The 144,179-nt window shown below is 40.1% G+C and overlaps 2 protein-coding genes across 2 annotated transcripts; both read right to left on the bottom strand.

Annotated features, from left to right (window-relative positions):
• Nucleotides 1–57,354: 57,354 nt before the first annotated feature.
• Nucleotides 57,355–68,673, bottom strand: NXNL2 (nucleoredoxin like 2). Its single transcript, XM_060762041.2, has 2 exons — nt 66,579–68,673; nt 57,355–57,969 (listed from the first exon to the last, which is right to left on the bottom strand). Exons 1-2 carry the CDS (start codon nt 66,878–66,880, stop codon nt 57,801–57,803), a joined length of 471 nt encoding a protein of 156 aa, XP_060618024.1. The 5' UTR covers nt 66,881–68,673; the 3' UTR covers nt 57,355–57,800.
• Nucleotides 68,674–79,755: 11,082 nt separating this feature from the next.
• Nucleotides 79,756–126,924, bottom strand: SPIN1 (spindlin 1). Its single transcript, XM_060762042.2, has 6 exons — nt 126,587–126,924; nt 95,114–95,335; nt 88,090–88,138; nt 86,183–86,436; nt 84,018–84,251; nt 79,756–82,758 (listed from the first exon to the last, which is right to left on the bottom strand). The coding sequence occupies exons 2-6, from the start codon at nt 95,163–95,165 to the stop codon at nt 82,559–82,561; spliced, it is 789 nt and encodes a 262-aa protein (XP_060618025.1). The 5' UTR covers nt 95,166–95,335; nt 126,587–126,924; the 3' UTR covers nt 79,756–82,558.
• Nucleotides 126,925–144,179: the final 17,255 nt, after the last annotated feature.

Raw genomic sequence — 144,179 nt, 5'->3', positions numbered from 1 at the left:
TCCCTCTTTTCCTAGTATTAAGGCAGATTAATATCAATGCAGTTTTATTAATTGAGGGGAAAATATGAAAATTCTACTGTGTGCATTAGAGTGAAGTAATACTTCCCATTCACATTCTGTGTCCAAACTGAACATCCCTTATCTGAAATTCCAAGATCTGAAATACTCCAAAATCCAAAATTGTCCACATTGGTGAAGGGAGAAGGGACACCTTCACTTTCTTATGGTTCAATGTACACAAATTCTATTTCATACACAAACTATTACCAATATTGCATAACGTTACCTTCAGGCTAATTGTATATATGAAACATCAATGAATTTCATGTGTAGACTTGATTTCCATCTCCAATATGTATGTGTGTATACAAATGCAGGTATTCCAAAATCTGGGGGGGGGGGGGGAGCGATCCAAAACCCAAAGCACTTCTTGCCCAAAGCATTTAGGATAAGAAATACTCAAACTGTATTTGCACATGGCTTTAGAGAGAAATCCATAATTGCAAAAAGATTGAGACCCCACATTGGGATACATATATGTATCTTGTCTCTAGGTTTCTGGCACTATAGCCCACCTCCATACCAAACTAAACCTTCACCTTGTAAGGAGCAAACAACAGTCTTTTCCATATTGCTAGTGAGCAGGGGGATGAGCTGAGTGTCACATGCAGCTATTTTCGTGCTGCTGTATGAACTGTGACTAGCAGCTACAGAGATTTCCAGAGGTGTTTACAAATGCTCTGCAGATGATGTATTTGCATCATATCCAACCACAAGAAAATGCATGGATGCATCCCTCTCATTCCTCCCTCTCTGACAACATAGAAAGGCCCTTGGGAGACTGCATTACTTACAAGGTGAATTGGATGATGAATTTTGGGCATTCCATGGTCTGAAGAGGATTTCAATCTATACAGTGGTCATAAAAGTGAGTTATAATAGGGTAAATCTGACCTGCACTATCATAATTCACTAACAGGGTGTCAACTTGTTCTTATTAAAGCCAATTATATCATTATGGCCATTACATTTTTGCATCAGTTTCATATCTGACAATTCAGCATGTTTACAGATAGACATGATTGCAAGAACAAAACACTGTTTTTCCATGTGTCAAAAAAGAATGAGGTTCACAACAACTGTTGTTATAATACCTGTCATTCAAACATGTTTGGGATTTCTGGTGAGTACGAAAGAAAATATAAGTACAGTATGTGTAAACTTTCTCCTTGAGGATGGAAACCCTTCTCACAAACTGCTCTATATTTCCACTTTAGTTTTTTTTTTAAAAAAAATGAAACTACTCATAATGTTCTGTAGAAAGCCTGTGAAGTCTAGTGACTTAGAATCCAAAAGATATTGTGCTGAAGCAAAAGCTGAGTCTGTCAGATAATTTTTTTGTATATTTGTTCACAGCAGGTGTACATAGCTGCATCATAAAAAAGAAATACATAACTAGAAAAGCAAGAGAGAGGAGCAGATTTCATAAAAAACATTTATTTCTATAAATGAAAATAAGAATTCCTATGAAGTAAAAAGACGTTGGTTGGAGTCCACTAGTTACAAATGTGCAGTGTTACAGATTAATAATTGTTTGGTGTACACAATCCCAATGAATTCTCTCATTCAAGGGATGTGTAAGGACTGTCAAAGTACTCCAGTCCTTACTTGCCAGGCAGAACCCACTGCAATCAATGGGATTCTGTTCCCCTGTTGATTAGGAAGCAGAAGACTGATGTTTCCACCTTGCCCTTGCATGGCACTCTCTATTGTGAAGGAGGGTTATGAGAGGGAACCTGTTTCCGCCTGTTGCAATAGAGACTGCTCACAAAATATTCAGTCAGCTGCTTCCTAAATGATAGGGGAGTGGACCCTTGTGGCTGCTGTCTGATAAATGGAGATAGGTCAGGATTCACTGTATAGCTGCATAATTATTGTGATTATACTTTTGTAAGTGTCCAAGCAGATTATGGCTAATACCCTCTTGTTATAGTACAGAAAACTGTCATCAAGTAAATTCTTGGTGATATCCAGCCTGTTTACCAATTGTAGAGCCCTCAGATCCAAGAGCCTGGATCCCTTTTCCAATCCTAGGAGCAAGGGAGAGGAATTTCAGAGCAACAGCTCTGCCTTGTAAAGTGTTTGCAATGCATGCACTAGGCCAGTGGTTCTCAACCTGTGGGTCCCCAGGTGTTTTGGTCTTCAACTCCCAGAAATCCCAGCCAGTTTACAAGCTGTTAGGATTTCTGTGAGTTGAAGGCCAAAACATCTGGGGACCCACAGGTTGAGAACCACTGCACTAGACTTTGATGTTTTTATTCTGACAGGCATTCTCTGTATAACTGTTGTTGATCCTTAGGGCTTTATGATATGATAGTTACTGCTGTTGACTGCTGTCAATGAAGGTTGACTTATGGCAATTCTATGAATGAGAGACCTCCAAGTCACCATAATATCAACAACTCCCCATAGATTTTGCAGACTCAGAACTGCCACTTCTATTATTGAATCTATCCATCTAGAGGACAGTTTTCCTCTTTTACCACTGCCTTTCACTTTATCAAGCATTATTGTATTTTCTAGTGAGTCATGTCCGAAATAAGATAGCCTCGGTTTAGTCATCTTGACTTCACAGAAGAGTTCAGATTTGCTTTGCTCTGGGACCCATTTATTTGTCTTTTGAGCAGTCCATGGTGTTTGTAGAATTCTTCTTCAGCACATTACAAATATCTTGATTCGCTTTCTTTCAGCTTGCTTCACTCCCCAACCTTCAAAACCATATATAGACATTGGAAATATGTAGAATGACCTGGACAAGGATGACCCTAACATGCCAATTGTAAACGACTCTGTTTCTTCAGATTCTTCCTGGATGGTTATGCATGAGGACAATCAAATGTTGTGGTACCTCCACTTCTTTAAGAGTGATCAGTTGTTATTCACAATCTTCACAATAAAAAGCTTTGTTATAATCTATAAAGCACAGGTTGATTTTATTCTGAAATTCTTTGTGGCATTTCAACATCCAGCGTATGTTTGCCATATGTTCCCTTTTGCATTCCAATCAGGTATGATAAGTCCTGTTTTGGTGGTGGTCAATGTCTTCCTGGATTCTAGCATGGAGTCTTTCAATTTCTTTTTCTTTTGTCTCTGTAATTGAAGCATAAACCTGGATTATGCTTATATTGATGAGTTTTCCTGAAGTGTTATTGATATTAGACTGTGTTATATCCATTGACAGCTTTTGTTACATTTCTCTTCTTAGATTTTCATTTATTGAGTAAAACTCTTTCTTTTTCTTTAGCCTTTGTCCCACTTGATGGCTGGGTCCACTTCACTGGTTTGTTGGCTCCATTTCACCTAGTTGTGTCTGATCAAGGTGTTGGATCTTGCGAATCCTTGGGCACCATAGCTTTTATGCAGGATCCATGAACAACAATCATGTGATGTGACATTGATGGTCTTCCATTGGTTAGCCTGTCACATAGGCCTGTCACAGGAGTATCCACATTCAGCTCACCCCAGTAGCACCAATGTGGAGGAATGGACTCACCACCATTTATTGAGTAAATCACTGTTCAATTATTTGACTCAAAATGTCTCACTCCTGTCCACTTTAGCTCAGTTTAGTTTATACATTTCTTGTTTTACTATTGTAGCTTCTCCTGATTCATGCTTCTCACATTCCATGTTCCTAAAATATATATTGTGCAGATTTGCATTCATTTTCCCTTTTGGCACATCACCATCTTAACATTCTGTTGGCTTCAGTCCAGTTGCATCTTGAGCCACAGCGCTACTCATAGTTGCCCTTTGCTCTGTCTCAGTAGCTTGTTAAGTGACATATGATCTGGGAGATTCATCTTCTGTCACAATCTCATTTTGTTTTAGATTGTCTCAGAATATGGTTTGTGTAGTAAAAGATATTCAGAAATGAGTTTTACTATGCAGTTTTGCTGCCCTTCCCTTTTAGGTTATTGATGTTTAAGACAGGCTTTATTGCACATATCTTTAGAAGCTTTTGTATAAGGGAACGCTAATCTCCACAAGGTAGGATAATGCCAACCATTATGGTTATCCCTTAATACTGAAAGATGACAAGGAAACAGGTACCCCAGCACTGAGAATCAATTTCATTGCTTTGCAAAGAAAATTATACTCTGTCTTAAAACCATGAGCTCCCTGTTCTGGAAGAACTGGGTATGTACCAAGTATAATTGCTCACAATTTTACCATGCATGTAATTATTGTTGTGGTGACATGTGCAATGGGCCAAAATATTTAATGGTTTGTTTTCTTCAAATATACCCAGAAAATACCATAATCATAACTTTGCCTACTACAAAAGCATGCATTGCCTCTGACACATGGGCATGGCATGGGACAGCTAGGTGGCCCTGCCAAAGCCTGAAGGAACTTGGCTTGTTTTTGTTTTTCTGAAATGTTTAGTTAACTGAGCAACTGATCATATAGCTGCATAAGTCAGAACATGGGAAAGTCACCTCTATTGACTTTCAAATGATGAGGCAATGGGAGCCAGCCTGCATTGCTGGGAAGGAACTATACAGAACAAAAAGTGAAAGACTTTGTGGGAGAGGGTGAGGAAGGGGGCATTTGAAAAGACACTACTCAGGTTCTGACAAGATGAAGATAGGGCAAGGTTATAGAGGGGCAGACAGTTAAAAGCACATGTATTCGTTGGTGTTAGCAACCTTCTTGTATGCCTCAATGGCAGTTAGATTGCATGCCACTCTCTAGGAGTTTAGAAACATCATGCTTATATAACTTCCTATTTTTGTTTGTTTGTTTACACCCACTCTCTTCCTGCATTACAAAGCCTTTCCTTTGTTCTCTAGGGTCTCATTTGATCTCTGCCCTCCCCTCTTCCTGACTGTCCTCCATGAAGCAAATGTGATCTCTTGGTTAGATGTTGTAACGCTCCTGATACAATGTAGTACTCTTTGTTTTATTACTTTTATTGAACCCGTGTTAGTTATAAACAAGTATTTGTGAGTAAAACTACTTCTACATACCTTACAAAGAATACTGAGTTTAGTGTCTTTCTCTCCTGGACCGTGTATGCAGGGTGAAATGAACTGATAATGTCGAGAGGTGAAACAACAAGCCTCCTGACTGCTGCTTCTCCTCTTCCTCCCTCCCTGTGAGAGGAGCCATTCCATGTGGCACCTGGAAATGGGAGCTCCTTGGTGTTTTCATTTTTAGGCCTCTTTGTGGGGTTATTTGGGGTGCTGGTTCAGAAAATTGCATTGGAAAGACCACATCAGCTCTAGATTATTAAACATGGTTTTTTATGGGCAAGCAGATGGTGACTACTTGGTGGCAGGTGTTCTGTTTCAGAAACTAGAGCTGATGTGGTCTGTCCAATGCAATTTTCTGATTCAGCACCCCAAATAACCAAACTGAATCTAAAGTTGACCAGAAACTGATCTGTAACCCATTTGGTACTAATGTGGATAGTGGTATCTGGTCAAAGTGGTCCTTGGTCAAGTAGTCCCTGGTCAAAAAAAGGTTGGGAACCACTGCTCTAAGCAGATTAACATTAAACCCATAATACTACAATTAATTGACTAAACAGATACAGAACAATAATTCTTATTTTTATTTGTTTACTTTGTGCTCCGGAGCTTTGTTTTACTGATGTACAAAGTACACCAGTAAAAATTAACTCTGTATAGTTCTACTGAAATAAATGGACATCATTTAAGAGCAAAATGTGTCTCCTTTAACACTCCCACACATATAGACTTATTCTGAGGATGCTGGGAAAGTACTGACGAATTGCACACTAAAAATATCCATTATACTGTTTATATTCTATATATCAGGGGGAGAATTTTACACTTAATATACTTGGTGCTTTTATTTCAAGAAATATGCTGACTTACTTTATCCCAGCTGGGGTGAGGTAATTGCCCTTAGGCTACAAGCTTGTTAACAGAAAGCAGATGGGGGCAGAAGGAAATTTAATCATGGTAAGAAATTGCTTTTAAAAAAAAATAGAGTTAATTTTATATGTTCAGACAGGATGCCTGGCAAAGTTATGCACATTCAGAGTGAAACTTAAACTTAGGCCTGAACAATATCTAGGAATATCATTTTTGTGACTCATGTTAATGTACTCATTGAGAAGAACAATGGCATTTTGAAAAGATTCTGGGAGAAGTTGTGGTTTGTGCTGCCTTAACTAAGCATTTCTGGAAATACACGGTTCATCTTTACTACCCGGAAGCAAGTTGAGTCAAGTACTATGGTTTTCCATTGGGAAATGTAATGAAAAGCAGTGAAAGCATCAAATAGGCAGAAAATTATCAATAATCAGTGTCACACCCACAGTTCCACACTTACTGTTTAGCAGGAAAGAGAAAAAAGCTTAGTCTTTTTGCTGAGACTTTAAAAATATCTTTATCTACTCTACGTGTCTATAATCAAGGAGAAAAAATGAAGGGAAAATGGCTGTGATGCCCAAAGGGATGTAGTACAGAGGGAAAACAAGGAACCACAATTAATATCTATGGTCTACACTCCTACAAAATTTGTGAGCACAGGCATGTAAAGGGTAGTAACTCATACTAGTCTCTTCTCTCCTCCTGGCTGCCTTTAGCACCGCAGTTCTTGCTCCAGAAAAAAACACTGGGGGGGGGGGGGGGAGAGAGTTTTGGGATACAACTCCCAGAATCTTCCAGCCATCAAATCTAGTAACTATGCTGGCAAGGAAAGCTCTCAAACTGCTGTCTAGAAAAATAACTTCCCCAAACTCTTAGTAAAAGATAAGATTGAAGATGAAACTCAGTTGTGACAGCTCCCAAATGTAGTCAAATTGCGCTGTCTGGAATAATCTAAAACCAGTTGCTAATGACTTCATCATATGAAGTCCTTGTTGGAGGCATGTGCCCATTCTCTAATACTTTTACAACAGAGTCTGCTGGCTCCCATCCCATGATGTAGCGCAACTTCTGATGGCAGCGGCAGCAACACGGGAGGGGCAGCAACTTATGGTGTAGGGACTTGAGTGAGTTGGGTGGTGTGGGGCACGAGGAGATGGGTTCTCCATGCTCCCCAATGGGCATTGGCCACTGGCAGATTTGCCACAATGCATTGCGATTTTGGTGGCCCATATGATGAGGTTGTTAGTGGACACATCATAAAAGATAAGGACACTCTCCTCCTTCTAGGTGTTGAATAAGAATATATCCAGATAAACAGGTTAAGTAACCAAAGCAAAGCAGAAGGTGATTAGGCTCAGGTCATGGTGAAAATATATGATGCTGTCAGGGGAAAGGTAAATTTTGCATTGTAAATGGCAAAGGTAAGACAAACACAGCAATTCAGGCCTACAATTGAAAGATGCCAAAATGTCACAAAGGAATGTGCAAGTTTTCAAATATCCTAGAATACTTCATCAAACCAAGCAGTAAAAATAACAAGAAAGGAACAAACAAACAAAAAGGAAAACAATTAGGTCAGAGGTTGAACCCATCTGCATTTTAGACCTACTTTGAAGTATTCCAGGCAACCCAAGAATTTTGAAATATGTTCAAAAAGCTTATATTCCAGCATGGAAAAATTAATATATCACTTCTAAGAAGGAGAAAAATCTGCTTTTTGGAAAATACCAAAGTGCACTCTTTTATTGGGCAGGTTGAAATGATAATGTAGGAGTTCTATTCCTATCTAAAGCTGAACACTTGGATAATGAGAATGCAATGGAAAACAGGCAAGACTGAAGAAGCCTGGCCTATAAAAGCACTCCTGTTTCATGTCTGAGTAAGAAAAACAATTGCTTTTTTTAAAAAAACGCAAGCAAAGGTCCTCTGTTTTCTTTTCAAATTCTCATTTAAAAGTTCTTCATGCCACAAGTCAGCGAGAAAATCATGGAGCTTTGTATAATTCCCCACTTTTATAAATGTGACCATCCACTTGTAGAAGTTTTGGGGCTTTGATGGAGGGTCTGAATTTCAGAAGAAAGATCTGAGACGCTATGTCAAAAATGTCTGTGTAAAATGGGTTTTATGGCTATTGACTTATGCAGCATTTCTCATGGTCTGTGAGAGATGACAGTAGATAAACAAATCTAAACAGGGTAAAATTCATTCTTGGAAATCTACAAGTTGCTTGACTTGGATTCCTTCCACCACTGTGTCTTCAGTTAAAAATAGAGCTACAGCTGGAATACAAGAAGTGATATCAGGCTAACACTTCATCATCAAATATGTTTACTCTTGATCCTGCCTCTTTTTTGTTATTAAAACATGGAAAGTTTCAATGGTTCACTAGAAGAAAACAATTTTTGAAAAGTAGGGTGAGAAGCGCAACACAATGAATACATTACTATATTTCTAAGTCATTAACATTTTGTGTTATTGGTGCTTGGTGGACCCTAAGCCATTCTGAAGCATTTGCACTTATGATCACATTACAGTAGCCAATTTTACATTGCTCAAAATGTGGAAAGGCATGAAGAAGAAGAAGAAGAAGAAGAAGAAGAAGAAGAAGAAGAAGAAGAAGAAGAAGAAGAAGAAGAAGAAGAAGAAGAAGACAGGTTCAGGTGGATCCTTATGCTGACATAATGGCTCATCATACCTGAATATGATACTGAATATGATACTTTGCAGTACATTATGTAGGACAGTAAGCTGGTGGTGGCAGTAATCTGCACTGCCATCATTCAAGCTGATCTGATAGAGAAGGCTTTCATTTACCCTTTTGGTCATTTTACCTTGGTCATTATCATACCACCTGTGCCATCACTTGTGTGTGTAAGTACCTTAAAGTCACCTGTTGACTTATGGTGACCTCATTAATTTCACAGTGACTTATTAAAGAAATTATACCACAAGATCTGGTATTCCTTGGTTGTTCCCCATTCAGGAACTCACCAAGCCTGACACTGCTTAGCTTCCAGGATCAAATGTGATCTGGTGCCTTTAGAATATTTAGGCTGCACCACCACCAATGCTGGTGTTAACATCAGCCAAACATCATCATCCATAGCCGCCTTGGGTCACCTGCAAGTTTGAGAAAGGTGGGATATCATAAATAAATAAATAAATAAATAAATAAATAAATAAATGTCCACTACTACTGCTCACACCATTTTTACTAACTTACACTTGTTAGAGGTCTCCCCAAATATGCTCTCTTTCTTATATATGCATCAACATACAGTTCTTTGGCCTCTACCTAATTCATATGTACAACTGCAAAGTTTAAAACAATTGCAATAATTTACAATATTTTGGGCAATGATTCACAATCATTTAACTTTTTAAAAGACTGTCACTAGGAGCCTGGTCAAGGACTCTTCTCTTCTTATTGTTCTTTATGTTTTGGACTGGACTCAACCTGATCAGCTCTTCTTGTGTGTTCCTGCATGGCAGGGGGTTGGACTGGATGGTACTTGTGGTCTCTCTATGATTCTAAGTAGATGACTTTTTTTTTAGTAAATTACGACACATGAGCATACTAGGGAACCTAGTGTGTATTATTGAAGGTTTCATGGGTTGTAGGTTTTTCGGGCTGTGTTGCTTCTAGAACATGGCCATACAGCCCGAAAAAACTACAACAACCCAGAACCTGGTATGCTCATTCACAACTCATCATCTCTGTGTTGAATATAAGTATTTGCAGATGGGTTTACCATAAGAGGAGAGAAGCAATTCAGATGAGGAAGAAGCAACTTGTTTTAGCACAGGGTGAAGGGATCAAAGATTGAGGACATTCTCCTTTCCTTTCCTTTTGTAGTCCAGACCAGTAATATAGCCCTTCTCCTTGGAGCTCAGATATGACATCACTGGGAGGGATTTTTATGGGAATGAAGGTGTATATTTTAATCATTTTTCTATGTGTTTTAATATATATCTATATTGTAGAAATACATTTTAATATGTGTATGTTATTTAATGATTATGTGTTTTCAGCTATGTTATAACCCACCTTGAGCCACAAGGAGAAATAATAATAATAATAATTATAATTATAATAATAATAATTATTATTTTACTGACACAAAAACAAAGTATGTCACAGCAAACAAGATCTATATGCTGGATTTCATATCACAAAATCACAAGTCGAACACTTCCCAAGCGTCTAGGACTGTGTGATTTATTTTCGAATGATGCGTGCAGATCCAAGCAAGGTGGCCTTTTGCAGTTGACAGATCGTGATTTTGGCAATGTTTATTGTTTCCAAATAATAATAATAATAATAATAATAATAATAATAATAATAATAATAATAATAGAAAGTTCCCATGGTTCAAAAAGAGACATATGACTAATCCACACTCCAATGTACATATGCCACTAACAGGATACTCCTGGATGTGTTCATCTTTGACATATGTCTAAGTTTGTTTCAAAGTTTTGACATATTAATCTAAGGACTGTTTAAAATTGCAAAATTAGGCCACTTCCCAGTAAAATAATGCTACATATGGGAATTGTGATCCACCAGGAAACTGCCTATTGATACCAATAAGCTTTAAACTTAATTTCATATATGTAATTGTAACCTCAAACTGTTCTTGTTATGGGAAGATTCAGTAGGGCTCTGATCATTGGCTTTCTATTAAATCCTCTGATTAATCCAACTAATTTTAGCTGACCGTCTAATGACTGGACTTTGGAGACTTGACATTTGAGTCCAAGTAGCCTACTAATCAATGTCCTAGAAGTAATATTAGCTAGAAAAATTCTCAGAGGATCTAGTTTGGTTTTTTTAAAGACAGGAAACATATTGTAGCAGAATTTCTGATTTTTGATTCTCTTTTATGATGGGGGTCAGCCAAGAATACATCAGCGAAGAGAAACAAATGACTGTTGACAGTAGGACACACAGTTTTTCTTCCCTATCCAATGCACCATGAGCAATGGGGAAGGTATTTAATTATTTAAAGCACCCTTAAGCATGGTGTCCTAGGTGGTTTACAAAATCTCTGAGCAATGAGTTTGCTGCTGAGAAAAAGGCTTGAATAGATGAGGGCTGACCTTAGTCTTTTTTAAAAAAAACAAAACAAAACACAACAATTCTAATTCAATTACATTTTAATATTGTAGCCTGTGAAGTGTTTTAAAAGCTTAATTCCTGTTTTATTCCAATTGTAAACTTTCTCAGGTGCTAGCCAGATGGACAGACAGACAGACAGACAGATATTATATAGGTAGGTAGGTAGGTAGGTAGGTAGATAGATAGATAGATAGATAGATAGATAGATAGATAGATGGATAGATAGATAGATGATAGACAGAAGTAGGGGAAGAATGCTGAGAGAGGAGTCTCCTTAGTCTCTGGTATAGTGGCCCAATCTATACCCATCTACAATGCAGAAGATGGCCTGCCGGTTGACAGAGGGCTTCTCTGTGGAACAGGTCACATGGTTACTTCTGCACAGTTTCACAACTGTAGGTATTATTCCATGGGTGGCATTCCTTGGGTGATTAGTAAGAAAGCCGGGTATCTCAAGACTATGTCAGGTGCAAAAGACTGTGATTTTGGTTCTGGCAGATCAAAAGTTCCATAGAGCTTTATGAAAACTTTCCTTAAATGGGAAGGGGGACAAATATTATATAGTGTTCTTATTGTGTGGTGGGGTGGAAAGAAAGGCTAGTCATGAAGAAAAAGGAAAGTTTAAGGTAAAAGGGAAAAAAGAAAATAATAAAAAATTGAAAAAAGGACCACTGTTCTAATTAAATCTTTCATTGAGCATTGATGTTTAAATAGTTGAAGAGCAAGTTTACTGATGTAAGTATTTTAAAATATATTAAATCATGCTTTAGCAAAGTCCTTCATATAGTCAATCAAAAAAAGTTAGCCAATGCCCACAAACTTTGTAAAGATACGATACAAGGAGGAAAGAAGGACAAGGTGAGAAGTACAAACTCAAGGCACTGGTTCTTCATGTGATATGTAAGTTCACATGACAAGCAGCTGGAAATGGAACAGTTCTACAACAGGCAAAGCTACATGGAAAGGGTTTCTAAGCATCAATCCAACTTCTTTCCTTCTGATGGAATTTATTGAACTGGCAGGCCAGTACAGATGTTGTTGTTATGCTGGTCACCAAGCTGATATTGACTTGGGCAAATTCTACACCAAAGAGCTACATGTATATACTAGTTTCACCCTAGACTGATTCAAAAAAGCAGTTTTGAAGTATACACAAAGATGCATTTAAACATGGTTACTCTATTTGCAAACATATTGGTAATAAATACATTGCGAGAATAAATAAAGTTACTTATTCCTGAAAGTGGCAGGATGACTCAGGATGGCTTTATCCTTTAAGCAATTGAAAAAAATCCCCTATCATTATAAATAACATTGTTGATGCATAATATATACAAGGACTGGGGATCTTAGTTCCCTTGACGTCAACTATTTTCCCACCAGATTCAACAGAATGTCTTCTGCTAAAGTCTACATTTCCCAAATTGATTCTCTTCACATTTTGTCCATGTTCTGTCTACATTATGGGTAAATATGCTGAAATTACAGCTTCTTTTATTAGTATTTAGAATATATGAATCCTTTCCAAGTAAATACAGTGCTGGTATAGATAGCAACCAATGGGCTACTCTTTGTATTTTCCACCCTTACACATGGGAGTTTGGCTTTTTTTGTGTTTGGTTTTTTTTGTCTGTATAGGCAGTTCCCCAGTTACAAACATCCAACTTACAAATGACTCATAGTTAAAAATGAGGGTGAGACAACAGAAAAGTGAGAGAAATCTATGCCCAGGAAGGGAAATTACTCCTGAAAGAGTTATCATGGGGGGAAAAGTGTCTCGCCTGAAGCTTTCTCAGGCCCCTTCTACACTGCCATATAAAATCCAAATTATCTGCGTTAAACTGGGTTGTATGGCAGTGTAGACTAAGATTTGTTGTTATTTATTTGTTCAGTCACTTCTGAGTCTTCCTGACCTCATGGACCAGCCCACACCAGAGCTCCCTGTCAGCTGTCACCACCCCCATCTCCTTCAGAGTCTAGCCAGTCACTTCAAGGATACCATTCATCCATCTTGCTCTTGCTTGGCCCCTCTTCCTTTTTCCTTCCATTTTCCCCAGCATCATTGTCTTCTCTAAGCTTTCCTGTCTTCTCATTATGTGGCCAAAGTACTTCATCTTTGCCTCTAATATCCTTCCCTCCAACGAGCAGTCAGGCTTTATTTCCTGAAGTATGGATTTGTTGGATCTTCTGGTGGTCCAAGGCACTCTCAGAATTTTCCTCCAACACCACAGTTCAAAAACATCTATCTTCCTTCACTCAGCCTTCATTATGGTCCAGCTCTTACATCCGTAGGTTACTACGGGGAATACTAAGATAATACAGTTCAAATCAGATAATGTAGATTTTCTGCTATGATAACCTGGATTATCTGGCAGTGTAGAATGAGCCTCACTAATCCTTGTTTACCAGGAAAGAACTGGGTCAGTCTGGTTGGAGGAAGTCAAGGGTAGTGGGAATGGGGCACTCCCTCTATCTACCCTGGAGACACAGCACTGTCTGACCACTCTCCTCCATCCTATCCCTACCCACCTGAGTGAATAGGTGAGTAAGTGAGTACTTATAGGAATGTGTGCATATCTGGGCCCAATCATCCAACTACTCCAGGTACTTTTTGTGTATTAAATATATTGGGGGAGGACGGACTAGAGATATTTTGAAGATATCACACACTTATAATCCTCATGAAAGCAGAAAGCTGACTGTAAGATTGGGTGAATAGTGAATCATTGGTTCACTCTGCCCTCATCATAATATTGAGAAAGATGACCTTTTAGTCTTTCCCAGTTCTGTGCTTATATGAAAAGTCCCCGTGAATTACAAAAGGAACGTTTTTCTTGGAAAATGAATAGTTTTTGTATGACTTTAAAATGTAATACAAAGAGCTAAAGCATCCCTGCAGAAGCTAAGAAAACATATTAAATTGTTGTTGTGATTTTTTTTTGTTTCTGCCTGGATTATGTTCTTAGTGTCACTGCATCAGTGCCAATGAAAAAGACCCACAGTTATACTGACACATTCATATTTATGGCATGTGGCTATAGAAAATGTGTTTGGATAGTGACAGCTAATGCAAATGAGTCCAATTTATCCTCTGACATTCCTTTCGACTACAAGTCACTTCTAGTTTATGACTGAATGGCAATCAGATCATGTAAAGTTGTTCATTCTGAAATCTTGTTTATGTGGTCATTGAAAACCAGCTGAATCTCTCTGCCATTATATTACCAGGGTGTCAGTGTGGACAACACAGTTTGGATGGGCTCATCATCCATCCTTAGCTAATTCTACATTGGGTTAAATCCAAATTTAGATACTGGAAACACTTCCCAATTCCCTCTTCTCAGCAACCATGTTTCCAATATTCCCCCAATGTTATGTCATTGTTGTTATATTGGACTACAACTCACATAGTCCTAGCCAAAAATATTTGGAGGGACCCAGTTGTTTGCCTCTATTCTAGCGCTAAGTTTTCAACAACTAATATACACAATGCAATCCAGTTCCTACATTATCTTAGTAAAAATCAAATCTGCAACATCGAATGGCAGGCTTTGAGTTTTAAGTGGCCAGCTCTGGTCAGGAGATCTTTCTAGTAATCTAAAGAGACTTGCTGCAGAGCAAAGATTAATGTTGAAAAGACACTGATGTTGCCGTCATGGCTGGAATACATTCAATTTGCTGTGATCCTTCTGTTGCATTACCACTTTTCTCAGCTGAGTTGCACACTTTTCAATCTGCAGTCAATTTATTATTTGAAATTCTCCTGTATGAGAATGGCTATGAATCCTAGGAATGTAGGGAATAAGAAATGAATTGTCCCGTCTCCCACCCCCCGGGGTTACTTTGCAGTTCATCTTCCTGTAGTAAAACTTTATCAATTGCCATTTCTTCATTACATGTATATTATGCCTTTCTTCCATGTCATACCACAAGGCAGTGTGTCCATGGGGTTTCCAGGAAGCCTCTCTTCCACCCAGGTGCTAGCCAGGCCCAATCCTGCTTGGCTTTGGCATAGTGTTTACAATAATTTGCTCTGGGGCACTTTATATTTATCCCATCCTGAAGGAATATCTAAGTTTTGTCTTAGCTAATGGAAGTGAGAAGTCTTGTAATTCAGCAGTCTATCAACTACTTAGTTTCTCTCTGACTGCCCCTCCTTTTGAAAATATATTTTGATCAAAAGTAGACCTAGCCATAATTGCCAAAATTTTGTTTCTAAACTCCTTTTATTATACAGTAAGATCCCTGTAATTGCATATCCACAGTTTCACTTAGGCTGGATCAAAGTTTGAACTACATTATATGGTCAATGTAGTTCAAACTAAAGGTTCCCAACCTTTTTTTGACTAAGGGCCACTTTGACCAGGGACCACTCTCCAACATTAGTACCAAAAGGGTTACAGATCAGTTTTTAGTCAACTTTAGATTTGGTTTTGTCATTTGGGGTGCTGGTTCAGAAAAGTGCATTGGATAGACCACATACAGAACATATGCCATCTGCTCTCCCACAGAAAACCATATTTAATAAGCCTCAGTGCACTATAAGAAGGTTTTGCAAGACCAGTCACTCTTGTTGCAACAGTGTAGTAATGGTGAGGTCACAGACCATATTTTAGTTCTTGCAGACCACTGGTGGTCCACTGACCATAGGTTGGGAACAATTGGTATAGACCCATGTAATGCAGTTGGAACTGACCATATAATGTGGTTCAAACTGCATTACATAGCAGTATAGATCCAGCCTTATACGTGCCCAGTGAAAAATGGTCTCTTCAGGAACTAGCTGAATGCTCCAGACAATTCTATGGTATGCTGGAGGATCTAGCAAATTTCTAGGGATTATCCCTATCTATGAATATCTGGGCCCTCCAGCATAGCTCTATGATATGCAAAGACAGAAAATTAAGTAATTTAATGGTATTTGGTTACATATGAGATTTCAAGTAACTGTGATTGAGTTGGGAACATATTCATCCAGTTACAGATGTCTTACTGGATAATTTGTTGTTGGAATGCATAGATGAACCTGACCAAAAGCATTGCAGAGGTGATGCTGAAAAATGGTACATTCATTCTTTTAACACTGTTATATATGAGACATCGGATTGTCAGAAAAGCCTCAATGTCACATTGTCATAGAAAAGCCTCATTATATGTTCATTGGGGGAAGTCCCACTTAGCCCCCCCCCCCCCCACACACACACCATTGAGAATTCCTTCAGTACAATTTGTGCCATGAATGTTGCAGCCATTAAGTGATGAGCATGAATGTGTAAACCAAGTCAGACTTGTGACAAGCTTTAATTTGACTGCACACTATATGTACCAATGGTTTGAATGTCAAATGATTAGAGCTGTAAAGTTGAAACATTTGACAGCAATGATCCTTCACAGGAGCCATAAACATGAGTGAGTACCCGTGAGTAGTGAATGGGGGAGGCAATTTCTGTTGACTTAAATGCTTTGGTTGGTGGAATGAACAATAGTTTAGAGGTAGGAGAGGGTTGTCTTCAGACTGAATAAACAGAACCATTTCTCACCCAGAACACACTCCAGTGGCAGCTGTTTGCCCTGTAGAGAATTAGTCTTTTGTCTATTCATGATGAACATCTTCAACTGGGGGAAGGGTGGGAGTGGACAGTTTATTTTTCCTCCTCCCCTTTTATGTTTTCTGGCAAAAAAAAAAAGCCAAATGCAGTGATCTGAAGTGGCAAATGAAGTCAAGGCTCAGCACAGCTCTTTCATATCCACTGGGGAGGACACAATGGGCAGAACAAGTAAGTTGTCCCACTGGCTGCATTCCTCTTGTCAAAGGCCGCTGAATGAAACCGCATGCGGTCTGGGGCCTCGGGAATCCTGAAGCTGCCTTGCCCTAATTCATTTAGAACACAATTGTTCCTTCTTACAAAGGGAAAACAAATGTTTAGAGGGGCTCTATTAGGCACCATAGTATAAGGACCATGTGGTATTTATTAAAATATACATAGGGTAAGCGGGGAGAGATAGAAAGAGTTCCCTTAGCTGATGGTGCAGCTACTTGTAATTACTGAGAAAGGAGGGAGAGAGTGGGCAAAAACCTACAGATCATGCAAAACTATGCAAAATGCCTGATACTGCACTTTTTAAAAACTTACAGGAGAACAATAGCCTTTTCCAAAGTTTAGACAACCAAACAATGAAAAAACTTTTTTAAAAAGATAGGTGTTTGTTTTATATGCTATTTAACTATTACTTAAAATACATATCCACAATGCCAATGCTATAAAATAAATAACAACAGGACTGGTCTTAGAGAAATCTACTGATGAGCTTTGTACCCTTAACAAGCTTAGTAAGATTGTTTTTTAAAAAAATACTAAAACAATACATTATGTCAGTGGTTCTCAACCTGTGAGTCCCCAGATGTTTTAGCCTTCAACTCCCAAAAATCCTAACAGCTGGTAAACTGGCTGGGATTTCTTGGAGTTGGAGGTCAAACCATCTGGGGACCCACAGGCTGAGAACCACTGCATTATGGCAATATTTATTATTTTGAGAACAGAGATAGATGATAGTTAGGAGAAAAGTTAGGAGAAAAGGAAGGGGTTAAGACAGCTAGTCTTTCCATGAAAGTTTGAGTGAGTTATTGGAAGATTGTTTATTAGATTATTTTTAGTATAAGCTATCAAGGAGTGCCAACTTTAATAAAATCTGTCATCTCTGTTTAGTTCTCTAGAGTGATATATTTCATGCATTAATTTGTCTCGGGCAGTTTAAAACAGATTTTGGCCACTTGGGTCCTGTGATATTTTGGTTCCCTGCATATCAAGACCCAGGAAATCACTACTGGTACGGTACAGTTCTATTATTTCATTTTATTCCAGTTTTGAAATCAAAGATGATCTGAAAAGTTAAGTAGCATTTGAAATAAGAAGCAAGTGCTTCATGGACTCCTGTTGAGCATTGGACTGTGGCTGGAGCTTGAATCACATTGGATAGCCTTGGACAAATCACATTCCTTCAGCCTCAGGGGAAGGCAAAGGCAATCTTAAATCTTGCCAGGAAAACCCTGCAATCAGGCATGTAGCCGGGGGGGGGGGGGGGGTGGCTCAAAATTCTCATGGTGGTCTGCGAAAAGGCCTTACTGGTACATTATTTAAACTGTTATGTTTATTCATATCATGATCTGATCACCATGCTCAATATATCCCATATGCATGGGGGTATTGGAGTAACAATACAAAAAGGTTTGCTAGGGTAGACCCTCTTTCACTCAGACAAAGCCCCCCCCCCCCCCCGAATCAAAATCCTGGCTACGGGCCTGCCTGCAATAGAGCTGTCTCAGAGTCCACCTTAAGCTGGAAACTACTTGAAGCCACACAACATATTGGAAAATATGGCTCAAAGCCTTCTTTCTATACAGTCTTCTCCCATTTGCTATTAAAGCAATAGGACTTTAGGCAGGATAAGGGCTTTTACCCTCTACATTTTGTCTCCGAAACTGTCCCCATTTGCTCAGTCACCAGTTGTAATGCATGGTCATAAATGTATTCATGTGTCTGATCAGCCATAAAATGTGACCATAGATGCTTCTAGATTTTTCTGTGCCCATATAGAGACTCTACACTTTTTTTCTTTCTCTTCTTCCCTCTTCAAGAAGTAACTACATTACTTCTTTACTTGAAGCTTTTCTGTAATTACCAAAGACTTCAGCAATATATGTATGCATGCACCCACTCACATATATACACACAAGTAAAGATTTTAGTTAAGTAATTTGCATACCATCAGTTTTTTTTAAGGACCTCATCACATTGATGAGGTCCCCTGCATCAATTTGCCACACTCCGTGGCAAATCGGCAGAGCAATTCTGGCACCCCATGCCCTGCCTCACCTGCAGCAGTGCTTCCCCATCACACATGGGGAAGCCTCACCATGTGACTTCCCCCATGCTGGCCTCATGGATTCAAATGGAACACAGGAAGCCTCCCGTGTTCTCAGTGCAGCATCATAGGATGCTTGCACCCCAGTCAAGCCATGGAGCCCAGCCAGAAGTTAACCTACATCATCTGATAGGCAATGTAGGACTCTGTGGCTCAAGTGGGGCAGAAGTATGCTATGACACTGAAAACCAGTCATGTGATGAAGTCCTTACTTTTCTGAAGCTAGTCTCAGAAGGATACAAAAAACTTAGTGTTTTAGTTCGAATGCTTTGCTAATAGAGACTAGTTTCTAATTGAACCAGTCTTCATCTTTCCCAGAAAAGGGACTAACAACTCAGAATTGGTTGCCTGGGTTGCTTTTCTCCCCCTCTCTGCATTTACAAAATGGTGGTATAGGCAGAACTTGATAGCTGCTGGGTTGGAAATTGGTGAATACATGCACATGTGGATTGTGCAAGCATTATTCATGATCTCGGTTCATATACATACGTAGGATTAGTCAGGATTGAAAAGAAAATAGTTTAATTCATTTTTGCATGCTGTACATCATGGTAAAAGAACAATGCTTACATTTTCATCTCCTTTCTCTCCATAGCAAAACCATCTTTTTACAAAAGCAAAGGTTTAGCGATTGAAAATCAGTATCCCTTCAGCATCTCTCTTGCACACATGTGCCATATCCCAACTTTCTCAGGACAGATATGTATGTAATTCATGCCAGGTCCTGGAGCACTTTGATATCCAGCTGAGTCACTAATAATAAATTCCTGCTTGATCCTTGATGACAGCAGAATTGTAAACCTTGTGGATTACTTATTTTGGGGAGTCTTGGGCACTTTTTGTATCCACTCCAGTGAAAATGGACCTGCCTTTTTCCTGGAATGGGATCCAATAAAACTTGTTCTATGGCAGTGTCCCAACCATTTTTGACCAGGGCTCACTTGACCAGGGACCACTCTCCAACATTAGTAGCAAAAGGGGTGGGGGTGGTCATCTCTGTGGAAAGAAGCAGGAATAAATGAAATAAAATAAATAGGATGGAAGTTTGCAGACTGGATTTTCGTTCTTACAGCCCACTTCTGGGCTGCAGCCCACAAATTGTGAACCACTGTTCTATGAAATCAGAAAGAGACCTAATAGACACTTCCAGATTTGTTTTTGTGGTGATGATGAACTCCATCAGGTGTCCCAGAAGTCCCAGAAGTCATCCTTGCACCAGTGGTTCACCTCTGCTCTTCATTTATTTTGAGGGCAGGCCTTCTTTGCTTCACAATAAACAGTATGTTGAATCGAATTAAGTAGTGGAGTTCTCGGAGCAGATGGCAGTTTTAAATTTTGAGCTAAGACACTACCCTTAGGAATGAAGCCGTGGCTTGTGAACATGAGACAAATTCCCACAGCATATCTCAGATATTTTGTGGATACATTTTTTTCAGAAAGCATGACCGTTGGTATACTATAGATCCTATTAATTACATTGTAAAGTTGTGCCTATATATTCTACTGATTGTATTTAATTTAACTCAAATGTATCTCCCTTTGTTAGTATTTCAGTAGTTTGAATGTGTTCTTAGTTCATTGATAAAAAGTATGTATTCATTTGTCTCCAATGGCATGTGTTTAAAAGCTAGGACTCAGTGTCTCTTTTGACACACAGCTATTAGCTTTAAAATGCCTTGGCTACTATGTAATACTTTTATTGTGAATCTCATTTCTTACTGAACTTTTTTAAAAATCGAAATCTCTTATAAATATTGTTATCCTTTGGAGCATGCATGTAAATTACTCCAGTGCGTTTACACAAATCTGAGACATGGGTTTCATTTTGCACTCATTAAAATGTCACCATGTCTATTTCAGGGGCTCCTGCTGATGAACAACATGTTTGAAATGTCAGCTTGAATAATAGCTGCTTGGTTCTGGCCAATACATCTTGGAATTTAGTGAGGCCAAAGCATTTCAGTTTGATCAGTCTAATGTAGCCAAGCAAAATATGCTGAACAAGTTCAAGTTTTCCCTTCAGTGGAAACCTAATCCATTCCTTCTTTCACCCAGATCAAAGTCTCTATGGATACTGCAATTGTCCGCAAATGATGAACCTTGGGTGATGTCATGTGAAATCAGAATTGCGAGGCTAAGCACATTTTGTTAGGACCTTTGAAAAGTTCCTTTGGAAGGACTCTCTTGGAGGAGAGTTTCAGAATGTCATAGAATTTCAAAATAGATGATTGATAGATAGTATACAATGTCACATACAGAATTAAAACAATTAAAAACAATTCATTTACAATACAACAAACTTTGAAATTCATAGGGTTTCACGTAACTCTGCGAAATCCAAGAACAGACTCCCCCAGTGGATATAGGGGTAGTACAGTATTCTAAAGAATGACTATGGTCCCTTCTACATTGCCATATAATGCAGTTTCTGATCCCAGATTATCTACTTTGAACTGGATAATATAGCAATGTAGACTTATATAATTCGGTTCAAAGCAGATAATCTGGGTTCAGAAACTGGATTATATGGCAATGCTGTCTCATTCTCCCATATTAAAAATCCTAAGATTCCAATACTAAGAATGCTTAAGTGGAACATTGATGTTAAATCTACTTACTTGGGTTATAGCATTGTTGTGACTGGGGAAAAAAACCCAGAAAAAGGTAATAGGTTGGATCTTACAGTGCCATATAATCCAGATTAACAGATGAGCCATTCTTTCTGCTTTGAACTGGAGTATATGAGTCTACAATGCCCTATAATCCAGTTCAAAGTGGAGTTAAATCACTACAGACAAAAGAAATAGAGGGAATAATAAGGAACATGAATAAAATAAAAACAGAAAAATATAATGAATTAGAAAAAAAAGATGATATTAAGATGATATAGAACTCCTGAACAATTGGCTTATATGGTAAAAGGAAAGAATTCAAAGTGTTGGCATTGTAATAAAGAAAAAGGTACTTATTCACACATGTGGTGGGAGTGTTCTGAAATTTAAAAAAATCTGGCAAATGATACAAGGAAAAATTCAGGAGATATTCCAGACAAAAATTCAAATTAATAATGATTTGCTATTATGGGGAGTGTTGGATCATCTGAGTATGAAAACTAATTGCCAGGAGTTATTTAAGATAACAATAAGAGCAGCCCATGCAGTGATTGCTAGAGGATGGAAAGACAAATCGAAATGGACGTTAAGTAATTGGAATGATTATATGTATGACCAAGTGCTGTTAGATATTACGGGAATTATGACTAAGCAAGCACCAAGAATGGACAAAGAAAAGATCATTGCAAATAGATGAAAGGTCTACTTCAACTGGGTGAAAAATGGAGGAGCCAACAATCACATCAAAGAAAAAATACAAAGACTCTACCAGCTGGATCTGCAAGTTTAGTAGAAATATATTGTGGATGAGGAGAGAGGGAGAGGGAGGAAGGGAGGGAGACGGAGGGAAGGTGGGGATAATGTAATCTACACCAGTGTAAATTAGCATAATGTCTTTAATATTTGTTGAATTACTCAAGGTTTATATGTGGAACTTTTGGAATTTGGCTTATTGATTTGTGTGTGTGTGTGTGTGTGTGTGTGTGTGTATATATATATATATATATATATATATATATATATATATAATCTAGTTCAAAGCAGATAATATGGATTTTATATGGCAGTGTAGATGGGGCAATAGATTCATGAATTTACAGTGTTGGAAGAGACTGCAGTCAAACCTACTGCCACACTAGAGAACACAATCAAGGTACTTCAGATGGACAGACTTACCTATAGGCTTTCACCTAACCAAGGCTTACCTAAGAAAGAAACCAACTGGGACCTTGTAAAAGACTACTTAAAACAGATGAAAATAGATCTCATCTGCTGAAGACATTCAATCTTAAGGGAAAAAGAAGACTTAGGGGAAGCAGAACAATTATAACATAATATTAATTCCAAATAAACTTAATGGCCATCAAAAGCATGAAGGAAGTCAACAAATATCTATTTTTCTTTTTTCTTTTTTTTTTTACAGTTTTTAGAGTTTCAATTTTTTTCAATTTTTTTCAATTTTTCTCTTTCTTTCCTCTTTTTCTTTTCTCTTTTCTCTCTTTTTCCTACTTTCTATACAAGCAAATGTTCCCTCACTTTCAATGTAAAGGAAACACTATCTTTAGATTTCTTTTTTCATTTTTTTTATTTCATGTGATAAAATTTCAATTAAAAAAATTCAAAAAGGTACTTCTGATAGATGGTGACTCAGACTCTGTTTAAAAACCTCCAGAGAAGGAGACTCCACTACATTCAGGTAGGATTTTCCACTGTCAAACTGGCTCTTGCTATCAGGAAATTCTTCCAAATAGTCAGGTAAATTCCTGTAGTTTGAATTCATTGCTTCATGTTCTTCTTTTCTCTAAGTTAAATGTACTTATTTCCCTAAGCCACTCCTCATAAGGAATGACTTTCAAACCTTGATCACTTTGATTGTCCTTCTCTGGACATACTCCAGCTTGTCAATATCTTTGCAGAACTGTGGCACCCAGAACTGGACAAAAATTCCTTACTAAAGCAAAATGCAAAATGATACAAATGACCTCCAAACAAAGGGCAAAGAAACACCATTATTCTACTTTGGTTTACATTACTTTTACACTCTGGTTTACATCCCTCTTACATTTAAGATCAATTCTTTCAGGTATTTCTGTCTCTTATCTTCCTTGTGGTATAGTGGAGGAGCAAAGCCACCCAGTTTTAATAGCATGCATCTTGCAGTTTCCAGATATGCTGAATATATACAAAGGAAAGAACAGACAAACTTAACCATTTACCTTCTCATTTTTCACAAGTGCTATAAGAGTTTTAAATGTTTTTCTATGTAATTTCAAAATCGTCACATTTAGCCCTTTCCAGTTCTATTAAGAAAAAGATGTCTGGACTTTGTTAAATGCGTATAAAACAAACGTTTATAAATATTGTGGTAGTGTGATGAATTTCACCCATGTGTAGTTTATATATATTCAGGGGGAGTAAAAGACAGTAATAAATCACACAGTAGAAGCAAACTTGAAATAATAACATGTAATAAAATTTGTAATAAAAACATGTCCAGTCCATACTTTGCTTCTGATGGAAGTCCACCTTTTAACAAGCAACCATCTAAAAACCAAGAGGACTTTCCCCCACTTTATTTACACAAAATATATAGGTTTTTTGCACACACAAAACGCTATTGTATACAATAGCCAACAAACATAAATATGGAAATAAAAGGAATTTATTTACAAAAAGAGAGTTTCCATAATATATAACATCTTCATTATATCTAGTTAATAAGTTTGTGCATTTTGGCTGAACCGCAATCCGTTTCTGCTGGCCAGATTCCGGTAGATTCCATATTCGCTTTCATACACCTCCCAAAAACGGGCAAATAACCTGATAGACATTTTCGGTCCACAACTGGAAAATGCAGCTAGATCCTGTCCATTGGTAGTAATGGGAAACTTACAAGGCTCCCTTTTTTGTTCCTGGGATCCTTTCTTTCTTTCAAGCGAGCCTGGTTTGAGCAATGGGGTTAAGGAAGCATCCTTCCTGAGAGCCTTTCCTTTGTTCCCTTCAAGGAAGCCTGGGTTTCAGCAATGGGGTTAAAGAAACAGACACAGCTTGCGTAAGACATGTCATGGTGTTCTTCTATTCCGATTGGCCCAACAGATAGGGCTCACAGGGAAACCTCGTGTGAGTACGACTAGGGGAAGAGGAGTTGTGATCGGCTGACATGTGGTCCCAGAATTGAGAAAAAACATGACGGCTGGGTCCTTGTTGTTACGGCCACCAGAGCAAGCCAAACAAGTCGAATTGGCCAAAGTGATCACTCTGAATCTGTGCATAAGCTTACAAGGTAATCAAGAATTTTAAGTCATATTGATATTTTTAGGGATTTGGGGGTGTTCTGGGCCTTTGGAGAATGGGTGGGCAAATTGTTTCTTGTTCTTGGGTTGGGCAAAAATATGGCCATTTTACATGCCCTATCCTTAAAATTGTCCCCAAAATGTAAAAAATATATTGGGGGTATTTAGGGAGCTAGGGGTCTCTGGAGGATCTTAAGAAAACACAAGAATGGGGTTCAGTGATCACTCTTTCCCCACCCATCCCACACATTATTCCTATTATGCAATCAATTGCTGCTATTTTAGCCATTCATGAATTATTGGCAGAATTAGAGGTTTCCCACAATGACTCCAAATATATTTGGCTGATGGTAAATCTTTTAAAATTTGTAGATATGTTTCCTCTAATGGCAGGGATGCTAGGAAAAGGAACTGTCCAAAAATCTTGAACTGCTAGTCTTATGCTGTTTGGGAAGATTTAATAAGTGTAACTACGGGAGGCTTTGGAAATTAAAATGCAGGAAAGAATGGATATTCTGCATCCAGAGATATGTTTGGCTTGGAATCTATTCGCTTGGGGGTAGGGAATGTTATATTTTCTTTCAACCATTGTTTACAGTGGCAATGACAATGAAATCATAATGATGCTTCACTTTGTTACTTTTCTATGTGACAGTTCATTGGATTCCTGACAATAGAAAAGTCAAGACTTTTCTTGAGGGCAACATAAGGCAGCCCACTCTCATCAGGCTCATATTAAGGAATTCCAACAGAGAAGCAAACCAAGTCTGAAGCCACAAATGTTGGCATGGACTTGAATGTAAAAAGTGTGATTAACTTAAATCAAAGGAAGCAATTCTCAGTCCCTCCTCCCAGGTTGCCCTCATCCCATCCCTGGGTTCAAACTCACTGAAAAACATCACATCCTGTTTCAACTTTGGCTGGTTTTGGCCAATTCTGAAGGGTTTCTGGCATGTTTTTAAGATGTGTGGGAGGTTGAGAAACTCAGAGAGTGAAACCACAGCATTTTGCAATGGTTTTGAGAAATTTGGGAATATGTGTGTGAAAAAAAATGTCTGCTCTCCTTTTATAGGTCTGCGAAATCTCTTGTTTCAGCGGGACTTCAAGGACTGAATGCTCATGGGAAAGACCCTTTAAGAATCCACTGAATTGTCTATGTTGCCATCCCATTTTAAAATATATATCCTTCTAATTACTTTCCTTTCATTTTAATCTCTGTATGATGCAAATATTTAGTTGGACCTCTTTTAACATTTGTAAGCTACAATTTTAAGAGTGGGAAAAGGACTGGATATCAATTTTTATGTTGTTTGGAATCCACCAAGTTGTGTAATCTAGACTTATACTTTCATTAGTTCCACATTAACAATTCTTAGGCACTGTCAAGTTTAGGAAATACATAGTGATTGTCAAGAGCCCTCCATCCCCACCTATGTAGTCAATTGGGTCTGTTTCCCTAACAATTAGGTAGAAGGTAATTAATGTTCTCAACTATTTCCATGCAAGCAATCCCAAGTGTGAGGGGGTTGTCACAGGGACCCTGTCCTAATGGAGATTGCTCACAGGAGGGGATAGAAATGTCAGTCAGTGGTTTCCCAATAGACAGAAATAGATCTCTGTCAACCACAGCAGCTGCTGCCCAGTAGCTAAGAACAGGGGTGGAAGTTGGATTTGGAGTCACTGCATAGCCCAAGTGAATTCCCGCCGTTATTATTCATATCTCTGAAATTTCACATAATCCAGGCCAACCCTACCATGAGACAGAGGGGATCAACTGCCTTATGCAGCAGGTAATAGAGGAAACATTGGTGTCAACCTCCTGGCTGTTCTGCATGAGCTTTGTAACCGTCCTTCTCCACTGAAAGTCAGGGTTGTATATGCCCCCACTGAACTAGCCTGTTGCATCAAATGAGCTGAATGCAAACTTTGGATCCTCTCCTTATGCTGATTTATGCCCCCCTCGATGGACTGTCACCTTGTCGTGGTGAGGGGGCTTGCGTGTTCCGATGAACCTGTGGGCACAACAACTGGAGTCCTGCACTCCCAGGAGTGGCCGCGGGGGAGGTCCCAGACCAAGCACAGTCCGAAGACCCAAAGACCTCAACGGCGGAGCAGGCGGAGGATAACATGGCACATGTTACAACGGCTGCGAAGGCGGAAGAAGGCTGCAACAGACTGAGAAGCCATGGTCATTGTGTTAAACTACATCACCAGTGGAACCTCATCTGTGAAGACTGTGTGTTGATCAGTTGTGCACTGACCTCCACACATTAAAAAAACCCACGCACAGGCGTCTTCCAAAGAAAATAATAATAATAATAATAAAAAAACCAACCAAAGTCCCATGGCGATCAGCGAGTGGCGACGGGGGCAGGACTGTGAAATCTGGAAGCCCCTAGTCACAGACTGGCACATGGGCGGTGGGTACGGACTCAGTCGTTCTACCTCAAGGTCCGAGGCAGTTGAGTAGTTCGGCAGCTGTATCCGCGACTGAGCAGCCCTATTGAGGACCCACACGGGGAGGGGGCTAGAAAAGGTGCCCCAAACATAGTCTGCCTCACTCATCCCTGACTGGACTGCCGCGTCCAGTGGGGTCACCACCCTGCGGCCAAAAAAGAAAAATGAACTTCGGTACGTGGAACGTACGGACACTGATGGACAACAGTGGCAGTGAACGCCCCGAACGCAGAACTGCCATCATCGCAAGGGAGCTGGGATGCTTTAACATCGACATAGCAGCCCTTCAGGAGACCCGGAGAGCAGGAGAGGGACAGCTGAAGGAAGAAAAAGGAGGCTACACCTTCTTCTGGAAGGGACTGCCCGAAGAAGACCAAAGAATGCACGAAGTTGGCTTCGCTATAAGAAATGATCTGATGAAACATCTGTCTGAAGCACCCACTGGCATCAACGAACGACTCTCCACCCTCCGAATTGATCTTGCCAAAAACCAACGGGCAACCATCATAAGTGCCTATGCACCAACACTAGATGCTGATGAAGACATCAAGGAGAAATTCTACTGTCAGCTGGACACCGTCCTATCGGGGATACCTAAGGAGGACAAAATCATTCTCCTGGGGGACTTCAATGCAAGAGTCGGGCGAGACTTCGACCTGTGGCCAGGGACCATAGGAAAAGACGGGGTTGGAAACAGCAACTCGAATGGCATCCTGCTTCTCACCAAATGTGCGGAGCACAACCTTGTCATCACCAACACGCTCTTCCGCCAGAAAAACAAGTTCAAGACATCATGGAAGCACCCCCGGTCAAAGCACTGGCACCTCTTAGACTATGTAATCACACGTTTCAGAGACCGCCGTGACGTGCTCCTCACAAGAGCCATGACAGGTGCTGACGACTGCTGGACCGACCACAGGCTAATCCGATCCACGATGGCTATCAAGATCGCCCCCAAGCGCAGACTCCAAGGAAGAAAGACAAGGCGCAAAATGAACACCCAAGCCCTTCAGGAGCCCTCCAGGCGAGCCCATCTCCAAACAGCACTCAAGGACCATCTACCCACAGTACACCCCGAAAATGTTGAGGAACATTGGAACAAACTGAAGACCTCCATCATCCAAGCCTGCGAAGAAACTATTGGATACCAAGCCAAGAAACATCAAGACTGGTTTGACGAAAATGACATCGAGATCCAACAGCTAATCGACAAGAAAAGGAAAGCCTTCCAAACATGGCAGAGAGACATCAACTGTGCTGCTAAGAAAAAGATCTACGCCAGTGCAAAAGCTCAGGTCCAAAGAAGGACCAGAGAACTCAAGAACATCTGGTGGACAAAGAAGGCTGAAGAAATCCAACACCTGGCAGATACCCATAATGCTCAAGGATTTTTCAAAGCCACAAAGGTCATCTATGGACCAAGAAACCATGGCATACAGCCTCTACGCTCATCAGACGGAACCAAACTCCTGAAGGACCAAAAGTCAATTGCACTACGTTGGAAAGAACACTACCAAAGCCTCCTAAACCGCAGCTCCAGTGTGGCCGAAGAGGTCCTCTTACAAATCCCGCAACAACAAACCAGGGATGAGCTTGCAGCACTGCCTAGTTTGGAAGAAGTCAGCAATGCCATCAGCCAACAAAAGAACAACAAAGCCAGCGGACCGGATGGGATCCCTGCTGAAATCTTTAAAGAGGGAGGACCTGCGCTGACACACCAACTCCACCAGCTCATAGAAAAAGTGTGGGTGACCGAGAAAATCCCAGCAGACTTCAAGGATGCCACCATCATCACCCTCTACAAAAAAGGGGAAAGAACAGACTGCGGAAACTATCGAGGTATCTCCCTTCTAACCTCTGCTGGAAAAATCCTCGCAAGAATCCTTGCAAACTGTCTTCTGCCCCTCTCAGAAGACACCCTCCCAGAATCCCAGAACGGCTTCCGCCCCTCCAGAGGAACTGTGGACATGATCTTCACTGCGCGACAGCTCCAAGAAAAATGCAGAGAACAAAATCAACCTCTGTACATGGCATTCATCGACCTTGCAAAGGCATTCGACACAGTGAATCGCAGCGCTCTCTGGACCATCCTCCAAAAAATCGGGTGCCCAAGCAAATTTGTGAACATCCTGCGGCTCCTCCACGATGACATGATGGCAACAGTCTTGGACAGCAATGGCTCCCAAAGTGACCCATTTAAGGTGGAATCGGGTGTCAAACAGGGATGTGTTATTGCCCCAACTTTATTCTCCATCTTCATTGCTATGATACTTCACCTTGTTGATGGGAAGCTTCCCACCGGAGTGGAAATCATCTATCGGACAGATGGCAAGCTGTTTAACCTCAGCAGACTGAAAGCCAAAACCAAGGTCACAACAACATCTGTTATAGAACTCCAGTATGCTGATGACAATGTCGTCTGTGCGCATACAGAAGAAGATCTACAAGCCACTCTCAACACCTTTGCAGAAGCATACACAAAGCTTGGCCTGTCACTGAACATCGAGAAAACCAAAGTGCTGTTCCAGCAGTCACCAGCCGTCCCCTCTCCAATGCCAGAGATACAGCTTAATGGTGTAACATTAGAAAATGTCGACCATTTCCGCTACCTTGGCAGCCACCTCCCCACCAAAGTCAACATCGACGCCGAAATACAACACCGCCTGAGCTCTGCAAGTGCAACATTTTCCCGAATGAAGCAGAGAGTGTTTGAGGACCGGGACATCCGTAGGGATACTAAGGTCCTTGTCTATAAAGCTATTGTCCTCCCAACCCTGCTATATGCCTGTGAGACGTGGACTGTCTACAGACGTCACATGCAGCTCCTGGAACGATTCCATCAGCGCTGCCTCCGGAAAATCCTGCAAATCTCCTGGGAAGACAAGCGGACAAACGTCAGCGTGCTGGAAGAAGCAAAGACCACCAGCATTGAAGCAATGGTCCTCCAACATCAACTCCGCTGGACAGGCCACGTTGTCCGGATGCCTGACCACCGTCTCCCAAAGCAGTTGCTCTACTCTGAACTCAAGAACGGAAAACGGAATGTTGGTGGGCAGGAAAAGAGATTTAAAGATGGGCTCAAAGCCAACCTTAAAAACTCTGGCATAGACACTGAGAACTGGGAGGCCCTGGCCCTTGAGCGCTCCAGCTGGAGGTCAGCTGTGACCAGCAGTGCTGCAGAATTCGAGGAGGCACAAGTGGAGGGTGAAAAAGAGAAACGTGCCAGGAGGAAGGCGCGTCAAGCCAACCCCGACCGGGACCACCTTCCACCTGGAAACCAATGCCCTCACTGCGGAAGAAGATGCAGAGCAAGAATAGGGCTCCACAGCCACCTATGGACCCACAAGGAAACCCATGATGGAAGACCATCTTACTCGTCCAACGAGGGATCGCCTAAGTAAGTAAGTAAGTAAGTAAGCTGATTTCAGCTGGCCCCATGATTAATGTTTCTAAAATAACAGCAACAGAGGGAAGGCAGGCTTTAAACTAGAAGTTGGCTTTCAAAACTTTGCTTGCTTGGGCACAATTAACTATGACCCTTGGTATGACCATTACAAGCAACTATCCCCTCCCAGTAATTAGTTTACCAAAAACAGTCGAACATACAGTTATGGCGTTTTACACTTTATATTTTAGTTTACTGTGATATTTAAATAAAGTTTGAAAGAGATGATTAAATTTTTCAATTCCAACTTCTCCATTTTTTCTTATTGGAGAAAATCTATTAAGCAGGAAAGAAAAAAAGGAAGACCTTCATTGTGTCTTCACAGCTAGAATGAGGAATAGTGCTCTACTTAGAAATTTCCTCAAAGCATTTCTATGCTGAAATTGCTGAAAACTTCCCAACACTTAAAAAATAGAACAACTAAACACACAATATTAACAGAAATATTTATTTAATTCATATTAGATTCTTTGGCAAAAGCATGTAAAAATACATTAATTCTTGGGAGTATTTAAATTCCCAGTGAGGAAAAAATTCCAAAAGGAGTAAGAAATAATTAATTTCCCTCAAACCTTCCTCTGTTCATTTGTAAATCTTCAGAATGCCTACAGAAACTTGGGCAAATATTTTCCTCTAGTAATATAAGTCTTTACTGAATAGCTGAGACCTCTTTTGGTCTCATACCAACTACGTCTCCAGCTGAGGGCAGGAAATCCAAATTGCTTTTCCAATTAAACCACAGGAAAACCCCCGGCCTTTACTTATCTCCAGGAGAGTTAATAGCAAACAGATGCATTGCCTATGTTAAGGCACTTTTAGTGTTTATTTATTCAATATTCATTCAATTTTTAGGCTTCTGGGTTAAAAAGACACTCTTCAGTCCTCATCTACTCTTTAGAATTGGCTTCTAAATAAGCCAAAAGATTTCTTATTCCTAATCAATGGCCATCTCCCTCTAACTTACTTTGAAATAACCCCATTTGCTAACAGGGTTAAAGACTCTAGGCATTTCAGCACCCTGATTCAATTATTAAGACTGTAATTCCAAAATGTATTGATGCTATTATTATTATTATTATTATTATTATTATTATTATTATTTGCAATATATGTTACAACAAATCTACTGTGTCAGTGTATTTTTGTGGTCAGAATTTTTATACAGCACTAAGAAATTGAATAAATATAAAGCTCTTTGGATTTATTTATTCCTTTTGGATCCCACTTTTCCTCCAAGAGAATCCAAGACCCAATTCTCGATGACTGTTGGATATATCAGGCTAATTGGTCATCACTAGCTTAGAGTCACCTTGTCACACAAATGGTGCTACATGTCATAGCCATGTTTAAATATTTGAGGAATGACATATTCAGGATGAAGGAAGCTTGTTTTCTGCAGTTCGAGAGAGAGGAATGGATTGAAATGACAGGAAAAGGGATTTCATCTAAACATCAAGAAGAACTTCCTGATGATAAGAGTGGAAGTTGAGATCTCATCTACACTGCTTTGTAAAATCCAGATTATCTGCTTTGAACTAGATTATATGCAGTGTAATAATAATAATAATAGTATGTCTTACTCACCTCTCTTCGCGGCTTGAGGTGGGATACAACATCACTAAAAACACATTATCTTCTAAAAACAACCTGAAAAATGCACATACTAAAACATATTTCTACAAAATATGTTTAAAATGCACAGAAGAAAGATTAACATAAGGTGCAAGTTCAACATCCATAATTAAAACTGGCTGGGTAAGCCTGCTGGAAGAGATAGGTCTTCAAATGTGTTTTAAGTTCCGACAACTGATCTAACTATTGAAGCTCTTCCCGCAGGTTGTTCCACATTCTTGGCGCAGCCAATGAAAAGGTCCACTGAGTGATGGTTGTCAGTCAAATTGTGGCAGGCTGGAGGAACTAAATTTTCAAGTGGATTGTATAGTAGAAGGTGATTCTGTAGGCAACCTGGACCGAACCCTGTAGGGCTTTAAAAATCAAATCCCACACTTTATACTTTGCCATTGATAGCCAGTGGAGTGACTTTAGTATAGGTATAGTATGTTAACTCCTAGATGTTCCTGTAACCTATCCAGATGCCGTACTTTGAACCAACTGGAGTTTCCAAACTTGGACTAATGGTAGCCCAATGTAAAGGGCATTGTAGAAGTCCAGCCTTGAGGTTACCAATGTATGCACGATCATGCACGATCATCTTCAGGTCCTCCAAATCTAGGAAGGGGCACAAGCTGGCATAATTGCCAGATCTGATAATAAGCACTCCTTGCCGTTGCATCTACCTGGCCTAACATTTGGAAAGATTGATCCAGGAACACTCCCAAGCTGCATATATAGTCTTTCAGGAGTAGTGCAACCTCAACCAGGACCAGTTGACATACCTCCATCCCAGATTAGGACCCTTGATGGCAAGCACCTCTATCTTGTCTGGATCCAGTTTCAATTTGTTTTTCCTCATCCAATCCATTATCTCCTCCAGGAAATCATTCAGAGTAGACATGCTATCCTTAACTGACACTGTTTTTGAAGGCATGGAAAAATATATTTGGATGTTTCAGCATACTAATAACACCCCGTCCCATGCCTCCAAATGATCTCTTCCAGTGGTTTCATATAAATATTAAAAAGCATTGGGGATAGGATGGCACCTTGTGGGATGCCACCTATCAACTCCTTTTTTGAGGAGCAGCTATCCCCAAGCATCACCATTTGGAACCTGCCTTAGAGGTACAACTGGAACCACTGCAACTCAGATTCCCAACCCCTCCAGATGCTCAAGAAGGATACCATAGTCGATGGTATCAAAAGCTGCTGAGGAGCCTAGAAAGACCAACAGGTACATAAACCCACTGTCATTGTTTTTTGTTTGTTTGTTTTTTTATATTGAGATCATCCACTAAGGCGACCATAGCAGTCTCGACTCCATATCCTGCTCTGAAGCCAGTTGGAAATGGTGCAAGGAAGTGTGTCATCCAAAATTGCCTTAAGTTGTATGTTGCATCTCCTCCCTGGATGACCAGCCAAGAAGGACAGGGATCAAGTTTCAATGGGGCTTATGAGCATGTCCTCTGGAAAGATCTAGTTTGCATTTAATGGTGAGACAGAAATAAGGAATATGTGTCAAAATACTGGAGCAAGTAAAATGTGCTTATTATTCCATTTACATGTTTACCCTCATCACTTAGACATTTTCACATAAAATGTGAAATGGAGCAAAAATTATACCTTTCATACATAATGGACAGGAACTGTATTTTGTACACTGGTATTTTCTTGTTATTGTTGCAGTATGACTTTGGATAGTTTTCAACTTTCTTAGTAAGATTTGTTTTGGAAAGAGTTTGCCATTGCGTTCCATGTCTTAATACGGATTTGAAGCCGAGTTTTCTGGAATCCTTACTAAGTCCAACACTCAAACTGCTACACATGGATGCAAAGTCCAGCTGAAAAGAGGCTCTTAAGATGAGAAGAGGCTTTAGATTGAAGTGCCATCAGTTCCTAGGGGTTCTGTAGGTCATCAGATTAAGCAATGGCACCTCTGTGCAAGATAAAACAGAAATGAAAAAAGAAAGAGATGGCAAAGGAATGGAAGGAAAAATACCATGCACATATGATACCAGATGAGAAGCAAAAGAAAACAGAGAAATGTACAAATATATTGTTTGGATATCCTCCCATGAAATTATCATGTCTGCACATGATGATTTCAAATATATCTCCAGTATTCATCTATAAGCATTGTCTATTTGAAATAACAATGAAAAGAACAGAATATCAAATATTTGTAAAATGCTTTAGTTCTGTAGCAAACTGCAAAGCCCAGGATTCCAGAGGTTGTAGCTATGACAGTTAAAGTGGAATCATAGTGCTATAAATATATCGTGTGTTATGGCTTTCTGTCTCACAAGCAGAAAGTTCTGGGGTCAAAGTATATGCTATGCCAAACACTTAGTATGCAGTGCACTTATATGGCAGTGTAGTTGGGGCCTCATATTCCCATGTTCAAACCACTATGCCATTTTGGCTCCCGTAAAAATTAAACTCATCATAACTGAAAAGACCCATGTCATGACCTTTGTTGCAGCTGATCTGCTTAGACCCATTCATGCTCTGACACAAGCAATGAGCTCATCCTTTTGTGCTTGCTCACAATCCTTGCAAATGTTGCCAACATCTCTCTGTGAAATGAGTGATTGCTCTTTGAAAGAATTTTGCTAAATTACTACAAGAACTATCCCAAATGTAATATTCCTCCCAAAATCCCAAATCAGTGCATGTCCTTTAGCCCATATTTGACCTAATAAATACCCTAAAGAATACCCTAAAGATTTAATCCTTTGTAAACTTTCAGCAGGCAGCCAAAAACAGTGCATGGCATTCAGTAACTGCTGTTTTAACTAGTTTAAAACTAGATTCTATAATTCTTTTTAGACTTTTTAAAGAAGTTTTAAAGAGTATTTTAATGTGTGCGCGTGTGTGCAGTTTTAATTGGCTTTTGTTTGTTCATCAACTTGGGAGTGCTTGCGAGTTGGAGACAATACAGAAATACACTGAAATAAATTTTTTAAATGCCATCCAACAGATCACAGAGGTTCTGAAGGAACAATGGCATGTCAAGAAATAGTCTGAGGCTGTAAAGATGTCACTTGGCCCAGGATGATATTACTAATTCAAGTTTTACAGGCTAAGAATAATGCACAGTGTACATTGACTTTACTCCTGTAAGTTGTAGTTTGGTGAGACCTCAGCACTCTTTCACAGAGAGGGCTGATAACCTTGTAAAATTCCCAGGATACATAGCCTTGAGCCATGGCAGTTAAAGTGGTGTCAGCCTGCATTAATTTTGCAGTGTACTTACTTACTTAGGCGATCCCTCATAGCTCGAGGATGATTGTCTTCCAGAGTTAGTGTCTTGGCAGTGGGTCCTTAGGTGGCTTTGGAGCCCTATTCTTGATCCGCATCTTCTCCCACAGTGAGGACATCAGTTTCCAGGTGGAAGGCGGTCCTGGTAAGGGTTGGCTTGACATGCCTTCCTCTTGGCACATTTCTCTCTTTCACCCTTCATTTGTACCTCTTTGAATTCCACAGCACTGCTGGTCATAGTTGACCTCCAGTTAGAGCACTCAAGGGTCAGGGCTTCCCAGTTCTCAGTGTCTATGCCACAATTTTTAAGGTTGGCCTTAAGCCCACCTTTAAATCTTTTTTCCTCATTTCCTGTTCTTGAGTTCGGAGTAGAGTAGCTGCTTTGGGAGATGGTGATCAGGCATTTGGACAACGTGGCCAGTCCAGCGAGTTGATGGCAGTGGTCTTTGCTTCTTCCAGCACACTGACATTTGTTGGCTTGTCTTCCCAAGAGACAGGCGGACCCTGTGTTGTTGTATGCATGGTCACTATATTCACCTAATGCTATACAGCTAAGCAATTTTTAAACATCTTTCACTATGTATAAAATTAAGGACATATTATTTTGTAAGCCAGTGGAATGTGATGACTAGCTTGCTGATGCATGTGTTCCAAGGTTTTGATTAAATTTTAAGAAAATGATTGAATATGTGGAATTGGTCTCTAAATTGGTTTATAACCTTGGACTATTCCTGGAGTAACATGGAGCCAAGTCACCATCATAGTGAGGTGAAAGCAACCTATCATTATTAAAAATATTGTTCCAAACAAATGCTTGGTGATATTTACATGGAACCCATGTGCTGCTGATTCCACTGACTGTCTTTTCCAATTGAACGCTCCTGTGTCTATAGCTTGAAAGCTCCATCCATAGATTGCTTTACCAGGAAAAAAGAAGTACTAATGTAGTATGGTTCATCTTGGAACTGAGAGATCCATTGTAAGAAGTTTACCAGTCTGGAATACAATGTAAGAAGAAGTTACATTTACTGAAACTTCCTCCAATCTGTATTAGGACTGGCAACATTCCCAGCCAGAAGAGGAAGATGGAAGTGCACTGTGGGCATGAAAACACCAATTAAAAATGAGGAGAGCTGATTGGTCATGCAGGAGCCAGATGTGCACATCCACAGAAGAGCCCCTGGCTGCTCTTTCACACTTGGGGGAAAAAGGAATCACCTCTGCCCCTTGGATGATCAGTAGAAGTACCCTGATGGTGGCTTATGCTCTGCCAGACTTCTAACTGGACACCAGCCATCTGTGGGTTTATGTGCCTTCAAGCTGTCCGTTGACATTCCCAGCCTCTCCTGGTTGGGAATGTTGCCAGTTCTAATGCAGACTTATGGCAACGCCATGGCTTCCACAAGGTTTTCTTAGTCAAAGGAATGCTCAGAGATGGTTTTGTCAGTTCTTTCCTCTAAAACTCCATATTCACTGGGGTTAGGGGGTGCAGGGCCTGTGTAAAAGAGGAGAAAATGCAAATAAAATACTATTACTTTACTTGAGAAAACACTTCTTCCAGAATCTCTAGGTTCGCTAGCATAATTCTGTGGTCAACTTCCAGCAGAAATTGAGCATAATGTTGGAATAGAGGGCCTAGAGATCATATCAATGGATGAATACGCAAATCCATAATAGTTAAACCACAAATGCCAAGGATAGACTATACACTATCTGGTATTTGTTGCTAGTCTCCTGTCCAAGTACTCACCAGGATTGATCTACTTAGCTTCCAGATGGTATCTGGTGCCTTTAGCATATTTAAGCCCTAGCTAAAGGAAAGGTTTTCCCTTGACATTAAGTCCCGTCGTGTCTGACTCTGGGGGTTGGTGCTCATTTCCATTTCTAAGCCGAAGAGCCAGCATTGTCCATAGACACCTCCAAGGTCATGTGGCTGGTATGACTGCATGGAGCACTGTTACTGTCCCACCGGAGTGGTATCTATTGATCTACTCACATTTGCACATTCTTGAACTGCTAGGTTGGCAGAAGCTGGGGCTAGCAGCAGGAGCTCACGCCGCTACCCAGATTTGAACTTGTGACCTTTCAGTAAGCAAACTCAGTGGTTTAACCCACTGTGCTCCTATTTAAGCCTTCATGCTCCTTCAAAATAGCCAGTAAAAATGAACGGGGACGTTTGCAAAGTTTGAGCCTTCTGATCTCTATTTATTCAAAATGTAATATAAACAAATGAGACACAATATAGACTATACTTTCTATTACTGTCAAGAGCATGGTTTTAAAACAATTATGTAATTTATGAATTATCCGCACATTATAAATAACTATAAACATATATAGATGGACATTGAAATAGTAATACAAAATATTATGATTATATATTGCTGCATTAGAGTTCCAAACAAAGACTCATACTTACCAATATCAAAACTGCATTTTGGAAGTGTTTCATTCATGGTCAACTTGATGGCAAATAACAATATTTTTACATTCCCAAATGACTTGAAAAAGAAACACTTCTAACCTAATAGTGTTGAGTTTTATATATATTTTAAAATATGTGCTTCTAGCTTATCTTGAATATTTTAAATGAATAGAAACATCAAGTCATAAATACAGAAATGTATGAAGGGATACCCTGGGGCAAGATCATGAGAAAAGGCTATTTATGGAATATGATAAGAATGAAAGAGGAGAAAGGACTGATGTGTTTTTGAGTATTCATGTGTGTGTGTGCATATTCTTTTCTCCGTGCTATTGTTGTTATAGCTCATTGTTTCCCACCAGGGTTTGTATTCAGTTTGTTTACAAGTCTTTCAGCAAGTCACTTCTGGTTGTAGACACAGTATACTGTACTCCTAGTTCCAAATTGAATGCTCCCTTCACATATGTTATTTTAAATATTTTTAAAATGACAATAAATTTAACAATTCTCATCTTTTTATACAAATATGGTGTTGCAATTTAATAAGGAATCCTGGAGTTTGAATTTAAGCATAACATTGCCCTCTTGTGGACAAACAGTTAAGTAGCAATTTTAAAGCTATGTGTTGTCGAAGGCTTTCATGGCAGGAATTGTGAGTTTTCTGTTCTGTATGGCCATGTTTCAGAAGCATTCTCTCATGACGTTTCACCTGCATCTATGGCAGGCATCCTCAGAGGTTGTGAGGTATGTTGGAAATTAGAAAAAGGGGGATTATATATCTATGGAATGTCCAGGGTGGGAGAAAGAACTCGTGTCTGTTTGAGGTAGGTGTGAATGTTTCAATCGGCCACCTTGATTAGCATTTGATTAGCAAGAAACAATCAGGGCCAGCTAATCACCTCCCAACAAAGGATTCCCCCAGGCAATAAGAAGCCAGACCTGGAAACTGCTAGGCCATTAAATGCTAATGAAGGTGGCCAAGTGAAACATTCACACCTACCTCAAACAGATAAGAGTTCTTTCCCCCACCTTGAACATTCCACAGATATATAGACCCCACAACCTCTGAGGATGCCTGCCACAGATGCAGATGAAATGTCAGGAGAGAATGCTTCTGGAACATGTCCATACAGCCCAGAAAACTCAAAACAAACCAATTTCAAAGTAGTATTAAAAAAATTCTTCCAACAAATCTGGACTAGTAAAACATAAAAAGTTTCGACTCAAACACTTTTATTTCTGCACTTCTCCTGGAATATACAACAAGCTGGGACATTTTTTGTGATCGGCCCCTGATTTGTTTACTATCAAAGAGAGTGAATAGCTATTAATCCAATGAGCCTGTGACAGACAAAACCTTCCTGAAAGAAAACAGATTGGCACTGATAATAGATGATCCAAAATAAAAGCCAGAATTGTGTTGGATTAGGAATGTCTTGGCATTGAAATAATATACCGGTATATCTCCTCTAAAGTTGGTGTGGAAACATTTTGGTTAGTTTGATAAACTATTTGGATTATAATTCCAAGGACACCTCCCAGCCATCACAGCCAAGTAACTTTTCCAAATTCTAGCAAGGACACAAGCAATTTTTCACTTTCTTTCAACCATATGTAGTGAAAATTGAATGACTCCCTCCTATATAATTCAGGCTACTTTCCCCAGCCATTAAACACACACATACTGGATGAGGTACATGCCAGTTTGCAACATATGGAAATGATTTTGTGGCATATAATGAGAAGTCTGGCATGGAGTTTTAAAAGGAGCATTGTTTTATTGCTAGTCTGGTACATGTTCACTTGTAAACATAGCTGGTTTCTGGAGAGTAATGTGGCTGCTTTGATGGAGCACAGGAAATGGAAAATAGTCAAACTTCCCTATCATCTAGAACTGGGAGAGCTCGGGCTCATCTACATTTGCAATAAACTCCAGGGGCCAGTGTGGACTGGGATAAGCTACACTGATTATATCTATCCCACAGTGGCCAAATCCTAACTGTCACTGTCACAGTGCTGCCGAACACCCACTGGCTCAGAAAAGACATCTCCATGCAAGCAAGGGCCCCATCTGCACTGCCATGTAATGAATGCCATTTGGAACTGCATTATACGATCAGTGAAGACCAGTATTTCTCAACCTGGGGATCAGGACACCTGGGGGGTCCTGAGGGGGTGTCACAGTAGTCACCAAAGACCATCAGAAAACACAGTATTTTCTGTTGTTCATGGGGGTTCTGTGTGAGAAGTTTGGTCCAATTCTATCATTGGTGGGGTTCACAATGTTCTTTGGCTGTAGGTGAACTATAAATCCCAGCAACTACACCTCCCAAATGTCAAGGTCTATTTTCCCCAAACTCCACCAGTGTTCACATTTGGGCATATTGAGTTTTTGTGCCAAGTTTCACCCAGATCCATCATTGTTTGAGTCCACAGTGCTCTCTGGATGTAGGTGAACTACAACTCTAAAACTCAAGGTCAATGCCCACCAAACCCTTTCGGTATTTTCTGTTTGTCATTGGAATACTGTGTGCCAACCATAAATCCCAACAACTACAACTCCCAAATGACAAAATCAACCCCCCCCCCCCCAAAGCTCTACCAGTATTCAAATTTGGGCATATTGGGTGTTTGTGCTAAAGTTGATCCAGTGAATAAAAATACATCCTGCATATCAGATATTTACAATTCATACAGTGTCAAAATTACAGTTGTAAAGTAGCAATGAAAATAATTTTATGTTTGGAGGTAACCACAACATGTGGAACCATATTAAGATTGAGAATCACTGATGTAGACTCATGTAATGCATTTAACTTAGTCTACACTGAACATATAATGCAGTTCTAAACTGAAGTATATGGCAATGTAATTGGGGCCAAAGGAGTTTTATGACCATCTGCCAAGGTGATGTGAGTGCAACAAGGCCCAACCTATGCCCTGCACTGTTGAGTTTAGGGAAAAGGGGATGGTGGTCCCAGTCCATGTGGACAGTGTGCAAGTTCATATTCAAGCCATCCATGCTCTCCATATTCATTTTGAAGTATGAGGCTGCTTCAGAGTTTCATCCAAACTATTGAGCATTCTTGACTTTCATAATGCAGGGTGAAACTGAGTAAATCCACTTTACCCAGCATGAAAGACCAGAAATCCCCAGACATCCAGGTTTGACTTCTGATCCAATACAGGCTATGAGCCAGTGTAGACAACTTCCTAGTTGCAATGGGCACCATACCACCATCAGGATTGTCTCTTTCTGACATTGATGATTGTGTACTTCATCTGTACTTGAAACTCTGTGGAAATTATCAGAAGGACCAGAGCACATTCAGAGGAGAACCATGAGATGCAACTGCTAGTTTTTTTGAAAACATATGTAATCAACAGATATAAACATGTAAACTTATGGCTGACGAAAGACATTTTACTGTACCGCAACAATTTCCTCTTCTAAAGCTGCTTCTACACAGTTGAATAAAATCCCACAATTTTTGCTTTGAACTGGAATTTATGGCAGTGTGCACTCAGATAACCCAGTTCAAAGTAGATATAGTAGGATTTTCTGCCTGATATTCTGGGTTATATGGCTGTGTGGAAGGACCCTGAGAAGATCAAACCTGCAAACATGTTTGTGCAAGAGCAACCTTTACATTTTGGGTTGGGGGAGGCCAAAAATAATTATTGAGGAAGAGAAATATGACCTATAGCATAGACCCATTGACTAGTTTTAAAACCTATGAAATTTAGTAGAGATTTTTATGGGGGATATTCAGAATTTGGCTAGCTAATTTTCTTCATCTTCTCTTCTCCACAATGGCCTGAATCCAATTGTTTAATACTACCAAGAGCCCACCCACCAAATCAACACCATCTATTTGCACGTTGATTCATTATTAGTGGTAAATTCAGTGGATTTACTCTGATTGGCATTAACCAATAGGATTTAGGCCATAAGCAGTGTGTGTGAGAGTGTGTGTCAGTTTGTATGAAGATTGTACATGTCATAGAAGTGTTGCTAGAAACAGAATAAATTAAAAACAGTGTGGTAGCAGTTCAGAGGCAAATAAAATGGCATGTGTTCTAGATACCTGATAGTATATATTTTGACATCATTTAACTCAAGTATTGTTAAAAGGGCTACAGCTGTGATCTCATCTGCATTTGGTCACTTTTTCTCTGAAGATTTGGATTTTTATGTATTAATTACTGATATTTCTAGGTAACCAATGTACTCACCCAGTTACAGTCTGTGGTTGGAAAATTCTGCATGGCAATATTGGTCACTACCATTTTTCTGGGTTAGTTCACAGGATATCAGAATATAATTTATGTTACCTGGATCTCTAATTGTTTAAAGAACACATGTAATGATTCCAACTTTGAACTTCAAAAACTGTGTAGACTGTTTCATTTGCATCCCCTGATGGACTCTCTTGGAATGGATTGTTGAATCTGTCTGTGATAGTTGTGTCCCACTCTCTTTTGGGAGGTGTTTTTTTAAATGGTTTATTGTCTTTTGATGGAATCTAACAAAATCCTCCAATTACAAAATTATTCTGAAATTTTCTGCCACACCAAATGCAAATATGTAGCACAACAAAGGGAGAGTCAATGCAATTCCTATATTTCTTCCATTTCCACTCCTTTAGTAACTTTCCCTGTCCCTTTTCTTTGGATGTCTGAACTGTTTTTCTAAATAGTCAATTGAAATTTTAAGATATTGCATTGCCAGAAATTTGGGTACTGAAGAAAATTTCATGGGGGGGGGGGGAGGAGTACTGGAATTCTATGATTTGTCGTTTTTCTCTTATTACTTTCTCTATGGCAATATTACAGTACTTTTAATATTCTTTTCAGCTTCTTCCCACTCCATAGCTGCACCATCCAGTCTGTCCTAAGGTTGCATAGCTACAAGTCAATAGTAACATGACAAATAGAGATGGGGGAAACCAAACCATCTCTTCCTCTCCCCCTTGCTTTATTAATCTACTGTTCCATTATCTGGGAAGAGGGCACCAGGAGGCATAAGACAGAGAAGGATAGTTGAAGGAGGAAAACCGTTTTCTCTTATTTCGCTTGTTATTCCCCACCCCCATATTATAAAAGAGTTTTTTCCACGACGGAGACATGGGTAGCGGGAATAACAGGAAAATGGGAAGAGGGTGTAATGGTTTTCCTCCTTCAACCCACCCTCCACCTCCATAAGTTGGACTGTCATTCTCTTTCTAGCATCCCCTGGTGGCCTCCACTCAGATAATGGAACAGTACCAGAAAAAAGAATGCATTTGTGACATTATATATTATTGTTGGCATGGTGAAGATCTTTGTGGCAAAGGAGTTGCTGTTCATGCCTGTGTGTGTGTGTGTGCTTGTGCCTGTGCCTTCAGGTCACCTGTTAACTTACGGTGACTCCATTAATTTCATGGGGTTTTATTAGGAAAGGAATACTCAAATGTGGTTTTGCTCATTCCTTCCTCTGAAATCTGACCTCCAGCACCTGAATATTAAAGCAATCTGGTTGCCTCAGATAAGTAACTATTAACTCAGATAAGAAAGCACCTCAATTATCCTTCTCTCCCTTTTCCTTGAGTAGCAGACATACAAGAACAAATAGCCCTCAGACTTTACATTCACTGTGCAATTGAGGGCTGCAGTGTGAGGATGCCTTGCATGTTATTCTTTGTATTTACAAGGAGTTACTTTTCTCTCTCTTGGTCCCCATGTAGCTGCTATTTGCTCTGATAGTATTCTTTGTAGCTTTTGAAGTATTCAGACTTCAACTATCTGTGTTCTCAGGTGAACAAGAAATGCTAAATCAACCATTCAACCTTCTCTTTGATCTATGCCTTTCAACTGCAAATCTTTCAGGATGTTTCTGAATGAGCCTTGCTTTGTGCCAATGACCCTGTCTCAAGCTGAGAAATCCGCAAGAGGCAGGGAAACAATAGTAGTTTCCATTTGTTGTCCTTCATCTTTTTAATCACTTACCATCAATTAAAGAGGAAATGATGGGATAAGTACTCCTATCAATCTCTCTTTCTATGTTAAATTAGGATTGGGGAACTTTCATATTCCTGAACATAGACTCTGCAAGTGTGAATACATAAAAGCCACAAAAGTTCAGGCTGCACATTTGTAACTGCCATAGAAAATTCCAGTCAATATCATCCTTCTCCTCCTCATCATCATTATTTGTATGTTCCTGGGATTGGACAAGTCAGACCTTGTGGTCTCTTTCAACTTTATGTTTCTATCATCACCACCATCATCATCAGATTCAGAGAAGTCATGCTACAACTCTATTCTGCCCTGGTCAGACCACACCTGGAATACTGTATCCACTTCTGGGCACCACAATTGAAGGGAGATGTTGACAAGCTGCAATGTGTCCAGAGGAGGGTGACTAAATAATCAAGGGTCTGTAGAATAAACCCTATGAGGAGCGGCTTAAAGAGCTGGGCATGTTTTGCCTTGAGTCGCTGATACGCTGAGAAAGGCGGTATACAAGTGGCTTCAAACTACAGGAAAGGTGATTCCACCTGAACATTAGGAAGAACTTTCTAACTGTGAGAGCTGTTCCACAGTGAGACACTCTGCCCCGGAGTGTGGTGGAGGCTCCTTCTTTGGAGGCTTTTAAACAGAGGCTGGGTGGCCATCTGTCAGGGGTGCTTTGAATGCAATTTTCCTTCTTCTTGGCAGGAGGTTGGACTGGATGTCCCAAGAGGACTCTTCCAACTCTATGTTTCTATGACTATCACTTCACCTTTTACTCAGTTCAGGACTCAGCCTTTCACCCCCAGTCCATTTCATATGCTTTCGAGAAATAGATTTTTTGGAAAATCTATTTCTCACCTCTACCCTCCAATTTCCTTTTTCTTGCTTTTTATTTCCTGTGACTTTATTATCGCATTTGCTTCTCTGACTTTTCTCCTTAGTTCTCATATGGCCCTCCACAATAATAATAATAATAATAATAATAATAATAATAATAATAATATCAGATTTAAGAAATCTACAATTTATTTTCCTGGAACAATTTGCTGTAAGCAGAACAGGAAGACCCAACCATGGGGGATTAACAAAGGACAAGAAGCCATCTACCCACACAGTAAAAAAAATCTGGGTTTTGTATAAAGAATCAGTTGAGAAATGTTAAATGCATTGGCTTTCTAGCATGCTCTCTCATTTAATTAATTAATAAGTTCCCTATTAAATAAATGCTGGGATCAGGTTAAAGCCAACATTCTAACTGAAGTCAATCAATTAAGAAAATTAAGCTGTCCATTTTGTTAGAACATTGCTAATTTAATTTATAAAAATTAATTGATATCAATTAGTTGCCTCTATTAGTGGGTGTAGCATTGGTTAGTAGCATTGTAACCTTACTGTGCTTTGAGCCACAATAGAATGGTTAGCTTCTTGAGTCAGTGTTTGTGTTGGTTTTGCTTCAACAAATGAGCATAGCTATTTCTCCAGAATAATTTAATATTTACCTGACATAAGAACAGCCTGCTGTGCTTCAATTAGATGAGAAGGGCCATTTATCATGGTAACCTTTCCACCCTGACTTTTACCTTCTCCTCAAAAATGCATCCTTCATTTCTTAAAGCCAGAGAAAATAATCATAAACATGGTTTCATGTCTAAAGCTTTGGATTAAATAGGTTATAGAGTAAAACAAAGAGAAAGATGGCTGCAATAAATCTTTCTATGAGTAGGCATCTGTTTATTTGTCTTTATAGCAGTTGACAGCAGAGAATCTGTAGCCACCCACACAGTTCCGCAGGAGGGGAAAGCTTTAACCTATGCTTGCTACAAATATCTGTCTGAATTAACCCTTTCTAGTGCTTTCAACTGACGTCCTGTAAACAATATAAGAAAAGTGTTTGTAATAAAAACTAAGATTTAGATTTTTTTTAAAAAAATCAAGAACACGTTTTTCACAGTTTGGACACAATGAGTCTTGGTATCCCCTGGGGTTTGGTTCCTAGGCGCATAGGATACCAAAATCCATTGATACTCCCATTATATACAAAGGTTTAGTAAAATTGTGTCTTCTTATTTAAAATGGAAAAATAAAAGTTTGCTTTTTGGATTTTTAAAAACAGTTTTAAACTGTGGATGATTGAATCTGTGGATACAGAGGGCCAACTCTTTTGTGACATTGCCAGGTGTCCTGTCATGCTTCTTTTGCATGTGTTGTGGTTTATTATTAGATGTGCGCAAAATTTGTTCCTACCATTTCTACCATTTCTTTTGTTTCTTCATTCAGAAGCATGAAACAGGAAGCCCTCTCCCCACACGAAACTTGCCTCCTTGCCTCCAAACTTGCCTCCTTGCCTTGGAAAGAGAGAGAGTGTGTGGCGGGGCATGCAGGCAGGCAGGCCTGGAGCTTGGCTGCAGAGTGTGGTGGGACATGTGTTGCGAGGCGTGCAGGCATTTCTGGAGTATGCCTGGAGCTGAGCACCTCTTACTCTAGAGTAAGAGGTGCTCGCTTCAGGCATGCATACTTTCTGTACCTGCCTGCACACCTTGCCACACACACTCTCTCTTTCGAAGGAGAATGTGTGTGTGGTGAGGTGTGCAGGCATTCCAGGAAAGCACGCACCTCCCAGTTCCTACAGCCGAGCACCTCTTACTCTAGAGTAGAAACAGCAGGTGCCAGGTAAGACCAGCACACACTGGGAAGGGGAGCCAGTGAGTGGGAACCCTTCCCCCCAGGCCTGTAGCCAGGATTTCGATTCGGGGGGGGGGGCTGAATTTTTTTCAGGGGGGTTTCAGAGGGGGGCTGAGTCTGAGTGAAAGAGGGTCTACTCTAGCAAACCTTTTGTATCATTACCCCAATACCCCCATGCATATGGGATATATTGAGTATGGTGATCAGATCATGATATGAATAAACATAACAGTTTAAATAATGCACCAGTAAGGCCTTTTCGCGAACCACCATGATAATTTCAGGGGGGGGGGCTGAAGCCCCTCAAGCCCCCCACCCCCCCACCCCCCCAGCTACATGCCTGCTTCCCCCCAATAATGATCTGATTTTCAGGCCCTAAAATGAAAGAAATGAAAAAATCCTCCCAATTTCTGGAGGCTTACAAAAAATGGATTGGGGCCTCCAACGAAAGCTCGGACATGAAATAGGATGAGTTTTCCCTGAATGCACATGCCTACCTATTATTTCAGTGGTGTTTCCTATTAATATATGATGTCATATCTCATCAGTTCTGACAACAGTAGTGGTATAGATTGCCTTTCATGGTTATCTTAAGTATAGCTTTACTACCTTAAGTGATCTTATTTTTGAATCAAGTACTTCTGTACTGGACAAGCATAATACAGCTAAAATGCGAATGATGGGGTTGATGACTGGTTTTAATAATAACAACCAAAGGTACTGCATTTAGTAGCAATGATAACAATATTTTGGTAATAAATGCATTTTTGGTATGGTCATCCTTGTAATTATCTATCTTGAAGATGTAAGAGAGGGTCTTCTTGACTGCTTTCACAATGGAAAATTCCCACTTAATGGTAAGAATGGTAGCCTCTTTCCCATTGTCCCTCCATCACTAAGTAAACTCCTTTTTATTCAGGCAGGTCTTTATCAGCTTAAGTGGATTTACTGTGGACGGTGCTTTAAATTGGATGAGCATTTTCTAATTCTTACTCCTCTTTTATTCAGGGCATCTGGAGGAGAGAGTTGCAGCCAAGCCCTGCTCCTTCCTGCCTGGGCTCCAGCAGCTGGTGAGGCTTTTCCCTCCATGTACCAGCAAGGGCTGGATTTAAATCTCATCCCTCTGTCTCCTTGTCTCTCTGTGTTCTGTCTTGTTTAGTTTGTAAACCCCAGGGCAAGAAGAAGTCAAACTATCTTATTGGAAGTCAAACTGGGAAACCTCATGCTTAGAAGGTGAAAAATAAATACCCTAAATAAAAGTGTAAGTACTCTAAATAAATTAAAAGACGGTGTCAAAGATATATGACAGAAGATAGATAGATGAGAGAGTGAGTTTCATTCTGTTTTAAGTCTGTAAGTTTTCATTGTATTTGCCTTACGTGATTTAATCATTCTTAATCACCTCGAGGGCCACTATTTGGGAGAAAAGCAGACTGTAAGTCCAATAGTTAACTATTTTCTTTAAGAACCTGAAGGTAAACATTCACATTATGATAAATATAGGGTTGCCACTGGATGCAAGACCCCCATGATACATTCTCCTAATCTCTTGTATGATGTCTAGTAAAATATATCTGACTTGATATCATCACCCTGTGTTTCCCAGCTCCTGCTTTGTATCATTGGCGATGGCAGCTGCTGGGGGATAGTAAGGAAACATTGATTACACATTACAGAGAGGGTGGACTTGACTTAGAGCTGTCTGTCTGGATAGCAATCCTTCCCATATTGATCGTATTGCATATATCTGGTCTCTGTCATGCCTGTCATCCAGGCACTAATCAGAATAAGTCTTGTTTGTTAAGAACAGCAGTTTAGTGGGCCTTTGGTATCTACTGAAGTTTGGTTCCTGTACCTTCATGAATATCAAAATATGTGAGTGCCCAAGGCCCATTGGATATACAATGGTGTCCCTTATAAAAATAGCTTGCTTTTTAGATTTTTCAAAGAGTACCTTCAAACTGTGAGTTGCTGAATCCATGGATGCAGAATTTATGGATAGAGGGTCAACTGCATATACCCTCAAAACATTTACTGAATATGGCAACACTAACCACAGTTTAAAACTCTCCCACCTTGTGATGTGTGGGAGACAAAAAGGAAGTTTTGCTTGTCATATGAGTCACCTAAGGGCTGAGAAGGGCGGTACACAAATACAGTAAATAAATAAAATTTGAGAAAGTAATCACATGGGCACTGCATGCTGAATGTTATAGAGGTAATGTATACCTACATTCCCAAAGCGGTCTGATATTTGGAAGTGTGAGACAAGTATCTTAGTGAGCAGCTTCTTGAAGGCAAGAGTGTGGAATAGGAAACAGCAGCTAAGTTCATCAGGTAGCCTGCTTTGCTGGTGCAGTGAAAGACTTACTGGTTGCTGTTGCTAGTGCAGTCTAGTGAGGAGGAAGCACTATCTTAACTTCTTTCTCAGGCAGCAAAATGGGACTGACATTGACTCCCAACCTCCCACTTAAAAGATGTGCATTCATATTGCTTTTCATTCTTTATCACCATATGTACTTACCTGGGACGTCGTCCTCTTCCACTGAGCTTTGGAAGGGATGCACATGGAGCGGTGAGGGAGGAAGCCAGCCAGATCAGCTGAATCAACCCTAGTGACCAATGGGGTGACAGATGTCGAAGCCAGATCGCCCTCACATCCCATATGTACTTGTGTTTAAGTTGACTTCATATATAAGCTATTAGGGGCAAAATAATGGATTTTGATATGACCAGTGGATAAGTCAAGAGTTATTCTGCTGAGGTGATTGAGATTGAGCAATAACAAGTATTGTCCCAGTATTGCCCTGAATGCTGCCATTTCCCCATCCAAGAATTAAAAAAAAAAAGCCAGAAGTAGTCTCATAGTAGTGAGAATATACGGGCTGAATGCTCATTTTAGGTTGTCTTGAGTTGAATTAAGTTCTTGTCTTTTGCTATTATTATAGCAAAAGACAAGAACCAAGATCTATTGGAAGTCCCCAGTGTCAAGACCTTGCATCTAACAGCAACCAGACGCAGAGCCTTCACAGCAGTGGCACCATCACTCTGGAATACGCTGCCAGCTGAAGTCCGTGCCTTGCAGGACTTACCAGCTTTCCGCAGGGCATGTAAGATATACCTGTTTTGACAGGCTTTTAATGTTTGATATTGTTGTTTTTAAATTGTTTTAAATTGCTTTTAAATTTTGTTAGATTTTAGCTATTCTTGTAAGCTGCTCCGAGCCCCAGGGGAGTGGCGGCATATAAGTTTAAATAATAAATAAATAAATAAATAAATAAATAAATAAATTATATGATTACATTATTAAGATACCTTTGCAACCGCTTTAAAATAAAACTGTAAACCTAGAAACGTTAGTGGTTGTTATATTTTTGCCTTCTGGGACAACAGACTGAAAAAAAAGGCAATGGTTGGATTATTTTTAAAAGGGAAATAATGTTTACCTAAACCTGATTGACATTATTATTATTTAGGTAAATAATGTTTACCTAAACCATGCTGCCAACGTGGGTAGTAGTTGAAGTCAGGAGTCCTGGGTGCGAATCCTGGCTCAGCCTTGAGCAAGTCACACTCTCTCAGCCCCCAGCTTTGTGATAGCTCCTGTGTCAAGCTTATGCTGATGCTGCAGGGAGTGGAGGAAAAGGAAGGCGATTTCGAGCAATGCTTTTCCAAAGGGGGGAATGTGATCCACGTGTCACATTCCTGGACCATTATCTTGACATCCAAGGTAGGTCTTCCTTTCCAGCTTGCACTCTTATGGTGCCACCTATCTCCACCCCATGACCTTTGGGTTCCCTCAAGCCAGCCCTGTTTCTGTTCTGGGGATGGTTTGAGGGGTTTCATTCTGCTTTTTATTTTTTTCTGTCCATCAGCAGTCCAGCATTCATTTCACCCTTGACGGAAGACTCACTCCAACAATAAAAGTAATTCTATGGATCTAGGGGGTGGAGGGAGTGGCCAACACCTGGATAGCAGACTGCTGAGTCTGCTATTTTAAGAAAGAAAAAACATAATAATAATAATAATAATAATAATAATCATAATCATAATCATAATCATAATCATAATAATAATAATAGTTTTCAAATGATGGGAAATTCAAAGGCTGGCTGGGAAGGCCAGCTTTCAAAGAAAAAAGGTGCAAAAGTTTAACTACATTTGGGCATGCCTTTTCCATTTGGTTGCTAGCCACAGATATTAACCAGTCAGACAGAATTCTCACCTTGGACATTCCATAGATATACCTCACTTGCCTAGTTTCCAACAGATCTCACAACCTCTGAGAATGCATGTCATAGATGTGGGTGAAATGTCAGGAGAGAATGCTTCTGGAACATGGGCATACAGTCTCGAAAACTCACAGCAACCCATCTTCCTTCTATACCTTAAATCTTCAGTTCCTTGCATATTGTTTATGATCAGTTGATTTATTGACTCAGTTTTCAGATTTGTAGCATAAATAACCTCTTGTTTTCATACGGGTAGGTATTTTATTTGGTAACACTGCATATCTGATTGCAATGCCTCTGATCAACAATATCAGGTATGAGCTTTAACAGGAGAAATATGAGCCTTTTGTTCCCAAAGCACAGATGGTTGCTGCTAACCAGAGGCTGCATCCACATCAATTAAACCTCTGGAGATTGGTATCTGTGAGACAGTCTGTGTATGTTTGTGTGTGTCTCTCTCACACGCAGAGCGAGAGGGAGAGAAATCTTGTAAGGGCCTTTTCTTTACCAGCTGCACAGCTTGTAGACTGTAAATGTGAATTACTCCTTGGAGGTTTGACAATAAAGAGATGAAGATTGTTCCTCACTTAGTTACATGCATGAATATTCCCCCTGAAGAAAGACAGCAGAGGGAAATGTTGGATTAGTTGGACCCTGTACTTTGCAGTGGCAGCTGACAGCATCCTTGTTAGTGGAATCCAGTTTGGGGTTTAATCCAAACTTCAAATGAGCTATCCAAGATATTGAAGCTATTTTGAGGATAGCAACAACAATATTTGCTATAGACCATAGACCCATTAGTGAGCAAACAGTCATTTATAATTTTGAGGATAGGGTTTAGTGCCTTGGATGGTACTTTTAAAGTCCAAACTGAAATCTGGAATAGAATGACTACTCCTCTGACAAGGACTATATCAGCTGGCTCTAACTTCTAAAGAATTGGTTAAGATTTATGTCCACACAAATGTAAAGAAAGAGGGATCAAATGCATTTAATGACAGATGCTTCTTCAACAAAATCACTTTTTTAAAACAATTTTTCTAAGCCAACCATTTTTTCTTAGTCTTGTGTTTTATGTCTCCTCAAATGACATGCTCAGAGGTCCCAAGAGTGTTTCTAGCAATTTAAGATTCCAGCATAATAAAGATTACTTCACCATCCTTTCAGCTATGAGATGCTAATCAGGCACCAACATATACGACAAGGATTTGTGCATATTTATGAGAAGATATGATATAATGTCTCTTGAAAATACTATGATACATTGGAAGGCTATGCAGTTTGCCAGTGAGACTTCCTTATTAGTCACTTCCAGAATAACAAGTGTACACTAGGGAAAAGTGCTGTGCAATGGATTTATTGCATTGTTTTATTGTATTGTTTTGTAGATCTAGAAAATGCACAATATGGAGAGATGGACTACAAGGTAGGAAGGCATTTGGTCTCTTTTGTCTTCCCTTTGCCTCTTGCCCTGTTCTTCGTCTAACTGCTAGCCCCCTTCCCTTTCTTCTACTTTATGAAAAAAGAAAATTCACAGAAAAACAGGAAAACCAAATAAGACATTTTTATATCATTTAAAGTGCATGTGCACTGTAGAATTAATGCAGTTTTGACCCCACATTCACTGTCATGGCTTAATCCTATGGAGTTATGGGAGCTGTAGTTTCACAAAGCCTTTAGCGTTCTCTGTCAGAGTGCTGGTGCCTCACCCAACTACAAATCCCAGGATCCCATTCTACAGTGTAGATGCACTCTAGGATTTTAGGTGTGTGTATTTCTCCCTCAATTAAGAACCACAGATGGAAATCAGACAAACCACAAAGTGCACTTAAATGCAGATGCTCTATTTCAAAGATCTAGGGAAGTTGTGTGGCTAAAAAGAGATAGTGCCATTTTATTTTGGAAATTATCTGTTCTCATACTGAAGTCAAAGACCCAAATTGCCATCCCTGGAAGACAACAAATCACACACACACACACACACACACCCATCCCCACTGCTTGATTCTATTTTATGATTTAAAAGAAAAGGAGAGAAAAGGAGTTTCCTGCTTGATTTACAACTGTTAATTGCATTCCTTGTTTAAAGTGACAGATCATCTGAAGTAAACAACCTGAAGTTCTGATTTATTAGTTTTTCACACCCTGCAACCATATTATCTGATTTGATAAACTGTTCAGAACAAAAGAACCATCTCCAGAACAGTTTGGAAATGTTTATAGAGTGCATACATAGAGGACGTTGTTGTGAGGTAGCTATTAATATTTTTTCTGAATGCTTATGTGAAGAAACACACACACACATACATATATTACACACATGCTTTACAACGATTCCTGGGGGCCATGAGGGAATGAATGATGTTTGAGGACCCAAAGTTGGGAACCATTGCTTTAAATGGTAGGTAAGTACATACAGTTCCAAGGGAAGTTAGTCACCACTACAACTTCAATTTTTATAAAGTAACTTTGCCTTACAAAAAACTATTTACTTTTTACAGTCCACTCTCCACACTCCCAGAAATTATGAGTGAAGGAACCACACAGAAGTAGAAAACCTGTAAATACTGTTCAATGGAGCCAGGGCATCCTAGTTTGCAGTGAGCATGAAGGCACCCCTGGCTGTCAGGCTCCATGGGGACAGTCACCTTCCCAAAAACGGGCTATGTGCATGTTCGTACAGGAGCCAATTTTTAGGTGAGTAGGCGAGCAAATTATCACTGCTGCCAACATGTCCACCTCCTGAAGATGGGCCTGCATCTTCAACACTCACACAGCATCCCAGGAGATGAAGGAAGGATAAAGGATTATATCACTGCTACGATGCCTTTCTCATAATAATATGGCTGCCCTGTGAACATTCACCCATCAGCCTCATATTCTGGAGGAGGAATAGGACACCACCTTTTCCTATGACTTAGGCAGCAGAAGTTTGGACCTATCCATTATGGCTAGCAGGAGACTGGTGGCAATAATGGGTGTGGATTTGATCCTCCCCCTTCCCATAGCCCTTTAGTAAACATTTTGTACTCGGGTGTTAGAAAGATAAAATATATACTTGGTTTCATTTGTTTCATGTGGGTGGAGGTTGCAATATAAGGATCAAATCCCTTGAAAATTGATAGAAAAATAATTCCAAATATATAACCAATAAAGAAGGAGAGGACAGAATGCTACCTGCTAATTATTTGCCCCAGTCTTTTTTTTTTTAAAGGAAAGCTATGAGGAAAATAACTAACAAAAACTATTTGCATTAAATGCATTTTCCTTTATGGAACCCTAGATATTTTTAATTGCTGTCAATGTTTGATATATAAGGTTTTATTGAATATAGCGAAATTTATCATATCATCCAGATGGTTAAATTTTGTGGGCAATGACAGGAAGAATCCTATGTTCATTAGGAACTGGCTTTTTGGGAGCTGAACATACAGCTGTTTGTCTCTTGAAAAAATGGGGGAAATGAAATAAAAACACACAAATTGTTTTCATTTACTTTTCATAATTCCATACAAACAGTATGATTCCTTTATCCCTTCATTCCTATTGACATCTGTCTTAAGTTTTCTTCTTCCTAATCTTTTCTGCCACTGTTCTGTTCATATTTAAGAGAGAGAATGGTTATTATTTTCATTTCTTGTTGGTATGTCTTGTAGGCTGGAGTAAGTGGGCTTTGTCTCATTGGATATTTTGAAATTCAATTTCCAGAGGCCCCAGAAAATACAGCACAACCAGTTTCAAGAATTAGAGCAGTAACTCAAAGCATGTGGAAAGCGAAAGGTTCTCCAACCCTTGCTAAGCTTTCCATGAATAGTACCAACCCTCTATGGCAGGGGTCCCCAAACTACGGCCCGCGGGCCACTTCCGGCCCGCCAAGGGCCCTGATCCGGCCCGCGGAGGAGGAGCGCCCCCCCACCACACAGTGCCCCTCCATTGGCTGGCTCACGCTATCTGTTAGGCCCGATGGACAGTGCGAGCCAGCCAAGGGAGGCTGCTCCGCATGGTCTACTCGCGCGTAAAGCACCTCGCGAGGTGCTTTACGCGCAAGTAGACCACGCGGAGCAGCCTCCCTTGGCAGGCTCACGCTGTCCATCGGGCCTGATGGACAGCCTGAGCCAGCCAAGGGAGGCTGCTCCGCGTGGTCTACTTGCGTGTAAAGCACCTCGCGAGGTGCTTTACTCACAAGTAAGCCGCGCGGGCCTGCTCCTCCCTTGGCAGGCTCGCGCTGTCCATCGGGCCTGAGCCAGGCAAGGGAGTCTGAGCCAGCCAAGGGAGGCTGCTCCGCGTGGTCTACTTGCACGTAAAGCACCTCGCGAGGTGCTTTACACGCAAGTAGACCACGCGGAGCAGCCTCCCTTACTCGCAAGTAAGCCGCGCGGGCCTGCTCCTCCCTTGGCAGGCTCACGCTGTCCATCGGGCCTGATGGACAGCCTGAGCCAGCCAAGGGAGGAGCAGACCCGCGTGGTCTACTTGCGCGTAAAGCACCTCGCGAGGTGCTTTACTCGCAAGTAAGCCGCGCGGGTCTGCTCCTCCCTTGGCTGGCTCAGGCTGTCCAAGGGAGGCTGCCCTGGTGCGCCATGCAGTCATGCTGGCCACATGACCTTGGAGGTGTCTACGGACAACGCTGGCTCTTCGGCTTAGAAATGCAGATGAGCACCACACCCCAGAGTCAGACACGACTGGACTTCATGTCAGAGGAAAACCTTTAACCAGGAAAATCTTGGAAGATCCAGGGTGGGAGAAAGAACTCTTGTCTGTTGGAGGTAGGTATGAATGTTTCAATTGCCCATCTTGATTGCCATTTCATAGCCTGACAGCTTTTAGGGAGAATCCTTTGTTGAGAGGTGATTAGCTGGCCCTGGTTGTTTCTTGTCTGGAGTTTCCCTGTGTTTGAGTGTTGTTATTTATTTACAGTTATAATTTTAGATTTTGTTCAGACTAGAAATAGGAAGATTTCCCATTCTCTGCTCCTGGAATTACTGCCTAAAGAGGGCTAGAAAGAACCCCCTCTAAGGGTCCTTCCACACAGCAAAATAAGATATGTGCAATGTGCATAGGAATTTTTTAATTGTTTTTTTTTTAAAAAAAACTATAGTCCGGCCCTCCATTGGTCTGAGGGACAGTAAACTGGCCCCCGGTTTAAAAAGTTTGAGGACCCCTGCTCTATGGCTTTGAGGATGGGAATTGTAGTTTATGTAATTTCAGCAGGCACAGTGGGAAAACCTTATGAATGAAATAGAACAAATAGTTCTTGGATTTAGAACTACCGTTTCTGTTCTCCCATGTTGTACTTTAAATAGAAAGATTTTTTTTCCAATTGCAAGGTCTTCCTTTACATCTGTACTTACTGGGTATTGGTGGATGGATTAGGATTTTGAGCATAAAAAGAAAATTGAAACCACACAATTGGAAGTAATGTTAATATCTCATTTTTACACAGCTATCATTCACTGGGGGAGCTGGCATTTCTGTTCTACCCCTGCCAGACAAGTTTTAGTTTAGAAATTATGCCAAGATCTATTTTGAACTTTTATTTTGAACACGGTTGATGGAGTAGAGGGAATTAATGATGTTTGATCGATGTACTTTTCTCAAATATGTGTTACATCTGTTTCCAGAAAGGCAAGTAGTTCTACCCCTTTTTGATAGTTAATTGCAGATACAGCTGCTTGATTATTTTCAGCATTATTCTGAACACGTTTCACAGAAATTTTGGAGTAGATGCTAGAAACTGACAAATGTGATTTTGGTTTTGAGTGGTAAAAGGAATTATATTTGGAAATATTTGGATTTTTAATATTAGGATTTCTCAAGAAATCAAATATTCTCAATGAGTAAAAAGTCCAGCGATTTTGATGCATAAAAGAGAAAAATTATTTTATCGGGTTTCTGACTTACCCGAAGCACAATGTAAATATATAAACACACATGGTATGATGTACCTTCTTGGCACAGATTTGGTGTATCTATTACATACTTGAATATAGTTTGAGCCCTTTTTTGTTGAACTTCTGTATATAACAGAACACCAGGCCTTGATAAGAACACAAATAAACCAGGAAAAGAAAAATCTATAAATAGCCCCAAGTATTTCTCTTAAAGCATGAGCTCAAAATCTAAAGGTGTACTTATGCATCCAGTGCCAGCAGAACCAGGAGTCTGTTCACTATGGCACGTCTTAGGGGCAACCAAACCCTTCTTGAGATTATTTTCCCAGCCTTCTGCTGCTTTTTTGGGAATTTGTTGCTTCTGTTGGAAACAATAACAATAACACCCACTAGAAATAAATCACTGGATTTTGGTAACACCAATAAAAGATTCAGTAGAGCTGCATATTTCCATGTTCAGCTGTTGTATATCATGAAAAAAGACAGGGACATGCAGGTAAACTACAAACAGGTTTAATAAAGCAAGTACTCTCTCATATATATAAGAAAATTATAGACCAACATTGTGTTGTCAAGAAATATAAAGTTTTCCCTGACGTGTATATTTTGCTTTGAAAAAAATAAAAGCTTGCATAGATTTGAGAGGGCAGTCTTTATAACCTCCGTGAGGCAAAGCTGATCTTTATCAAATTGTTCAGTAATGTTTGAACTGCTTTGGTTATTTTCTGTGGAATATAAATAGGAGTAACAATAATATGGAACAGAAAGACAAGTGCATCATGGAAACTTATGTTGAACTATTGCAGCCAAAACCAAATTAAAGCAAAACAAATCTAAACCAAGAACAATGCAATTTCCTCTGTTTGTGGTAGTTGTAACAATGGGACCTCTGAATGTATGAAAGGTGTAGCAAAGCTATCATTTCTGCAAGTTTCATCCCAGTTCAGCTAGAGAAATTCTGAAAGACATTGGCCCCTTCAAGCCAGTTTCGGAAACAATTGAGCCCTCTTTCGCGGATCTGTTTCCTTCCTTTATCAGTAATGACTTCTCCAGTTTGTTTAACAATCACAAGTTTAGGAATAGCTGTGATGTTGTATTTCTTTTTCAACTCACTGTAAATAAAGAGAAAAGAAAAGTTAAACACACCATTATGAACCACACAAGTAATCAAGATACAAAAATAATTATTCTTAAAAGAGACTTGCATCATTATTTTTTATTTTAAAAGTGGTATTGTAAAAAATAAAACTGTGTTTATATATATGATTTAAGATGGCAATTCTCAATAACAAATTGCACACTTTTTCTATGAAGACACAAAGTTTTCAATATTCATAAGGGCAACCCCTGATTTTGCAGCAATCAGAATCCCACACATCTTTAGTCAGAAGTAATAGCACTGCAGCCTAACTATGAGGCTGCAAACAAAACAAGGAGCTGCGCTTTAATTCCAAATGTCAAATCCAAAGAACCTCAGGAAGGCAGGAGTAAGAAGTTATTTATAGAGTGGATCCAGGCAACCTAGCTATTAGCCTCTGGGGACCTCAATTTTCAACCTTTACTTGTTTCAGATGTGTTCCATTTCTAAAATGGGTACATTTTTCTAGCCTGTCCATTTAACAATTGCTTATTTCTGGATAATATGCTCCATATATTTATTAGGCACATTTCTGCCCTGTAACCTCAAAGTGACATACACAGCACTGCTTCTTCCGACTTTATCAAGGGAGCATCTATTTTTGGAGTATCCCCCAGCTTATCCTGGTTTAAAGGTCCACATTAAATGGTCAATGTAGATGTGCCCCATACCATAAGGAAATAGATCAGCTCAAGAGGGGTCACCATCAACTGCTATGTCTGTGTAATGACATGGGCTAACTACCATATCACACTGATTTGGTGCATGTTATGAGTTTTGTGACTTAAAACATATTCTGTGGCTATGATAAAATGCTTGGTTATTGTGTTTTGCACTTGTAATTATGTTGTACTAGTCTCAATAACCATGGTAGACTTATAACAATGCCTTACACAATCTGTGGGGACCTATTAATTGGTCAGAATAATACTCCTGTTTAATACTCCTCTGCTCTCAGAATATGAAAATGGAGTCATGGCCTCATAGTACTATACATTTTAAACCTTAGGATGCTTTCTTACTATACAATTATAGAAAAATATTCTACTTTAACTGCCCTTAGGGCAATTTATGGAATTCTAGATTTGTAGTTTAAAGAGGAATACTTAGTATTCTCAGCCAGAGAGATGTAGTGCTTTACCAAATAACTAGCCACAAGTCTCCCACAGATCTTGCTATGGCAGTTAAAGTACTATATTTGTGTGGTATGGAAGGATAGATAACGGGTAATGTATAGCATCATGAACAGGTATGCTTATAAGGTGAACACAAGATAGAAGAAAATGAAGATAGGTAGAATATTACATCCCCCAAAATTTCAATTATGTCACAAAGGAGAGGTAAAGGAATAATTGCATGGTTCAGTCTTTCTAACTGTTAACCACGTATTGGATGAAGTTGAGAACACAAGATTTGTGAACCATCTCTAAAAGACATGCAGAACTGACCTGCACAAACTTGTGGTTAAAATGATATAGTTTAGATATGCTACACACAAGATATCCCAGATTTAATTCCTGGAATTTGGGATTGAAAGGTCCTACAGCAACACTGATGTAGGGCCTTTCAATCAGTATGAACTCAGTATGAACAATGGATGCACCAATGTCTAATTTAGCAAACTCTAGACTCAAAAGACAATGCTGCCAGACAATCTAGTGTCCTCCATATATTTTGGGCCCACATTACCCTCCAGCTGTTGTGTAGGAATGGGCACTATATTGTGCTAATAGAGAATTCCAGCTTCCTCACATGGATCTACTAGGATTGTACAGGATGGAGTCATGGCAATTCAAGTGGCATCTCACTGCTTTGTGTAGTGTAGTGTGGACATGGCAATATGTGGATAAGCAATGCTCAGGAGCAAACCTCAATAAAGACTATGCAAGCTTTTTTTCCCTTCTGCTGAGATTCCCACTTTGCCAGGGCAATATCTCAATGGTTAGAAGGGAGTCAGGGATCCCTCCTTTATAGTCAAAGGCTCACTGTCAAGGAGACATATTACTCTTTTTCTGAGGTTATCTGACTAAGGAATGCATTTGAAATGAGGCTTAGGCCCACGTGAAATTACAATTAAGACCATAAGAAGGGTAACTCTGTCATGGTCTGAAACTGTGATTTGAGGCCTATTAAATCCATACAGTTATCCCAATTCCTGCTTCAATTACCTTTACAGGTAACAGTATAGAATAGAGCATTATTTGATACTGGCTGTTCTCAATCAATTCCTGTTACTTTGTTTCTTTCATCTTTTCCTGTTTGTCCCTGTCCCTACTTGCTGAGTTCAAAAGTAGCTCAAGAAAGCATCAACTGGAAAATGAAGCTGATAAAAAATATCAGGTGACTCAGAATTATATAACTTGTTGTTGTGAGCACCACTGGGGATGGCCTATAAGAAACAACAGAAGCACAAGTTTACCTCGGGGGGATTTTAGAACAAGAAAACTAAAGTTGTTGAAGCAGCTCCATATATGATAAAACTAATTTTGTATCCTTGGTACCAAGAACATGTCTTGTAAGGAAGCTTCAGACGGACTGACAGTTAAGATTCTTAAGAAGTCGTTCACACTTATAATGTGGTTATTCTATTTTAATGTCCATGGTCCATGGAGTCCTAGAATGTATAGTCTGATAGGAGACTAGACCTGGTTGAGAATTGTAAAGCCTCCCCCTAAACTACATATCCCAGGATTCCAGAGTATGGAAACATGACATCACAGTGCTATAATTCTGTGGTGTAAATAGCACCTTGATTTCTGGGAATTGTAGGCTCAAACATTTGGGGACTCACAGGTTGAGAACCACTGTCCTAGGGATTCAAAATGGAACGGGTTTATCTGCTATAAATCCCGTGAGATAGCTTAAAATGAGAAATAAGACTGGCTAATGTGAGGAAAGATGGCAAGATATTTAACCTCAGCAGACTGAAAGCCAAAACCAAGGTTACAATAACATCTGTTATAGAACTCCAGTATGCTGATGACGTCATCTGTGCGCATTCAGAAGAAGATCTACATAACACTCTGAACGCTTTCTCAGAAGCATACGACTAGCTCGGCCTGTCATTGAACATCGAGAAAACCAAAGTGCTCTTTCAGCAGTCACCAGCCAATCCCTCCCCAATGCCAGAGATACAGTTTAATGGTGTAACAGGCGCAGCGTTTTTCCAAATGAAGCATTCCAAATGAAGCAGAGAGTGTTTAAGGACTGGGACATCCGTAGGGATACCAAGGTGCTTGTTTATAAAGCTATTGTCCTCCCAACCCTGCTATATGTCTGCGAAACGTGGACTCTCTATACACGTCACATGCAACTCCTAGAACGATTCCATCAGCGTTGCCTCTGGAAAATCCTGCAAATCTCTTGGGAAGAGAAGCAGACAAATGTCAGCGTTCTGTTGGTTTGTTCTTAAATTGAATTTGTATGTACATTTTACACTGGAACATTTTAAATTGTAACCAGCTAAAAATATTGTTTTTTGTTTCGGATACCACAGAGAAGGATTAACATGCCTGCAATATTTTTTTTGCTGTCTGTGTCCCTATTCACCTCACTTTCTGTCCCTGTGACAATTGGATTTTGAACATTTTGGATTGTTGTAGAAACATGGATTGCTGATAAAGCTTCAGTGGAGACACCATCCCCCTGTGATAACTCTTTCAGGAGTGCATTTCCCTTCCTAGGACTAGATTTCCTGTCAATCCCTGTTATCTCACCCCCTGATTGTAACTAGGCATTGGATGTAAGGAGGATGCTTATTACTCAGGGACTGCCTTTTTATTACTTTTATCTATTTCTTTCTTTCCCTGTTGTTTGATTGAAGCATATGTAAGTTTTTTGTATATGGAAAAATATTAATAGATAGCATGAAATGATGAAGAGAACATGATAGAAACTAGCAACAGCAAACTATGACAACTTTTCTTTCCATCTTCTCTGTCACACAGAAAGTTTCCTTCTGTCTCAGACCTTGAAGAAGTTATTTTCATGGGACTTCTGGGATGCCACCACTTCTGATTTTGGAAAACAGGTAGATTTATGTTAAATTATCGTAAGAAACAAATGATACTGTGCAATTTATTTAAAAAGTGAATTGGTGAATGAATGTATAAAAGTCTTAACTCTTTTGTTAGACTGCTGCTTCTCCGGTTTTGGAAATATAGAATAAATGTATGTCACACAAATACCCCTCAGTAAAATTCCGGATATATGAAGAATAAGATATGATTAAAGAGTGACTTTGGAAAGCAGTTGAACAGACTTCAGTGCCACACAACAGGAAATTGTTAAGGGAGATTGTAACTGACAGCGAAGGTGACCTTCCCATTTTCCTCCCAGCAGTTAAAATGGAAAAAAAAATCCATTGATACCACTAAGATTTCTTTATTTGGAGGAGGAGGGAAGAATAATTACCATAAGGGGAAGTTAAGGGAGAAAGAGTGTGCTCTTCTTGTTTGTTACTGACTCTCAAACTCCATCCCTGAAACATGTCAATAAGAAATAATAATTTCACTGGTGCCAGTGAAATTTCTCTAACCCTGCTAAACTTGAATGCATGACTTCTGTTAAAAGTTAAACAAATCTTAGTAACAGTTTCTCTCCCTCTTGCCATCCCCCTTCTCTCACACACAAATACTATAGTGTCACAATCAGGAAATAATACATAATATTGTCACCCATTTCGGGGAAAAAATCAGTCCTTCACATCCTTAACTGTCACCTTAGATACTTTTATTCTGAGCACCTGGAGGAGGCAGAAGTGTAGTATTGTGCTGCAAAATACTATTATCATCACCATCCCTACCACCATTTTATTCAAGACAGTTAAATTTAGACAGATACGACTTTTATTGTTGCTGGTTTGTGTGTGTGTGTGTGACTTCAAGTTGTTTCTAACTTATGGCAACCCTAAGGCAAACCTATAACAGGATTTTCTTGGCAAGATTTTTTTTCAGATGAGGTTTGCCTTTGCCTTCTTCGATGGCTGAGAGAGTGTGATTTGCCCAAAGCCATCCAGTGGTTTTCCATGCCAGAACAAAGATTAGAACCCTGGTTTCCTAGAATCACAGTCTCAAGCTCAAAACCGCCAAATCATGCTTCTCTTTAAAATATTTACATTATACAAAAAGTTAAACAATCAATTAAATAGAAAATACTGTATGAGTCCTTTATCTGTGATGTTCCAAGACTCCACTAAGGGTACCCGAAACTGTGGATAAAAGAAAATCTAGCTTTTTGACTATGACACAGAATCACATTGGGGAACCCCACAAACTTTTCATGGAGGAATATTTTTGAGTGAGTAAAAGCACTGATATTGTAGAAACCTCACCATAATGAACAGTTATGTTTGTTATGGGCCATGATCCTATTGGCTCACTAGATTATTTTGGTTATCCAAGGGGTGAAGAGGGGCTACTTCTTTCTTGACTTTGCAATGGCAGCCAGACAGCAACATCCCCTTCTATCAAAACTGGTTGTAAGGGCCCACCTGAATGCCAAATGGCTGCCACAGCACAACTAAGAAAAAAGTAGCAAGTTTCTTTCTTGTTCATGATGGTGATAAATGCTGTCTTAAAACTCAGCAGCACAATGCCATCTGACAGGTGTCCAGTCACCCTTATGGACAATGAGCAATAGTGCAGTTATGTCAAAAGTGTGATGCTAGGAGATACTCTGTCCATTAAGAGACTCAAGAACAAAACAATCTCTGTATGTAACCCTCAATGTTTGACTTGGTCTTAATTTTCATTACTTCTCTCAATTCCTGCTATCATCCCTTCCTCCTCTTTCCATGCTACGTTTTTCAAATCCTCTTCTAATACTATGTATCTACATATAATTTTTTAAAGAAAAAAACCCTTCGTATGCAACTTATCTAAAAGTACTTAAACTGGCATAACCAAGGGTTGCACTATCATAGACCATGTAATAGGGATGTGGCATAAATTTATATGAACACACAGACAAAGCATTCCTCACTCATATGCAAAGTCAATGCAGGTTTATGCCCTAAAGGCCAGGACACCAAAACTTTACATATCAAGCAGTATTTTTGCCCACACATATTGTTATTTATTCATTTCAAGATGCACTGTGAGGTGAATTGTGAACACTACAACCTTTCTATCTCTGTGCAATGAACTCACCCCAACCTCTGGATGGGTCCTGGATTATCCAGACAAACTGGAGGGCAAAATGAGTTCAGGAGCTATTATCTCTGCTAAGAACTCAAGCAAAGGAGAGATTAATCACTCTGGTTCCAAGTTCCTTGCTATAGCTGCAAGCAAAATGGCTTCTCTTCACACAGTAATTTGTGTCTACATCTTGGGGCAAAGTTAACACCATGTGGAGCAACATGGTCACAAGAAGAATTATTGATTAAATAACTTCACCAGTTCCCTTTCCAAAGCCCATTTTATAATGTTTGTATGTTTTATCATTTATATTTCACATCCCTATAACAATCCAGACCAAGCTTTATCAACAAAGGGAAGGGGAGGAAACAGTCTCAGCTTCAAATGGCAAACCCATCCTATCTCCCCACAGCACCATTTTTGTAGGCTTTTCACCAATGTACAGGAGTGCATTGCATTAAAAAGTGTAAATCACTCACAGCATGTCTATTTCCACCTGGAACTTTGTCAGCTATATCAGCAGAAACAGGATATTACATTACTAAACCAATTTGGACTTTTTTTTTAAAAGCAAACCCAGAAATCCTACCTGTACTCATCTGACTTTAAACCCACTGATGAGAAAGTAAGCACCACTGAGAGCAAATATGATATTATAGTGGCTAGATAAACAGAAGCAGGGAGAATGGGATTCAAAACCTAAGTAATCCATTAAACTGATTGGGCATGTCAAATGATACCAAACTGATACTTAAAGGAGTGCTGGGAGGATAACATGAGACAAACACTCTTCTGTTGCTCCACAGAGAATGTGATAAATAATGACACATACTCAAGATGAAGTGTCAATTTAAAACCAGAACTGGATTTTTTTGAAAGCAAGTTTTTGCATTAAAGTGTTGGATGGCTCCAATACAGCCTAAAGGCAACACAATCTCCCTTATACTATACGAGATACCACAGGCCTTATTCCAGCTGTTTCTTTAAACTAGAGCAGTGGTTCCCAAACTTTGATACTCTAGATGTCTTGGACTTTGAGTGGTTTTTGGGTCAAAACCTCTGCTTAATGCAAGATCTGCAGCTAAAGTATATCCAAGAGGTTGTTCATTATCTTTTTCAAGCCACCAAGAGAAAGAGATCCCAACACTTCTCTAGGCAATTGATTCTATCGTAGAACCACTTTGTCAAGAATTTCTTAATAAAAATCTCTTCTTCTCTATCATAAAGCCACTGGATCTGGTCCTAACTTCTAGGGAAGCAGAGGACAGATCAATTATCCCAATCCCTGAGACTCCAAGGCCAGAACCTAAATACTATAAGTGGCCCTTTCTGATGTCATAAGAAACACAACCTGTTCATGTCATTTAGCATGAAACATGATGTCTCAACCGTAGCTGGACATATAGCACTCAAGTAAGAAACATGGAGGCTAAGGGCCCTTCCACACAGCCATACAACCCAGAAGATCAAGGCAGTAAATCCCACAATATCCGCTTTGAACTGGGTAATCTGAGTCCACACTGCCATATATTCCAGTTCAAAGCAGAAAATGTGGCATTTTATTCAGCTGTGTGGAAAAGAGGAAAACGTAGGTGCAAACTTCTTAGTCTGGTTGTCATCACTCCTCCCATGAATCTGGAATTGCATTTTAAGGTATGCACCTTGAACCTCTAGGAAACCAATGGCAAAGAGGACATTAAAGAACCTCCCTTCCCAGCAAACACATTTTATATGAATGTGGGAAACCAGTGCCAGCTCTCTTTCCCTTTCTTCTGACCTTTGTGCATGTGTATAAATTTGGTCCGCTGTATCCATGGATTTTGCATCCATGACTTGAAAATACATATTTTAAATTCCAAAAAACAAGCCTTTTTGCCATTTTATATAAGCAACACCATTTTACTGGACCATTAATATAATGGGACGTGTTCATCCATCTTGAAACCAAATTCCAGTGGATACTTAGGGCCTTCAAGACCCCTTTCGACTTATGGTTGTCAGATAATTAAGTACAAAGTATTGATCATTACCTTTAAAACCATAGCTGTAGGTCCTTATTTCAACCAGCCAGAATCCGACTGGCAACTGTCACCCAGACAGTTTTTTAATCAGTTGCCCTTGACCAAGCATGGATAAACTTCAGCCCTTTGGGTGTTTTGGATTTCAACTCCCACAATTCCTAACAGCCTCAGGTCCCTTCCTTTTCCAGCTGAGGAGGGAAAGGAAAGGGCCTTGGGCTGTTAAAAATGTACCTGTGCCCGACTTATAAACAAATTCAACTTAAGGACAAACCCACAGAAGGGATCTTGTCCATAACCTGGGGACTGCATCCGTGGATGGTGATATCCTTGGCCCCCGATCCCAGGGGATAGCGAGGGACCCCAAGTGGTGGCCCTGCTTCCCTTTCCTCCCTCCCTCCCTTTGGCCCCTGCTGGCTGCTACTCACTGCCGGAGCGGGTCGTGGAAGGGCAGGGCCAGCCAGTCTCCGTGCGCGCCCTGCATGTGCTGGGCCATCTCCTCGGGGCTGCGGTCGGAGGAGATGAAGACCACCTCGAAGGGGGCGGCGGGGCTGGCCTCCGACACCAGCTCGCCGTAGAAGTCGCCCAGGACCGGGGTGAACTCGCGGCAGAGCGAGCACCAGGCGGCGGCGAAGTACAAGCCCACCACCTTGTTCTCCAGCGCCGGCTCCGGCTCCACCGCCCGGCCCTGGCGGTTCACCAGCAGGCGCCCGCTGAAGAGGTCCACCATCCTCCTCCTCCTCCTCCTCCTTCCCAGGGGTGGAGAGAGACGGAGGCGAGGAGGGGCAGCAGCGAAGGGGGGCCCCCTAATAGACTGCCACCTGCCAGAGGAGCTTGGGCGAACCTTTCCAGCGGGGAAACGTCTCCAGACAGGAAAGCACAGAGGCACAAATCCTTCTCTCTTTAGTCTCCGAAGAAGCTCTTTTCCTTTCCTGAAGGAGATGAAGTGCCAGAAGAGCCCTGGGCTGAGAAGCAAAGTCTCTTTCCAGTAAAGAAACTTATCCAGAAGAGAAGGAAAAGCAGGAACGAGAGAGACACAAATGCTTCCTTCTTCTCTCTTTAGTTTCTGAAGAACCCCCTTTCCTTTCCTGAAGGAGCTTAAGTGCCAGAAGAGCCTTGGGCTGAGAAGGAAAGTCTCTTTCCAGCGGGGAAACTTCTCCAGACAAGTAGGAAAAGCAGGACTGAGAGGGCGAGAGAGAAAGAGAGACACACACAGAGAGAAATCCTTCTCCTTTTCTTCGCTGAAGAAGCCCCTTTTTCTCCTTTCCTGACCTGTTGGAAGTAGCTTAAATGGGTTAGAAAGCAAAGTCCTTTCCAGAAAACACCTCTCCAGAAGGAAAAGCAGGAACGAGAGACACACAAATCCTTCCTTCTTCTCTCTTTAGTCTGGGAAGAAGCTCCTTCCTTTCCTGGAGAAGTTTAAGTGCAAGAAAAGCCTTGGGTTGGGAAGGAAAGTCTCTTTCCAGAGAGGAAACTTCTCCAAAAGAGCAGGAAAAGCAGGACTGAGAGAGAGAAAGACAAATCCTTTCTTTTTCCTCTCCTTTTTTCCGCTGAAGAAGGTCCTTTTCTCCTTTCCTGTCCTGTCGGAAGGGGCTTAAATGGCTTGGAAAGCCATGTCTTTTCCAGGAAACACTTCTCTAGAAGGAAAAGCAGGCATGACAGAGTCACAAATCCTTCTTTCTTCTCCCTTTAGTCTCTGAAGAAGCTCCTTTCCTTCCTGGACGAGCTTAAATGCCAAAAGAGCCTTGGGCTGAGAAGGAAAGTCTCTTTCCAGTGGGGAAACTTCTCCAGAAGAACAGGAAAAACAGAATCGAGAGAGAAAAATCTTTCTTCTTCCCCTCCTTTTCTTCTCTGTGGTCAGTGGAGGCGAGAATTTAAAGGCCACAAGAGCCTTTCTGTTGAGAGGCAAAAATCCTTTCCGGCTGAGAAACGTCTTCCCAAGGAAAGGCAGAAGGAGGGAAAGGAGAGAGAGAGAGAGAGAGAGAGATAAATCCTTTCTTTCTCTCTCTTCAGTCTCCGAAGAAGCTTAGGAAAGAGCCTTGGGTTGGGAAGCATCCATCCCACTCAAAATCCTTTGGAGTTTCCCTCCTTTTCTTCTCTGAAGAAGTCCCTCTTCTTCCCTGTCCTCAGTGGGAAGCCACGCGCTGCAAGGGCCTTGGCTTGAGAAATGAAATCCGTGGCTTCCCACGCTGCTGCCCCGAGGCAACCAGCTCAGGCTCCAAACAGGAGAAAAGGCGAAAATGTCAGGGAAGTGTGTCCAGCGGCTCTTGCGAGAGTGATCAATGGATTAAGCACCACCAAGAATAGCCCTCCAATGTCCGTCTTAAGGCGCAGAAGGGCTTAGGAGGAGGGTTTTTGTCGTCTTCTTCTCCTCGCAGGAGTCCCTTTCCTTGGCTGGAGAGGCGACTCTTGACTGGGCCTCAAAGCCAGCTAAAACACTGGCAAAGCAGTCCTGAGAAAAGAAAAGAAAAAGAGCATTCTTGAGAGATGAAGCCTGATCTCACCTTGGCTCCTTTTAGACACCTTTCTCATCTCAGCCACAGTAATACTGGGAGCCAACAGCTGGCTCTGGAAGAGGAACAAGTCTTAGTAGGGGTGCAAAGGGCTGACCTTCTTGACATTTTAGTCCAGAATGTAATGCCTTTAGGAACTTGGAAGATCCCCAAAGGCCTGTTTATATACCTAATCCCATCACTGATCTCCCAAACAGCCCACAAGACAACTGGGTCAGTACATGAATTTATTTATTAATTATTTCCAGCAATTCTACCCTGTCCTTCTGAACCCCCAAAGAGGGACTCAGGGCGGCTTATACTAGGCAACAATTCGATGCCTCAACATATAACAAATGTAATAATATAACATCAGTTAAAACAATAAATAGAACATTAATTAAAACAATAAAAGAGTATTGTCAGCTGTATCACCATTCCAGTCCGATTCCACATCCAAAGTGCTGTTATGCCTGCTGTCCAAAAGCCTGGTCCCAGAGCCATGACTTCAATTTCTTCCTAAAAGACAGGAGGGATGAAGCCAATCTCATCTCGTTGGAAGCGAGTTCCACAGGCAGGGGGCCACTGCCAAGAAGGCCCTGCCTTTCATTCCTGCCAAACGCATTTGCAAAGCTGGCGGGAGTAAGAGCAGGGCCTCCCCAGATGATCTTAAACTGCGAGGTGGGACTTAGAGGGAGATGCGTTAGGACAAGTAAACGGCCAGAAACTTATAGGGCTTTATAGGTTACAACCAGCACTTTGAATTGTTCTTGGAAATGGACCGGCAGCCAGTGGAGCTGACACAACCAGGGGGTGGCATGCTCCCTGTATGTCAGTTGGCCTAGTTGGAGTTTCCGAACAGTCTTCAAAGGCAGCTCCACATAGAGTGCGTTGCAGTAATCTATTCGGGAGGTAACAAGAGTGTGGACCCCACTTTGCATGTCAAAATGTAATTCTATACCAGTCCAAAACACCTGGATGGCTGAAGTTTGTCCATGCCTGGTTTATACTAAAAATCATGCCTTTTGGCATTGCTTTAACTGTCCTGGTTCAATACTACAGAATCCTGGGTCTCATAGATTAATCATAATAATTCACTTTATTTATATTCCACTCTATCTCCCCAAGGGGACTCAGAGCAGATTACAACATATACATGTACAGGCAAACATTTGATACCTTTTTACACCCTGAAATCACAATGACACAAATACACAAAGGCAAAGACTTCCCCTTTCATCTCTGGTGTCTGGAGGCAATGCTCAACTCCAGCCATAGGGAGGTGCTCTTAATCCTTTTTCTAAGCTGAGGAGCCGTAGACACCTCCTGGTCATGTTACTGGCATGGTTGCATGGAGCGCAGTTATCTTCCCGCCGAGGCGGTACCTATTTACTCACATTTGCATGTTTTTGAACTGCTAGGTTGGCAGGAGCTAGGGCTAACAGCAGGAGCACACCCCGACCTGCGGTTTTGAATTGCCAACCTTCCAGTCAGCAAGTTTCTGCAAATAGTGGTTTTACCCACTGCTCTACTATGGCCCATTCTGTAGCATTGAACCACAGAGGCCAAAGGAGTACCAAACTGCATGATTTATACAGTGGTGCAGTGGGTTAAATCACCAAGCTGCTGAATTTGATGACCAAAAGGTCCGCAGTTTGAATCCAGGGAGTGGGGTGAGCTCCTGCTGTTAGCCCCAACTTCTGCCAACCTAGAAAACATGCATAAGTGAGTAGATCAATAGGTATCACGACGGGAAAGTAACAGCACTCCATGCAGTCATGCTGGCCACATGACCTTGGAGGTGGCTCTTTGGCTTGGAAATGGAGATCAGCACCACCACCCCCAGAGTTGGACATGTCTAGAATTAATGTCAATGGGAAACCTTAACCTTTACTTTTAGCTCAGGCATGGGAAAACGTTAGCCCTTCAGGTGTTTTGGAAGTTAACTCCCACAATTCCTAATGGCCGGTAAACTGGCTGGGAGTTGAAGTCACAGGCCCATGCCTGTAGATGCATCTAGAGGCCACCCATGGGCTCATGGGAGTAGGTTATTAATCTGTTTTGTTAGCACACATCAACATCCCCATGACACAACACAGGGGAGCTTTTTGATGCCTTATTGTGTGTTGTAAACCTGAATTTGAAAACTGCTTCGGAAGATCCTGAAATTCTGATGGGTCCCTCATACAGTAGGTGCAACCACACTATAAATCTCTATTTGGGCAGACTCCAGGAGCACATGGCTGCATATGCACTGTAGAAATAATGGTTTGACATCACTTTAAGGGCAATGATTCAACACTACAGAATCATTAGAGCTTTAGATCTTTTGCCTTCTCTGTCTCACTAAACTACAGCTCCCAGGATTCCACAGCAATGAAATATCAGAAAAATACATTTCTCTTCCATGCAGAGTGTAACAACATTAGGGAGGACAAAGAGGGCATTTTCGCTCCAAATATTCATTCAGCATTATTATAGTCCCTCAATTTCTAGCATTGCATTTCCTAGTGCTCTGTACCAATCGGAAATGGTAGGGTTATCATTTCAATTACTTTTGTATATTATAATTCTAACCATATAATGAGCAGCATGGTGTAGTAGCTTGAGCATTGGACTCTCAAATTCAGGAGTTTTGTATCAGTTTGCAAAAATACCATAATGCAAACAGTTTGTAGAAAACATTGGGGAGATTGCTATAGTTTAGAGAAACAGATCTTCTGTTCACAGAGAACAATTTCTGCATGTATTTTTAAAGTCTGGTAATAGGTTTTCAAAGCCTCACTGAGGTTTATCAGTATAGGGCTTTTTATACAAAGTCCTCGAAGCAACAAATTAGTTTACATATGAGAATAAATGCAAGCTTAAGTAGGTGAATTGTTGCAGTTCAAAGGCTTGTTAATGTTCTTGTTCTTTGTATTTTCTTAGTTACACTTTATATCACCCATATATCCTTCTGATTATCCAAAGCCATTTTTTTCTGGCCTTAACAACTGGCTCTTTAAAAAAAGAAATATGCACCAATTTGGACAATTTAAAAGCCCTATGTTCTGGGAGCCAGCATGGTCTAATAGCGTGTGTATACTGGGCCAGGGGTACATCTACACTGTAGAAAGTGGTTTGACACCATTTTAACTGCAATGGCTCAATTCTATGTAATTATGGAAGTTGCAGTGTGGTGAGGTACCAGGAGTCTTTGGCAGAAAATGCTAAAGACCTTGTAAAACTACAACTTCCATGGTTCCATAGCACTGAGTCATTGCAGTTAAAGTGATATCCTCTTCAACATTCTATAATGGTCCAAAGATCCTTATTGCATCTTAGGTGTACAAAGTATGCAGATTAATGAGATTAACAACATCCAGTTGATTAAACACAGAGATGGGTAAAATTTACAACAGTTAAGAACAGCTTAAAATACATGTTGGCTGAAAACATAGTAAAAGACTGCAAGAAATGCTGGCATGTTTCAGCTTGTGTCTAAAATTGGGAACTGTCTAATCCTAGCTGCCTCAGAAAGAAATTTGGTAACCACCAAGGTTACATGGGAAAAGTCGACACCAAGTAGAAACATCACATAAAATTTCACAGGACTAGCTGGTAAGTTTCTTAGTAGGAGGTTGATTATGTGTGCTTGGGTCTGTACATAGAAACTGCATGATAGTAGAATGTGGTATTTATTTATTATTTACAGTATTACTATACTGCTTTTCTCACCCCTAGGGTGACTCAATGCATTCTACTTCCTGTTTGTTACATGGGCAGAATCTTTCATTATATGGGGTACCCACAAATCTCCCACAAAGCAATTCAGACAGAAGCACATTACACCTTGCTTTGGAAAATAGACAAGGGTATTTGGACACAGTCAAGTTCTTTAGATAGTTTGCTGTGTGGAAAGGCCCACATAATGTATGGACAGGGCACTAGGGGAGCAAGATACATAAGAATGAGAGTGCAGTTTATAAAAGGCAATGTCCTACAGTCTCTGATTGATTTGAGAGCCATGTCAAAACCCAGATAAGTTAGGAGGGATGTGGAAAGACCGATGGAGGAGATTGTCTTAGAATCGATCTTGTGTACTCATCCTGAGCTAAGTGATGAATCAAACTGGATCCTAAACAAAAAACTGTGATCTTGAGCCAGTATTTAAGTGCCCACCACCTTACTTACTTAGGCGATCCCTCGTTGGCCGAGTAGGATAGTCTTCCAGGATCAGTATTCTTGTGGATCCGTAGGTGACTGTGCCCATCACCAGGCTTTTATTGACAGGGGTACTGCCCCAGATTCAAGTCATAAGACACAGGATGGTACACATCTGTGGAGCTGGAAAAGGGCCTTCAAAAACTGTGTTTGTTGTTGGGTCTATTTTTGATGTTAAACCACCACTCCAGATGCTGGAAGCATAAAGAAGCTGGGGAGCTATCTTAGCATTAAAGATTTTAGTTGCCGAAGGTATAAACTGCTCCCCTTAAGCAGCAGTAAAACGCAAAATGGCTGAATTGTTTACTTTGAAAGTAATAGAAGCAATATGAGTAGACCAGGACAGTCTGTGATATCAAACTGTATTATTACTACAATTGAATCTCATCCTAGGATGCTGGGAGACCAAGGCTTCAAATTCTCACTTAGCCATGGAACCCCACTAGACACCCCCTCTCCCCAATCTAGTACTTCAGCATAGTGCTGTGTATGGAAAAATCAAGATTTACTTTTGGGATTTCCCCCCCAAATATTTTGGAGTTATGATTGGTGTATCTCTGGATACAGAGTCCATACATACGGGGTGTCGATTGTACTGCAAACTGCTGCTTTCACAATGGGCCTTTCCCCTGATGTTGTAGGGTTGGTTACAAAAATATGAATCCTGCAACTACCCCTTCCCATATTCTGTGTGGACCATATTCTGATCACTGCTCCCACAAGATGATTGGAAGCAGCTGACCTATTTTACAGCTGGATTAATACACTACACAAACACATGAAATTTACACACCACTGTAGCCCTACTAATATTAACTTTTTGGACATCATGGTTTTCAAAAATGGTCAGAAACTATTAGTGAAAAATTATAGTAAACCTACAGATAAGAATTCTTTTTTACATTTTTCCAGCTTTCATCACTTTTCTCTTAAATCTAATTTACCATTTTCTCAGTTTTTAAGACTGAAACGTAATTCTAGCACACAAAAGGACTTTGAATCTACAGCAGGTATCCTGAAAAAACAACTCAGAGAGAGAGGATACCCTAACAGGATACTCAACACAGCCATGAGCAAGGCAAACTCCATCAACAGAGGTGAATTACTACAGGAACGCCCTAGAAAACATAATAACCGCATTATATGGCCTTTGACATTGACACAATATTCATCCAAAATCACTAAGATTATTTCAAAACACTGGCATTTACTACAGGACATTCCTGGATGCAAAGACAAACCTATAATTGCCCACAAAAGATCCAGAAATTTAAGGGACCTCATGATCCATTCTGAATATAACTCTCCTACTACATCCCATAAACTTACCACTAGGGGTCACACTAGCTGTGGACACTGTAACTGTTGTCAGCAATCACTTAAGAGTAGAATATACTCTCATCCAACACTCAACATTAATGTCACATTACAACACTTGACAACATGTTCCAATGATAATGTAGTTTACCTATTAGAATGCCCCTGCAAACTACTATATGTTGGAATAACCACTAGACCCCTTAAAATTAGGATAAATGAACATTGTTCACGCATAAGGAATGGGTCCACTGACTCTTCACTATATGTACATTTTAATGAAAAAGCCCATACACACCATAGCTTTAAATTTTGCGCTTTGGAAAAAATATTACCCAGACGAAATGCAGATGTAAAAAAACTCCTTCTGCAAAGGGAATCTTTTTGAATCTTTAAACTACAAACACTGGTTCCTCAAGGACTAAATGACAAAATTGAATACACTTGTTTCTTGTGAGATGTAGTTCTACTTAAGAGGCAGCCAAGTTATGACTCATTGCTCATTATAGAACTCCTACTGCAACAGAGCCTGTATTACTGAAGAGAATGTAAGTAGAGTAGCGTGTTTCTTTACTGCCATTATAAAATGTTTCTTTAGCAATGTTATTTTGGGAGTTTCATGTATCTATTGTGTATGTTATTTCTACTCCTTATTTAGTGCACTAAGCATAATATGATAACAGACTACACCCTGAAGAAGATAATTGTTCGAAACAAGGATAACATACCGGGAGACCTTGTAGAGATTTTGTTGCCTAAGAAAGACTTTGTTGCCTAAGAAGAATTCCTTGAGACTGTCTTGCCAAAAGAAGAATTCTTTTGAAGATAAAGATAGAGACTTTTGAATTCCTTCACTGAAATCTCACTCCAGGAAAGGATGGACTTTATTACCTTTAGTCTGTTGTTTATTTCTCTGTGTTGACATGATAATCTACATTTATTTATAATGTGCTGATAACATTTTTGTTTAATGCTATAAAGTCTCAGACAAGTTATTCCAATAGAGAGCATAAAATACTGTTGTATATTACTTTCTTGAGAGTCTTATAAGATATACATACATACATTTTTGTTCTATGTCATTATAGATACTTGTGCATTGTTTGCTTAACTACATAACGTTATCATGTATTGAACTGCTTTTTCTGTCGAATTGTAAAACATGACATTTGGTGCTTAATTTGTAAAATCATAACATAATTTGACATTTAATAGGCTTTTCATTAATCCCTCCTTATTATCCAACATTTTCGCTTATCCAAGCTTCTCCTGGCCCATTTATGTTGGATAAGCGAGACTCTACTATAATTTGGATGGCCTTTTTGGGAAGCAGGTATATAGTTCACAGCAAGGCAAGGTATTGGATTAGATGGCCCATAGAGCCCTGCCAACTATGCAATTCGATTATTGCTGTTACTTAGATCTAACTTTTATACCCCTCTCCGAACTTAACATTTATCTGGAAAATGTGTCTTGTTAATGAGACTGAAACTTACAACATTTGTTTTTTAATGTATTATAAATTATTCCTAGTAGTAGCAACTTATGCATTAGTATACAGCAGATCTGCCAAAGACCAGTTGCCAAACGAAAGCAAATTGGGACAAAGGGAATTTTTAAAACTGAAATCAGAAAGATATGCATGAATAGTTGGCAATACTGCAAAAAAAAAAAAAAAAAAAAAAAAAAAAAAAAAGGGGGGGGGGAGAGAATGTAATGAGGATAGGATTAAAGTAATAATGGATTAAGAAAGCCGCCACCACCATCAACGGGCATAAAGGTAGACAGTTTGTTGTAGTACATTTTGAAAGAACAGAAACAATTTATCCAAGTAGGAGAAATAATTAAAATGGAAGGTTACGAAGAAAGGTGCTGTAATGTAGAAATATTTGGCTATATTTTAGCACAGTGCCTGAAACATTTTAAGATAGTTAATATACCAGGATCGTGAAAGTGGCATAGTGGCTTGAATATGAGATCAGAGCGCTCAACTACTGACACAGCAGAGTCCATATTCCTCCTTGTGAATGGGAAAAAAGTTAGCTGCAAACTAAATTATTTAATCTGCCAACTGATTAGGGATAAGGAAAGTGTGTATGTGTATATATTTCGAGTCACCTGCCAATTTAGTGACCTTATGAATTTCATAGATTCACAAGGTCACTAAATGGGATCAAGTCTACAGCACCTGGGATTCATTGGTAGTCTCTCATCCGAGTACAAGTTGGAGCTGAGCCTGCTTAGCTTTCAAGATCAGACAAGATCTGGTGCTTTAGGGCATTCTCCAAATATTATAATAGAACATGTTCTTTTCCCTTTTGGATGTGACTCAAAAGTGTACAGAGGTGACAAAATTCAATTCTCCTTATCCGGATTTCTGTGAATGTAGAAAGAGGCCTGTAGCCATCATTTTGACTCTCTTGAACCAATCACACTACCACAGCACATTTACTGTCCTCCTATAATCGCATACCTGTTTCTTATTAAAGTCAATGCATATCCTCTTTGAATTATTTAATTCCAAGGCTTCAGTGATATCCTCCAAAGAAGTCAGCCTTGACAGTCAGCCTGTCCAGCTGTTTCTTTTCCTCCACAATTTAAATGTACTGGTTTCTGCTTATTCTGAACTCGGCAGTTTTTCCACATTTGAAACACAAGCATAATAACAGGCAGTTTAGAACTTTAGTAGTATGTTCTCTATGCGATGCTTCCGATGCCTTCTTTATAAAGAGAACTTACTTACCAAAATATGGTATTATTGGTTTTTGGATAGGGTTATAGGTAAAGGGGAGACACCATATTCAAATTTTGTATTTTTAAGACCCACTGCATGGGCTGTTGTAATTTATATCTGGTATTGTAACCTGTATTTTGTAATTTGTTGATTTCTAAAGATCTCAGGGGAATTTTAATCTGCAGTTTATCAGTGAATTTTAACTTGTATTTTAACTGTTATCTTGTATGTCTAGAGTTTTTATCTCGATTTAATGATGTTGTATCCTGCCTTGAGCCAAAGGGACAGGCGGATAATAATTTCATTATTATCAGTAATAATAATAATAATAATAATAATAATAATAATAATAATAATAATAATGTGAGTTCACATCAGAGCTGATATGTGTGGGTGGCACAGAAGTGGCCATATTGCAAAGGATTTATTTGCCCTTCTGAATACAGAAGCTGGAAGGGCATTCAAGCCATTTAGTATCTCATTTTTAAAAAGCTCTGGTAGAATTCTTGCTTTTTTTGAAAGTCTTAAATCACTTGGAAATAGGAATTTATTATCTTCTAAATAGGTCATATTGCATGTTATTATACTATGTAATTGGGGCATTGCAGTCTTCTCATTATCATGTTTTACTTACCTTTGCCCTTTTTTTGGGTCACTATGCCAAATTCTTTCAGCAGGTCTTTAAAAGGCTTATGTTTTGTTTTTGCTGTCCTCACAACTACAAACTACTTTTAAACAAGAAATTGCTGTTTATTATTATTTTTTTATTTATTGTGGGCTACTTTGTGCACAGTTGTTGGAGAAGCAAGACGTTGATACTGAGAATAAAGATCAAATACTGCTGTATCAATGGGAAAAGCAGATCAGAATTTGTGCTCAAAATATTAAAGGAACCTTTTTAGTGGGAGCCTAATTATAATAATCAGAATTGTTACATATGGCTCGAGTTTTGTTAATTTGAAGGACTGTATTCTCCCTTAAAAACTAGTCCATGTTTTATGGCATGCTGGGGAGGTACATCTGGTGGCAGCACAGAAGAGGGCCTTCAGAGTTGGTTTCTCTCGGGATCAGGAACCACCGTCCCCAAAAGGTTAGACCGGAATCTTCCATACTTCCATTTTGCAGATATTTTTCTATTCTGAGGCATTTCATGAGTGACTATATAAGTCACATTTCACCTAAGCTAGGTCTTGCTAACTCTTTGTGCTGGTGTATATTTAATGATGGAGGTTTTAGTCAGGTTTCGTTTTTTTAAATGTTTATCATTTTGTTGTATTTCTGGAATTTTTAATGAGCAGTATTTTAATTTGTTGTAAGATCCTTTGAGTCCTGAACCTAAAAAAAGGTAGGGTAGAAAATTAAAAAAAAAATCTCACACATACTAAATATAGAATTAGAAGCGGGGAGAACATTGTACTTGTTTCTCTAATGTTTTTTTTCCTCAACAAATGAAGATAAAACTCTTAACATAGGCAATTACTCTGCAAATCTCTTTACTTACCATTAGCATAGCCTCCACGCCCTGGCTAGGAGATGATGAGAGTTGTGAGTGATGCATCTGGAATGCACTATGGTGGAGGGAAGTACTTTACTGCAAATCAATTTGGATTTCAGGCTTCATTTAATGTTCCCCATTCTCCCTACATTCAGGAGCTCATTCGCTTTACAAGGTAAGGGAGAGTACCAATAAAACTTCAAATCTTTGTAATAAGTGGGAAAAGATGTCAAAACTTTCCAGTCAGCTGACAACACATCCAGCACTCCTTATGTTTAGATTTTATGGTTTAAAGGAGGTATTGCTGTGTGCCCACAACATATTTTTCCAAGGCTACTGATGGGACTGCTTCCTTCAACAGAGATGTGAGGAAAGTAATTCATTCACCTCCTTACAGATTTCAATGCATTATTAAAACACTATTCTGGAGAAGAACTTCCAAAGCAGTTTTGGGCAGGACAGAGGGTTGGTTGGGAAAGAGGGAGGGGAAAGCTAAGTATTGCTTTGCTACTAAATATTCAATAGTATTAACATTGGATTAAAAGATAAGTATATAATGTAGAGGGGAAATAAGCAAATGTTTTTAAGACTGCATTACCTCTTTACATTGCATGTGTCAATATAATTCTCATAGTGGCACTTTTCGGAATTTAAAGTAAAATCATGTTCAGCTGCCAAAAAATTATATTAAATTTAAAGGGACATTCTAATTTATTATTCTTGGCCAAAGGTACCGCCTAATCAACATATCTTCCTAGGTAAGATATATATCACCATAAATTCTCATTGTTAAAATAATTTTAATTATAAAATGGAAGAAATTCCTGTTCAGTTTTAAACACAACACTACATTTGCCTTGTGAGAACAAGATTTACAGTCATATGTTGCACATAAAGGGTTTATTTTAAATGTTTTAAGGATAGAGTTACATCATAATTATAAAAATTACTTACAGAATTAACAGATTTAAAGTGTTTATACTTCTAAATGCAGAGAACAGGGAACTGTCTACATTGTTAAAAAATGAAACCAAGCTCTAGAGATGAAGTCATTTACCTAATTTTAAATGTGAACACGAAGACCTTTGAACTATACACATATCAATAACCATCCAAATTGCACTAATGATGTAAAATACAAAAAGCACAGCATTTTCAAGGAACCACAAACTGTTGAAACTTTCCCTCCTACTCTCTGAAATGGTTACAATTGAAGTTTCTGCAGAGAACCTTTTATTATTTTTAATGTTCCAATTTAAGAAGGTAGAAAATATATCCAGTAAAAAGGGCTTTTTCCCATTACTGTTTGGGGTTTTTCATATGACTATTTCAAACTTAAGATTTGGCACAAAAAATCATAAGGGTTGAATCAACTGATTTTATTTTATTCTGAGGAGAGTACATGGTCCCTTCAAACGCTGCATGACACATACAACTGGAAAGTTACCTCCTGTTGGCACTATGTTTGCCTCACCAGTGCATTTAATCCTACTAACCACCATTAAAACAGCACAATAAGCAAATCCACAAAAACACAAAAAGAAAATAAAAAAAACTAAGAACCTAAACATTTTTAAAACATGCAACTTTTAAGTTTGTTACATTGAACATTCTACGTTCTAAGCATGCAAAAAAGGGATGGTCTGCATTTTTAAGTTCATCGTTTAAAATTGTACAGGGCAGCCTGACATCACGCAAAACACACAATATACAATACTACAGCAGGTAAATGGAGAAAGGCCAGTAACTTTTATACACAGATCCATAGCTTGTGCCACCACAAGCCCCATGATAACTTGAAAACCATGTTGAATCCCTTGAACAAGGAACCAACATTTAGTTACCAGGGTAACAAGCACTGCATGCAGATCTGAAACATGAGCCTAAAACAAAGCCCAAAAGCAGATGGGCAGGGAGTAGAATTAAGTCTCAAGCCTCTGAAAAACAAAAGTAAAAGAAGTTCTACGCTATCAAAAAGGCAGACAATGTGGACATTTTAAAAACCATAAAATTTATACAGAATATAGATTACTCTAAACTGGCAGAATGTAGTGTATTAAGAGACTCGCAGAAAACCCCCTCCCTCATTGCAAGCTCTCTGAACGTGACATTTTCGGTCTACTTAATCCTCAGCATGTATTTTGAGACATACCTTGGATTCATTGTTTATGTAGCCCACAATTTTCAAAGTACTACATTTATGTGTGTCTTGTGTATGTTCAAATACACTCACTCATTCTTGTGCCACAAATATCAACTTGGGCTCATGGAGCCAGGCTCAGCTTTGAGATTTACATGCAGGACTCGAAAGAGTCAATAGAAAACATACAGATCTGCAGGATGAAAAACACTGGGTTGCAAATCTGCTCAATTTGTTCAAGAACACAGGGACATTTATGACTCAGGTACTTAGGGCTTAAGGACTGCATTTGAGAAGCTCTTCATGGAAAAGACAATAACCTGCCTTTGGTTGCCCACGATGAAATACTGGACATAATGCAACAGTAGCAATGGACAAGAGATTTTAAGATACTGTATTTATATGGTGAGCACTTATTACCATTAGAGCATAATGAGGCACAAGCCTTAAGGCTACAATAAGAATTCAGGCAAAAAATAAAAATAAGAAGGGTTTAAAACCATGTGAAGTTTAATATGTATAGTCAACACCAGAGGTAATCTGGGCCTCAGTAAGTAAGCTGATCAGCAACAGTTTTTAAAAATTCTTTTCTAAATTGCGTATAAACAAGTGTTTGGTTTTTATTTAATTGTGCAAGGCAGTCCTTTAACAACTGCAATGCCCTGCCTCAGGTTTGTTACTGTCTGTTTCCCACTGATTTCTTTAAAAAGCTGCCACACCAGCCTACCATATTATAAAAAAAAGGGGTGAAACAGAAGAGGAATAAAAATAAAGACTGAATTATGTGGCTGTGGGCTGCTTATTTACTTTCCCAGTCTGCTGCAGATAACCAAACCATGGAGACTGTCCAGCTTTAGCTAGACAGTACACTCCTGGCATGCAGAACCCTAGTGTTCCTTTAATGAAGTTCACATAAACAGCATATCTCGAGCAAATACAATGTACAGCACAAAAGGTGACAATAAATTTGAGTTATATGTCTTGTCTGGACACATTCCTAGAAGAAAGGCCAGGAAAAATGGTAGATGCCTTCTTTAACAAAACACAATTAAATACAAAGGAATGCAACAGATCAAAACAGAAGGCAACAAATGATTTTCCTTCTCTGTAACACAAGTTTTAATGTATGAGGACTCTTTTGTAAGGTTTGTCTTTACATTAAACATCTTTCAGTCCACACACAAGTAATCTAGGTTGCTAGTTTTGATATGGAAACATCCAACAGTTGCCATGTAGAACTCCTTCAATATTACACGAATGATTAGACTGATATGGCACCAAGCACCTGAGTTCTACAAAAAGAAACAGAAGTTCCTCCAACATTTAGAACTGAAGGCATTAGTGTTTTACATAGTTTGACCAGATCCTACATTTGCCAATATGGGCTCTTGCTCTGAATTTTCTCATCAACTGTGAAACAAGTTATTCCATGTTCTACTTTCTGTAACTAAAATGTAAAAACCCACCTAATCGTGGCTTATCTACTAACCTGAATGGAGTACAAAGATGTTAATTGGATTAGGCACTCCTTAACACTGCTTAAAACATTTTATATTCATCTTTGCCCAAACCCTGGAAACAAGGACTGCCAGACAAGAAAACTTAATGTTACACATATGAAAGCAATATAATACCAAGCAACATTTGCATGTGGCAGTTGAACAGTTAAGTGAGAAGCTGCAGAAAAGTTATAACTGGGGGAGGGGGAGGGGGGGAATCAAATCCATGATTACACTGCTAGATCCGCTTACACAGCTTGAATTTGCAGCTGCTGTTTTTCCTAACTTCATCCACATACCGCCCCAAACCAGGAGACTTCCTCCAAGAAAGGAGTTCCCCTACACAAAATGTGTCATGTTCACATAGAAGTCTATTTGTACAGTTCACAATGGAATAGTTTTCCTGGCAGAGATTGTGGGCTCGCAGGGACATTTAAGCTTTCAAATAAACTGGAAAGCAGTAAAGTCTTTTGTGTCTACAAATTTTACATTGAAGTTCCACAAGTTTGGCAAAAGTTTGCATGGTGTCTAGGATGTCTTCACCAAATCATAAACATAAATATGGAAATCATCATCAAATTTGATGAAATAGACTGAGGGTTTGGCTTCCACTTGATGAATGACCATGCCAGTCCTTTTTGAGCCATCTTCTTTGGCATATTCCACTTGTTTTCCCACTAGGCTGTCCACAACTTCACCAGGTTCCCGTTCGGCTGGCGGCGAATCATCTGGGAACACAAAGTTTATGTTCAGATACAAGATCCCTTTGCATGCTTAACCAGCTTAACATGTCTATATCTTGACATATACATATGCAACTGCAGGTTTTATTTACTCTATTTTTAATGACTGAGAAGAATGAGCACTTCAGATTATATTAGTTATGACTATGACTTAAAAAGAAGTAACAAGTGCCAAGAAAGTTACATTTTAAGAAAAGTAGTTTTTTTATCATCTAACACCACAACACTTAAAACATACTGCAATGTCTCCCCCCCAAAAAAAGCATTTTATAGTAACAAGCTTTCTGTTTGCCTTGACCTTTTTCAATAAAAAGTGATCTCATACTTATCCCTAATCACAATACCAAAATGAAGAGGTGAATTAAAAGTGTAAAACCTAACAGTGAATGTAGTTTACAAGGATAAGTAGCTACCTATCCAAGACTGTACACTGAATACAGCTACAACTACTGCAGAAAGTATTTTAACAGTATTCCAGAAATTTAGACTTATAGTATTTTACAGCCTGTGGTTAGATATAGGCCCAAATCCAGTGATGTGAAGTGAAGAGTATTTGCTGATGTAATGGGATTTTCTCTGATTTATTTCCTTATCCTTCTGAACTACCTGAAACTAGTTTTGAAAGCATGGAAGAGATATTTAGTTCTACCAACAGAATTACTGGCCTACAAAATTGAGGACCATAAAAACTTTTAAAAACATATTCTGTAAGAATCTGGTATTTTGACCACACATTTGCCCCACTATGTAGTTTTTTCACAGCTTGCTTTGATGTTTTCATATTACGAGACTGACTGAAATTAGTACTGAACTTTGTGAAATATTTTTTTGTGGTATGAGATTTTTATCATGTTTTTAAATTCCACAACTAAAAATACATTAAAAACAGCTACTATATTGGAAAAGGTTTTTTCCATCGCAAGCTGACCATAGCCTACATGCAACTTTTGTTTACAGCTACAATGATTTCACTAGTAGTAATGATTTATTACAATACAAAATAGAACAACAAATCTCAATGTCAAAGTTATTTAGTTCATTGGAATTACTAGAAGTCTATAGGGAAATTGCGATCTTGCCTTTTTTTACATCAATGTAAGATAAGGATTCAGGAAATGTTATCACAATACAGCAAATTCTCAAGGTGATATAAAACACGAATCATTTCTTAGCACTGTAATTGTTCCAGAAATTATAACCTATTTTATTCCCTTATATACAGCATCAATGATGAGTCAACTTACTGGAATCAGGCATTATACGGAGATCGCCTTCTTTGTAGTCATCTAAGAGTTGATACATGTATAAGACAGGATCCTTTTCATAGGTAATATAAAACCATGTGTTCATTATAGGCGCTCGAGCCAAAACCATTCCCCTCCATTCATCCTTTGAACCATCTTCTGTTTCAAACATATGTTCCACTGCTTTGCCTATCATTGTATCTGCCAGGTGGGCATCACTGATTCGAGATGAAGCTGGAAAACATAGACCAATATTTGGTTTATATTTTGTGAGAATGCCAGGTGCTATATTTTTCAATTGTAACCTTAATCCATTAGCTACCACTATCTAGAACTGCCTGGTTTCACTATCAGACATGAACTGCATATTGAAAAAGACCAAACAAACAAAAATGGAATTAACTAAGTAAATGTCTTATTGGGCATTGGCATATATAAGCTTTTAAGACACACCCACAGTTGTTTGATTTATTCTTGTCCAGTAAATTATTATTAATCATTATCAAGGCAGAAAGAATGTTTAAATCTTGTAATTAAATTCACAACATATGGGCATATGTAATAGAATTGGGTAGTATTGTTAAAGAGGTGTGAACAATGTTGCTGAATTCCAAGCTTCTGATATATAGTGAACAAAAGATTGTCTAGTACAAAAAAGATGTCAATCCATTACTTATGTGATTATTAGGTATTTTTCTCCCTCTCCTCTTCTCTTCTGTCTGTTTATCCTCCCTGTTTTGAAAACTATATGTGTTGAAAATTATTCAAAACACTTCATTGGGGGGGGGGGGGGGGCTTGTAAGTATTTGGGTGTAATAAAACACCCTTGACTCTTCACCTACAAACATGACTGTGGGTATGGGGCATTTTTATACCCACAATATATTGCGATTTCATGAGTCAAAAAGTAACTCAGATTAAGGCACTCAACTCAAGATTTTCTTTTTAAAAAACCCCACCAAAAATAAACTATCAGAATTAACAGGTAAATCAATTTTGATCAATACTACTTTGAGACTTTTAGACACTAAGTTTATAGAAAAAAAGGAGACCCGTTCCTGCGGAACATTCATTTCCTTAAAATCTTCCAAATAAAGTTATCTGCTTATTATGGGAAGTTATTGGGGCCATTTCACACTTGAACTGAGAGATCTGTATTAGCTTCCAATCTATTTTGGAACAGAATACTCTTAAACATTTGATGTGTTTTAATTCATGAATGTTTTAACAGATTTGTCTTAATTTAATTATAATTTTGTATTTTATCTTTCTTTTAGTGCTGTTAGCCATCTGAAGCACTATTTTTAGCTGACAAGCAAAACATAAATACATGTTGTTGATCTTGCTTATCCCAGGGCATTCTTCTCCCTTTATTCTGTGCAGGATAGTGTTTTTGTTTGATTGTTTCAATGTACAATAGACTCTCTGTTAATTGGCACCAATGGGGACTGATAGGTTCAAGATAAATTAAGTTACTGGTTTCTTGAGAGTTACTATTAAAAGTATTTGCCCTGAGCCCCCTATCTGCCCTGAGCCCCCTCAGGGAGAGAGGGCGGAATATAAATAAGGATGATGATGATGATGATGATTGGCCTAACTAATGCTTCACCTCATACTATATCATACTATAAACTCTGTATTGACTTGATATTAATATTGAAATTCAACAATTAAAAGCAAATAAAGACAAACATAACTTAATGTAAAAGTTTTACTATATTATAAAAACAGCTTTTAAAGTATTGCTTCTTTGATTTTTTTGCCAGTTGCTTGAGAGTTCCAGTAGCTTGAGTTCCTGTCAACTGAGAGTATACGGTATATGAAAGAAACAGTCTTTGTTATTTATAGAACCAAGGTATGGTTATATATTACATGAGACTTGCCAGATATATTTTTATGTTTAGGTTTGATGTTCTGCAGTTTACAAAAACATTTATTTCTCATATTTCAAATTGGCAGCATGTTTTCTATTGTCTCAAATTATGTTGGCTATCCTGAAGACACTGTAAAATTGTGCTTGTGATGTAATTTAAAGGAAGTACACTCTTTGTTTCTTATGCCATTCTGAGCATTATTCTTTATCTATTTCAATCGTTGAGAAGTTTATCTATTTCAATCATTCAATACCAAAAGCAATACATCCAGATACTATCAAGACCACTTACCAACTCTATCTGGAAGGACTTCAAGTGCCGAAACCCTCTCATCTTTGTGCAGTTCTAGTCCATAGACACAATCAAATCCATCATATTTGATAAGATAAAGAGAGGGATTTACAGGAACCTGGTCCAGGACTGTTCCTTTCCATTGTGTTACAGGTCCACTCCCTTCTTTCCATCCATGCTGTATTCTGCAGCCTACAATGTTTCTTCTGGGTTGAGACATTGGTTTGCTTGGTCCCATGTTGTTTCGATGCTTTCTGTATATTTAAAGCCATAACTGTTAGTGTTAAAATACAAACCTTACAATATAACACCTCAAACCAAACCTTTGCTTTTGAAGAATCAGGGAGTTGGAAGGAAGTATGAAAGCCTCTGTCATGAAGGAATGCACCAGTAAAAGTACTGCACAGTGATGGCTTTCCTATCTTTGTTTAAAGATCTCCAAAGGACAGTCTACTACCCTCTGAGGCAGCCTATTCCATTGAGAACAGTTCTAAAGTCAATCTTCCTAATGACACCATGGAATTTCTTTTCTTGTAATTTGAACTATAGGTTTTTGTACTGGTCCCTGGAACAGCATAAAGCAGCTAATTCCATCTTCTATAGGGCATTCTTTCAGATACGCAGACATAGCCATTCATTCATTCAAATTATATCCTGGGATAGAACTCAAGGCAGCTATGGTTACATCACTTTTCAGTACTGCTCCAAACTAAGTGTATATAGCTTAAGTCACTCCTCATAGCGCTTGGTTTCCAGACTTTTCATCTTCTTGGTCACCCTACCCTTGACATGTTCCAGCTTGTCAATATCCTTCCTGAATAGCTACTTCCCTTAAAGCTGGACATTACATGTTTGTGAGTGCAGCCTATAACTGCACTGGCTTTTCTGGCCACTGTGGACTCATGCTTAATCTGTGGTCTATTAAGACCTGTTAATCCTTTTCTGTGACTACTATACCCTTCTGTAAGATCCATCTAGATCATCATCATCATCATCGCTTTATTTCTTAATTAGTCGCTCTCCACCAAGGTGCTCCGAGCGACTTACAATTTAAAACAGTTTATACACAATATAAAAACATTCAACATAAAAACATTCAGCAGTGACTATGGCAAAATTTGATCCGGTTACTTAGTCATCCTTTAGTCATCTTAAACTTGTTCTGTATAACACATTCAAGTCTCAAAGATCTATGCTGGAAAAAATTACAAACTAAGAGGGCAACACAGCATTACTGATGTCAAGTGTCTCCGGACAGACAGTGGAGATGTCCTGGGCTGCACTTTCAGGTACTTCTTAATTCCCTGGGCACTACAAATGAACTCCAAAACAATGCTTTTACCCTAATTGTGAGCTATAGCATGTATCACAGAAATTCCAGCCTATTCCTGACAGAGTGCAAATGAACACAAGCACACACACACACACAGAGAGAAACTCAGCTACTTACCCATTCACCTAATAGCAAATATAAAATTTGTAAATAGGGAAGGGGCAGGAGAATGAAGACCTGTCTAAATGGCCATGGCAGAGAAACATGACTCTTACTAGAATACTAAAAAATTACTCAGATATCCTTTCTATTCTAAGATTTTCCCAACTGTGATAGCGCATTTCCTTTGCACTGTAGATTACTACTACTACTACTACTACTACTACTACTACTATGTTTACTCGTCTCTCAAACTGGTTCACATATTTTCCACCTCTTGCTTTCAAAAGACCTTACTTCCCCAAATGGACCACAATATGTAAACCATATACATCTGGATAAGAAATGTCTATGAGTAGAAAGACCATCGTATTTTACATCCTGTAACATCAAGTTTCAATAAAGCCAGAATTTGAGACGGAGCATCCCTTGTAAAGCATGGGCTAACAATGACAAAAAACCCAAAAAAACTTACTTGTGGGAAGCTCTCTTCTTCATCATGCTAGCAGACACACCGGCATGCCCTACAAGAAAAAGTTTAACAATGACTAACACAAATGGTGGTCTCAGACTTTATTCTTGTATCTCATATGTGATTGTTATGATTTCAAATGCGAGCTATAACAGGTGCTGATTCAAGTTTAATGGAGCTAATCTCAGTAATTTTCCCTTTCTTTATTAAACCAGTAACTTTTATGCACTTAACAGTGTATTTTCTTTAAAGTCTTAAACATAATTCAGTAGCATATTCTTCCTGTGAAATGTAAAACATGAACTCCCCATGGTTACCTTATCTCTAAGCCAAAGTTGTGTATTTATATAAAGTAAAAACTGTAAATAGGATCAGTCACATGTATGAACTTCCATTTGTTTAAAATGTGCTCATGGATAATATGTAGCAATACTACCTTGCGATTCAGTCACAGTAAAATGCACTTGCAGTGAAACCTAGATAAAATTCAGTAAAATTTAGGGACAAATAGGGTGGCACTGCCCATATATATTCACTTAAATACATTTATGACTTTTTTAGTTCTTTAGGAAAAATAATCTGTTACTTACTAGTATTCAAGCAAACTTTGAAAAAAAACTACCAGATGTCTGTTATTTCTACAAGTTGTAAAAATGTAATATTAACAGAACTATTTCTAGCATTGGAAGTTATGGTGTTTCTAGAAATAAATGGTAACAATAACAACAACAGAACTTTATTTATATACCACTCTATCTCCCCAAGGGGACTCAGAGTGGTTTCCAAGCAACACAATCAGTACATACAAAGAAAACAGCATAAACATAAAATTAACAACACAATATAAGCATTAAAAACCACAATAGTACGTATGTATTTAAAATAATCCTGCCTGTTCAAGGCAATTTACAAGGCCAGGCCAGGCTAGTGTGATTTTAGCGGGCTTGGGAAATTAGGTAGAGTCTATGGCTGTACATTTCCAGGGCCTAATAGAAGAAAGTAACCTTGGTAATTGGTAGAAAAAAGATATGGCCAATTCCAACAGTATCTGGGGCTGAGCTAGAACTAGTCATTTTCAAAGGTTTGTTTAAACCACCAGGTCTTCAGGGTCTTACAAAAAGAGGGGAGGGATGGGGCCTGTCTTATTTCTCCAGGAAGGGTCTTCCAGAGGAGGGGGGGAGGGGGGCACAAACAAATACCAGGACATCAAATTTTTAGTCTTTTACTCCTCAAGGGAGATATTCACCTATGCTTTACAAGCTTCAAGCTGCAGAAATCACTCAATCATCTGGAAGGAGAAACTATATCAATTTCCAACTCTGAGAATTGGTAACTTTTTTTCCTGTTGGGCTTATCAAAACTGAACCAAGGTTCAACTCAGTTGAACTAATGTGGAACACAACACTAAATTATACAGACTTTTGGAAGGCTACTTGATTTGCAAATCAGCACAAACATGATATCAAAGTTGCAGATACATTTTAATATCCACTAAGAGACAAACCAAAACTCTTGACAATTAAGCTCCAGAGGCTGCGAACCACTTGGTTTCAAATAATATAAGTGTCAGTTTTGCAAACAATGTGTATTAAGAAAGAGGAATCTTATCTGCTTACTCCACTTTAGCCTCAGAATGTAATCAATGGTCAGATTTTGCACATATATCAGTTTTGAATGTAGATGAGGGTTGATGTAAAACTGTGTGGGAGCCAGATTTAAGAATAATAAGAATATAACAGATAAACAATGGGGCAAATTATACATTACCCCACAAGTACATTTTTCTTTGCCTAACATAAGCCATGAAGTACTTGAAAGATGGAATAGTACTCCTTCCAAGATAAATCATCAACTACATCTCCAATATGCTGGTATGGAGGTAGAGATTGGTTCCCCACTATATGGTGCCTTGTTTTTGATGTCATGACATATACTTTACGTCTTAAATGAAAAGCCAGCATATAAGCAATTGGTAGGTTACATACCTGTGACCATCTTTCTTCGAGTGGTACTCTGTGAATTCACACATGTGGAGTGTCTGCGCCTGCGTGGGTACCAACAGAAACTTCTCTAGTTTAAACATTTCAAGTTTTGGCGGTAACCCCGCCCAGTCCACGGCAGGGCATAAAAGGTGCCCCTCGCGCATGCTCCGCAGTTCCTACGTGGCAAGGTAGCGAGAAAGGCAGAGGTTTGTTAGAGGGGAGGCTGGGCGGGTTTGTGTGAATTCACAGAGCACCACTAAAAGAAAGATGGTCACAGGTATGTAACCTACCATTTTTCTTCGTGGTTTCATGCATGCATGTGGAGACTAGCAAGCTAAGGTCCCGGAGGCAGGAAGAACAAACCGACCCCTTTATGAAGGACCAAACAATTTTATTGAAGTATCAAAAACAGCAGCACATGAAAAAGGGACAAAACGTCCATAACACAGGAGTTCATGATCCTCCTTGGCCAAAAGGCTGTTATCACAGTATAAACACACTCATTCACATTTGTATGAGAATAAACGTTACAGTTGACTCACGGTAACGAGGCCACAAAAAGCCTCAAGAACAGCAAACTGGGTTGTTGTATCCCTTCAGAAGGGATGGCACGAAGGCGTCACGGAAGAGAGAGGTCCCTCCTCTCTGCTGGACATGCCACGAAATGGCAGCAAGATGTGACTTCAACGACGAGAGCAATAGGCCCCGCTCAGTAAAGGAAAGTAAAAATTGAAGAACTGCCGTATCGAAGGCGGGAACTCTCGAATTTCTTTCTCCCGAAGGAAGTCCCGAAATCTGGCGAAGCAAGCGGCATATGACCTCTTTGTTGACGGTTTGTGGGCAGCAGTGAGGTTGGACTGCACATCTGGACACAGCGAACTCAGAACTGGATCCTCCAGGCCAAGAGATGGAGGGACAGAACGTCGGGATGGAGAAGCAGTCCTTCTTCCCTTGACAGAAGGTCCTGGCGGGGAGGGAGCTGTTGATACTGACTGCCCGAGAGCTGCAGGAGGACCGGATACCATGCCTGTCGCGGCCATGCAAGAGCTATTACGATGCAGTTGGCCTGCGCTGCCTGGATCTTCTTGATCACCCTGGAGATGAGCGGAAAGGGTGGGAAGGCATAGAAGAGACCCTTTGACCAGTCGAGAAGAAATGCATCTCCGAGGCACCCTGGTACTGCACCCGGTGGAAGACGGGCACCAAAATGAGGAAGTTGGGCATTCACAGAAGACATGAAGAGATCAAAGTTTGGCCATCCCCAGTCTTTGAAGAGAAGGACCAACACTTGCGGGTTCAACTTCCATTCGTGAGACGATGATCAAGTGCGACTCAGAGAATCCGCCTCAACATTCAGAGAACCTGGGAGATGTAGCGCCGTAAGCGATATCGACCTGGTTACACATCAGTCCCAGAGAGTCAATGAAAGGGCCAGCAGTTTCCTGGACCCCGTTCTGCCCTGTTTGTTCACATAGTACATGGCTACCATGTTGTCAGTGAGGATCTTGCCCGTAACCAAAGGGACAAAGGCTTTCAGGGATTTGAAGATCGCTAGGAGCTCCAGATAGTTGATATGGCATAATCTCTCCTCAGCCGACCAGAGGTCTTGGATGGAGAGTTCTCCTGTGTGGCATCCCCAGGTGAACATTGATGCAACCGTGTCCACCATCTCAGGGACCTTCTTACAGCCAACGGGATGGTGAGACGCTTCGCACTGTGATCTGTGATTGGGTTGAAGTGGTCGAGAAATCACCTTTGCAGAGGTCGAAACTGCAGCCTTGCCAGCGGAGTTACCATCACCGTCGACGCCATGTGACCTAGGAGGATCTGAACCTGCTTGGCCGTTACTACACGGGTTTGAATGCATCGGAGCCCGAAACCTTGCTTCGGGAAGGTACACCGACTGAGTCAGCGAATCGAACATGGTGCCAATGAACTTTATGGACCGTTGGAGCCAAGTGCGACTTTTGTTTGTTCAACTGGAGACTGAGGCTCTCAAGGAGGGAGAGTCGTGTGGATTTGAGTCTTTAGAAATATTGGCGAGTGTGCCGCCAGAAACCAATAATCTAGATATGGAAAAATTCAGATTTTTTGCCTTTTGAGGTATGCTGCCACTACCAACATACATTTTGTAAAGGTCCTTGGGGCCGTCACCGGGCCGAACGGAAGCATGTTGAACACATAAGTCTGGCCTGCAACTCGAAAGGTCAGGAAGCGTCTGTGTCTTATCGACACGTGAAAATATGCGTCTCGAAGGTCGATGGATGCAAAGAAGTCCTCCGGCCGGAGGAGCAGGCGTGTGCACAACACCATCACCATTCTGAACTATTGGGCCTAGATAAAGGAGTTGAGATCTCTCATATCGAGGATCGGGCAGAGGGAACCATCCGGTTTGGGGACGGTGAAGTAGCGTGAGAAAAAGGCCTGCTCTTTCCAGCAGTCGGGGAAGGGGGAGATTGCTCCTTTTTGCAGAAGTGTGTCGACCTCTGACAAAATTGGTAAGGAGGGCTCGGTATCGACGATTCGACCAGTTGGGGGAAGCTCTTCAAACTCTAACGCATAGCCTTCTTCTACAATCTTTAGCACCCATGCATCTGAGGTGATGAGTCGCCATGCATCGATGAAATGCGCAAGCCAGTCGCTGAAAGGCGGATGTCGAGGTTGGGGCTGGAAGGCAGGAGCTGTGGGAGTGGGCATGGTAGTGGCACTTGTAATGAACGACAAGACAGTATCGTCTGGAGGGACGTCAAACCCGGCACCAGTGATGGTTGCTGCCTGAAGCTTGGCGAGCCCTAGGGCATTGCTGCTGCTGATGGAACCATCGATGCTGGGGCTCTTGATGTTGCTGGGTCTGCTGCTGCGTGTCCGGCAGTGGGTGAAGAGTTTGACAGTACGAGTACTATTGGTACAGGAGACCATTTCAACGCCTGGTGTACTGGAACCACCTTGTTCTCTGCGCTTGGGACTGATTCTCTATCTCGCACTTGGATGCCAGGATCTTAAAATCCTGATTAGTTTTTAATTTGTCATTAGTGCCTGCATTGAAGAGGCCCAGGGCATCGAAAGGGAGGTCCTCGATCACTTGCCTTGAGGAGGTTGATAGGCCTGAAGATCGGAGCCAGGCATGCTTCCTGATGGCAACCGCATGGGCAATAATCTTCCCCGCTATATCGCCCATATGTTTGGCCATCTGCATCTGGTGATGCACCAGCGAATTTGCCTCTTGGGCAAGGGTAGACAGTAGCGAACTGTCTTCCTCCAACATCCGTTGGAAGAAGGGAAGGGCTTTCTCCCAGAGGATTTGCTGGTGTGCACGCATGCAAGCGCCGTAGTTTGCCATCCTGGCCAGGAGGAGGGAACCAGAATATAGTTTTCTGCCGACGGCATCAAATCTTTTCCCCTCGGTCAGACAGGGTGGAAGATTGCCTCCCGAATGCCTGTGCTGCCTTAACGACCACCGAGTTCAGGTCCGGGTGGTGTTTGAGTCACTCTAGGTCTTGGTCGTCCATATGGTACCAGGCCTCAATCTTCTTGGAAGTGGGGGGAATAGACGATGGGGTCTTCCACAAAGCTTGAATAACGTCAAGGAGGTACGGCAGGAAAGGCAGCAGCGGGGTTGGTGGTGTTTCAGCTTGGACCCGCTTGAAGACCGGGTCAGTCACCGCCTTGGAGGTGTGCCATTTCGGTAGTCACCGTGCATGTCTTTTTGGCCTGTCTGGCCGGCCTCGAAGCCTTCGACGTGCTGGACATCGTCGAGTGAGGCTTCTTCTGTGGGGCCTTGGAGGCCTTAGTCAGGCGAGTCACAGGCTGGGCAGTCGAAGTGGATGGCACCCCCGGTGCCGAAGTTGATGTTGATGCTGTTGCCGAGGTCGATGGTCGAGAGGTCACTGTTGCCAAGGTCGATGGTTGAGATACAGCAAGTATTGTAGTCAATGCGCTCGATTTTTACGATACTGGCCTGTAAAGGCCTGGCAATGCCGGCAAGAAGCAGCAATGTGAGTCTTGCCGAGGCAAAGAAGGCACAAAGAGTGCTTGTCGGAATCCGGCATTTTCCTCGAACACTGCGTACAGTGCTTAAATCAAGTTGTGGACATCGCTACAAGTTCCGAAGTGAGCCTTGCAGCGGAAAAACAGATACTGCGGAGCATGCGTGCGGGGCGCCTTTTATGCCCTGCCGGGGACTGGGCAGCGTTACCGCCAAAACTTGAAAAATTTAAACTAGAGAAGTCTCCGTTGGTACCCGCGCAGGTGCAGACACTCCACATGTGTGCATTCACAGAGACCATGAAGAAAAAAGTGATTTCCCCCAATTTGAGTGAGATAAGCAACTGTACCCAGACATTAATCAACTATTTTTAACAGCAGCAAGGCATGGACTGTGACTATATAAACAATTACTCTTTTACAGAAGTATGGTAACCCTTTAGTATGTTTGGTATTTAGAATAATTGTTTCCATGCACCTCAGGGGACCAGGTGATTCTCTGGAAAAAGTAATTTTAAATGTTCTTGTAAGCACATTATTTTAATAGTTTTAATTGATGTTCTGGATGTATGATGGCTTGTCTTGTATTATACTTTGCTCTTTTCGTTTCTCTTATAATTAAAAAGCTCAGATTTCTAATTTGACAGAAAGTGAAAACATACTTCAAACTCTGTTTTGGAAAAATGAAGCATTATTTAGACATAGACTAGTACAAGCAGTGGATATATCACTGCAGGAATGTTGACAAATTTTACTTATAAAGATTTTTTGGGGGAAAAACAAACAAACATAATTAGAGATGGAGTAACGCTAAAGGCAATATGCAGATTCTATAGCATTTTAACCTGTGTATGAAAACGAAGTGAGGAACAGCATCATGTCAACAAAAAAGAAGAGGATGAGAATTTTATGAATAAAACAAATTTATTTGTAAACAGTGGAAGTATTTCAGAGTGAAATAATGTGAATACAGTGCTTCATATGGATCCAGAAATAAATATGTGCAGATCTACAGCAACCAATATTTCTCATCCACTTGAGGAATGAATTTATTTACCTACCTGCATCAGCTCTGGATCGCTGACCTGGTGCCTTTCCAAAGGGGGTCTTCATTCATCAGTATTTAAGTGAGCAGCAAAGCTGCCAAACTAGGGTGAAAATCCAGTTCTAGGGGGTGTTGCAAAGTCCTTCTCAGTCTTAGAGTAACAGATATAACAGTCCAGACTCCAAACCAGGACTCTTCTCCCCACAGTCTTAGTAGATTCACTTTCAATGAATATATTCTGCAAGAGAAAGACAAACACATCAAGGATTGCTAATTGGTAACTTGTATAATAGTGACCTGTCTGTGAGAAGTACAAAACTCCCTGTTTACCAGAGTGGAATGATTTAAACCTAAGTAATTTAAAAGAAAACCTCAAACTGTTGATTTAAAGAAGAGTGTGCTGATATGGTGTTGTTGAATGTATTTTTTGAAGAATTGTGCAAATGTTGTTATTATAAGTTGTTTTATAACATCTAGAAGAGAGACAGGAATCGTATGATCCTCCAAAATGTTCACAATTACAACTTTTCCCACTCATGACCCCTTTCTGACAGAATTTTTTTATGACCTTGGGTGTATAGAAATACAAAATAAATGTAAAAGTAAAACATTAACAGGTAATAAATCAGCATTTACAAGGCTTGCTAAACAGATTGGTTTTCTTTTTCATGAAGGACAACTGAAGCATTTTCTGCACAGTCCCCTGTAAACACTGCATAACAGATTCATAGAAATGCTGAGATGGTTTTCAAAAACCTTTTACTGCTGTCATTTTTTGTGTCCTCAACACTGAGCTAAGGGGATTGGTTCTATTTGGAATCAGGATCCACAATTAGGAAGCAGTAAAAAAGGGCTATGAATATATGTGTAACTCATTGATGAAGAAACACAGTGGAACACAATGTATTAATTATATTGATCAAACTGTACATTTTGTGTAGGAAGCTGTAAACTGTGAACACAGAAACATCACCAATAGGTATATGGGTGCTGTGTGAATGGTCCCAGTATCATTGCTGAGGTTTATTTAAACAAAATCAAAATAAGCAAAAATCTTATTTTGTTTATAAAGCAAACTAAAATCCTGTCTTTCATGATCTGGCCCAGATAACAGAATTGCCAAACACATACCAAGAATGATGAAACTATGCCGAGACTATGTGAAGACAAGCCAAAGAGTAGAGAGTCAGGTCAGGAACAACTACAAACAATAGCCAAAGTAAAAGCCCAATAGTCAAATGCCAGGAGTTCAATTGTTAGGGTCAGATAACCGGGAATCAAAGGTCAGATAACCAGGAATACAAATGGAATTCAGAAGTCAAGCAAGGAAGTCAGGCATATAAACAAAATCAAAGTAGGGAATTCAACTGTCACGGTCCAGAAGTCAAAGCCAGGAATACAAACAAGGTCCGAAGCAAGAGTACAAAGAATCCAAGTCCAGAGTCCAGAAATCCAACTATGAGGCAGAAAAGCCAAGGTCTAGGACAGTGGTGGTGAACCTATGGCACAAGTGTCAGAAGGAGCATGAAGCACTCTCTTTCCTGGTATGTGAGTCATCACCGATCCCTAAGGGTCTCTCTACTATAGAAATTGATTCTAAAAAGGACTCCATGAGTCGAAAAGGTTGGGAACCACTGCATCTAGATATTTCTAAGGCTCTGAGCAAGTACAAAACTACCCATGTGTGAGTGCTAGAAATTAGAGAAAAATATAAATGTTAGATAAATCTTTTAATGCTTTTTGCTGCAACACTGATAGCACCACCCAGGATTGAGTTCCAAAGATATCCCATAAAGATTACTGCCCCCCAAAGTAATTCATAACTAAAAGGTAAAAGGTAAAGGTTTCCTCCTGACATTAAGTCCAATCGTGTCCGACTCTGAGGTGTGGTGCTCACCTCCATTTCTAAGCTGAAGAGTCGGCGTTGTCCGTAGACACCTCCAAGGTCATGTGGCCGGCATGACTGCATGGAACGCCGTTATCTTCCCACCAGAGCAGTACCTATTGATCTATTCACATTTGCATGTTTTTGAATTGCCAAGGGAAGATCCCAGGGGCTCACATGTCTTTACACTAATGCACAGAGCATGGGAAATAAACAAGACGAACTCCAACTTCTAGCACAACACCACAAATATGATATCATCGCCATCACTGAAACCTGGTGGGATGACTCCTATCGCTGGAATGTAGATATCGAGGGGTATAACCTCTTTCACAGAAACCGAACAAAGGGGAGAGGAGGCGGAGTAGCCTTATATGTCAAAAACTCTTATGCTGCAGAAGAAATTCAAGACAGCAATCTGGGAAACCAGCTTGAAATCATCTGGATAAGAATCAAGGGAACTGGGACTCAAAAAGATGTCGTTGTAGGCGTCTACTACAGACCCCCAAGCCAGGAGGAAGATCTTGATGAAGTCTTCTGCCAACAGTTGACCAAACAGGCACAGAAAAGAGATGTAGTAGTCATGGGCGATTTCAACTATCCCGATATTTGCTGGAAAACAAACTCGGCCAAGAGTACAAGGTCCAACAAATTCCTCGCTTGCCTTGCAGACAATTTCATGGTCCAGAAGGTAGAAGAGGCAACAAGGGAATTGGCTACTCTTGATCTCATCCTAACAAATGCGGAGGACCTGATCGATGTGGTCGAAGTGGTAGGATCCTTAGGGGCAAGTGACCATGTGCTCCTGCAATTTGAGGTACAAAGGAAGGCCGAAACTAAGACAAGTCAAACCCGCATTTTGGAATTTAGGAGAGCTGATTTCCAAAAAATGAAGGAAATGCTGAGCAGCATTCCGTGGACACAGATACTAAAAGACAAGGGAGCTACGGATGGATGGGAATTTCTCAAGAGTGAAATACTCAAGGCGCAATTGCAAACCGTGCCAACAAAGAGAAAAAATAGGACAAGTGCAAAGAAGCCAGAATGGATGTCCAAAGAACTTCTAACTGTGCTAAGACACAAAAGAGACATGCACAAGAAGTGGAAAAAGGGAGAAATCACCAAAGAAGAATTCAAACAAATAGCCAACACCTGTAGGGAAAAGGTCCGCAAAGCTAAAGCAAAAAACGAGCTCAGACTTGCCAGTGACATTAAAAACAATAAAAAGGGCTTCTATTCTTATGTCAGTAGAAAAAGGAAAAACAAGGAGGCGATAGGACCTCTTCGAGGAGAAGATGGGGCAATGCTGACAGGGGATAGGGAAAAGGCAGAACTACTTAATGCCTTCTTTGCCTCGGTCTTCTCACAAAAAGAGAGTCTTCAACCTCAGCAAGACGGAGTGGATGAGGGATTGGAGGACATCCAACCCCAAATTGGGAAAGAAGTCGTCCAGGAATACCTGGCCGCTCTTAATGAGTTCAAGTCCCCAGGGCCAGATCAACTACACCCAAGAGTACTGAAGGAACTAGCGGAAGTCATTTCGGAACCATTGGCAACCATCTTTTGAGAGTTCTTGGAGAACGGGAGAAGTTCCAGCAGATTGGAGGAGGGCCAATGTGGTCCCAATCTTCAAGAAGGGAAAAAAGGACGACCCAAACAACTACCGTCCGGTCAGCCTCACGTCGATACCGGGCAAGATTCTGGAAAAGATTGTTAAGGAAGCGGTCTGCAAACACTTAGAAACAAATGCAGTCATCGCTAATAGTCAACATGGATTTATCAAAAACAAGTCATGCCAGACTAATCTGATCTCTTTCTTCGATAGAGCTACAAGCTGGGTAGATGCGGGGAATGCCGTGGATGTAGCGTACCTGGATTTCAGTAAGGCCTTCGACAAGGTCCCCCATGACCTTCTGGCAAGGAAACTAGTCCAATGTGGGCTAGGCAAAACTACGGTGAGGTGGATCTGTAATTGGTTAAGTGGACGAACACAGAGAGTGCTCACTAATGCTTCCTCTTCATCTTGGAAAGAAGTGACGAGCGGAGTGCCGCAGGGCTCCGTCCTGGGCCTGGTCCTGTTCAACATCTTTATTAATGACTTAGATGAAGGGCTAGAAGGCATGATCATCAAGTTTGCAGACGACACCAAATTGGGAGGGATAGCCAATAGTCCAGAGGACAGGAGCAGAATTCAAAACGATCTTGACAGATTAGAGAGATGGGCCAAAACTAACAAAATGAAGTTCAACAGTGACAAATGCAAGATACTCCACTTTGGCAGAAAAAATGAAATGCAAAGATACAGAATGGGGGACGCCTGGCTCGAGAGCAGTACGTGTGAAAAAGATCTTGGAGTCCTCGTGGACAACAAGTTAAACATGAGCCAACAATGTGATGTGGCAGCAAAAAAAGCCAATGGGATTTTGGCCTGCATCAATAGAAGCATAGTGTCTAGATCTAAGGAAGTAATGCTACCCCTCTATTCTGCTTTGGTTAGACCACATCTGGAATATTGTGTCCAATTCTGGGCACCACAATTCAAGAGAGATATTGACAAGCTGGAAAGTGTCCAGAGGAGGGCGACTAAAATGATCAAGGGTCTGGAGAACAAGCCCTATGAGGAGCGGCTTAGGGAACTGGGCATGTTTAGCCTGAAGAAGAGAAGGCTGAGAGGAGATATGATAGCCATGTATAAATATGTGAGAGGAAGCCACAGGGAGGAGGGAGCAAGCTTGTTTTCTGCTTCCTTGGAGACTAGGACACGGAACAATGGCTTCAAACTACAAGAGAGGAGATTCCATCTGAACATTAGGAAGAACTTCCTGACTGTGAGAGCCGTTCAGCAGTGGAACTCTCTGCCCCGGAGTGTGGTGGAGGCTCCTTCTTTGGAAGCTTTTAAGCAGAGGCTGGATGGCCATTTGTCAGGGGTGATTTGAATGCAATATTCCTGCTTCTTGGCAGGGGGTTGGACTGGATGGCCCATGAGGTCTCTTCCAACTCTATGATTCTATGATTCTATGATTCTATGCTAGGTTGGCAGAAGCTGGGGCTGACAGCGGAAGCTCACACCGCTCCTCGGAATTGAACCTGCAACCTTTCAGTCAACAAACTCAGCAGCCCAGTGCTTTAACCCACTATGCCACTAGGGGAGGGGGCTCCAATTCATAACTAAGAAATAAACATTGGCCTCTTGGTCACTTCTCTGATTAATATTGTCCTTATCTGGTCTTGTAATTTTGGTGGACAGCTTCCTTTAGTCAGATTTTTTTTTGTTTTTGTAATTAATAACTAAGAAATACAAAAAAAAAAATTCTGACTAGAGGAAGCTGCCCACCAAAATTTCAAGACCAGATAAGGACGGCATTCATCAGAGAAGTGACCAAGAGGCCAATATTTACTCTGATTGAGCTGAAGAGACTTACAGAGATCCTTTGATCAGTATCTTTTATGAAATTGAATTTTAATGTATGTTATAGAATTTTTAAAGTATTTGTGTGTTATTAACTGTGCTGTGGCCCACCTCAAACTACAGGGAGAGATGGGTAAGATATACAATTATTATTATTATTATTATTATTATTATTATTACACAAATCATCACGGGACAACTATGACCTGAACATTTTTCAAACTGGGCTATATTGAAACACGGAAAGAGAAAATCCATTGCTGAAACAAAATTGTATCAAAACACAAGTCATTGAAAAGATATATGAGACACTCAATAGCAGTGCTCATTGCCTCAAGAAAAACACTCCCATGTTGAAGTATGCTGCTGGCAGTATCATGATGTGCAAGAATTTTTCTTCTGCGGAGATCAAAAAACTGGTCAGAATTAAGGGCAAAATGGACGAAGCCAAATATGTGGCAGTTTGAGATTAAAACTTGTTTTACTCATCTGGGATTAGGGAAAAGGCTCTCCTTGCAGCAGGACGACCTTGAACACAGCCAACACAACATTAAAGTGGGATAAAATCAAGAACCTGGAATGTTTTTTAGATTGACCTAATCAAAGGCCAGCCCTCAATCTGACTAAAAATCTGTGGCAAAACTTGAAAATGGGTGTTTGCCTATGGGGAGAGAGTAGAGGGGTCAGTGCATCTTTTAGGTTCTTCCAGGATGTACTAAGTCTTTACCTTTTGCCTCCCTACTCAGAGAAGAAGATGCTTTATTTTTGATAATAATTAGAGTACAGGACTTACAATGACCTGTTGATAAGTTGATCAAGTTTTTTTTGGGGGGGGGGTCAATATTTTTTACTAAAATTTCTATACTTATAAATGAGTATATAGAGTTAGTTTAAAATATGGCAGCAGAATAGACACTTGGCATACTTTCCAGTTCTGGTTAGACAAGGTAGGACAGAGACTGTGGGTAGAGGCACATATATATTATCCACTGAACATAATTTGGTCAGCTATGGATGTGTCCTGATTTCAGCTTCCATAGAACTGCTAAGCCTATTGTGACAAACTGATTTTAGAGACAGATATTACATAGGACAGCTCAATTATACCGTTTCATAGCATCTCTGCATAGCTTCTCTTCCAGATTTGGTTAAGGGCTCCATTGAGATGCTGGTCCTTTGATAACCCAGGCATTCAAAATGATTGCTCCTAAATATCCCTATTGCAACAGGTCAAAATTATTTAGCACAAACACTGGAAAACAATGATATATATGCTCATCTTATGCATAATAGTAGTAATGAAAGATTTTATGTCATTATTCCATCTGCTCAATGCAGAGCTCTTTGTGATTGGAAGCTAGTTTTCTTCAACTCAGAGGAACAACATCTGGAAGCCTCAGGAGCCTATCACTATGGACCTTCAGAATAATCCTGCACAAAGTGATATAATAGATATTCTTTTAAAATACTAATATTGACCTGATACAAGTGATTATTTTCAAAATGCAATGTAACCAACTAGGTTACATTGCATTTTGAAAATAATCACTTGTATCAGGTCAATATTAGTATTTTAAAAGAATATCTATTATATCACTTTGTGCAGGATTATTCTGAAGGTCCATAGTTTAAAATTATTTAAAATTTAAGTTTCCACACACCAGAAACATAGTAGTTGACTAGTTGTACCCTTAGAAGCAAGTATTTTAGCACCCTCTAGTGGTTGACTTTTTACAGCTGTCACAACTAAGTCTTTTGAACTCTAATGGGTTTTTCTTTCCAGATGCCTTGACAATGATTTCCTAAAATATTAAGAAGATATATAGAACCTTAAAGACTTAACACATTTATTATAACACAAAATGTCTTGACATATAGCCCATTTCATCAGATGCATGAAGCACTGCTCAAAATTTCAGATATACACACACCAGGGTTGCAAAGAAAAATAAAGGAAAAATCCTGCACATTTAATCGTTTTGTAGAACAGGGAATTTTAACAGGTATTGCCTTCACAACAAGCAACACCTGTTGAAGTTACCTCTTCTTCAGAACTAATTAAAGTATAGGTCCTATTGCTTATTTTGCCTACCAACCCTATCATGCATACATAAAGAGTATTTTTGGGTCTGTAATATTTACAGAGGTAAATTGCCAACAGCAACATGCCAATAGCAATAATATTATTAAAATGCACAGAAATTCTCCTGATTCCAACTTCTAGTGATACACTGGAACCTCCTGGCAACTTTTAACTAATCACCCTCTTGCACAAATATTTCAACTGAAACTATTTTTACTCCACACAGATGATACTTTAATACTTTATAGTTCCTCATTCATTCTATGCTTCTATAAATTAATGCTATTCGAACCTGTTAGTCTATGGACTGGTGCCTGTCTACAAATGATTAATTGATGTTCTTTGATGAGTTTCCAGGAAAGTAAAATAAGTTGTAGAAAAAGGTACAAATATGTTATGAATCCCTGGCACACTGGAGTTAATAACTGCTAGCTCACTACATCAGATAGTTTTTGAAGTATTGGTCTAGAAACCTATATGATGAGGATGCAGAATGCATGTGTTTTTCATTCTACTTCAATTACATTCCTTTTACATGTACATGAGATGTACCTGAGCTATCTGGTATATGACTAATATTTCATTACAATGCCAAAGCACTAGAAGCATTGGAAGTTGTTGTTCATTCATTCAGTCGTCTCCGGCTCTTCATGACCTCATGGACCAGCCCACGCCAGAGCTCCCTGTCGGCCGTCACCACCCCCAGCTTATTCAAGGTCAGTCCAGTCACTTCAAGGATGCCATCCATCCATCTTGCCCTTGGTTGGCCCCTCTTCCTTTTACCCTCCACCTTCCCCAGCATAACTGTCTTCTCCAGGCTTTGCTGCCTCCTCATGATGTGGCCAAAGTACTTCAACTTCGTCTCTAGTATCCTTCCCTCCAATGAGCAGTCGTGCTGTATTTCCTGAAGGATGGACTGGTTGGATCTTCTCGCAGTCCAAGGCACTCTCAGAACTTTCCTCCAACACCACAGTTCAAAAGCATCTATCTTCCTTTGCTCAGCCTTCCCTAAGGTCCAGCTCTCACATCCGTAGGTTACTACAGGGAATACCATGGCTTTGACTATGCGGATCTTTGTTGCCAGTGTGATGTCTCTACTCTTTACTATTTTATTGAGATTGGACATTGCTCTCCTCCCAAGAAGTAAGCGTCTTCTGATTTCCTGGCCACAGTCTGCATCTGGAGTAATCTTTGTACTTAGAAATACAAAGTCTGTCACGGCCTCCACATTTTCTCCCTCTATTTTCCAGTTGTCAATCATTCTTGTTGCCATAATCTTGGTTTTTTTATGTTTAGATGCAACCCAGCTTTTGTGCTTTCTTCTTTCACCTTGATTAGAAGGCTCCTCAGCTCCTCCTCACAGCATTGAAGACAAGTAGATTAAACTCCTAACATAGTTCTGATACTGATATCCATAACTGAGACACATACAACTTTGAGGTCCTCACACAATGCCCCAATTACCATATTTGCTGTTTTCCAAGACTGATTCTTAAACATGTAGTTGAAATATGGTGGATGAGTAATAGTTAAGAGTAATTACAGTGGAGTAGGTAATCATAAATAATCAACTGTGGGTAAGTTAAGTTATAAGAAGATGAAACCACAGAAAGAGTTGTGCCTTGCCCTGTATAATTTGTGTCCAATAAACCGAAGTATTGTCCTAAATACCTCTGGCTCCAATTTCAGGAGATAAAGATAAAGCAATATTCTCATGAAATGTGTAGATGAACACCTAGATCTGGTATGCAAGACATTATTGTACCCTTTGCAAATAAGACAACCTTCCATTTTGCTTCAAGGAACAGGGTTGGGACACTAAACACATGTGAGAGTAAACAGACTCAGCTGCTAAAAAATGAAACATCATTTACATGTCAGATATCAATACAGTATCTTTATGTCATTATACTTCTGCATATTTATTTCTATTGCCTTTCTAGCATTAATGATTATGTTAATCTGCATACATGCTGCTAAAATCATATTGATGAAGTGAACTTGCGTGAGAGATAGTTTAGAAATATAAATACTCGCAAGTTATGATACTACATCTTATCCTGGCTTTTAGTTTAAGATTTCATGTTCTGAATGAAGAGGAAAAAAAGAAAAAAAACTGTTAAAAGACACAAACACCAATGAGATTATCAAAATCACTAGGATTTTAGACGTTAGATTACCAGCCAGAAGTAGGAGTTTTGTTGACAAAGTCGTATAGGCTTGTAATCATTAGAGCTGTTGCATATCCTAAGAGCGAGCAAAGCATCGGAACTTCTGAAGAAAAGAAATAATAAGTAGTTTGTGAAATTGATGTGACGAGTTCTTAATTGTGAGATATGATGGGAGCTCACTGTTTTGCACATCTGGATATATATAGTGATGAATTTTCAAACCTATTTTAGGCTAGCAATTAATTTATGTCAATACACACTATCATTTCCTATCCTTCTTTATCTGTAGAAGAGATTCCTATTTGTGATTCAATCTCTCCTACAAATAAGAAGGTCTGTAAATGAAGTCAAATTATTTGTCATTGCACTTGCTATTGTTCAACAACAGTCATTTCATTCAAGTTTTGAAGGATTATTAGAACTAATCAACTTGGCTCATCAAATTATTCAGCATAAACAATCATGTCAAACTGTATCCAGAAACTTTTAAATTTAACTTCTTTCCATCTCATTAAGTCTTCAAGTTTGTATCACATATCTCGTTGTGGGTATGCATACACAGAACCTTCTTTAGATCTGTAGTCTATATGACAAATTAAAGCTCAATACTTTCATATGAATTGATCTTGAAAGAATGAACTAGAGCTTAGTACACACTTCATGTGTATAAGTGGTAGAAATTATTTCATGAAATCCTGCTTTCTCATGAAATAGTGCTCAAAGAAGAACAACAAAATGCAAAAGCAAAGCAGAGAAAACTTCAACAAAACCAATGAAGACCAAGTTTACTTACAATGTCACATGGAATAGAAATGGCCAGGAATTCTTTTGCAATGAATTTCAGAGTTTAAGAACTGCCACAAAGACAGCCCCCTATAAAATTGCCATAAGATGTACTTCAGGTAAGAGTGGGATAGAAGGAATGCTCTGGCCATCCTCCCTCCCTTCCCCTCATGTCACATTTCTTTCTCAGTGACATCATAGAAGACAACTTCACCTAGGAACAGCCTTTGGAGTAGAAATGGACAAAAATACATACTTAGATAAAAGTACCTATACCTCAACTCAATAAGCAATATAATCTTAATATTGTAATTCAATGAACAACTACTGCAGAACTGCAGGGGTTTTTTTTGCTGTTTTTTTCATGCCAGGAATGACTTGAGAAACTGCAAGTCACTTCTGGTGTGGAAGAATTGGCCATCTGCAAGGATGTTGCCCAGGGGAAGCACGGATGTTTGATGCTTTATTGTCCTTGTGGGAAGCTTCTCTCATGTTCCCACATGAGGAGCTAGAGCTGACAGTGGAAGCTCAATTTGCTCTCCCCAGATTCGAACCATTGACCTGTCGGTCAACAGTCCTGCCGGCACAAGGGTTTAACCCATTGCACCACCGAGGGCTCCCCTGCTGCTATACTGCTGCTAATTCTATGACAGATGTGGGCCACACTGACTTTGCTCACCCTGTGTTCAAATTTCACTTACTCTCATTTCCTTATTATAAAGAAAGAATTGTGTTGTTCGATGTTGCATACCTTAAAGTCATTTCTGATTTATGGTAACCCTAAAGTCACTCTATCATGTTTTTTCTTGGCAGAATTTGTTCAATTGGGGGTCGCCCTTACTATCTTCTGGATATAAGTAATTTTTATTATAATAAATATGTACTACAAATACATTTGCTAACAATTACAATCAAATGAAACATACTTAGTTTTGCAGTACTTACAATGCTTGCAACATTTACATTTTCTAAATCATTACAGTTACAAAACCAGTTGCAATATTTCTTCAGTTTTTCTTTCTTCTTTGGTTTCAATTACAAATACAGTTATAGTTACAAACACAACTGCAAATTCACACACATATATATCTCAGTTAATATATATCAATTTTTTCAAAATTTTCTTTTGTATTTGTGGTGAAGTGTGAGTTTTAATCTACAGTTATGTGTAATTATAGATAGGTGTTTAAAAGGGTATTTAAACTAGCATAACTGGGGGGAATGGTAGCCAGCTCAGCTGGGTTCCCATGGAAAAAGGTGTGGTGCCGACTGCCACTTGGCAGGGCAGCCATTTTAAAACAGTTAGTCTGTAGTCAGCAAACTACAGGGAAGGCTGATTCTACTGATTTGAGAATCAGGAAGGTTTTGGCTTTTTGGCCTGTGTAGTTTAGATAAGTTGAGTTGACTTATATTATTAGCCAGTGTATGAGCAAAAGGGGGAGAGAACCCTAATAAGAATCTTTACTGCAACAGAAATAACATAAGGAAAGAATAAGCTGTACCTGAAGTAATCTGTTAAAGAAGGAAACACATTTTGAAGGAAAATAAGTTCAAAACCTGTTTAGTGAAAGGAATAGTCTTCTTAAGAGTTGTTTTATAAAATGTTATAAAGGTAACCTCTGAAGATATGTGCCTCTAAGAGTTAAGAAACATTGAAGCCATCAAGTTTCTTCTATACTTCTATAAACTTGTTATGGTTTCTTCTAAAGCCAAGTCTGTTACAAATACTTTCAAGTTAAGCCACACTACACATTGAAGAAAGACCAATATTACAAGCTATTAGTTGTGTTATCAATTTAGTAAGTCCTCACAAAGTGGTGGCTCCTTTACAAACGTTTACAAACTGGTGGCCTCTTTGACAGTATTAAATATATCTGTCTATATATATATATATAACCTAAAACCCTTCAGGTGATCCCAGGTGTGGTCTCTGTCAGCTAGGGATAGAACCTTTTCCACTGCTTAGAGGGCATCCTGCCTTGTTCCGTTTTACTCAGGGCTCCTATTTTCTCTACTACCCAATTCACACCTGAGGTAACATTTGCTGGGTTTTGAGTTGGTATTTCTCAACGTCTCTGGAAAACCAGGGCCAGGAGAACATACAAGTAGAGCAACCTTGTCGTTGACCAAGAAGCACCCCAAGAGGCCTCCCAAGTGTCTCCCTGCTGTCCCCTCTTCCTCTTCCTTCCTTGGTGTTGACATTGCCCCTCAATACCAGTTTCCAGGTTTATTCCAAAGGCCATCATCTCCCAAGCTTGGAGCACCAAGTCCGGCCTGTCAAATACGATGGCCAACTGTTGCCAGGTCTCTTTGGTCAAAGGGCAGTCCCTGATGAAATGCTCAGTCGTCTCGCTAAATTCACTTCCAGCAACACAGGCTTGTTTTTGCCAAAGAAGTTGGAGAAAAACTTGTTATTTTTCTTTCAGCCACGGTCGATTGTCCTTCAAATAGAATATTTGATGGTAAAACCTCCATCAAATGTCCCACAGACCGAAGGGGATCCTCCGGTCCATGAAATATTCTATTTTTTCTGGTATTTTTAAAATAACTTGACAGATGTTATTAAAAAATGGGTTGTTGTAGGTTTTTCCAGGCTATATGGCCATGTTCTGGAGGCAATTGCCTCCAGAACATGGCCATATAGCCCGGAAAAACCTACAACAACCCATGGATTCCGGCCATGAAAGCCTTCGACAATACGTTATTAAAAAACTTTGGAAAAAATGCCCAATACAAAAGAATAAGAGTGTGGGTAGAGAACGAGAGCAACAATTTTCAAGCAAATGTGAACATGAAAGATGGTCATAAGAGTTGAATGGGACAAAGGTTTTCTAATCTATTCATGAATTTGACATTTTTCAATAAAATACACACAGAAACAGTACCATCTGAGTTGTTTCAGGTTATTGGGGAGCTCCTCCACCCTTCTGAGGTGGAGGGGGTCCCTGAGAACTCGACAGCTCAGTGTCGCGATTTCGCACACCATTTTGCAGATAAAGTTGCTCAGATATGCCTTGAGTTGGACACCAGATTAAATATAGTACCAAAGGCGGTAACAGAAGCATTATCATTTCAACTTGTTCAACCTAATGACGTGGTCGGATCCTTGGGGCTGTGAGAGCGACCACTTGTGCTCTGGACCCTTGCCCTTCCTAGCTGGTTAAACTGGCCAGAGGTGTGTTACTAGATTGGTTTGTTTCTATAATTAACTGTCACTAGCTCAAGGGAAATTTCCGTCCTACCTTAAGCAGGCGGTAGTAAGACCAATTCTGAAGAAGGCTTCCCTTGACCCCACTGTTCTGAACAACTACAGACCAATCTCTAATCTCTCGTTCTTGGGCAAGATGCTAGAGCAGGTGGTCGCCTCTCAGCTCCAGGAATTCCTAGATGACACTGACACCTCATGAAATCTGATTTGACCATGGTGGTCCATGCTTTAGTTACCTCTTGATTGGACTACTGCAATGCACTCTACGTGGGGCTGCCCTTGAAGACGGCCTAGAAGCTTCAATTGGTACAACAATCAGCAGCTAGATTGTTAACTGGTGTGAATCACAGGGAGCAGTTTACCTCTCTGTTTAAAGAGCTCCAATGGCTGCCATTTGTGTTCCGGGCCCAATTCAGGTGCAGGGTATCTCTTAAATAGCCCAGAATGATTTGGGACCTGCCTACCTTTGTTACTGTATTTTCGTCTATGAACCAGGACAACCCCTTTGATCTTTGGAGGAGGCCCTCCTCTCGCTTCCTCCTCCATCACAAGTGCGACTTGTGGGGACGAAGGAGAGGGCCTTCTCTGTGGCGGCCCCCTCGGCTTTGGAACTCATTACCCGGAGAGATCAGGCAAGCGCCCACCCCGGCAGCTTTCAGGAGGAGCCTAAAAACCTGGCTGTTCAGGTGTGCCTTTGAGGAATGAAGGCAAATCCCATACTTTGACCAGCTCAGTACAACATGGACCACGATGGACTTTATCTCATCTTTTCGTGAAACTCACTCCATTGCTTGTCCCATCTGAAATCTCCCACCAGACACACTCATCAATCTCACCCAGGGTTTTCTAAATTTCCTAATTTTATTCCTCGTAACTGGCCCTGCCCGTCATGCTTGTTTTACTATTTATTTTCATTTCCTATGTTTGCATTAGTTTGCCATTTATTTTTATTTGATGTTATTATTTACTTTATGCATTTGATTTTGATTTGTTGTAATTGTTGGGCTTGGCCTCATGTTAGCCTCCCTGAGTCCTCTCTGGGGAGATGGTGGAGGGGTATAAATAAAGCTTTATTATTATTATTATTATTATTATTATTATGCTACAATACTTTGTTAAAAACAATTCCAGATAGATTTCACTTATATGAGAAGTCATATTAAAAGGCTTTTTAAAACCCTATTTTTCCATTTTTATTTAAGTCTTAAAGTGAGGATACTCAATGATTCTGGACTACAAATTCCATCTATCTTAATAAGCAGACTGAATGACTGATTTGAGTCTTGTTTAAGAGAGAAAAGCAGGACATAAATAACACCAGCAGCAACAACAGGTAAGAAATACTGGCTGTTGCAGTTTGCCAACATCTGAAGAAATAACTTAACACACCTTGCCATAATATTTTACCTCATTTGATTTATCTTGAAACTCTTGATTCGTGTTTAGCTTGAAGTCTACTAAGATCTATACCATTTTCCTTTTCTCCTGACCAAAAATGTGCAGAATTAAGCCAAGTTGGTGCAACTTTTTTTTTTTTAAAAAAACACAACTTGGAGGCTATGCAACTACACTAGAACTGCAACTGGTATACCTGCCAGTGGTTTTTCAGGACTGGTTTCAACGGTCATTTCACATAATCTCAAAAATGACAGTTCTTGTCAGGAAATCTTAGAAAATTGATTGTGACATTTAAATAAAATCCTGAATCACTTAGTTGCTGAATCAAAGCAGAAAGCCTCACATATATGATCTTCCACCAGCGAGGCTCTGTTCCAGGTAACTGGGCTTCTAAAAGCACACAAAGCTGAAGGTATTCTCTTCAGAGCTTGCCATGTATATACAATGCCTCACCCAAAGAACACATCAGGGAAAACTCTCTACATTTATAGATTAGCCTTTTCTAGGAATAGACATTTAGATATTGACTACAACTCCCATCATTACTATTAACTGGACACTGACTGAGGATGATGCAAGTTACAGCCCCGATGCATAGAGGCCAAGTGTTGAAAAGGCTGTTTTCAATAAATGTTTTTTAAAAAGCTGCCACAAAGAACAATGAACACCTTGGAAGACTGAAGATGGTTGTTTTCATTATTACTTGTGCTATTTTACAGTTTGTGATTTAGACATCAGACATATTTCTACTCTTTAAGTTGTTTCAAAAATCCAGACAGCAAAGTGAGATATAAGAAAACAGTCCCTGTTCTGTCACCAAACAAGTGAGAATTAATTGGGGGTGGGGGGTAGGATTTTCAGCTATATGAAAGCTCAGAAAGAATAGACATACATAACCATTTATGGATAACACTATTATCTAGGATAATACAAACTGAATAATTGGCAGGATCTATCTAAACAGAATGAATGGACAACTAATTGGACTAGAGTTGCTTACTAATATTCAAGAAATATAACCTGGAGTCATGATGACTATGTATGAATGTTCATCTACCGGTCTGTCTTTGCCATCTGCTGTATTTGTGTAATGAGGGATTTATACTGAACTAGCCAGCATTGCCCAGGTGTAGGAGTGGCCACTGCCTGCTTCATATCTCCCTTCTCCAGCTCTGAGATATGGAGGCATTGTGAGATACAATGCCTCCATGGCAATGTTCTAGTAATGGTGGGCAGTTTTTGTGGCGCTTTCCTTCCTTCATTTCCCTCATACACTTTCTCTTCTTCTTTTCTTTCCTGCTTTCTCTTATAAACCTTCCCCTCTCTTCTTTCTTTCCTTTCTCTTTCCTTTTTTCTTTCTCCTGTGTCTCTTCCTTCCTCTTTTTCATTCCCTACCCTCATACTTTACCCATCTTTTTCTTCCTTCTTTTTCTTTCTCCCCTTCCCTTCTTTTGCTCTTTCCTCCCCTCCCCATAACAACAACAACAACAATAATAAAAAACTTTATTTATACCCCGATACCATCTCCCCAAGGGACTCGGTGCAGCTTACATGAGGCCAAGCCCATAGTGCATCAATAAAAAAGGCAATAACAAAATAATCAATACAAAACAGTTAATATAAATCTCATAAACAAAAAATAAACAATAAACAATAACACACAAGCATTTAAAACCCTCTGGCCAGGCCAAATGTAATAATTTAAAATTTTAAAAATAATGCTGGACATGAATAAGGCAGGATATAACTGGGATAGGGTATACAAGAAAGATGAGGGTGTGCAGGCAATCCTAAATCAATGGTAAAGTGCATTCGAGGACATATTGCTAAAAGTTTTCCTTATTCTGGGAAGGCACACTGGAACAACCATGTTTTCAGGCTCCTCCTAAAGACTGCCAGCGTTGGGGCATGTCTGATGTCCTTGGGAAGTGAGTTCCAGAGTCGAGGGGCTACCACCGAGAAGGCCCTCTCCCTCGTCCCCACCAATCGCACCTGCGAAGGAGGTGGGAACGCGAGCAGATGATCGAAGAGATTGTGTGGGTTCGTACACAGAAATACGGTCACGCGGGTCTCAAACCGTTCAGGGCTTTGTAGGTAAGAACCTGCACCTTTCCCTTTCCTTTCTCTGCCTTTCTTCCCTCCTTTTTCTTTCTTCCCCTTCCTTCCTTCCTTCCTTCCTTCCTTCCTTCCTAATTTTTCTTTATTCCCTTCTTCTCATTCATAGACATGTCACCTAGTAACAGCCAATCTGTCTTATTCTGTTTATTTCTCAGTCATATGACAGAGGGCTACTTCACCTACGCACAGCCAATCCGCTTTGTTCCTTTTCTTTCCCTCTGATCTGGGTCCAAAATGGGTGTTTTTTGTTTTTAAAAAGCTCAAAACCCTCAATTATTTTATGTTGGATAATGAAGGATACATGTGCCAAGTTTGGTCTAGATCCACGAAGCCATATAGGAGTCTTTGTGGTACAAACCAGCAAACTATATACATACATACAACCCCTTTTTTTCCCAGCTCCAGCAGACCTCACCTCTGAGGATGCTTGCCATAGATGCAGGCGAAACGTCAGGAGAAATGCCTCTAGAACATGGCCATATAGCCCGAAAAAACCCACAAGAACTGAGTATATACATACATACTTTTATGGAGAGAAGATAACAAACAAAACATTCAACTGAATTGTTTTCCTTCTGGATTTTTTTAAATAGTGTAAGCTACAAAAATAGCAGCACACAGCACATAAGGATCCATCTCCTTACCAACAAATTCCACAACTTTACATTAAGACACGATCCTGGGGTAATATTATTCAAGTAAAAACAGGTTCACACAAACCTGCTTTTATGTATCAGATTGGGCCACAATTTCTGCTTATTTATTTCAAACTAGCTTAGGGACCCAGCAGTGCCCGGGTTATTTGAGAAAGGCATTGTGTGCCAAGGTTGGTCTTTTCAGTTATTTATGTGGCTCAAGTTTGGTCATGATCAGTAATTGGATGAGAGTCGCAGCGGTCTCAAGATGTGAGTGAAGGTACTTCAAGTCCCATCATCCATGGTCCATCCTCCTCCAAATTGCACCAAGATGTAGAATGGCTCATGGGGGCTCTGTGTGCCAAGTTTGGTCTTGATCAGGGTCGCAGTGGTCTCAGAAAGTGAGTGAAGGTACAGCAAGTCCCATCATCTGTAGGCCATCTTCCTCCAAACACCACCAGGATGTAGAGTGGGTCAAGGGGTTCTGTGTGCCAAATTTTGTCTTGATCAGTCATTGGATGAGGTTCACAGCGGTCTCGGAAAGTGAGTGGAGGCACTTCAAGTCCCATCATCCATGGTCCGCCCTCCTCTAAACTGCAGTAGGATGTAGAGTGGGTCATGGGGGCTCTGTGTGCCAAGTTTGGTCTTTATCGGTCTTTGTTGGAGGCAGCAGTGGTCTGTGGGAACTGAAGTGTTGGAAAGTACTACAAATCCCATCATCCATTGTCTGTCCTACCCTAAACCTCACCAGGACACAAAGGGGGTCATGGGGGTTATGTGTGCCAAGTTTGGTTTTTATCGGTCTTTGTTGGGAACCACAGTGCTCTGTGGGACTTGAAGGGTTTGAAAGTACTACAAATCCCATCATCCTTTGTCCATCCTCCTCCAAACCTCACCAGTTTGTAAAGGGGGTCATGGGGGTTATGTGTGCCAAGTTTGGTCCAGGTACGTCACCCGTGCTGGTCACAGTGGCCTGTGAAAGTGACAGCCAATCAGAAATCTGCCACATACATACCCACATATAAACATTCTCTTTTATTATATACTAGCTTGGGGACCCGGCACTGCCCGGGTTATTAGAGAAAGTGGGTAATGGCGGTTCTGTATGCCAAGTTTGGTCTTTATTGGTCATTGGATAATGGCTGCATTGTTTTCAGGAAGTGAGTGAAGGTACTTGAAGTCCCATCATCCATGGTCCACCCTCCTCCAAACAGCAGCAGGATATAGAGTGGGTCATGGGGGCTCTGTGTGCCAAGTTTGGTCTTTATCAGTCATTGGCTGAGGGTGGTAGTGGTTTCAGTAAGTGAGTGAAGGTACTGCAAGTCCCATGATCCAAAGTACATCCTCCTTCAAACTGCAGCAGGATGTAGAGTGGGTTATGGGGGCTCTGTGTGCTAAGTTTGGTCTTGATCAGTCATTGGATTAGGGTCTCAGTGGTCTCAGAAAGTGAGTGAAGTTACTGCAAGTCCCATCATCCATCTCCAAATTTTTCCAAACAACACCAGGACGTAAAGTGGGTCATGAGAGGTCTATGTGCCAAGTTTGATCTTGATCAGTCATTGAATGAGGTTCGCAGAGGTCTCAGAATGTGAGTGAAGGTACTGGAAGTCCCATCATCCATGGTCAACCATCCTCCAAAACTGCAGCAGGATGTAGAGTGGGACACGGGGGCTCTGTGTACCAAGTTTGGTCTTGATTGGTCATTAGATGAGTTTTGCAGCATTCTTGGGGAGTGGAGGTACTTGAAGTCCCATCATCCATGGTCTGTCCTCCTTGAAAGTGCACCAGGATGTAGAGTGGGTCATGGGGACTCTGGCCACACTGCCACACGTCCGCTGCATACAAACTTTGACTTTCATTATATGTATAGATATAGATAGATAGATCAGGTAAAGATCAGAACAAGAATAGAACTTATGTACAACCTTATAATTTCCGGGCCCTTCTGTTTCTGAAGTAAAGCTCGATGAAACATCAAACAGCTTTATGATGATTTTAATTTGTTAATTGTTTAAATTGCTTTTATGTATGTTGTATAATTGACATAGGCATCGAATTGTGCCTTCGTTTGTAAGCCGCCCTGAGTCCCCCCTCGGGGGTGAGAAGGGCGGGGTAGAAGTAACTGAAATAAATACATAAATAAGTTCAGAAAACACAAAACACCATAGTCCCTGTCAGGGCTGGAGTCCTTTTAGCTTGTACAGGATAATAAAACTCAAACAGGTCAAACATTTAGTGGGTTTTCCCCTCATTCACCTTAAAAACGCAACATTCACTCCTCCTAGCTCATGCCTCTCCTCCCCTCCCTTAATAGCCTTCCCACAGGAATGACCTTGATGCAGGCTTTGCCAGGCAAAGCTGTACTTCAGCATACCACATACAATCCAATATCAAAACAGCAGATAACAACATAGACAAAAGCATTACATGTCACATCATTCTGGTGTAAAAGCCCATGGCAGGGTTTTAACATCCTGACAAACCTTTTGTTATTTACTATAGGAACTTTCCATTTTTTAAAGAAGCCAGTGGGTTGGGATTTATATGGCTTGGAGTAAAGCAGTGCTTCTTAAGCTACCTCATATAGCAGAAAAGCAGTATTTTCTTTTTGCTTCCATAGTTGCATAGTGTCCTGGAAGTTTGTTGTGGGTGGCTCACAGACAGCCACTGCCAGCATGTCACTTTGAGAAACACTGGACCAATACGTAAGATTGCAAAAGACAACTAGAACTGGACTGTTTGGGGAACAAAAAATCTGAAAGCATGTATGGATTTTTTTTTAAAAAACCCATTGCATTTTTATTAATGTAGCTATGCTGACTTAGATGGTGGAAGGAAGAAGCTTATATACAATTTGCCTTGAACCTCTGCCAACAAATCAAATTTAAGTTAAAAAGAGTGTACTATTCAATGTGCATATTGAAGTCCTTTGTAAGTTCTCTAATTTCAGAAACAACTAGATATGTTATGAGATACACACCATTTAGCAATGTACCAAAACTTACAATGGAATGGGCATGTTCAGTGTTCAGCTCATTAGTAACTCTGGAGGGCTGCAACAAGCTGTCATTTTGGAAACCGGAAGTGGTGTCATTTTACTTCTAGTTGCCTTTTGAGGGTTTTTTGTTTGTTTTTACACTGTTTCAACTGTTCTGGGTATACAAATCCCCAAAGGAGAATTTACTCAAAAGTCCTCAAAATGGCGAGATCAAAAATCACCCTCCATTTGGCTGGAAATAACACTAAGGGGATCGTGGGATGCAAGAGAACAGTAAGGGATCCTGGAATATGGGGGAATCAGTGGAGATCCCACAGGCTACAAAAAGACATCAATCTCCATTATTCCTGCCTACTGATTATGTTGGATGGACTAATGGGAGCTGTAATTCAAAATATCTTGAGGATTCAGTGAGGGGAAAAACTGGAAGAAACAAGAGAAGACAGGAAGGTTGGCACAGGATAAATCTGTGACTTCGACAGCTTTGCATTAAAAGATGGTGTAAAGTTATTCAGAATATGACCTTGCCATTGTAAAATTGACAACAAAACCCAATATACAGAAAGGAACATCCATTTGCTACATATATATTGTTTCAGAAAGAGACTTTAGTCAACTTTATAAAATTTTACAAGCAAGAAATTGTAAACAGGCAAATGTAAGACATAGAATCAAGCTAGGAAACCCAATTGCCATGTTTTATACAGGTAACTGATAGTTGCCATGACACATTTTGAACACTTAGGCATGCAAGATTCTCTTTTGGTACTTGATACGTAATAAAATACAAAACTATTTTCCCAAATACAGCAGGATTCGGTTTTATTTCCAAGGTATCATTTCATCTTCCACGACTGGTCTTCCCTGTTTCCTCTCCACATTGAAAAGAAAGTCAAACATCTTGGCATTCTAGAAATCAGACTTCTTGACACAAATAATGGCTAAAAAAGGGAAGATAGCATCCAACATAAGAGCACTGGTTTGAATCAAAGAACAAAATGAAGTCAACAGTAACTTGGTTATTAACAATGTATCTTACCTGCCCCTGCAACCCAGAATAATGTATGTTACTCTTCATTTGCCATGGGAAATTACTGACATTTGATGTATAGAAAACTTGTCCAGGTTTGTGAGGGTCATTAAGAACCCACGTCATCTTGTCTAGTGTCACCACACTCAATATTTGGTCTCTAATATCTCCAGTCTGCTAGAGAAAATGTCCCATTGGGTCTCTAGTTGACAACAGATGAAGAAAGCCACTCAGCCTCAGGGGAATGCGGCATCCAGTTTGTACTAATGTAAGTTGGACTTCTGGCAATCATTAGCCACAGATGTAGTAGCAGCCTGAGGCTCAAGAAGAAGCATCAGTCCACAGGCAACATTCTGAGTAGCAATACTATTACAGTTTCCAAGATTCTAAGGGACACAGGTGATCAAAGGGGAAAGAAAAATCAATATGACACTTATGCTGTGTCTCTGTCCAACAGTAACCTAAAAACCCCAAAAACAATAATTGCTGGCTTTCTAATATATTGTACTACCAAATTAAGTCCCTTACTTATTTTGTTCAATTGCCATAAAAAAGCTGTACTGATGGATCAATAAGTAGAGAAGGGGCATTGCTAACAACCATTAGCAAAGATTGTTAGTCTTCTAGAATATACTTGCCCATTTGGTGGATAGAACCAATTGTGTATTTCAGCACCAAAATTCTATATATCAGGGGCCCCCAAACTAAGGCTGAGTCGAATACAGTCCTCCAATGTCATTAACTCAGCTCCCATGATAAACTTTATAGACTCAGGGTGACCCTAAGTCTGAAATGACTTGAAGGCACACAACAACAATTCTAATTAACTTGATCATGTCATCAGTTAAAAGCTGGCCCACACTTAACATTAAAAACACTGGTAAGTTTGTGTTGATTAAAATCATTCTTCATATTAAAAATTATATGGTTCTTTCATATATTTTTTGCACTACAAATAAAATATATGCAGTGTGTGCATTCATGTTTTTCAAACTGTAGTACAGTCCCCCAATAGTCTTGGGGACTGTGAACCGGCCCTCTGCTTAAAAAGTTTGTGGATCCTTGCTATATATTAAACCACATTTCCATAGTGCATTAGCATGTTCTCCTCCGGTAATAAATTAGGTATAGGTAGGCCCAAAGTTATGAACAATATAGGTTCTGTAGGTTTGTTCTTAAATTGAATTTGTATGTAAGTAACAGGTACATTATTTAAGTGTAACTTCAGCCAGCCACCCCCCCCCCAAAAAAAAAACAAACAAACACACACACACACACAAATGTTTTGGACAGAATAGGGAAGAGATAACACCCCTGTGTGCTTGTTTTGCTGTCTGTACCCTTGTTCAGAAGATTACAACTCACTTTCTGTCCTTGTAATAATGGGATTTTGAAAAAAAAATAGCTTGGTATGGAAACAAGGACTGGTGATAAAGCTTGAGACACCTTTCCCCCATAACTGTAATGGATTGGCCTACCTTACAGGGTTGGTGTAAAAGCAGTAAACTGACCTGGCTTGAAAAAGGTAGGTAGAGTGGGGTGGGTGGGTGAAGCAATTAGGCAGCTTCATAGTTGGAAGTGCAGTCTGATTGGCTGATAAAATTGGGTGGAATTGCTTAGAAACTGGAGATGGGTAAAGCCAAAGGGAAAAGAAGGAGCTAAAGTAGGCATTATGGCCAGTTGGGAGTTTGGAATTTGAAGGGTTAGAAGTTTGGAAGGGGAAGGAATGAAGAGTTTTGGGAACTGTTGTTCAAAAATACCTCTTGAAGGAAAATAGTTAGGCCTCTATAAGTGTTTGAAGACTGGTGTGGAAAAAAAAGATTCAAAAGGTTCAGAATAACCTGTTTGTATTCTTGTGTGTGGAACATTGCTTTTAAGGAACTCACGTTAAAGACCATTCTCTGTATAACTAAAGCTTGTCAGTTTATTGGAACCATTATGCATTCTTTACTGTTCAAGAACAAAATAAACAACATATTGTTTCACTTCACCTGAAGAATTCATGTGCCTTCTTAAACATTTTGGCAAGGAGATGGCCTAGGAAACAATAGAAGGTGGCAGCAAAATAAATCTCATTAAATATTTGGTGGCAGCAAAGAAAAATATAGTATACAGTGGTAGCAACCCACTGTCCTGATTTGTGTGTGAAGGTGTGTGTGTGTGTCTTGTCCCTCACGGCCTTTGCTGGCCATACTTGTCATTCCTACTAGTAATAGTAGCAGCAGTAAGAAGCCCCTTCTATTGCAATAACCCTTTCAAGAGTGAATTTCCCTTCAGAGCGGTAGATTTCTCTCACTTCCTGTTGTCTCACCCCTGTACTTAATTATGAGACATCTGAAAGTCCAATGTTAGTAACTTGGAGACTGTCTGTACACAGTGCTCCTAAGATGAAGTGGGTATTCAAAACATTTTTTTTTCAGTTTTCTAATACAGCTTACTCTCAGTTAACCGGCACCCATGGGGATTTGTAGGTGTTGTATGAATGTAGTTTCTCCTTGCTTGATACTATGAAAATAGGCCTAACTAATACTATACTCCATACTATAACATAAACTCTTTATTGTCTTGATATTATTAAAATACAATTAAAAGCAAATAAAGAGAAATAAAGACATACTTAATGCAACAATTTTGCCATATTATAAAAACGGCTTTTTGAAAATTTAAAACACTATTTCTTCAATTTCTTTTCTGGTTGCTTGAGAGTTCCAGTTGCTGAGAGTATAATGCATAATAATAGCACTCATTCAGAACCAAAACAGGCTACCAGTATCTATTTAAAATTTGACAAATTTTACAGACATTTTCAAATAATAAATCAAGAATAAAATGAGCATGATTTTTTTCAATAAACAAATTACAATTGATAAAGAAGTTACATGTGAACACAAGACATACACAAATTAGAAAATAGAAAGGCAACATCAGACTTAGGTAAAAGTGGTCTATAATGGCTTAATAATACAAAAGTAATGAAACAGGAAAAAGTGTTCCTCATATCCAAATTTCAGAGATTAAGTAGGATCTTGTCAGCTGCCCAGAAAGGTGTAGACTTGATACACAAGGCAGGACTGGAAAATGTGCAGCCACCAGTCACTTTGCACTACAACGTTCATAAACCCTTGCCAATATTTTGCTCCTACTTTATGAATGGTACCCATATAGATGTCTGGTAACCTAATAAATGTGTGTGAACAGGTAACTTATAACAATGAAAGTCTCAAAATAGCCTTAATGTAGATATGAAACAATAGTTGATGCCCTAATGATTCCAGAAACTTGAACTAATTACAGATACAGGGAAGTTGATAGAAAGTGCTGAATTGTTAAAAAGCTGAAATTACCATTCGGTCCCTTTAACATCAGAAGGAAGGACATTTAATTCCAGCTAAAATCTGAAATTATGTTATTATTGAAATTTCAATGTGATTGCTTTTAATTAAGTATAAATCCGTAGATTGCCATTTTACATGAGAAAGGTTCCAACTTTACCTTTTATAACGAATTCACATCTCTGCTAGCTACTACTTTTTATGCCTTGTTTTGAATATATTAGATAGAATTTAAGCTTTTCATGTATGACAAAACTATTTCAGCAGTGAAGGTTCTACAATCCAGATGGGCCAAGGAACTACCTAAAACTTAAAATAGTATATTGTAACATGCCTTCTTATATTCTTAACTTGTTCTCCTTATTCAGTTCCAGTTCAAATAGTAAATAAAAATGTTATTTGCTATTTGAACTAGAACTGACTACTGGCAAAACACCACTGCTGCTACAACACCAAGGAACAATATACATTTTGCCTCAGTATTCTATCACAGTACATATCAGGCAGAAGTGGCACACTACTAGGTCATTTCAGGCTACATTCAGGCAGCAAAATAAGAAAAAAAATACTCACTGTAGCAGAAAGATACCCTCACTCCCAGAAAAACTTCAAGCTTGCCTACAAATGTTGCGGCATTCAACTAGACATATTCAAAGATGCTCACAGTATTCCATAGCACTAATTCAAACTGAGTATTAGATGGAAATGAAAGTAATTACAGGTCAATGTATCCAATCAAAGGTTTGTCTCTGAGTGACAGTTTTGTCTGCAAACAGACTGATTTATATCCTTACTCAAATGTAACACCAAGTTTAATTCAATGTCAACACACAGTGCTTTGTAAAAATCAGCTTTTATAAATCTTAATAAGATCAAAATGAGACATTGAAGATTATTCAATCATATTCCTAAACTAGTGTGCAACACAGAAGACCATCCATCACATACTGGTTTTCTGGAAATTTGTACCTGCCTTTACTTGCATTGAGAATTCTAAGTTGGGTGCTATTTACATTTTTTTGATTTGCAGGACAAGCATACCCATTTTTAGAGTTAACTGAAATGACAAAGAAAGCAACTGTGTATGTGTGGCTCCAGATTTCTAACTGCCTTATGACTTATAAGAGTTCAAGAGGCAACAGAAATGCCAGACGAATAACCATGTCAACAGTCCACTCTGGTCCTTCCCATGGCCATGACTAATCCTTGCTCAAATAATCACTACGTGCCTGTTGCCTAAGCTCCCATTATTTTAGCGTTTCAGATCTACCTCTACCTCTTTCCTCTATAAAGAGATGACTGAAAATTACTGCTAATGTAGGCAAATTCGTGTTTATGTTAGATCTTCATGTTTATGTTATGGCTTCTTCAAAGAAATCCATTAGGAGGAACCCTAAAATCTTTAATTCAAGTTGTCTCCTGTGGCTGTAACTCGCATACATCTTCCAGTCCATACATAGTTATTTGAGAGGTTTTGTTTCATTTCTTGTTACAGGAAAGGGAACACAGGCTACAAGCCTGCAAATGTCATGATTATTCACCGCAACTTATGCTGTCTGATGGGAATTGAAATTCAAAAGCATCTGAAGGGTCACATTTCTCTGAAGGTGCTGACAGCAGAATTACAAGAGCAGTTCATTTGCAAGTCCTTTTGGACCCAGTGACTTTCATTTATAGATTATACCCAACCAAAATACAGTTTGACCATAGTTTACAAATCTAGCCAACTCTGTTGTGCAAACAACCAAAATAATCATGGCTTGTTTAGTCACTTTCTGGTTTGCTTCCCTTGCTTCTTACACTACCATGCAGATGTTATCCCATATGCCTTAGAAGTAGTAAAAACATTATGCTTCTAAAATGGTGATTAATGTGGGAGGAGCATCTGTGTGTTTCTGGGTGCTAAGTTTGAGAAGGTTTGTATGTGTTGGAGCCTTTTTTTTTTGAAGAGGGAATGTCTAGCTTTCATTTCAGCTTCTGTGTGTGCACAATGCGGGAATATTATCTATTTTTCTAATGTAGTATGTTTACTTACTGGGTTTTGAGAATGTTTTGTTGCTTAATTTTACCATTCTGTGAGTTGATAGGAGGTAATATGCTTTTTAGGGGGATGACATAACTTTAGAAAGCCAAAATAGTTTAATGGTCTGAATGCTGGACTACAAGTCATGAGACCAGGGTTCAAATCAGCACTCAATCATGGAAACCCACTGGATCACCTTGGGCAAGTTACACTTCCTCAGCTTCAAAAGATAGCAAATATGGTTTCTGAACAATCTAGTCAAGAAAAACGCCATGATAAATTTGATATACTATTACTATAAATCAGAAATGACTTAAAAGTCAAATAGCAACAAATAACTTTATGTAGTCTACAGAAAGAAATTAAGGGTAGAAAGTGCACTGTTGCCAGAGAAAAGGAGAATCAATTAATCATTCAGGAAAATAATAAGTGAAATAGTTCCTTTGTTTGCCTAATACACTTTGGATTAGGAAGAACCTAGGTAGAATACAGAAGGAAACCAGCAATGAGCAAGGATTCTGACATAAACTTTCATCCTGGTTTTAAATTACCCTTTGTTGTCATAAATAAACAATTATTTGTTGGCTGATGTGGAATGAGACATTCAAACAAATCAGAATTAGTATAAACAAATCAGTTTAGTGTTTTGTGATAACCAGTCCTTTGTTTCAAGTTCTCAGATTACAATTTTTTATTTAATGCTTTTAGAACTGAGATTACTATATATACTCAATAAATCGAGGTTTTGGGTTCAAAATAATGTGTATTTTGTTATGACCCATGGATAAGTTGAGGATCATTCCAGAGAAGAGAAAGCAGCAATGGCAACTCATAGGACCAGTCATTATCCTTAGACCCGTCGCAAACTAGCCTCCTGCGGGAGCAAACTGTGCCAGCACGTCCCTGATGTCATGAGACTCCGCCTCTCTCCCCGCCCCTTTCTCCGTGCCAGAGTGGTTTTTCCTTTGCTAGGGCAGCATTGCCAGCGTACTCTCGTTGTTGAATTCTGCCAACAACGAGAGTATGCTGGCAATGCTGCCCTAGCAAAGGAAAAACCACTCTGGCACGGAGAAAGAGGCGGAGAAAGGGGCGGAGAGAGAGGCGCAGTCTCATGACGTCAGGGACGTGCTGGCACAGTTTGCTCCAGCAGGAGGCTAGTTTGCGGCGGCTCTTAATCACCGCCAGTTCTTTTCTGCCAGAAAGAGCTTTTTCCTGCTGAAAGGCCAGAAATGGCACCAAGGTGGAAAGTGGAAGGGTCAGTGCTTCTTTTAGGCTCTCCTAGGGTAGACTAAGTCTTGCCGTTTGCTACTCTATTTGATGGTTCCTTTTTGTATAAGTGTTAAGAAAATGTACTCACATTGACCCATGGCTAAGTTGACTCAAGTCTTCTGGGCTGATTATTTTAATGAAAATTACATGAATATATAGATTACATGTTTTTCTTAGAAGCCAGAACTTTCTTATAGTACACTGTGGGAAAAATCTACATGTCAGAAAACAGCCATGGTAAAGATCTTCACCCTTTTACACAAGTCTGACATGGATTGCTGACAACAAATTTGACCAATATATGCCAAGTTAATTCCAAAAAAACCCTAAATATAATCTCTGGGTGGGCACTGAAAGAACTATACATCTTAAGGGGAAAGCTTTTAATAAAGACCTCTATGAATAAATCTATTAATTGTAGTATCATCAACCATGAATACTATGTTCACTGACATCATAGATTTAACTTAAAAAGGAAAAGTGTACAAAGCAGCATCTCCTCATCTCAACAAGTGGTTTTTTGAAGCTCCAAAATGCTAACAAAAAGTACTTCAAGAACAGAAGCAACATTTCCATGCTGTAACCCTTCCAATCTGCAGCTATTTGATGCCTCATTATATACATAATAAAAAAAGTCAATAATTATAAATACAAGTGATTTTACATTGTGTATATTTGTTTACATCAATCCTTTATTTCTGTGGGGTTCAATACTTCCTTTCAGGAACTGAAGTTATCCATCCAAGGTGATGACTTTGAAAGTACTTTGTAATGTATACAAACATAATGTTTCTAAACATAAGGTTTCTGACTACTTTAGCCATGTGACAATTAATCCAAAAATTCTCCATTCCTAAACCTTGGCTACATATGCAATGTATTCGCCAACCTGTTGGCCAATTTCAAAGCAATTTTAATAATCACCATTCTAAAGTTGGCATGCCAACAGGTTACACTGCTAATTTTTGAAAGATGACCAAGTATAGTGATAATAAATTATGCAGACTACAGAAGGATTTAAATACTATGACAAAAGGTGAATGCATTCTATACAAGAGATACTACACTTGATTTTGCCAAAAGGCCAAAAAGCAATAGGTGACCATCATAAAAATTGGGTTTGAAGTTCTGGCAATACCCTCCAAATATGATATACCAATAAAATGTAGTGAAAAACACTTTTTAGCAGTCACAAATACTCACAGACAGTCTCTTGTGTATTATCATGCTTTAAAGTTAAATATGCAATTATACCCAAGGTCATTTTATGAAAGAAGAGTGTAAAGAGAAAAAAAACTGTGTAAGGATTTGAATGAAAGTAGCTCAGAACTGTTTCATAAAGTTTTGTGCAAACCAGTAGGAATAGTGATAACTGGCCAGGATATTGAGGGCAAAACGTCTCCAGCTGTAAATTTTATATATATGTAAACACACAACTAGCATCATACCCAGAATGGTAAGCAATATGAAATTTGTACATCCTGTGAAACCCCAAAGAACCAGGCATAAACCTTCAGTGCATGCAAGTATTTCAGCCATGTTAGGGGTCACCATGAGGGCAAATGTGTTGTACAAAACTATCTACTATGATGGTGGTTTAAAGTTTTGTCTTCCAGGGAACAACAGCAATCTGAATGGAGAGTTTGATCAGGCTGGGGAGGTGGGGGGCAGAGAAAACCTATATTTTTTCCTGTTCAGGGCTCCCATATTGGCAGATACTAGGTAATGAAACATTTCCCAGAATAAAAGGAATAGCCTAGAGCAGCTTGCTAATGTAATGCCTATTTAATCACCGCCAACGTTTTTGGTGCATCGGCCTCCCTTCCCCCATACCTAGGAGAGACAGAGACGCACATTCCAGTCAAGCTTCTCAGTAGAGGTCGCCCCACTCCCCACCCTCCCCTTCCACAAGTCCTCACTAAGCTTCCAGAATCTTTGAGTCTCCCCCCTCCCCATCATATTGTGTGCAACAAATATCAAAGAAATCTCCAGACCCTAGATATGCAACCACACAGAAACATACATATACCAGGGAAGATGGTGAACTGCCTTTCCTTTCTTTACAGAGAGGGGGAAAAGAGCACAAGTAGATGAAAGGCTAAGAAGCAGAAACAAAACGAGTTCTACCGAAGGGGGTTAAAAAAAACAAGAGTCAGCCATGTTTTTTGCTGTATGTGTGTGTTTGTGTGCGCCTAGGAGTGTGTCTCCCCCAGTATTTACAAACCTGCAGCTGCAGCAGCTCTTGGAGTCTGTGAAGGGAGAAAAGGGAGGAGGGAGGGAAGGAAGAGGAGGAGGGAAGGAAGAGCGACGAGGAAAGGGAAGGGAGAAAAGCAGAAGAGAAAGGAGAAGGGAGGAGAGAGAGGCAGCAACAGCAGACAAAGGAACTCAGCAAAGCCTGACACACACACTCATACACACAGAGTGGGGCAGTATGGAGTATGTTTCTCTTTTTCACGCTGTTGTGCTTTAAAAAAAACAGAACAAAATATGTTGTTGTTTGGGGGGGGGGATGTGAACCACATTTCTCAACAGCTCTCCCCCTACGCCAACAACCCATTCTTGAATTCAGTTCAGGGGATAAAAGCGAGGAAGGGGAGAAAGAAATGAGAGCTGGGGGTGGGCAGGGAAGATATAGTGGGGGAATGTGGGTTCCCCTGCAGGGGCCCCTGCTTGACACACAATAGAGGTTTGGAGCGGACCAAATTTTCGGGCTGGAGGGGGGCGAGAAGGGGAAGAGAATGGCGCCACCCTCTCTCTCTCCCCCCCCCCTCCCCTCTAAATCCACCCTCCCCCTCTCTAGAGGAGGAGCCATTAAAAAGAGAGGGAAGGCGGGATGGGGAGAGACAGGGCCTCTCCCTCCCCCAGCTGGGATGCTTGGGGCTCCTCTCCCTCTTTCTTCTTGGCAACAGCTTCCGGGAGGGAGGGGGGCTGGTTGTTAGGAAAAGGAGGGAGGAGGCGAGGCGGGAATGACTAATAAATAACGCCAGCCCCAAGGGACGGGAGAGGAGCCTCAGCGGCGGCGCCCCACAGCGGCCCCTTGCGGCGGTGGCTGGTACTGCAGGCGCGGCCTACGCCTCCTCTTCTCTCTCCCTCCCCGCCCCCCCCCCCCCCCCCCAACCGTCACAACCGCCGCTTGGCCCGCCTCACCTGCCTCCCGAGGGCCCTTCGCCGCCGCCTCCTCCTCCGCCGCTGCTCCTCCGCCACCTCCGCCTCCGCCCGGGCGGGGTGGCGGCGTCGGCGGGGGTGCCAGTGCTGCAGAGGCTTCGCCACCGCCGCTTGGCCCCCGGACAAGGCCGCTCAGCTCCTCAGCGGCGGCTCTCCTCGCCTCCTTCCTTCACTTCGGCCGCCGCTTAGCCCTCCTCCGCCTTGCCACATTGAGAGCCGCGCCTCGGCTGGGCAGGAGCGCGAGGCCTCCGCACCTTCCTGCCAAATAGTGATCCGCTCCACAAGGGGCGGCCCCGCCTCCCTCGCGCCGTTCCTCGCCGCGCAGGCGCACTCTGCCTATCGAACTGCGACAGGGAGAGAGAGAGCGAGCGCGCGCGGAGCTGCTCTCTCGCTCGGCTGGGAAGCGGCGGCCCTAGTGCGCCTGCGCCAACTCAGCCCCATCCCTGCTTTGCCTGGGAGTCTGAGGAAAGAAACTTCCGTCTGCTTTGCTTTCCTTTCAGTGGGGCATGGAAATATTCTGAGTACTTTATTTCTGGGTTTTTAATGGCTGCCTTTCGAGAATTAAAGCAAAAGTTTAGAATTTCACATTTCTTTCTCTTAGGGTGCATCTACTTTGGCCCTCCAGGTGTTTTGGACTTCAGTTCCCACAATTCCTAACAGCTGATAGGCGGGGTTGCTATAAGTTTTCCGGTCTGTATTGTGGCCATGCAGGAATTGTGGGAGTTGAAGTCCAAAGCACGTGGAGGGCTGAAGTTTGCCCATGCTTTCTTTCTTTATTGATTTCAAATATTTGTACCCTGCCCTGCTTAACCCCTTGGAGGGGGGGGGGGGGGTACTCAGGGCGGCTTCCAATCTGCAGCAATTTGATGCCTCAATATATACATAATAAAAACAGTCAATAATTATAAGTAGTTAAAAACATTAAAACAATACAATTAAAATCTACTAAGAATTACCACTCTGGTGGCCGTTATTAGTGGAAAACTGGTTGGATGCTCCATCAAACTTATCCATAACCCATTTCCAAGCCATTGTCAACATTGTTATTGTCATTGTCCGCTTAATTACCCGAAGGCCTGGTCCCACATCCACATTTTTAACTTTTTTCTAAAGGTGAAGACGGATGAAAATGACCTAATTTTCCTGGGGAGTGAGTTCCACAAGCAGGGGCCGCCACCGAGAAGGCCCTGTCCCTCGTCCCCGCCAAGCGTGTTTGAGACAGAGGCAGGGTTGAGAGCAGGGCCTCCCCAGAAGATCTTAAACTCCGATCTCTCACATGGACACAGAAGGGACCATTTTGAATCTCTAAAAGGAACATTCTGTGAGTCAGTGCAACTGTTCCAGTGACTGTACATACGTTGTTCTACTTTACAAAGAGTAAACAAAGGGATCTTATTTCTAGATTGCTCGAACCATCAAGGACTATTACTTGTTTTTTATTGATCATCTGTGTGGCATATCTTTTCTCTGGCAAGACAATGTCTGGATTGGTCAAACGTGCACTATGCATGATTTTCATTTCGTCACACTAAAGTGCCAAACAACAATGGTCGATGTCATCACATACAACCACAGTACATTACTTCACGCCAAAGGCCCATTTAAATAGCCATGTCTTTAGGCTAGACTGGAAGGTTTGGAGAGTTGGGGCTAATCTAATCTCTCTGGAGAGTGTTTCAGAGCTGGGGAGCCACCACAGAGAAGGCCCTCTCTCTCATCCCACCAGTTGCACCTGTGACGGTGGTGGAACCAAGAGAAGGCTCTCCCCACCACATCTCAGGCAAAGTAACCAGGTGTTTGTTGCTCTTAGAAAGAAAGTTTTATTCTGAAAAACTCAGTAGAGGTAGTATAATACAGAGAACTGGAGCTGCAGTGCTGCCACCAAAATGGGGGAACCCCGAGCAGTGATAGTACATTTTCTTTTATAGTTCCACAGTGCTGTGCCACCCTTCTGGGGCATCACTCAATCATTGCCAGGCTCAACTGGTTAAAGGACAATCAGGCAATTTCACATCATGGTCTATGTCCTCACCCTGTAGCCTCCCTTTGACTAGTTCTTGACCTGGCCATTGAGTGCTCTAACAGGAGGTCAGCTGTGACCAGCAGTGCTGCAGAATTTGAAGAGGCACCAGTGGAGGGTGAAAGGGAGAAATGTGCCAAGAGGAAGGCATGTCAGGCCAACCTTGACTGGAACCACCTTCCACCAATGTCCTCACTGTGGGAGAACATGCGGATCAAGAATAGGGCTCCACCCACCACCAAGACGCTATACTTCGAGGACCATCATCCTTGGGCTGAATAAGTAAGTAAGTAAAATATCAGTAGGAACCCTTCATCCCGGCTCACCACAAGGTGGGGGGAGGGGGGGCTGATGCAAATAGACAGGGGAGGGTCCGGCAGGCCTCTGGCTTATCAAGGCCACCTGTATCCCACAGGGTGGGTTACAAAGGGATCTTATTTCTAGATTGCTCGAACCATCAAGGACTATTACTATTAAGTAGTGAAGCTGACATTCAGCTTTAAAGGAGTGAGCAGAGGTCCAGTACCCAGTGCGCCCCACTACTTCGAAAACCAGATTAACACGCATTACAGGTTTGAAGGCTACAGAAACAGCTTTATTACTTTCAGGCCTGAAAGAAGGTCTGATTTGGAGTCTGCACTCAACAAAATTGGACATAAGCATGCAGCAAAATACAGGACATTTTATTCATTTTGACAGCCATTCAAAATACCCATAGTCTCCCTTGATTGGCTGGAAAGTTGGTCATGCTCGAATTCCTTACATTCATTGGCTGGGGATTCTTCCTGACATCACAAGTGAGGGTTTCCTCACTGGCAGGGAAAACAAACAATTGTCATTCTGGGTTTGAAGCTGGAGTCGTTTGGAAGGTCTGCCCTGAAAAAGGTGCGGACAGGTAGAATGTGTTGAGGCAATATGCAAAGCAGTCTGTGATGAGATTGATTGCCAAGTCCAGTTTAAACAAAGGTTGAGCTTCAGAGAACACAATGGGGTTTTATGTAAATATAAACACTTAAATGAAAAGTATACAGAGTTAATATGTGTGCTGGTGGTGACTCATCTCTGGACTTCCTCGGGAAGCTATGGGGGTCCAGAGATGGCATTTTCTCCTGCTGATGGCTCCACTTCATGGTAGATGGTGAGACAGAAAACATCTCAGGGATGCCCATAGGCACATCATATTCGTTTAAGGCTCTGTAACAATGGGGGGGGGGGGGGAGCCATGTGGTGGATGGGGCATGGGGCAATGGGTTCTCCACACCCCTTGCCTGGACCCATGGATTCATCACTATGTGTGAAAGGTCCTTAAGTTGTGGGCCCTGAGCTCAAATGGGGTCTTCTTAGCACAATGTTGAGGTCATGAACAAATTGGCAACAGTAAAAGGTTTCTGAATGCCACTTAGAAATTTACACACATTTGTTAGCAGCAACGTGCAGTGTTTACAGTGGACTCTAAAATGCTTCATCTGTACCCCACAAAAAGGAAAATCAGCCTGTTTAGCAAGCCTTGCAAATGCTGAATTATCATCAGAAAATGTTTGATTTTATACCCATTTTATATACATAACAGTGTATATAAACATAATTTCGCAGGTGGAAAGAAGTCATGAGTGGAAAGGGTTCAAGAAGACCTGCAGTACACCATATTGGTTCTCCAGGAGACTGCTATCATGTGGAAAGTAATTTGCCACAGTGATGTGACACTGTGTGGATAAACCTTAAGATTGCTGTATATCTCAGAACCACTTTTGATCTCATATTTTTTTCACCGAATGTTAGAAAAGGTTAATATGTTTGAATGAAGCTGACCATGGCATAACATGACACTTGGCTGGAAAGTTGGTCATGCTCGAATTCCTTACATTCATTGGCTGGGGATTCTTCCTGACATCACAAGTGAGGGTTTCCCTCAGGCTTATCAACCATGATAAGCTTATCTATATCAGCTTCCTTTTTTGAGTAGCTTGCCTGAAGTGATAAGGGGTCGATGGTCCATGACTAATCTTGTGATAACTTAGAATCATAGAATTAGAAGAGACCACAAGGGCCATCCAGTCCAAGCCCCTGCCATGATAGTAATTTCATATATTGTAATAATAAAGCTCAGAAAGCAATTATTAATGAAAAGAACAACTTAGCCTATGGACTCCCTCTAATTATTTTTGAACTCCTCTCTAATGATTGAAATTGTAGTCCTTACAGAACAAAGAACCTTTTTATTTATTCTTTGAGTGGATGGATCTTCTTATTCTCTTCATAGTAATCATTTCAAAAATTATTTTCTGCCGTCATCGTATAGTGGTTTGATCATTGGGCTACTACTCTGTAGCCCAAGGTTCAAATCCCCATGGAAACTCAATGAGTGGCTTAAGGCAAATCACCATCTCTCAGCTCACAGGGAAGCCAAGGCAAACCCTCCTCTGACCAAATTTTGCCAAGAAAACCCTATTATAGGTATGACTCTGAGTTGTCATAAGTCAGAAAATTACTCAAATGCACATAACACTAGCAACAATGTTCTTGAAGTCAAAAACAAACAACTCTATCATTTAAAAACTCATTGAAGAATAATCAATTATTCTTTTCATCTTCTAGAATTTAACAAAACTGACTTAAACAATTAAGTTCAGTGAATAGACCTTACTCTATATGAGGGTTGCTAGGGTGAATGTAGAACGAGATTCCTGTATTTTTCATATTTAACATATCCTGGAGCAGACAGAAATACTGTATAGTATTGTCACTTGAAATTACGCAAACCCCTTCTCTTCCCCTCAATGAAATCCACCTTTTCCTTGCTGCATCCCCTGATGTCATCCTTCAGTGCTGAATATAGCAACATGGAATAACATTGTGCCAGTAAATGAAAATGGGGGTAGGTGGTAGTGAGACAAAGTGTATTGGTTGTGAGGGAGTGTGTGGTTTCACTGGGTAAAGCTTTGTGCTTCCTTTTAAAGAATCCGTTATTTATTTATCATGTCAGAAGGAAATTGAGAATACAGTTATAGTGTATAAAGATTTGCAGTATTTAGAATCTCTTAAATATTGAAGATACAGGAACCCTGTTCTATTCAACCTGACATCCACAAACTGCATTTTTTGATGAATGCTCAGTTGCACACAGGTCAATTGACGCAAATATTCTGGAAATCTAAAATACTCACATATCTTATCACAATCCTGGAAGAATTCCAAAGAGTATGAGGAGTTTGGTGGTTATTGTGTGAAGAATATCTTTGCACCTTAAGGACTAGCATAGGTTAGTGCACATGTTATTCATTGAAAAAAAATAATCCAAGTGGGTAAATATAAATACTTTGGGCTAGATAAATCATCATTTTTATAATCGACTATGAAATCAATAGAAGAATAGAAACTTCAAGTCAGTTACAGAACATGGAAAAGACGTAGGACCTTACTACATGAGGCAGGTAAAGTGGAACTGACATATTTTGGGCCGGTTTACTATATGGAATTATCACTTTGAAATTGTTGTCTCATAGGGGACAGTTTTAAAAGCAATTTTCTGTAGCTTAAAAAAATGGTATTGAGCACCTTTATTGCTTATGTCGTACTATGATTTCTTGTTCTGAAGTTCAATTGTGCTTTTACTTTGATTTTGAATGGCTAGAGGCAGTATAGCGGACTTGCTTTGAGGGAGGAAATATTGCAATGTCAGTGGTTGCTCTCAAAGAGCGGCACTCAGCTTTGAAGGCTAGCCCTTTCCTCTGAGGTTCTGAGGAACCTTTTGGACTGGAAGTGTTGGGCTGGGTGAGCCCAGGTGACACTGTAGCCTGTGTCCCACAGCTTTGCTGGGACCGGATAAAATTTGTGGGAAGGAGCATTAAAACACTACAACAGTGTTGTAGTGCTACAACAGTGTTGTAGTGCTACAACAGTGTTGTAGTGCTACAACAGTATAATATAGGCGTATTCCCCATAGTCACCTACAGATGTGAGAGCTGGACCATAGGGAAGGCTGAGTGAAGGAAGATAGATGCTTTTGAACTGTGGTGCTGGAGGAAAGTTCTGAGAGTGCCTTGGACCACCAGAAGATCCAACCAGTCCATACTTCAGGAAATAAATCCCAACTGCTCATTGGAGGGAAGGATATTAAAGACCAAGATGAAGTGCTTTGGCCACATAATGAGAAGAAAGGAAAGCTTAGAGGAGACAATGATGCTGGGGAAAATGGAAGGAAGAAGGAAGAGGGGCTGACCAAGGGCAAGATGGATGGAGGGCATTCTTGAAATGACTGGCATGAAGGAGTTGGGGGTGGTGATGGCTGACAGGGAGCTCTGGAATGGACTGGTCCATGAGGTCATGAAGAGTCAGAAAAGACTGAATGAATGAACAACAACAACAACAATGTGTTCATATATTGGCAGTGAGTGAAAGTGCAGTGTGGTATTTGCACAAACAGATGCTGCAATTCCATAGTGGTGCTGAAGGTATGGTAGGAAAGAAAACAATATATTTTGAATAGCATTTACAGTCAATGCAATTTTAATGAGAAAATTTGATTAATAAGACTCTGAAATGTTTCTCTATTCATTTCTGAGAGCAACCATTTTTAATGTTTGCTTCATGTCTGTTGGGGCTTGAAACCCATAGTAGGAGAAAGGTGGGATTTTTTTTTAAAAAAGCAAAAAACTTGCATAACTTGCTGTGTAGCATTATAGACATATGATGGCATCCGTCATATTAGAAATGCAGAGGTGAATGTGATTTCAAAGGTGCTAGAAAGCTGTTATATTTTCTCTTTGGTAGATACAGGGATATGGTTGCAATTGGTGTTTACAGTATGAGCTGCTTTTTGGATTGGTATGTGAATGAATGTGAAAGAGTTATTTAAAACTGCAGCTCAAATAGGCCTTCAGCATTCTAGTCTCAATCTGGATTTAAGGAAAATGTGTTTATTGGGAAAAACAGATAGGGTTCGAGCTCAATTAAGTTTGCTGCATTTTGCCCTCCTCAAAAATAACTAAGTATAGTTGGAGCATGGTACTCTTACAAGCCTCAGGATGCTTTTCAATTTGTCACACACCCCTCCCTTTTAATCCAACATTACCCACACCCTGAGTCCATTTGGCTGATTGCCACAGTCTGCTTACTATTAACCCAGTAAATGTTGCTATCCCTTCAAAGCATTCACCCAAGTGTATGGTTTTATTACATCAACAATAACAAGGGGAAATTGAATTGTTAAAAGCCAGCTCACTTATCTTTGAAAATTTTTAAGTAATTTGAAAGGGGGAAAATTGATAACCCTGAATCCTAGTGGGATGTGAGCCTCATTCCCAGAGATGTATTTTTGAGTACATGCTTTAGTATAGCACAACAGTTTCCAAGTCTTTCAGGTACTTTAGACTTCAACTTTCAGAAATCATAGCCAGCTTAGCCAATAGTCAGGAATTCTGGGAGCTGAAGCACAAAAAACTTGGATGGCCAACATTTTTGAATGGCGATATAGATAAATAAAACCTGCAATTGTGTATTATTACAGAGACACAGTAGTAACATGGCCACATGTTTTATGGAGTACCATCATGGACAGAGTGATCTCAAAGCAAACTAAATGGATAGGTTGTCAGGATACTTATTCTAGTTCAGTCTCTCTCAGCCTGACATCTGATGTGTTAAACTACAATTACAATCAACTCCAATGTATATCACCAATAAAATTATGGGGATTGTGATGTCAATTTTTCTAAAGGATGCCATGTTTGAAAGGCCAGGTCTAATAAGATCTCTATTTGTGAAATATCCATTAGAGACATCAGAAAAATAGCTTTCTCCATTTAATGGAGGGGTTCACCTATATCAGTGCTCCCTGCCTAGGCTTCACCATGTTAGACTACAGTTTCCATGATTCTCAGCCAGCTGGAACATATCTGCAATCTGATAGATTAAGGATGAATGTGTTACATACTTGCCTATCAAACAATCCTTAAAGCAATGTACTCTAGTTGAACAAATATGTTGGCACTGCATCGAAAAATAGCAAATTGGTGGTTGCTGGAGATGGTTGTGCTAGAGAGGCGTTATTTGTTCTGTGTTGCACCAGCAATGAAGATGTCCTTGATTCTGCATTTGACTGAAGGATACATGGTAAGAACCAAGCAAGACAGGTTGCAGGGTAAAGAGTAAGCCGGAATAACAGATTCATAGTAGCAATGGCAGAAACACAAGGAGTGGTGGCTCTCTTTTGCTTTTCACTCCACTGTCCTCCATTGTTTGTAGTGTGCTCAGTGTGTTGATATCCACCAGAACTGGTGGAGTTGGCAGTGGTGTCACCAGAAATGGCATCAATGACATGTACTTTGCTACTGGGTCTCCTTTTTAATATGATCTAAGTATACCTTATATCCATGGCTGAATGGAAAGCATACGTTAGGTGGAACTGCCCTATGTGCCCACACAGATGGACCACCTCTGGTTGCATTTAGCACTCATATTTGGGGGATCCCCTTAGCAGGTACTTTAGTTATTAAGCGATTCTCAGCCATGCTATGTAAGAAGTTGTAGCGGAACTCTGTTTCCACTTACTCTTCGTCTTGCTTCATGTGCCCAGGCTCTGATCCTCCAAGAGAAAAGGTATGATCGGCGACTTGCTAGCAGAGCCTGGCTCTTTGTTCTGTGTTCAAAGTGCTTCCTTTCTGTAGTGAATGCTTTTTCACACAAGTTTCATCATAAAAGTTCCCACTTTGATGCAGTAAGATCTCAAGGCATAAAAAGAGAATGATGGGTAGTCCCATATTTTCCCCTGTTATCTGAAACATAAGGTTGTTTTGAGATTTTTCTCTCATTCTTTGCTGAGTAGCTATTGTACAGGGTTAGTCAAAATGCATAGGCCAATAAGCCATTCAATTGAATGGCTTATTGGCCTATGCATTTTGACTAACCCTGTATTACTATCATAGCTGTATAAGGTGGTTGGAAGTAGATGGCAATGGACTCTGACCCTCCATTGAGTTCAGCTGCAAATCTTACCTTCAGATCTCCTTGTTAAAATTAGACCATCTAGGGACTGATGTCCATGGAAGCACAAGATGTTAAGTTTATGTTCTCTAACCAACACACCCTTGGCATGACATATTTCTGGCTTTCCTGTGGCAAAGTCATAGTAGTTTCTAGTTGCACTGATGTAATGGTGATACTGTGCCTGCATACGATCCCACATCCAACATGTCTTCAAAGTCTACCAGGTTCTGGATTTAAAGCTGCCATGTCTGTTCCAAGATTATTATGTCAACTATGATGCTGTTTCTAAGTTGCTGTATAATTTAGGGGGTGGACAGCCACTAGGCCCATAGCCAGAAAACAAATTGGGGGGAAGGGGAGATTGAAATATTTTTTAGCAAATCATGAAGGGTAGGTCCATAGTACAAAACAATTTAAATTATATGATTCATTCTATATTTTTATTTAGACTTAACTAAATCAATTCTCTATTTTTATTACAAAGTTTCAAGTCTAAAAAACCCTCTTAATTGGTAATTTACTGTTACAAAAGAATACCACAATGTCAGTTGGAAACACTTGAAAACTGTGTCAATACAATTTGACAGAAATCAGGATCCATTGATAAACTTTGGTGGACACTCAAGGGTGTAAATTGTCAGGCTTTTTTTGTCCCATTGTGCTTTTTATGTATGCTTTCAAACATTTAAGTGTTGAAAATGACATTTCATTTGTAGCTGTTGGCACTGGCAATGCTGCAGAAATCTGAAGATGTTTGTTCACATTTGGAAAAAAACTGTCTATCACAGACAAGATATGCTTCCAATGTATTTGATAGTTTTTCTGCAGATGCAATCTTTTTCCGTTTTCTACACCACAGGTCAAATTCTTCCATCATTGTGTCAGTGTCTTGAAGGCACATTGTAAAGTTCTGTGCACTTGTTCAAGTTGGATTTTAAATGGCCACAATTAATAGGGAGGAACACTTGCAGTTCCTGAACTACTTCCCTGTGCCTTGTAAACCTTTCTTGAAGTGGACTGCAGAAAAAGTCCAGAAATTGGATGTACACATTTAGCCTATAATATTCCATTGGTGTGGGTGAAGTAGCCTGCATGTTGCTTTTAGAAGTCTGTCTTGAACAGATGTGAGGAATCCTAACCGCTTGACCTATAAACTCCACCACTAATCTTGCTGTGTCAAAGATCTCCTGAAATTCTTTCACAGATTCTGTGCTTATCTCCCTGACTTTTTCTGAGAGACTCAACATGTTGCTGACTACCAAAATGTCCATATCTATTCTTTGCAATATTTTGCTGAGTTGAAGGGATGATGACAGAAGCTTTCTTAGGTTGTGTATGGTGACTACAAATTGAACATCCAGAGCGCCTAAAAGAAGGTGTCCAGCTTCGGAAGAAGCCTCACTGTTGTATGGAGAACTCCTTTTTAGTTCTTCAAGTGTTCTCACCACCACACTGTACAGTTCAACAAAACATAAAACTTCAACATGTCGCTCAACCCAACAGGTTTCACAAACTGGCAAGAGGTTGTTTGCTCTTGATTCAGGGAAACTGTGTTTTATATTTTTCTGCATGAGTTCCAGTCTGATGGATAATGCTCTGAAGAAAAAGCATACATATGATATTGTTCCTTGGCAGTTTCTGACAGGTGAAATGCTGCAAGTATTTGCTAAGGCTAGATTTAGTGAGTGAGCACTGCAGTGGATGAAGACAGCCATCGGATACTTCTGCAGTATAATTGCCTATGCACCCTCAGGAGCTCATTAACATAGGAAGTGGAAATCAATGTTTGCTGATGGATATCAGGGCTGGAAAGAGGAAGACTCATTGATTAAACAATAGTCTGATCTCAGACCTAAGCCCAGGTGTGAGACAGAAGTGGAATCAAGGAACATGAAAGACACTGCAGAATACTTCAACCTGAGAAGTCAGCACCTGACGAACCAACCTAGACACAGCATATTATTTGAGAACATAGAAATGCTGGACCACTCTAACAACTACCATATCAGAGAAGCCATTGAAATCCACAAGCATGTGGACAATTTCAACAGAAAGGAGGAAACTATGAAAATGAACAAAATCTGGCTTCCAGTATTTAAAAAAACCCTCTAAAATCAGGACAGTAAATATAAAACAACACTAAAAACAGGGGAATTCCAGACAAGAATCAATCAGGGCCAGCTAATACTCTCAAACAAAAGATCCCTCAGGACGCAAACAGCCAAGCTTTGAAACTGCAAGGCAATTAAATGGTAATCAGGGCGGCCAATTGCAACATTCACATTTGCCTCAAGCAGACAAGTTCTTTTTCCCACTCTGGGCATTCCACAGATATCTAAACCTCACTTGCCTAGGTTCCAACAGACCTCACAGCCTCTGAGGATGTCTGCCACAGATGTGGGTGAAATATCAAGAGAGAATGCTTTTGGAACATGGCAATACAGCCTGGAAAACTCACAGCAACCGAACAAAGTGGAAATTATGGTATCTTGCATCCATTATGTGGAGGTGGGGAAAATGAGAAGTTGGCAATGCTCCTTGGTGTGTCTGTTTTCCGGGTACCAAAGCTGAGCAAGCTGACTAGAGATCATTTACCCAAACTTGTTAGATCTCAGTTTCAGATAACATTACCACTAAATGGTGTGACATCAGTAAATACTACATCTTTTTGATGGCACTTTAGTTATGAAATGGCTGAGTGAGTCCTTTCTTTTCCATCTTTCTTAAATATATTTTCATGAAGACCACTATTATGGATACTTCTTTATTCATAAAAGACTTTGAACAACCTAAAAGTTGGCTTTCTGTGTATGTTGAGTTTGGCAAATTTAGTGACGAAATGATTTTATTTTGTTTCACTTATGCAAAAAATGTTGAGCTTAATCTTTTGTTCTCTTTTGTTTTAAACCAGGAACACACAATGGTGGTCATCTAGCTGTTTGGGCTATATTTCATACCTGTTCACACCAGCAGCCCCCTGACTATACTGTTTTAAATGTTTACTGTTTTCACTAAGTGACCTTGAGCAAGTCACATTATTTCAACCTCAAAGGAAAGCAAAGCCAAACACAGTCTGAACATTTTTTGTCAAGTTGGAAACAACATGAAAGCAGAAAATAACAATTCTGAACTTTACCACATGTGTACCTTAATCCAGAAAAAATATTCAAATTTAATAGAGTAGCATAATTCTTATTTAGTTGTTTAGGAATTATGAAACCATGACCTGAATCTTTTCAGTGATTCATAATAACATAGATACAGTTTTGCAAATGACTACACATCCTAGGCAGTTGTTTAAAACCAATAACCTAATCTGGGTTGCACAAGCAACATTACCAGAATATAACTATTTGACCGCATTTTCTAGGAAGTTGCCTCCTTTGATCTTAATGGTTAAACATATTTATATGCCTTCAACTGCTGGTCTCATCTGATATTACAACACAGGATGTCGCAATTGATTGCATTCCTGAAGAATGAGTTTCAAGTACACTGCTAAATTCCGATACTAAAAAAATACCAATTTTTCACACCAATCTTCTCTATTACTTCTTCTTGTCCAAATCATGCATATCATTATTCCTAGCTGCTGTGATTGGATGCCATGAAATATTTCATTGTAAAATACTGATTTAGATTAGATCTTCCTCCTGTGCAGTTTGTTTTCTTCTGGGAAGTGAGGCTTCCATAGTAATTTTTTTCTTTCAAATTTCTGTAGTATTATTTTTGACAGGCACTTAATACATTCTGATTTTGTTACATCAGATTCTTACTGTACCATGATATACATATTCCACATGATTCTTATTTCTGTGTAGCGAGCGGATTCATAAGTGATATCCTAAAACAGTTTTCCTTGGGTTGCCTTTGCATTGTTTTGCTTTTAGTTAGAGTTAATAGGTTCAATTTCCCTTTGATAATTGCGTGTCTGTTTATTTTCTTATTATAAATATTTTTGCATTTAGTCTTGTAAGCTCTGTTTGGGTCCTGTGTTGAGAATGATTAACTTTGACTTCTATTGTATTTCCTTTCAACCAGGAATCTACAACCTCATTAATTATACTTCATACTGCAATGTGAACTTTTGCATTTTCAGAAATCCTTTTCAAATTAGTGTGTCTGATATAATTTGCACATCTTATGATATGTTTTGAAAGTAAATCAGTATTTTCATATATTTTGACATAAGTTACAAGTGTCCCTAATGTTATTATATTCTATCTTATTTTGAATACAATATAATCTCTGTGGTTTCCTTAAGGCACCTTCTCTATTGCTACTGTTCTGATTTTATTATGCTTTTGAAAACACCCAGGAGCTGAGTGACTTGGGTATTATTAGCAGAATTTTTGTTTCAGTGAGTATTTTCTGCATAGAATTAGATGTTTCCTCTCAGCAGTGTTGTTGTTCTGTCAATGGAGGAAGGTTACACCTCAGTAGGGATAGTACTTTTGATACAGAAGAGGCCAGGTTAAATTCCTGTCCTCTCCAGTTAGGAAAAAAAAAGCAGCAAGTACTTGGAAGGGAGACTTCCAAAGAATAGCAGGTGCTGGAGGCTACATTTTAGAGGAATTAAATGGCAAAATCACCTTTGGTTACCTGTATTTACTTGAATTGAATGCACCATTGGATCTAATGTGCACGTCAATTTTCAGAAACATGAAACCAAAAAAAGGATTTGTTATTGAATGTAATGCGCAGTGGCAAAAAGTGCACTCTTTGTAGTCTGGCCAAAAAAGGTGCTCATTACAGTGGCTGCCTGCTTAGAATTCATTTTTTAGAAACAAAAGTGTTAGTACAGCAAAGCTTTCAGCAATGGAAAAGAAAGACTTGGGGTGCATCTATGCTGTGGAATGAATCCACTATTATAGTCCTGGCTCAATGCTATGGGGTCAAGGGGGCTGTAATTCAGGATCATGGGGGCTGCAAAGAATGCTGATGTCTTACCAAACGACAAATTCCAGCATTGCCTAGTATTGAGCCAGGGCAATAAAATTAGAGGTGACATCCCTCAAATAGGTGATCCAGGTGCTTCTAATGCAGCTTCCCCTTTTGCTTTGGCTCAACATAAAGATTACTACATTATGTGAATCTAATGCACACCCTAATTTTAGAAATGCAGTTAGCCAAAAAGGGTGAGCATTAGATTTGAGTAATTACAGTATTCCTTGTCTAAGAAAATCCTATTAAGTTCATGAGGTCACCATATTTATTTATTTATTTATCGTGTCATCCGCAACCAGAACATTGTCTTACATTTCTAACAGAACAAAACAAGCAAACAGATTAAAAAAAAAAAACACAAATTTTGCAAACTTGGTAGCTGATTAAATGTCCTTTGACCAGTATCTGGCCACTTGGAGTGCCTCTGGTGTTGCCGCAAGAAGGTCCTCCATCGTGCATGTGGCAGGGCTCAGGTTGCATTGCAGCAGGTGGTCAGTGGTTTGCTCTTCTCCACACTCGCATGCCGTGGATTCAACTTTGTAGCCCCATTTCTTAAGATTGGCTCTGCATCTCATGGTGCCAGAGCGCAGTCTGTTCAGCGCCTTCCAAGTCGCCCAGTCTTCTGTGTGCCCAGGGGGGAGTCTCTCATCTGGTATCACCCACGGATTGAGCTGCTGGGTTTGAGCCTGCCACTTTTGGACTCTCGCTTGCTTGGGTGTTCCAGCGAGTGTCTCTGTAGATCTAAGAAAACTATTTCTTGATTTAAGTCGTTGACGTGCTGGCTGATACCCAAACATGAGGGGACATGAGAGAAGCCTCCTTGCAGGATTTCAAGACATCCGGGCGTCCCCTGGGCAACGTCTTCGTAGACGGTTGATTCTCTCGATCCAGAAGCAACCAGAAACCAGAGGTCACCATAAGTCAACAGGTGACTTGAAGACACACATGCACATAGATAGAGACTTGAAAATATATCTGGTTTCATACCAATGAACCAATGATCCTAAAACCCTTATAGCACAGATTAGTCCAACCATTCTAGTTCAGCACAAATATTTCATTGAAGTCAATATTTAGAAGAAAGTTACGCAACTCTCTGAGGCGCCTATCCAGACAGGCCCAAAATGCAGGACTTGTCTTGGTTTTACCAGGGGCATTCACAGGACGCCCTGTTAAAAATGAATTAATTCAGTATAACAGGAAAGGCTTGGGTTTAGTGGGCTATTGGGCCTGTGGGGGGGGGGGCTCATTTCTGGGTAGTCCTGGGACTACCCAGAGGTGAGTCCTTATTTGCCATCCTGAACCCAAAGGTCCAGGATGGCACCCACCCCTTCCCCCCAACCCCCCAGTCACCCCTTTAAAAAAACTTACTTGGCCGCCATTATGTTCTTTCTCATACCCTCCTGGAAACTGGAGGGGGGGATGAGAAGGGATTTTCCTCCTTGACACATTATCAAACTGCTAGGTTGGTAGAAGATGGGCCTACTCCCACGATTCGAACCACCAACCTTTCGGTCAGCAAGTTCAGCAGCTCAGTGGTTTAACCTGCTGCGCCACCAGGGGGCCATCCCTAGCCATTTTAATTTTCACATTATATTGTCGAAGGCTTTCATGGCTGGAATCACTAGGTTCTTGTGGGTTTTTTCGGGCTATAGGGCCATGTTCTAGAGGCATTTCTCCTGACGTTTCGCCTGCATCTATGGCAAGCATCCTCAGAGGTAGTGACCTCACTACCTCTGAGGATGCTTGCCATAGATGCAGGTGAAACGTCAGGAGAAATGCCTCTAGAACATGGCCCTATAGCCCGAAAAACCCCACAAGAACCTAATTTTCACATTGCTATGCATATAGGAATTGTGGGTTTGGGTATTGACTGCATTCATGGTTGAAAACTGCTGCCTTATATACTTTACCTGGGAAAGCTCCGGTAATTGAAGAAAGACTATTTCTGAGTTATAGAAGATACTATTAACTAATGTGAGACAGTTCTCTATAATCTAATATAGCTCAACAATACCTCCTGAGAGTGTCGGGTAAATTAACTTTCCAGAGAACCTGAACAGACAAATTTTATCTCTTTGTTTTCCAATGCACATTTAAGCTGCTTTGTACAGCGTACAATTTGTTTTAAACGGGCTGGCTTTTTTGAGATAGAAGCTGAGGCAATGGGTCCAGCAATTAAACGATATTTTGATAGGCTGATTAGACACACTCTCTCCTTTCTGTCTCTATCTCTGACTCATCCTAACTCAATTTTTGTCTAGATCTCACTAACATTTTAACACAAAAGACTCGGGATTATATATTTTTGTCCCATAGGCGCACAGAGTATTCCATGAGCTGCAATTGGCTGGCTCTACCCAAGCTTGTTCATTTTCTCACTTCACACCTCTCTTTTCCCTCCTCCTGTCCCACAAAGTAGTGCTACTGAAAGCGGTCATCTGTGATCCAGTTCCTGTCCACAAACTATTGGCTCATGGTTGATGGCAGATTTAGCCAATAGGCACAAATATGATTCTGATCCTAGGCATACTGGGGGAAAACCTTGCTGGTCCGCCACATTCGATAGTTTAAGAAACACTGCCACAATATTTTTGATCTTTGAGTATTGAAGTTCCTTGTAGTAAAAAAAGGTTTTTTCTCCCTAAACCTTATCCTATATGAAAGATAGACTGCATGGTTACAGAAGAGTACTATTGTTTGGAGTTTTTAACAAGTTCTTGGTAAGTTATGTATGTTGTGTTTCAGTAAAAGGGAACCAAAGCATGTTTCTTTTTTACTTTCCCCCCCTTGAATGTGGCTTAAATGAACAGGGTAATTGGCCCTAGAACTCAGAAACTATATTAGGAGATGGCAAGATCTGTACATTAACTTTATTAGGAGATAGCAAGATCTGTACATTAACTTTATTAGGAGATAGCAAGATCTGTACATTCCCGTGAAGATGTAGATATGTATGTTCTAAAATGGAACTCTGATTGAGTACCCCAAGAGCTAACTGGAAAGGCAAGAGAGGCAAACCATGATTTAGACACGCATGCTGAACTCCATTACCCTCCACCACTAGCTCTGTCAAAATAGCCAACCAAACAAATGAAAAACAAATGAAAAAAAAAAAACCCAAATACACACACAAAACCAGAAAACCCCAAAACCAAACAAAAAATTATGGAAATACTGAATTCCTCCAAATAAGGTTCATCATGGTCCTGCAGTTGATGGTGCATTATAGACAGGAAATACCATGCATAGGAAACTGTTGGAAGAGGAGATTGACTCAACATTTCTGTGATGTCTTTCTGAAGTGCACGGCTGAGGCAATGGTATATTAAATCAAGTATTGGGTGATGACTTTCAAAAAGTTCCCTTTTATGGACACCTTTTGTTTGTAAGACATTCCTTTGTTTTACAGATGTAATAGTTCTTTTCCTGCTTGAGATGTTTAAAAATGATACCACTTAATCCTGCTCCTTGAAATCCTGGTTTGGATGAGAACCTTGGTTAGCTTGTCCTTTTAGTTTTTTCCAGCCAAGATTACTCTTTAGCATCTCAAAAGAAAAGTCCTATGAAACCAGAGTGAGGCAACTTTTGTTGTCTCTAGAATCTTTTGGAAAGCATTTCCCT

This window comes from Anolis sagrei, chromosome 2 (genome assembly GCF_037176765.1).
Source record: "Anolis sagrei isolate rAnoSag1 chromosome 2, rAnoSag1.mat, whole genome shotgun sequence".
NCBI lineage: Eukaryota > Metazoa > Chordata > Lepidosauria > Squamata > Dactyloidae > Anolis > Anolis sagrei.
Note: the sequence above shows the minus strand (reverse complement) of the source record. Positions and strands in the feature narration are given on the sequence as shown.

Bases quoted from the DNA above. Each gene is read 5' to 3' on its own strand.
- SPIN1 (XM_060762042.2), bottom strand. From the start codon at position 95,165: ATGAAGACCCCCTTTGGAAAGGCACCAGGTCAGCGATCCAGAGCTGAT. The intron at 88,139-95,113 runs GTAGGTAAATAA...TTTTTCTTGTAG, and splicing joins GCGATCCAGAGCTGATGCAG to GGCATGCCGGTGTGTCTGCT. The intron at 82,759-84,017 runs GTAAGTTGACTC...TTGTGTTCCCAG, and splicing joins CCGTATAATGCCTGATTCCA to ATGATTCGCCGCCAGCCGAA.
- NXNL2 (XM_060762041.2), bottom strand. From the start codon at position 66,880: ATGGTGGACCTCTTCAGCGGGCGCCTGCTGGTGAACCGCCAGGGCCGG. The intron at 57,970-66,578 runs GTGAGTAGCAGC...CTTTATTTACAG, and splicing joins TTCCACGACCCGCTCCGGCA to TGAGTTGAAAAAGAAATACA.